The 144,179-nt window shown below is 39.1% G+C and overlaps 1 protein-coding gene and 1 pseudogene across 4 annotated transcripts; one reads left to right on the plus strand and one right to left on the minus strand.

The window, feature by feature from the left end:
• Window positions 1–45,293: 45,293 nt before the first annotated feature.
• On the minus strand, window positions 45,294–98,902 carry LHFPL1 (LHFPL tetraspan subfamily member 1). Of its 4 annotated transcripts, none has more exons than XM_005594401.5 (4): window positions 98,793–98,902; window positions 89,924–90,319; window positions 79,627–79,725; window positions 45,294–47,410 (listed from the first exon to the last, which is right to left on the minus strand). In XM_005594401.5, exons 2-4 carry the CDS (start codon window positions 90,303–90,305, stop codon window positions 47,229–47,231), a joined length of 663 nt encoding a protein of 220 aa, XP_005594458.1. In that variant the 5' UTR covers window positions 90,306–90,319; window positions 98,793–98,902; the 3' UTR covers window positions 45,294–47,228. The 4 variants fall into 4 exon arrangements, with proteins under 4 accessions (XP_005594458.1, XP_073885238.1, XP_073885240.1 ...); XM_074029137.1 differs by having other exon boundaries at window positions 89,924–90,757; XM_074029139.1 differs by lacking the exon at window positions 79,627–79,725.
• Window positions 98,903–106,786: 7,884 nt separating this feature from the next.
• LOC102137753 (high mobility group protein B3 pseudogene) lies at window positions 106,787–107,398 on the plus strand (annotated as a pseudogene).
• The last annotated feature ends 36,781 nt before the right edge of the window (window positions 107,399–144,179 follow it).

Below are 144,179 nucleotides of genomic sequence, written 5' to 3' on the forward strand. Positions count from 1 at the left end.
ATTCCAATCAGCAGGTTCCAGAGACCCTTGTGGGTTCCTAGGTAGGGGGAGAAACAAAACAAACCTAAACCATGGGTGGTTTTGTCCTTCAGATGGGAAACACTCAGGCATCAACAGGCTCACTCTTGAAATGCATCCTAAGCCATTGGGACCAATTTGACCCACAAACCCTGAAAAAGAGGCAGCTCTTTTTTTTTCTGCACTATGGCCTAGTCCCAATATTCTCTCTCTGATGGGGAAAAATGGCCACCAGGGGGAGGTACAAATTACAATACTATCCTGTAGCTTGACCTTTTCTGTAAGAGGGAAGGCAAATGGAGTGAAATGCCTTATGTCCAAACTTTCTTTTCATTGAAGGTGAATACACAACTCTGCAAAGCTTGCAATTTACATCCTACAGGAGGACCTTCAGCTTACTCCCATATCCTAGCCTCCCTATAGCTCCCCTTCCTATTAATGCTAATCCTCCTCTAATCTCCCATGCCCAGAAGGAAATAAGCAAAGAAATCTCCAAAGGACCACAAAAAACCCCAGGCTATCGTTTATGTCCCCTTCAAGTTGTAGGGGGAGGGGAATTTGGCCCAACCTGGATACATGTCCCTCTCTCCCTCTCTGATTTAAAGTAGATCAAGGCAGACCTGGGGAAGTTTTCAGATGATCCTGATAGGTACACAGATGTCCTACAGGGTCTAGGGCAAACCTTCTATCTCTCTTGGAGAGATATCATGCTATTATTAGATCAAACCCTGACCTTTAATGAAAAGAATGAGGCTTTAGCTGCAGCCCAAGAGTTTGGAGATATCTGGTATCTTAGTCAAGTAAATGATAGAATGACAGCCAAAGAAAGGGATAAATTCCCTATCAGTCAGCAAGACGTCCCCAGTATGGATCCCCAATGGGACTTTGACTGAGATCATGGGAACTGGAGTCGTAAACATCTGTTGACCTGTGTTCTAGAAGGACTAAGGAGAATTAGGAAAAAGCCCATGAATTATTCAATGATGTCCACCATACCTCAGGCAAAGGAAGAAAATCCTTCTGCCTTCCTCGAGGAGCTACAGGAGGCCTTAAGAAAATATACTCCCCTGTCACCTGAATCACTCGATGGTCAATTGATTCTAAAAGATAAGTTTATTACCCAATCAGCTGCAGATATCAGGAGAAAGCTCCAAAAGCAAGCCCTGGGCCCTAAACAAAATTTGGAGACATTATTAAACCTGGCAACCTCAGTGTTCTATAATAGGGATCAAGAGGAAGAAGCCCAAAAGGAAAAGCGAGATCAGAGAAAGGCCACAGCCTTAGTCATGGCCCTCAGACAAACAAACCTTGGTAGTTCAGAGAGGACAGAAAATGGAGCAGGCCAATCACCTGGTAGGGCTTGTTATCAGTGTGGACACTTTAGAAAAGGTTGCCAAATGAGAAACAAGCCACCCCCTTGTCCATATCCACTATGCCGAGGCAATCACTGGAAGACACACTGCCCCAGAGTGCAATGGTTCTCTGGGCCAGAAGCCCCCAACCAGATGATCCAAAAATGTGACTGAGGGTGCCCGGGGCAAGCACCAGCTCATGTTATCACCTTCACTGAGCCCCAGGTACGCTTAACCATTGAGGGCCAGGAAATTGACTTCCTCCTGGACACTGGTGTGGCCTTCTCAGAGTTAATCTCCTGTCCTTGATGACTGTCCTCAAGATCCGTTAACATCCAAAGAATCCTGGGACAGCCTGTAACCAGGTATTTCTCCCACCTCCTCAGTTGTAATTGGGAGACTTTGCTCTTTTCACATGCCTTTCTTGCTATGCCTGAAAGTCCCACACCCTTATTAGGGAGGGATATATTAGCCAAAGCTGGAGGTATTGTCTACATGAATATGGGGAACAAGTTACCCATTTGTTGTCCCCTACTTGAGGAGGGAATCAACCCTGAAGTCTGGGCACTGGAAGGAACAAACTCAAGCTCCATCCTTAAGCCTTCCCACAGGACAAAACTTCTCTTTATACGTCACAGAGAGAGCAGAGATAGCTCTGGGAGTCCTTACTCAGACTCGTGGGACAACCCCACAACCAGTGGCATACCTAAGTAAGGAAACTGATGTAGTAGCAAAAGTCTGCCCTCACTGTTTATGGGTAATTGTGGTGGTGGCCAGCTTAGTGTCAAAGGCTATCAAAATAATACAAGGAAAGGACTTCACACTCTGGATTACTCATGATGTAAATGGCATGCTAGGTGCCAAAGGAAGTTTATGGCTATCGGACAACCTCCTGCTTAGATACCAGGCATCCCTCCTTGAGGGACCAGTGCTTCAAATACGTACATGTATGGCCCTCAACCCTGCCACTTTTCTCCCAGAGGATGGGGAACCAATCAAGCATGACTGCCAACAAATTATAGTCCAGACTTATGCTGCCCGGGATGATTTCTTAGAAGTCCCCTTAGCTAATCCTGACCTTAACCTATATACTGATGGAAGTTCATTTGTGGAGAATGGGATACAAAGGGCAGGTTATGCCATTGTTAGTAATGTAACCATACTTGAAAGTAAGCCTCTTCCCCCAGGGACCAGCGCCCAGTTAGCAGAACTAGTGGCACTTACCCGAGCCTTAGAACTGGGAAAGGGAAGAGGAATAAATGTGTATACAGATAACAAGTATGCTTATCTAATCCTACATGCCCATGCTGCAATATGGAAAGAAAGGGAGTTCCTAACCTCTGGGGGATCCCCCATTAAATACCACAAGGAAACCATGGAGTTATTGCACGCAGTGCAAACACCCAAGGAGGTGACAGTCTTATACTGCCAAAGCCATCAAAAAGGTGAAGGAGAGGGTAAAACAGCAGCATAAGTGGCTGGCAAAGGCAGGGAAAGACCAGCAGAAAAGAAAGAGAGAAAGAGACAGAAAGTGAGAGAGAGAGAGAGAGAGAGAGAGAGAAAGAGACAGAGAGACAAAGAGAGAGAGAATTAAAGAAAAAGACAGGCAGAGACAGACAAGAGGGAGTCAGAGAGAAAGAAAGAGAAAGACAAAGTCAAAGAAAGAGAAGGAAAGAGAGAGACAGAAAGGCAAAGAAGGAAAGATGAAGAGACAAAGAGGGAGTCAGAGAAAGAAAGACAGAGACAGACAAAGAAGAAGTCAAAGAGAGAGAAAGAGAAAGATGGAAGTAGTAAAGAAAAAACAGTGCACCCTATTCCTTTAAAAGCCAGGGTAAATTTAAAACCTGTAATTGATAATTGAAGGTCTTCTCTGTAACCCTGTAACACTCCAATACCACCTTGTTGTCAGTGTAAACAAGGTCGCAGCCCAAAAGCACTGAGACCACTGATAACCCATAGCCTTCCTATCAAAAATCCTTAACCCAGCAAGTTTCCTAACAGGGAATCTAAATCTTAATTAATTACCATACAAAGGTCCGACCAGATCTAGGAGGAACTCCCTTCAGGACAGGACAGGACGATAGATGGTTCCTCCTGGGCGATTAAGGAAAAAAGACACAATGGGTATTCAGTAAATGATAAGGAAACTCTTGTAGAAGCAGAGTTAGGAAAATTGCCTAATAACTGATCTACTCAAACATGAGAGTTGTTTGCACTTAGTCAAACCTTAAAGTACTTCCAGAATCAGGAAGGAGCCATCTATACCAATTTTAAGTTAATATGGACTGAACGAGGTCTTATTAATAGCAAAGAGTAATTGAAATCCCAAACTTACAAGGTTTTCAACAAACGTAAAGTTTGCAAAAAGTTAACAGTGTAACATGTATTATTCTACTACCACACACTCTCAAAGGATTTCTCAGACAGTTTGCAAGAAACAACAAAATCTATCCTTACTCTACAATCCCAAAGAGACTGTTTGGTAGCAGTGACTGTCCAAAACCACCGAGGCCTAGACCTCCTCACTGCTGAGAAAGGAAGGCTCTGCACCTTCTTAGGGGAAGAGTGTTGTTTTTACACTAACCATTCAGGGATAGTATGAGATGCCACCCGGCATTTACAGCAAAAGGCTTCTGAAATGAGACGCCTTTCAAACTCATATACCAAACTCTGGAGTTGGGCAACATGGCTTCTCCCCTTTCTAGGTCCCGTGACAGCCATCTTGCTGTTACTCGCCTTTGGGCCCTGTATCTTTAACCTTCTTGTCAAATTTGTTTCCTCTAGAATTGAGGCCATCAAGCTACAGATGGTCTTACAAATGGAACCCCAAATGAGTTCAAATAACGACTTCCACCAAGGACCCCTGGACCGACCTGCTGGCCCTTCCACTGGCCTAAAGAGTTCCCCTCTGGAGTACACTACAACTGCAGGGCCCCTTCTTTGCCCCTATCCAGCAGGAAGTAGCTGGAGCAGTCATCGGCCAAATTCCCAACAGCAGTTGGGGTGTCCTATTTAGATGGGGGATTGAGAGGTGAAGCTGGCTGGACTTCTGGGTCGGGTGACGACTTGGAGAACTTTTCTGTCTAGCTAAAGGATTGTAAATGCACCAATCAGCACTCTGTGTCTAGCTAAAGGTTTGTAAAAGCAGCAATCAGCACTCTGTGTCTAACTAATCAGGTGGGGACTTGGAGAACTTTTGTGTCTAGCTGAAGGATTGTAAATGCACCAATCAGCACTCTGTTAAAATGGACCAATCAGCTCTCTGTAAAACGAACCAATCAGCTCTCTGTAAAGTGGACCAATCAGCACTCTGTAAAATGGAGCAATCAGCAGGATGTGGGTGGGGCCAGATAGGGAATAAAAGCAGGCCACCCGAACCAGCAGCAGCAACCTTCTCAGGTCCCCTTCTATGCAGTGGAAGCTTTTTCTTTCACTCTTCACAATAAATCTTGCTGCTGCTCACTCTTTGTGTCTGTGCCATCTTTAAGAGCTGTAACACTCACCGTGAAGGTCTGCAGCTTCACTCCTGAATTCAGTGAGACCACGAACCCACAAGAAAGAAGAAACTCCAGACATATCTGAACATCGGAAGGAACAAACTCTGGACACACCATCTTTAAGAACTGTAACACTCACCATGAGGGTCCGCGGCTTCATTCTTGAAGTCAGTGAGACAAAGAACCCACCAATTCCAGACACAAAATGAACCTAACATGTATAGAACAGTCTACCAAATAGCAGCAGAATACATATTCTTTTCAAGTGCACACAGAATATTTTACAGGGTAGATCACATGCTAGGTAACATAAAAGATCTTAACAAATTAAAGAAGTTTGAAATAATTTTAAGTGTCTTTTTCACGCAAACTGGTATAAAACTATAAATCAATAATAAAATTAAATAAAGAAAACTCACAAATACATGGAAATTAAACAACATGCTCTTAAATAACCTTTTTGTCAAAGAAAAAATCAAAAGAGAAATCAGAAAAGATCTCAAAAAATGAAAATAAAAACACAACATCCCAAAACTTATGAGATATAGCAAGTGCAGTAGGGAAGTGTAGAAGGGAATGTTATAGTGATAAATGCCTACATTTAAAAAAGAAAAAAGTCTCAATTAAACAAACTAACATTAAAACTCAAGAAACTATAAAAAGAAAAAGTGAGGACAAATTTAGCAGAAAAAGGAAATAATAAAAGCTGGATCTGAAATAAATTAAATAGAAGACAAAAAAGAGTGTAAAAATCAATGAAACTAAGAGGTGGGTTTTCGAAAAGATAAAATTTACAAACCCTTAGCTAGACTAAGAAATAAAGAGAGAAGACTCACATAAATAAAATCAGAAATGAAAAATGAGACATTACAACTTATGCCAAGAAAATTTTTAAAAGATCAGAAGGGACTGTTATGAAAGATTTTACACCAACAAATTGAACAACTTAGAAGAAATTCATAATTTCCTAGACATATACATTCTACCAAGACTGATTTAAGAAGAAATAGAAACCCTGAGCAAACCAATAGCAAATATATAAATTGAATGGGTAATGAAAAAACATCCAAACAACAGAAAGCTGATGCCTTTATGTATGAATTCTTCTGAACATTTAAAGAAGAATTAATACTGACACCTGTTAAACTCTTCCAAAAAATAGAACGGGGAACATTTTCAAACTCATTTTATGCAGCCAGCATGATTGATACCAAAGCCAATGACACCACACACAAAAAAAGAAAACTACAGGTCAATAGCACTGATGAACATGGCTGCAAAAATTCTCAACAATATATTAGCAAACTGAATTCAACAGCACATGAAAAGGATCATATACTATAAATGTTAGTCCATTTGCATTGCTATAAGGAAATACCTGAGGCTGGGAGTAATTTATAAATAAAACAGGTTTAATTGACTTATGGTTCTGCAGACTGTACAAGCATGGCACCAGCATCTGCTTGGCTTCTGGTAAGGTCTCATGGTGGAATGCAAGAATCAGCATATTACATGGTGAGAGCAGGAGCAAGAGTGAGGGGAGGTGCCACACATTTTAAACAAGCAGATCTCACAATAACTCACTCACTACTGCAAGGACAGCACCAATCTGTTCATGAGGACTCCACCCCCATAACCCAAACACCTCCCACCAGGCCCTACCTCCAACATTGGGGATTACATTTCAACATGAGATTTGGAGGGAACAAACATCCAAACCATATCACCATGATATAGTGGGATATCTCAGGGATGCAAGGATAGTTCAAGATACACAAATCAATAAATGTGACACACCACATTGGGAGAAGAAGGGCAAAAATCACGGGTTTATCTCAACAGATGCACAAAAAGCATTTGAGAAAATTCAAAACGCTTTCACAATAAAAACAGCCAACAAATTAGGCATAGAAAAAAAATTACCTAAACACAATAAAGGCCATATATGAAAAGCCCACAACTAACATTATACTTGTATTAGTCCATTTCATGCAGCTGTAAAAGGCACATCTGAGTGTGGGCAATTTACGAAATAAAGAGGTTTAATTGGACTCTCAGTTCCACATGGCTGGGGAGGCCTCACAATCATGGCGGAAGGCAGGGAGGAGCAAGTCGCATCTTATGTGAATGGCAGCAGGCAAAGGAAACTTGTGCAGGGAAGCTCCCACTTTTTTAAAACCATCAGATCTCATGAGACTCATTCATTACCAAGAAAACAATGCAAGAAAGACCCGCCACCATAATTCAATCACCTCCCACCTGGTTGCTCCCACGACATGTAGGAATTGTGGGAGTTACAATTCAAGATGAGACTTGATGGGGTGGGGGGACACAGCCAAACCATATCAATACTCAAAGTCAAATACTGAAAGTTTTTTCTCTTTTATCTGGAATAAGTCAAGGACACCTATGCTTACCACCTTCTATTCAACATTGTACTGAGGGTCCTAACAAGGCAGTTAGGCAAGACAAAAAGGAAAGGCATCTGAAATTGAAAGGAACAAGTAAAACGATCTCTGTATACAGATGACATGATCTTGTATGCAGCAAGCGCTAAAGACTAAACACACACACATGCACACACAAACTGTTAGAACTAATAAACAAATTCAGTAAAGTTGTAGAATATGAAATTAACATTAAAAAGTCAGTTGCATTTCTATAAACTAGTAATGAACAATCCAAAACAATATAAACTTAGCAAAAAGAGAAACAAAACAAACAAACAAAAAACAAAAGGACCCAAAGAAACTTTTGAAGGTGATGAATATGTTTAGTACCTTGATTGTGATAATAAAAACACAAGGGAATACATACATCCAAAGTCACCAAATTATGTATGTTATTTATGTGCAGCTTTATGTATAAAATTGTACCTCAGCAAAGCTGGGGGAAAAAAGAAAAACTATGTAGTTATATAAACTTTGATGCAAATAATTCCTTTATCGATATTCAGCACCAATTTATGACAACAGATTTTTACAAGAAATCTACAGCTAACTTTATACATAATGTTGAAAGACTACATTTTTTCACCTTAATTTTGGGGAAAAGACACTAATGTTCTTTTGCAATACTTTTATTCAGCACCATAATTGAAGTCCTATCTAGTGTGTAATAAGCAAGGAAAATAAATAACAATTTTACATAGAAGGAAGGAAAAAACCTCTTATTTGTAAGCAACATAGTTGTACATCTAGAAACATTCCTTTTATTCTCAAGGACTAATAAGTGGTTAAATATTATTTAAAAGACCTAAGTAATGAAAATACATACCATGTTTGTGGACTGGAAGTTTCAACATAGTCAAGATGTCAAATCCCCTCAAACTGTTCTAGAGATTTAATGCAATTTTAATCAAAATCTCAACTGTTTTTACAGATTTCAACAAATTCACTTAATCCTGAAAATTATACTGAGGGTCAAAAGAGCTAGCATAGTTGAAACAATTTTGAAAAAGAGGAATAAATCACACTATCCAATTTTAAGGTTTATTATAATGCCACAGTGATTAAGACAGCATGCTATTGGCAAAAAGACACATAAACCAACAGAATAGAGAAAAGGAGTCCCAAAATTGACCCATACACATAACCAATTTATTTGACAAAGATATAAATCAATGCAATAGAAAAGGGTATTTTAAACGATATTCAGTAATATAAAAAATACACAATTAATATTTGCAACAACTTAGATAAATCTGAAGTGCATTGTGCTGAGTAAAATGAACAAGACTGAAAATATTACACACTATAAAATTCTACTTTTATGGCATTTTCAAGTAGATAACAGATATTGTAATTAATAGAGCCCTCAGAAATAATACCACACATCTACAGCCATCTGATCTTTGACAAACCTGACAAAAACAAGAAGTGGGGAAAGGATTCCCATTTAATAAATGGTGCTGGGAAAACTGGCTAGCCATAAGTGGAAAGCTGAAACTGGATCCTTTCCTTACTCCTTACATGAAAATTAATTCAAGATGGATTAGAGACTTAAATGTTAGTCTAGAAGAAACCTAGAAGAAAAAAACCTAGAAGAAAAACCCTAGAAGAAAACATAGGTAATACCATTCAGGACATATGCATGGGCAAGGACTTCACATCTAAAACACCAAAAGCAATGGCAACAAAAGCCAAAATTGATAAATGGGATCTAATTAAACTAAAGAGTTTCTGCACGCAAAAGAAACTACCATCAGAGTGAACAGGCAACCTACAGAATGGGAGAAAATTTTTGCAATCTACTCATCTGACAAAGGGCTAATATCCCAAACCTACAAAGAACTCAATCAAATTTACAAGAAAAAAACAAACAACCACATCAAAAAGTGGGCAAAGGATATGAACAGACACTTCTCAAAAGAGGACATTCATACAGCCAACAGACACATGAAAAAATGCTCATCATCACTGGCCATCAGAGAAATGCACATCAAAACCACAATGAGATACCATCTCACACCAGTTAGAATGGCGATCATTAAAAAATCAGGAAACAACAGGTGCTGGAGAGGATGTGGAGAAAGAGGAACACTTTTACACTGTTGGTGGGACTGTAAACTAGTTCAACCATTGTGGAAAACAGTATGGTGATTCCTCAAGGATCTAGAACTAGAAATACCATTTGACCCAGCCATCCCATTACTGGGGATATACCCAAAGGATTATAAGTCATGCTGCTATAAAGACACATGCACACGTATGTTTATTGCGGCACTATTCACAATAGCAAAGACTTGGAATCAACTCAAATGTCCATTGGTGACAGAGTAGATTAAGAAAATGTGGCACACATACACCATGGAATACTATGTAGCCATAAAAAAGGATGAGTTCGTGTCCTTTGTAGGGACATGGATGCAGCTGGAAACCATCATTCTCATCAAACTATCACAAGAACAGAAAACCAAATATCGCATGTTCTTACTCATAGGTGGGAATTGAACAATGAGAACACTTGGACACAGGAAGGGGAACATCACACACCAGGTCCTATTGTGGGGAGGGGGTGAGGGGAGGGATAGCATTAGGAGATATACCTAATGTAAATGGTGAGTTAATGGGTGCAGCACACCAACATGGCACATGTATACATATGTAACAAACCTGCACGTTGTGCACATGTACCCTAGAACTTAAAGTATAATAATAATAATAATAATAATAATAATAAAAGAATAGATTAGTCGTTGGTGTAGATTAGGCAAGGGAAGGAAATGTTGCTATAAAGAGATGCATAAAGGTTTGCGGGCTTATGCTCCTGATTTGTGTCATCATTATGGTGGTCGTTACATGAACTTGTACAACAAAAAATAATCAAATTTGGTACTAATTTTTACAAATAAAATTTTAAATTCAAATATTGTTTCAATAGGAAAAAATAAAAAATATGTGAACATCTTTTCTCCTTGAACTCGTATTTCTGTTTTACTTCCCCCACAGAATATTACAATATATTAATACGTTTAGAAGTGTCTTACTGATCACTCTCACATACTTGTATTTATATATATATAAAATTTTATTTTTATTTTTGTGACCATGAGTCTCTAATTGCTTTTATTTCCTAGAGTTGTCATTACTATTATGCATAGCACATAATTGATAAAACTACATGACTATATCACACATTTTTGGAAAATTACTTAATATGAAAAAGCAGAAAACCAGGAAACCTGAGAGGACCCACAGACCCTCTGAAAAAAGCAGACTGCCCCTGAAGGACCCAGGAGACACTCCAATACTGTGAGTGCCCAAACTGTGGTAGTGAGAAAGGGAGATCCTCCACTCATGAACACACATTCCCACTGAGGAAACTGAAGGTCTAGTTTGCGGGAGAAGTTTCTGACCTTACCTGGAACTGAGTGAATTCACTCAACCTGGAGTTGAGTGAAATACGGGGTAGAGGAAGCAACAGGAAAGGCCCTGGGAGCTGGCTGGGTCCCCGAGCAGGCCATTCTTGCCTGGTACCACAGGGATCCTTCAGGAGGACAGCCAGAGGTGAGGGGAAAATACCACAAGGAGAAAAGTCTCCAGCTGAACTTTGTAACAATTTAAATAGGGTGAGAAGCCTCCTGATCAGAACTCAGGGGAGGGCGCTAATCAGGTGTGCAGACTCCACAGGTGGGAGAAGAACCAAAGCCCTTTTCTTTCACAGCTGGGAGGCGGGTAGCCTCAGGCAAATTCTCAAGCCCTTCTCCTCCACTGCCTGGAAACAAACTCGGTGCTGTTAGTCGGGGGGACATGGTGGGAGTGAAACCGGTCCTTCAGATTGCGTGGGAGCTGGGTGAGGCCTGTGACTGCCGGCTTTCCCCCACTTCCCTGACAACCTGCATGACTCAGCAGAGGCAGCCATAATCCTCCTAGGTACACAAGTGCATTGACCTGGGAATTTAACCCCCATCTCCAACAGCAGCCACAGCAAGACCCAACCAAAGAGAGTCTGAGCTCAAATACGCCTAGCCCTGCCCCCACCTGATAGGCCTTCCCTACCCACCCTGGCAGCTGAAGACAAATAATGCATACTCTTAAGACTTCTAGGGCCCTGAACACCAACAGTTCCTCTCCATACTACCACAGCCAATGCTCTCTAGAAAGCACCACCTCCCTGCAGGAGGTCAACCAGCACAAAAGCAGAACAATAAACCACCAAAGCTAAGAACATTTACAGAGTCCATTTCACCCCCCTGCCACCTCCACCAGAACAGGTACTGGTATCCATGACTGAGAGACCCATAGATGGTTCACATCACAGGATTCTATGCAGACAACCTCCAGTACCATCCCAGAGCCTGGTAGACTTGCTGGGTGGCTAGACCCAGAAGAGAGATAACAATCACTGCAGATCAGCTCTGAGGAAACCACATACATTGGAAAAGGGGGAGAGTACTACATCAAGGAGACACCCCGTGGGACAAAAGAATCTGAACGACAGACTTCAGCCCTAGACCTTTTCTCTGACAGAGCCTATCCAAATGAGAAGGAGCCAGAAAACTAACTCTGGTAATTTGACAAAACAAAGCTCTCTAACATCCCCCAAAAATCGCACTAGCTCACCAGCAATGGATACAAACCAAGAAGAAATCTCATATTTATCTAAAAAAGAATTCAGGAGGTTAGTTATTAAGCTAATCAGGTTGGCACAAGAGAAAGGCAAACTCAGTGAAAGGGAATCCAAAAAAATGATACAAGAAGCAAAGGGAGAAATATTCAAGGAAATAGATAGCATAAAGAAAAAACAATCAAAACTTTAGGAAACATTGGACACACTTATATAAATGCAAAATGTTCTAGAAAGTCTCAGCAATAAAATTGAACAAGTAGAAGAAATTCAGAGCTTGAAGACAAGGCCTTTCAATTAACCCAATCCATCAAAGGCAAATAAAATAGAATTAGAAAATATGAACAAAGCCTCCAAGAAGTCTGGGGTTATGTTAAACGACCAAACCTAAGAATAGTCAGTGTCCCTGAGAAAGAAGAGAAATCTAGAAGTTTGGACTATTTGGGGGAATAATTGAGGAAAACTTCCTCAGCCTTCCTAGAGACCTAGACATCCAAATACAAGAAGCACAAAGAACACCTGGGAAATTCATCACAAAAAGAGAATTGCCTTGGCACATTGTCATCAGGTGATCTAAAGTTAAGATGAAGGAAAGAATCTTAGGAGCTGTGAGACAAAAGCACCAGGTAACCTAGAAAAGAGAATCTATCAGATTAACAGCAGATTTCTCAGCAGAAACCCTACAAGCTAGAAGGGGTTGGGGCCCTATCTTCAAAATCCTAGAACAAAACAATTATCAATAAAGAATTTTGTCTCCAATGAAAGTAAGCATCATATATGAGGGAAAGACACAGTCTTTTCCAGACAAACAACTGCTGAGAGAATTTGCCACTATGAAGCCACCACTACAAAAACTGTGAAAAGGAGCTCTAAATCTTGAAACAAATCCTGGAAACACATCAAAACAGAAACTCTTTAAAATCTACATCACACAGGACCTATAAAACAAATGACAATTTAAAAAGCAAAACCAAAAAAAAAAAAACAAGGTACACAGCAAAATGAATGGAAAGGTACCTCATATCTCAATACTAACATTGAATATAAGTGGCGTAAATGCTCCGCTTAAAAGGTGCAGAACTGCAGAATGGATAAGAACTCACCAATCAACTATCTGCTGGCTTTAGGAGACTCACCTAACACATAAGGACTCACATCAACTTAAAGTAAAGGGGTGGAAAAAGGCATTTCATGCCAATGGACACCAAAAGTGAGCAGGCGTAGCTATTCTTATATCAGACAAAACAAACTTCAAAGCCACAGCAGTTAAAAGAGACAAAGAGGGATATTATATAATGGTAAAAGGCCTTGTCCAACAGGAAAATATCACAATCCTAAACATGTATGCACCTAACACTGGAGCTCCAAAATTTATAAAACAATTAGTAATAGACCTAAGAAATGAGATAGACAGCAACGCAATAATAGTGGGGGACTTCAATACTCCACTGACAGCACTAGATAGGTCATAAAGACAGAAAGTCAACAAAGAAACAATGGATTTAAACTATACCTTGGAACAAATGGACTTAACAGATACATACAGAACATTTCATCCAACAACCACAAAATACACATTCTATTCAACAGTGCGTGAAACTTTCTTCAACATAGACCATATGATAAGCCATAAAACAAGCCTCAATAAATTTAAGAAAATTGAAAGTATACCAAGCACTCTCGCAGACCACAGTGGAATAAAACTGGAAATCAACTCCAAAAGGAACCTATAAAACTACGCAAATACATGGAAATGAAATATTCTGCTCCTGAATGAGCATTGGGTCAAAAATGAAATCAAGATGAAAATTTAAAAATTATTTGAACTGAATGACAATAATGACATAACCTATCAAAACCTCCGGGATACAGCAAAGGCAGTGCTAAGAGGAAAGTTCATAGCCCTAAACACCTACATCAAAAGACTGAAAGAGCACAAATTGACACTCTCAAGGAACTAGAGAAACAAGAGCAAATCAAACCCAAACCCAGCAGATGAAAGGAAATAACCAAGATCAGAGCAGAACTAAATGAAATTGAAACAACAACAAAAAAAAATACAAAAGAGTAAAATGAAACAAAAGCAGGTTATCTGAAAAGATAAACAAAATTAATAGACCACTGGCAAGATTAACCAAGAAAAGAAGAGTGAAAATCCAAATAACCTCACTAAGAAATGAAACAGAAGATATAACAACTGACACCACTGAAATACAAAAGATCATTCAAGGCTACTATGAACACATTTGCACACATAAACTAGAAAACCTAGAAGAGATGGACAAATTCCTGGAAAAATACAACTCCCTAGCTCAAATCAGGAAGAATTAGATACCTTGAACAGACTAATAACAAGCAGATAGATTGAAATGGTAATTTTAAAATTAGCAACAAAAAAATTCCACGACCAGACGGATCCATAGCAGAATTCTATTTGACATTCAAAGAAGAATTGGCAGTAATCTTTTTGACACTATTCCACAAGATAGAGAAAGAGGGAATCTTCCCTAATTCATTCTATGAAGCCAGCATCACCCTAATACCAAAACCGGGAAAGGACACAACCAAAAAAGAAAACTACAGGCCGACATCCCTGATGAACATAGATGCTAAAATCCTTAACAAAAATACTAGTTAATCAAATCCAACAACATATCATAAAGATAATCCACCATGATTAAGTAGGTCTCATAATAGGGATGCAGGGATGGCTTAACATATGCAAGTCAATAAATGTGATACACCACATAAACAGAATTAAAAACAAAAATCACATGACTATCTCAACAGATGCAGAAAAAGCATTTGACAAATTCGGCATCCCTTTATGATTAAAACTGTCAAGAAAATCAGTGTACAAGGGACATATCTCAATGTAATAAAAGCCATCTATGACAAATCCACAGCCAACATAATATTGAATATGGAATAGTTGAAAGCATTCCCTCTGAGAACTGGAGCAAGACAAGGATGCGCACTCTTACCACTCCTCTTCAACGTAGTTCTGGAAGTCCTATCCAGAGCAATCAGACAAAAGAAAGAAATAAAGGGCATCCAAATAGGTAAAGAGGAAGTCAAAATGTCACTGTTTGCTGATGATATGATTGTGTACCTCAAAAACCCCAAACACTCCTCTAGAAAGCTCCTAGAACTGGTCAAAGAATTTATCAAAGTTTCTGGATACAAGATTAATGTACACAAACCAGTACATTCTCTACATAGCTCTTCTATACACCAACAGCAACCAAACGGAGAATCAAATCAAGAGCTCAACCCCTTTTACAATAGCTGCAATCGATAAATAAATAAAATACTTAGAAATGTACCTAACCACGGAGGCAAAAGACCTCTACAAGGAAAACTACAAAACACAGCTGAAAGAAATCACAGGAGACAAAAACAAATGGGAACACGTTTCATGCTCATGGATCAATATTGTGAAAATGACCATACTGCCAAAAGCGTTCTACAGATTCAATGTGATTCCCATCAAAATACCAGCATCATTCTTTGCAGAGCTAGAAAAAGCTATTTTATAATTCATATGGAACCAAAAAAGAGCCCACTTAGCCGAAACAAGACTAAGCACAGAGAACAAATCTGGAGGCATCACACCACCAGATTTCAAACTATACAATAAGGTCATAGTCACCAAAACAGCATGGAACTGGTATAAAAATAGGTGCATAGATCCATGGAGAATGCAGAAAATAAACCCAAATACTTACAGCCAGCTGTTATTCAACAAAGCAAACAAAAATATAAAGTGGGAAAAAGACACCCTTTTCAACAAATGGTGCTGGGATAATTGGCTGGCCATATGTAGGAGAATGAAACTGGATTCTCATCTCTCACCTTATACAAAAATCAACTCAAGATGGATTAAGGACTTAAATCTAAGACCTGGAACTATAAAAATTCTAGAAGAAAACATTGGAAAAACCCTTCTAGACATTGGCTTAGGCGAAGATTTCATGACCAAGAACCCAAAAGCAAATTCAATAAAAACAAAGCTAAATAGCTAGGACTTAATTAAACTGAAGAACTTTTGTGTGGCAAAAGGAACAGTCAGCAGAGTAAACAGACAACCCATAGAGTGGGAGAAAATCTTCACAATCTATACATCTGACAAAGGACTAATATCCAAAATCTACAATGAGCTCAAACAAATCATTAAGAAAAAAACAAACAATCCCATCAAAAAGTGGGCTGAGGACATGAACAGACAGTTCTCAAAAGAAGTTATACGAATGGCCAACAAACATGTGAAAAAATGCTCAACATCACTAATGATCAGGGAAATACAAATCAAAACCACAATGCAATACCATCTTACTCCTGCAAAAATGGCCATAATCAAGAAATGAAAAAACAGTAGATGTTGACGTGGATGCAGTGATAAGGGAACACTTATACACTGCTGGTGGGAATGTAAACTAGCACAGTCACTATGGAAGATAGTGTGGAGATTTCTTAAAGAACTAACAGTAGAACTACTATTTGATCCAGCAATCCCACTACTGGGTAGTTATCCAGAGGAAAAGAAGTCATTATTCAAAAAAGATACTTGCACACACATGTTTATAGCAGCACAGTTCGCAATTGCAAAATCATGGAACCAACCCAAATGCCCATCAATCAACGAGTGGATAAAGAAATTGTGGTATATATGGAATACTACTCAAACATAAAAAGGAATCAATTAATGGCATTCACATCGACCTGGATGAGACTAGAGTCTATTATCCTAAGTGAAGTAACTCAGGAATGGAATGCCAAATATCGTATGTTCTCACTGATATGTGGGAGCTAAGCTATGAGGGTGCAAAGGCAGAATGATACAGTGGACTTTGGGGACTTGGGGGGAAGAATGGGAGGGGGATGAAGGATAAAAGACTGCAAATTGGATGCAGTGTATATTTCTCAGGTGATGGGTGAACCAAAATCTCACAAATCACCACTAAACAACTTATTCATGTAACCAAACACCACCTGTACCTCAATAACCTATGGGGAAAAAAAGCAAAATGTTATTGAAAATTGCTAGATTTAGATATGTCTCAGTATCAATTCAATTTCTTTCTTTTATGAAAAAAAGCTCATCACTGGTCATTAATTTTTACTTTTTATAGAAAAAGTATTGAGAAATTTTGTTCATATAAAAAAGTTTATAAAAATGGAAGTTTCTTTGAATGTCTTCTGTGTTACGTGTGAAACATTACACAGTGTTCTACCCTCAACACACTTTTTAATGATCAGTCACTGATAATGCAACTAGCTCAATTTTATCAGAAGCAAATGATTTAAACCATTTGACTTTTAAAGACATTTCTCTCTATATTATTAGAGATCCCTATGATCAAAATGAGAACAATTTGAGCAACAGAATAGATAACAACAGTATAGGATAATAACTTGTAGAATAAAAAAAAGTTAAACACAAAATTATGAAGGAACAGCTTTTCTTTACAGAAGAATTCCAATTAACAAATGTAGAAAGATTGAGGGAAATAGAAAATCACCATTAGAACACCACAGTAATTATTGTTGCAGAGAAGATCCACCAATGGATGCTAAAATCAATGGGCAAAAGTTTAAGGAGAAACAGGATATTTGCATAGTTTCAAAGTATCTACTCCAAGATACATGTGATGATTAATTTTATGTGTCAACTTGACTGGGATCAAGGATGCTCAGATTGCTGGTGAACATTATTTCCGGGTGGGTCTGTGAGGGTGTCTCCAGAAGAGATTAGCATTTGCATTAGCATATACTCTGTCTACTCAGTAGACTGACTAAAAAAGATCATCATCAACAATGTGCATGAGTATAAATCATTCTATTATAAAGATTCACGCATGCATATGTTCATTGCAGCAATATTCACAATAGCAAAGACATAGAATCAACCCAAATGCCCATCAATGATAGACTGGATTAAGAAAATGTGGTACATATACACCGTGAAATATTATGCAGCCATAAAAAGGAATGAGATCATGTCCTTTGCAGGGACATGAATGGAGCTGGAAGCCATTATCCTCAGCAAACTAATGCAGGAACAAAAAACCACCCACCACATGTTCTCACTTATATGTGAGAGCTGAACACCTGTTGGAGGGCTGTGCATGGGAAGGGAGAACATCAGGATAAATAGCTAATGCATGCTGGGCTTAATACCTAGGTGATAGGTTGATAGGTGCAGCAAACCACTATGGCACACGTTTACCTATGTAACAAACCTGCACACCCTGCACATTGTACATGTATCCCAGAACTTAAAATAAAACTTTCAAAAAATAAAAAATACACAAATTGTCAACCAAAACATAAATAAATAGAAGTGAAGATATTCAAGACATGCAAAACAAAACAGGACAAAAACAATGTATGTGAGGATCATTTGATCTGTTTAGGGCCGGAACAGAGTAAAAAGGAAGAGGAAGAGTGAATTTGCTGTCTCTGCTTGAGGTGGAACATCCATCTTCTCCTGCTTTCAGACATCGATGTGCCTCATTCTTGGGACTTTGAACTCAGAATGAGACTTATACCGTTGTTCCGCTGGTTCTCAGGCCTCCAGATTTGAACTGGAAGTTCCACTGGCTTTCCTGGGCCTCCAGCTCTCAAACAGCAGATCATGGGACTTCTCAGACTCCAAAAATACATAAGCCAATCCCTCATAAAAACATCTTTCCGTATATCTATACCTGTTAGCTCTGTTTCTCTGGAAAACACTGAATAATAAAATATATATTAATTGCAAAGAGAAAGTCTACAATTATTTTAAAATAAGAAGTTAAAACAAACTAAAAAATTAGAAATTGTTTATTTTAGGATTTGTCTCATGGACTACAAACACACAGGCACATACATACAGCCATATATTTTACAGGTCATATTTCAGTTTTCAAATCAAAATCTTCTACAAGCACTTCTAAAATGTATGGTAGACAGAGAGTAAGACACTTGAGAGTTATTATAGATAGATTAGTAATTTAGTTTTATTGTTAAAAATTATTCCTTATAAGTATTCATTTGACATAATTAGGGCAGCATATTAGCTGAAAAGGAAGGGTTTTCTTCTAATTAGGTGAAACTGTTTTTCTGAAGCTCTGGGCATCACATTCTTGATAGCATTTCAGTAACATTTTGTATTACACTTGTGCATAAGTAAATATTCTACTTTCATAAGGTCATTTTAAATCTCTGTGTGGAAATCTCTGCATGTAAACATATAGAGAAGCTATAGGGTCATTAGTAACTGACGGGTCCACCAAAGTTATTTTTTTATCAGTGCTCTCTTTGCTTTTCTCTTCCTCAGCAATGTTGCTATTATTTTTCAACATAGTTGGGTGATAGAATACATCATAGCAAGATTCAAGATAAATGTTCTGCTTTTCTTTTGTGGAGTGGGAGAAGGGCAACTATGAATGGAGAGGAAGGAAAAGGGAACCATGGTAAGACACCTTGACTTCGAGCATGGACTCTGGTAGATCAATATTAAGAATTGAATTATATGGAAGTTGAGATAACACTGGGAATTGATTATTTTAATTCTCCCTTTGCCCGAATACCCCTTGATAAACCTAGTGTTCCTCCAGGGGAAGGAATACTTCTAATTTGTAGAGGATCCAGAGTTTCAGGAAAAAAAAAAACTGCCAAGTTTTGCTTCCATCCTTTAATAGCTTCATTAGGAGCATAATTATTATGGTTATAATTGGTGTGAAGACTACTAACATTACATAAATCAGATTAATAGCTTGTATTGCATAGCATTTTTGGGTTTTCAAATTATCTTATATATGTTATTTCATGTCACTCTGTCTTGGGCTTACTTATCTGGAAAGCAGAGCCTGAGGAAAAGGCTTGCTTGAAGGTAGTATATTTGGGAAGTGATTCCAGAAAACAGACAAGAGGGCTAGGGAAGTGAAACAGGTAAGGAGGGAATGAAAATGCAGGTAGGAATTCTTGAGTTGGATATCTCTGTGGATGGCTGGGATCTTCTGAGAAACCTAAAGGAGTATGAAGGAGTATATCTCGGGGCTATCAGTCCAGGGGAAAACATTGGTCAAGGAAGGTCCCAAGGACATCCAATGCCAAGGTGTCATCAAAACCACAGGGTAGGGAGCAAGACACGGCAGCAGTAGGTTCAAGATGAAACACTGTCAGGTTGCACACAACAAAGTGGGTGGAAGTCTGCAACGAAATCATTAATACGGTATTGGTTGGAGTAGAAAGTAAGGTCTAGACTCTTTTAAATCACACAAGAGGTGTTCTATACATATCCTTACAGCAACACTATGAGATAGGGCAGAAATTATTATTCATCTCATTTTAAAGGGAAAAATGTAAAAACAATCTACTGCGATTGTTAGTAAATGACTTGGCCACTCTGTGCCTCAGTTTTCATAACTGGAAAAAAGTAGAGATTAAAACCATTTACCCTTTCCATTATGAAAATAACTGAAAGAACACCTGAAAAATGCTTTGAGCTTCGGAAGGAAAGTATGTAAATAAATTGTGCTATTGTGCTTTATAGTCTATTAGAAAACAAGATGAGTCTTTTGTCATTTTGAAATATTGAATTCTACTTTGCACAAAATTGAAAAATAGAAACTAATTTTATCTCTCATTCTTCATGCATATCTCTCACTAACTTTAAAGGGAGCTTGGCACTCCCTGTCTATACATAATTATACAAAGTAATCATAAAATTCCATATTTTAGTACTTGTATAATGAGCCTCAAAGTCAATAACGAACTACAAATATTCATAGAAAATATTTTTCCCTAATTTTAGGATTGATAACTCACTGCTGTTTCTGTTTCGTACATCCAGAATGACTACTGGTAGGATTATTTCTCAGAATTTATGCCCTCATTTAGGAGCAAAGTGACTTCTTTTGATTGTACTGCATTTATGGCATTCTTTGAAGAAAGCCTTTCCTGGCTCCTGAGCCATCTGCAACTCCATGCTACACCAAGACATCCACCTCAAACTACAATATGAGGAAATTTCTTATTGGTCTAAAGTAATCAATATGGATATGGATGGCATGAAATTGCTGCGCTAGATAGCCACTGCTGGCTTATGGTCTGGGCCCTGGGACATATAATTAGCTTGAGTGACTCTATTTTCTCCTGATGAATTGACTGGGTTTTAGTGTGTTTATGTAACCATGACCATACCTTTGGGAATGTAACCCATGTAATCACGTCCAGGTCAGCACAGTCACCTAACTGAGAAAGAAGGCCAAGGTAACAATACAGAGATAGAGAATCTAGGACTCTATACACTTTTTTTTCCTGTAAGCAAAAAGATGCAAGTTTGCTATAAATTAATAGGCACAGACATAAGTGTATCTTGCAAATTTATTCTCTTTCCATTTGGATTTCTCCCCAAGGACTAGGACAATCTTCAACCCACAGGAGAGCTCATTTCTTCCCTTTCTCCCTCTCCTTCCTTTTGTTCATTACTGGTGCATATTATGTACTAGGTTCTGTTCAAAGTGCTACACATATTTAATTCCCTTACTTGTTACAATAACCCTATGCAGTAGGCAACCTTATCATATCTATTTTGCTGATGAGAAATCTGATGCTTGGGTAGACTACATAAATTGATGGAAGTCACCTAGCTTGTCAGTGGCTCAGCCGGTATTCATACTCAGGTCTGCCTGTTATCAAAGCATTTATTTCGTCTCTTTAGGTAGTGTTCCACCTCTGAACATAGAAAGCTCTGTGTCCACTGATTATTTTTATTTTTATTTTTATGTTTTTTTGAGACGGAATCTCGCTCTGCCGCCCAGGCTGGAGTGCAGAGGCACGATCTCGGCTCACTGCAAGCTCTGCCTCCTGGGTTCACTCCATTCTCCTGCCTCAGCCTCCCGAGTAGCTGGGACTATAGGCGCCCACTACCACACCCAGCTAATTTTTTGTATTTTTAGTAGAGACGGGGTTTCACCATGTTAGCCAGGATGGTCTCGATCTCCTGACCTCGTGATCCGCCCATCTCGGCCTCCCAAAGTGCTGGGATTACAAGCGTGAGCCACGGCACCCAGCCCCGTCCACTGGTTATTAAGGCCAGCTTCACTCTGGACTTAAATTTCTTCTTCCAGTCTTTTTCCATTAACCTAATGCAAATGCAATTAATGCTCTAGCCTCCATACTATGTTCCCTGGCCACAAAAATATATTGCCCTGACTATATCCTGGAAGCTTGTGCCTAACCTACCAGTCATTGCTGTGATTGATGGTATGGGGCTCAGAAAATTCATTGTCTCTTCAAACTTTCGTGATATTCTAGTTCCAGAATCCTTCCCCGCCCATTTGTTTATTCAAAACATTTTTATTAAGTGACTAATATGCCAGGCACTAAAAATACAATGGAAAATTAGATGGACATTGCCCCTATATTCACATTCACTCCCATTATGCCCCTCTATTGCAGCATAATGGGAGTGACAGAAACACAAATAAACCAACACACATACACACACACATATGCACATATACACATGAACAGCTGAAATAATTTTAAGCTGTGATGAGAATTATGAAAGAAACAAATAGGGTTCTATGTCAGAAAAATGGAGTTGAGTCTACTTTAGAGAGTCAGGAAAGATGTCTCTGAGGTGGTTATAGTGGAAAGAGGAAGGAATGAGTTATATGAAGAGCAAGAGAAAGAACACTGCGGGCAGAGGGAAAAATAAATGGCAAAAAACAGGAGGTGGAGAAGGACTTGCCTGGTTCAAACCATACAGAGGAGACCCATGTGTCTTGAGCTTTGTGAGAAGGAAAGACTGATAGGAGATGAGGTTGTAGAAATAAATTGGGGATAGATCTTGACCAAAATCTGTGGGTGGCTTTAAAAAAGTGTTTTTGTTTAATTCTTAGAGTCATGGGAAATTATTAATTGTTGAATAGGGATATCTTGCTGTTGTTCAGGTATGAGATGATAATAGCTTGGATTGGGGTGGTAGCCGTGGAGGTGATGAAGAATGGTTAGATCCAGCATGTATTTTGACAGTGAAACCAATAAGACCTGTTGACAGATTGAAAGCAGGGAGGTGAAGGAAAGAAAGTAATCAAGGGTGACTTTTAGGTGTTGGCCTGAGCAACTGAGGAATGGGGAAACCATATCAAGATGGGATAGGCTGTGGGAGGAACAATATCAAACATTCTGTTTTGGTCATGTTAAACCTGAGGGACTCATAAGAACTGGCAATTAGATACGTGAATCTAAACTTCTGAGGACACTTCATGACTGGATATATAAATTAGGAGTCTGAATATAATGGTAAAAATGGAGCAGAATAGAGAACCCAGAAATAAAGCCAAATACCTACAACCATCCGATCTTCAAAAAAGCATACAAAAAACATGAATCGGGAAAAGACACTTTATTAAATAAATGGTGCTGGGAAAACTGGCTAGCCACGTGTAGAAGAATGAAACTGAATCCCTTTCACCTTATACAAAAATCAACTCAAGAAGGATCAAAGGCTTAAATCTAAGACCTGAAACCATAACAAAATCTAGGAGATAACCTTGGAAAAATTCTCCTGAACATTGGCCTAGGCAAAGAATTGATGACTAAGACCCCAAAAGCAAATGCAACAAAAACAAAAATAAATAAGTGGGACCTAATTAAGATAAAAAGCCTCTGTATAGCAAAATAAATAATCATCAGAGTAAACAGACAACCCACAGAGTGGGAGAAAATATTTGCAAAGTATGTATCTAACAAAGGAATAATATCCAGAATCTACAAGGAACTCAAATCAGCAAGAAAAAAAAAATAATAATAATAATCCCATCAAAAAGGGGGCAAATGACATGAACAGACATTTCTCAGAAGATATACCAATAGCCAAAAAACACATAAAAAATGTTCAACATCACTAATCAGGGAAACGCAAATTAAAACCACAATGAAATACTACCTGACCCCAGCCACAGTGGGCATTATTCAAAAGTCAAAAAACAATAGATGTTGGTGTGGATGTGTTGAAAAGAGAACGCTTATACACTGCTGATAGAAGTGTAAATTAGTGCAGCACCTATGGAAAACAGTATGGAGATTTCTTAAGGAACTAAAAGTAGATGTACCATTTGATTCAGCAATCCCACTACTGGGTGTCTGCCCAAAGGAAATAAGACATTATATCAAAAAGACACTTCCACGCATGTTTATTGAAGCACAATTAACAATTGCGAAGATATGGAACCAACCTAAGTGTCCATCGACCAATGAGTGGATAAAGAAAATGTGGTATATACACACCATGGAATGCTACTCACTCACAAAAAAAGAATGAAATAATGTCTTTTGCAACAACTAGAATGGAGCTAGAGGCCACTATTCTAAGTGAAGTAATTCTGGAATGGAAAATCAAATATCGTATCTTCTCACTTACAAGTGGGAGCTAAGACATGGGTATACAAAGGCATATAGAGTGGTATAATGCACATTGGAGACTCAGAAGAGGTAGGGTGGGAGGGGGTCAAGGGATGAAGTATTGCATATTGGGTACAATATCAGATTTCACCACTATTCAATTCATCCATGTAGCCAAAAACCACTTGGACCCAATAAGCTATTGAAATTTTAAAAAATTAAAAATTAAAATTATAAATAAATACTGCAAGCAGAAAATGTTAAAAAAAATATAGAAGGTAAATAAAACCATAAAGCTGGATGAAATCATTCAGGGAAAGAGTCTATTTGTTTACTTTGTTTCTTGCCTGTCTCCTACCCCACACTAGAATGTAAGCTTCATGAGAATAGGTATTTCTACTCACTGGTGTTTCTCTAGTGCCCATAACAATGCAATTATTAAAAATGTATTGAATATGTGAAATGAATGATTGTGTCTCATTAAATACTTCCCTCACAGTCACATTTGGCCCCACCCTAGCCTCCCACTCCTTGTTTCTTTATTCTTTCTTGTGCCTTTTATAAAGAGTCATATTCACTCATAATGATAGCTGTCACATTTCTAATTTCCAGCGAAAGTTCATAGCTTGTCACATCTGCCTCTCCTGATGTGTTCTTCTCTTTGAGTTTTCTTTGTCTAGGCCTTTTGGCCCCTTTACTTGTGACCACTCCTATCTCCTTTTCCCAATACCATACCCTACACAGGATACCTAAAATTGGAGTCTACATGTGGATATCTGAATCATAGTCAGGTTGAGAATTGTCAAAGGCTGGCTGCAGCACTAGAGATACAAGAAGAAATAAATGCAGTGATGCAGGATTTGATCCAATCCTCGAGTGTTCAACTCTGATTCATTCTGTGTATTGAGTTTGAGATTAAGATTATATTTGAAAGTAAAGGTTCTGCTGAGTTTTTAAGTATAAAAATTACTAATACAGACCATTCATTAATTCATTCAACATTTGTTGAACGTTTACTATGTGTCCAGCAATGCACTAATATTCTTATAGGCAGCTAAAAAACAGAAAGACTTGGGGGCTGGAGTTGTTGAAGAATTTTACACATCAAGAACTTGGTAGTGTAGAGATAATGGGAAAGTCATTTCTAGGAAGCAGGATAACTCAACACCTAGTGTCTGATGCACTGAGAAGGTGTAGATGTTGGCGCTCCATCACTGTTCTCTTAGAGGAGTGAGAACAAAGAGTAGGGCATCCCTTCCCCAGTTTTCTCTACCAGTCACTCTCCTCTTATCTTTTCCTTTGCTAGTCTTGCCTCATGGGCTGAACCTCAGAATGACAGGACCTTATATTCTTTCATCTCAAAATCAGATCCAGCATATTGGAGTGCCAGGTGGATTGTTTTCCTTTATAAAGACCATGTTCCCCAGTGGGCACAGGCATTTCGACATCTGCTCACATAGCAGGCTGTCTACATGAAATCTTCCTCCCGATCCTTCAGGAGTCTACTTAGAGACTGTGTTAGCATCAGGAAACTGCTTTTCCCATAATTCATTTCTGTAATACTGAACGTCAAGCACCTGAAGCAAAGTGTCCTGCTGCCACCACCACCAGGCAAAACTGAATCATGTGCAGACACCGACACCCCAGGCTGCTGGCTAAGAATAAGATAAGCTCAAAATAACTTGCACTATCCCCAATAGACCTTATTGTCTGCCATTCCCCTCTTTACCCCTGCCTGTGATTGGCTGAAGAGCAAGGTAGACAACTGGTTTCTGAGTCCTGAAATAACATTGACAACAGAAATAAATCTCCTGCCTGGGTTAGAGGCTCATCAAAGCAGAAGAAGGAGATGCTCAATCATTCTGCCACTTACTCAGCTGCACTCAGGATTTCTAGTATGGGCTTCAGGGGGTTCTAGGACTGCCTCCCTCCCCACATCAGGTAGATGGTGTGGGCGTTTGAGTAATGGAATTTGGGAACAGGTCAGGCGATGTAACTGGGCTTAGTGGCAGGGAAGAGGCAAGGAGGTCTGTACCCATGAGCTGGAAACTCCATTCTTATACTTAGGTCCCTGGCCCCTATGCACACACTCACATTCAGACTGTCAATGGAAAACTACAACCAAGACATATATTCTCAGCTAATGGGAAACAAAGGGAGCTAAGGACAGGGGCTTCTCTCTGACCATGAGAAGCCTCATGATTTCATACCACCTCCTCCAGAGCTAGGGACATCTTTCCTAAAAGTAAACACAAAGCAGAAGGTGAAGGCACTGGTGTTTCCTAGACTGCATCTTACCTGTTGAACAATCTCAGCTAGCTGACAGCTCTGAGAGCCCCAACTTGCCACTCTCATGGTTTACCTCAACTCTCACTTCAAAAGAGGCATTTACCACTCTGCTAGCACTTAATGGTGGTAGCGTAGGATGGGGTAAATTCTTGAGCCACGCAAAAAGCAGAAGGTACTTGTCCTTTTAGGACTAGGCCACTTATCAATAACAGGAAGTAGGGATGCATGGGTATGCAAGACTAGCAGACTGACTGACCTTAAATGACCTTCAGTACAAAAGCCAGATTCTCTAGAGCTTATTCGTTTTACTTATCTGAAACTTTATACCTGTTGATTAATAAGTCCCCATATTGTCATTCCAATAGCACCAATAATGACCATTCCAGTCTTTGGTTTTATGAGTTTCATTATTTTAGATACCTCATATAAGTGAAATCATTCAGTAGTTGTCGCTCTGTATCTGGCTCTTTTCACTTAACTTAAAATGTTTTAAGATGCTAGATCTCATGTTAAGTGTTCCTAACATAATAAAATAAGATAATAAAAACCAGGGATTCTCAGCAGGGGCAGGGAGAAAAGCAGTAGAGCATGAGTATTTTGAAAAATCTACAAAAGTTATTATGATCTCCACCTTGAACCTTGTATCTATGCATTAGCAAGTCACTCTTATTAATTTCCTAATTTACCAAAGAGACAAAAATGGCCCAGATAAGCAACATGACCTACAGAAGGTCACCCATCTAAGAGTCCTGCCAGAACCTGCCTGTCTCCTCAAGTGCTGACACACCCATTACTGTTAGCCCACTAAAAGCTTTGACTATGAGAGTAAGTGATTTAGAGCAACCCCCACTCAGCACTGAGAACAATCTTCTTTCACATGTGTATTAGCTCATGCTGCCACAACATAATGCCATAGACTGGAGATTCAAACAACGGAAATATTTTTTTTCACAGTTTTGGAGGCTGGAAGTCCAAGATCAAGGAGTTGGCTGATTTGGCTTTTCCTGAGGCCTCTCTCCTTGACTCCCAGAGAGCCGCCTTCTCACTGTGTCCTCACTTGGCCTTTTCTCTGTGTGTGCACATTCCTGGTGCTTCTTCTTCTTTTTATTAATATAAGGACATCAGTCATATTGGATCAGGGCCCCATCCATATGAACTCATTTAACCTTAACTACCTCTTTAAAAGCCCTATCTCAAAATACACTCACATTCTGAGATACTAGAATTTAGGACTTCAACATATGAATTTGTAAGGGATGCAATTTGGTCCATAACAACATGAATACTGTGACAACTAGGCATAAAGAATGTTCATTCCAGCTTCACCCTGCATCCATGAAACTACATTGCACTCCTTCCCCATTCCCTGCCACAAAAAAACCTTCCTCTGCTCCTCTATAACCATCACTGCCACTTCCACTAAATCACATCCCTTCTACTCTTCTCCAATGCCACAATACCCTATCGCTCTAGTTCTTCTGCACTATCCTGGGGCTATCTGTGTCTTCCACAAGTCCTTTTCATATATGGGTTCTATGCTGCCTGGCAGCCCTATTAGTTCCTTAAGGATAGGGACCAAATCTTATGTTTCCCTTGGCTCCCAAGAACAGACAGCAAATGTCTGTGCATAATCTACACTTGTGCTGAAACTACTTCATACCCTGTTTAATGACATGAAATGAGAGTAAATGTCATGGCACTCCAGAAATGTTGACTGAGTGACTACTGAGAGATAGGAACAGAGTCACCTCATCCTCCTTTCTGCCACCTTTTCCTAGTCTTTTTCAAACACCATGAAAAAGGCCTTGCTCTCTGCTTCTGTTAGACTGTTCTATTTTCTACACTTACACTCTAGGCAGTGAGAAACTCAAATAAGAATAAAGGGCATTTATCTCACTCTGAAAGGCTGAGGTTTTTTCTGTGCTGCTGGGGCTCTCACTCTCCCAACTAAAGAGCTCAATAACAAAAAATAAAATTAGGAAGAGGAAGTGAGGAAAGGGAAGGAAAAAGGAAGAAAAGGAATGAACAGAAGTGGAAAAGAAGGATGATCAAGCATTAGAGCAGGCACTGATGCCCTCCCTGCTGAGAACAGGAAGGAAGCCACATTTTGTAAAGCACCTGTTAATATAGCTTTTTCTCTGGACAAAGTCCCTAATGGAAACTGAGAGAGGAGTGAGCCCTGTTTCATTCTCATGATCATGTTAAAATGTGTAACCTCATTATCTGGCTCCTCATCAGCCCAAGAACAAGGGCAGCAAGTGCCTTGTGGTTTATTTTTATTTCTGATATCATCTCCCTGATCCCAGAGGAAGCCCAGTCTGGCTTATTTAAGGCCACATGATGTGACTGTTAGTCTCGTGTGTGTCTGAAGAACGCTTCCTGTCTTTTATAGAGTGGAGAGAGAAAACCTAAGCTGAACCCCTTAGTTGTGTGGCCCTCACCTTCTGACCAGTAAGCAGTTTAATAGTAACCATGAACTACAGAAGCAGCTCAATTATGCTCTAAGTCAGTGAGGACACTAAGCAATTGCACCTGGTTCAGTGACCTTATTTGTTAACAGATAACAGTTGTGGAGTACTTCCTGAACACAAGACTTTGAATGAGGGACAGTGGGACTTTCCCATGGAGATAACATGATCTATGGTTTCAGGAGCTCCATGATCCAGGGAAAAGACTAATTCAATAATGTATTAGTTTTGTATTGCTGCCTAAAAATTACTACACACTTTGTGGCTTACAATAGCATTCATTTGTTAGCTCATCGTTCTATAGTTCAAAAGTGCAGCATGGTTTAACTGGAATCTCTGTTCAGGGTCTTACAAGGCTAAAATCAAGCTATCGACTGATCTCCATTCTCATCTAGAGGCCCAGAGCTCTCTTCTAAACTCATGTGGTTGTGGTAGAATTCAGTTTGATGCAGTTATAAGACTGAAAGTACCCATTTTTTTGCTGGATGTCAGCCAGGGGAGCCAATCTATGCTTTGAGAGACCACCCACATTCTTTGTCATGTGGTCTCCTCCATATTGAAATCACTAACAGCACTTTAATTCCTTCTTATGCTTTGAATCTCTCTGACTTCTCCTTCTGCCTTCCTTTTTGACACCAGCTGGAAAAAAGTTTTCTGCTTTTAAGGGCTCCTTGATTAGATTAGGACTACCGAGATAATCTTCCTATCTGGAAGTCAACTGTGTCATATGATGTAATGTCATCACAGGAGTGATATCTCAACTTATTAGGGAGTGGCACCTGGCTGGGGGTTAGGAGTATATTTTTAGAATTCTAACTACCACAAGTAATAAAAGGAAACTTGTATATGTGTGTGCACCCACAAAGGTTCTCTACCCCCACTTATCACCATGCACAGATTTGCAGAACTGTGAGTCCATAAATGAGTACATATCTAGGAACCAGCAATAGTCAAAATTTCCCCCAACTTATTTTCTTGTCGTCACTCTGGAAATATAATGATCCCGTCATCTCAGAAACCAGTGTAGTCCTTGAGCTTAAACCACAAAAGAGTGACTGCATTTACAGCTATGTTAGAATACTACTTTGTGAACAAATTTTCCTTCATTGTTGTCCAAAGAATAGAAACCATTTTTGTTTGTTGGTTTTTACAAAAGTGCTCAATAGTGTGGGGCACGGTGTGGTGGCCCTTCACATTTCATAAGCTACCTCGGACCCCAAATCTCTTTGAGTTGTTGACTTTGAAAATACTAATACTTCTATTTATCTCAATGCTCATGACTTTTCCATCATTTAGAAATAAAATGAACTTTTGACTGTGGTCCCATCTAACAGTCTAAAATGTAAATTCAAAGAGAAGATAGTGCACGTGACTGAAGACATGAAAGCAGGATAGGTTAGAGTTAGTGGTGCAGCTGGGAATGAGGTTGAGTAGGGGCTAATATCTGTATTGGTATGAAGATTTACAGAAGAAAATATGCATAATTCTCCAGAACCCAATAGGGATGGAAGATAAATATGATTATGTTTGGATGGTACTATGCCAGCAATGCAAATGATAAATGTCCTTGAAATTTAAGGTGTATGAGGATTCTAGTTTTTTTCTCTCTAAAATAAATGGAGGAAGAATAAATTATAGAGGATGGCACCCATTTATACCTCCACTCTATATTTGACTTATGTTTTATATCTATCATAGAGTACATTTTTATGGCTTCCTTTGAGCTTCCCAACTACCCTGTAAAAAGAATGGCAATTAAAAAAAAAAAGTCCTTCATTGTATTTGCTCACTGAAACAACCCTAGTCGGGTGAGAGCTCAGAAATAAGGGACAATTGTGTTGTTAATGAGTTAATGTTCTACAGGACCAGCTGACTCAGACCTAAAAGTATGGTGTGGAGATGGGCTGGTGCTGGCTGAGAGAGCAGAACTGTGAAAGAGCTTAGAGATCTGTGGGGAACTGTAGTGTCAAAGAGAGGAGGAAAGCTTGCATAACAATGAGAAATACTTTTCTTCTTAAGTTGTTTGCCAAAGAGTTCAGAGTTTGGTTTAGGAACCTGGAATGCTACTGCATCAGAATTTTGTATAAGTAATGACAGCATGTTTGACCTAGAAAGATGAAATATATAAGGGTCAGACAAAAAAAAAAAAAAACACTTTGCATTCTTGGGGACGGGGGGCTGAAACAGAATTGTGGAATTTGACTTGGAATATGAAAGTATAAGTAAATTTAATGAACCAATGAAAACTGTAAGAGCACAATTTTCATTTTAATCTACAATAAGCTGAAATCAAAATAGAGATCATGTACGTTTGATTTTCTTAATTGGCATTTACCTTGAACCAGAAATTCCTATTGATGTTAGAAGTACAGCTGGCCACCCATATCCATGTGATTTTCATTCATGGATTCAACCAACCATGGATTGAAAATATTGAAAAAAAAAGTACAATTTTTTTCTTCTTGATTTTCCCTAAATGACACAGTATGACAACTATTTACATAGTATTTATATTGTATTGCATATTATAAATAATCTAGAGATATGTAAAGTATGCAGGAGGATATGAGTAGGTTATACGCAAATACTATGTCATTTTATATCATGAACTTGAACATCCATATGTTTTGGTATCCAAAGGGGTCCTGGATACTGAGGGACAACTTTGCATAGTCTGTGCACTCTAAATAGTGAAGTGTGATAATCTGGCAGTGATACGTGGCTAATAATCCAAAATCCCTCCAGAACTTGTTGCAAAACAGATTCGTAGGCTTCACTGTAGACCTATTAAGTCAGAAGCTCCACAAACACATTTGAAGAGAAGCACCACAGAAACTGAAGGAAGGACTGGAATCTCAGGAACAGGGATCTCGGAAAAGAAACTCCTTGATATAGTTTGACTCTGTGTCCCCACACAGATCTCACCTTGAATTGTAATAATTCCTATGTGTCAAGGGCAGGACCAGCTGGGGAAAATTTAATCATGGGGGCAGTTTCACCCCAAGCTGTTCCTGTCATAGTGAGTGAGTTCTCACAAGATCTGATGGTTTTATAAGGGGCTTACTCTTTTGCTTGGCACTCATTCACTCGCCTGCCACCTGATGAAGAGGTGTCTTCAGCCACGATTGTGAGTTTCCTGAGGACTCCCCAGCCATGCAGAACTGTGAGTCAATTAAACCTCTTTTCTTTATAAATTACTCAGTTTTGGGTATTTCTTCATAGAAGCATGAGAATGGATTAATACAGTTAATTAGTACCAAGATAGTAGGGTCTTGCTGTAAAGATACCCGAATATGTGGAAGCAACTTTGGAACTGTGTAATGGGCAGAGGTTGGAAGAGTTTGGAGGGCTCAGAAGAAGACAGGAAAATGTGGGAAAGTTTGGAACTTCCTAGAGACTTATTGGATTGCTTTGACCAAAATTCTGATAGTGATATGGACAATGAAGTTCAGGCTGAGTGGAGATGAGGAACTTGTTGGGAACTGGAATAAAGGTGACTCTTGCTATGCTTTAGCAAAGAGACTGGCAGCATTTTGCCCCTGCCCTAGAGATCTGTCAAACTTTGAACTTGAGAGAGGTGATTTAGGGTATCTGGCAGAAGAAATTTATAAGCGGCAAAGCATTCAAGAGGAAGCAGAGCATAAAAGTTTGGAAAATTTGCACCCTGACAATGTGATAGAAAATAAAAACCCATTTTCTCGGGAGAAACTCAAGCCAGCTGCAGAAATTTGCATAAGTAATGAGGAGCCAAATGTCAACCACCAACACATTGGGGAAAATGTCTCCACAGCATGTCAGAGACCTTCCCAGCAGCCCCTTCCATCACAGGCTTGGAGGTCTAGGAGGGAAAAATGGTTTCATGTGTCAGGCCCAGGGCTCCCCTGCTCTATGCAGCCTTGGGACATGGTACCCTGTGTCCCAGCTCCCTCACCTCCAGTGCTATGGCTAAAAGGAGTCGAGATACAGCTCAGGCCATTGCTTTAGAGGGTGCAAGCCCCATGCCTTGGCAACTTACATGTGGTGTTAGGCCTGTGGGTACACAAAAGTCAATAATTAAGTTTTGGGAACCTCTGCCTAGATTTCAGAGGATGTATGGAAATGCCTGGATGTCCAGGCAGAAGTTTGCTGCATAGGCAGAGCCTTCATGGAGAACCTCTGCTAGGGCAGTATGGGAGGGCAATGTGAGGTTGGAGCCCCCACACAGAGTCCCCACTGGGGCACTGCCTAGTAGAGCTGTGAGAAGAGGGCCACCATCCTCCAGAACCCAGGATTGTAGATCTACTGACATCTTGCACCATGCACCTGGAAAAACCATAGGCAGTCAACATTAGCCTGTGAAAGCAGCTGGGAAGAGGACTGTACTCTGAAAAGCCATAGGGGCAAAGCTGCCCAAGGCCATGGGAGCCCACTTCTTATATCAGCATGACCTGGATGTCAGACATGGAATCGAAGGAGATCATTTTGGAACTTTAAGGTTTAATGACTACTCTATTGGATTTCAGACTTGCATGGGCCCTGTAGCCCCTTTGTTTTGGTCAATTTCTCCCATTTGGAATGGGTGTATTTACCCAATGCCTGTACCTCCATTGTATCTAGGAAGTAACTAACTTGCTTTCAATTTTACAGGCTCATAGGTGGAAGGGATTTGTCTTGTCTCAGATAGGACTTTGGACTTGGACTTTTGGGTTAATGCTGGAATGAGCTAAGACTTTGGGAGACTGTAGGAAGGGCATGATTGTTTTGAAATGTGAGGACATGAGATTTGGGAGGGTCCAGAAGTGGAATAATATGGTTTTGCTCTGTGTCCCCACCCAAATCTTACTTTGAATTGTAATAATCCCCATGTGTCAAAGGCAGGACCAGATGGAGATAACTGAATCATAAGGGCAGTTTCCCCTCACACTGTTCTCATGATGGTGAGTTCTCACAAGATCTGATGGTTTTATAAGGGGCTTTCCCCTTTGCTCAGCACTCATTCTCTCTCCTGCCACCCTCTGAAGAGGTGCCTTCTGCCATAATTGTAAGTTTTCTGAGGCCTCCCCAGCTATGCAGAACCTTATCTCAGGTATTTCTTCATAGCAGTGTGAGAATGGACTGACACACCCCTGGAATGCAGGAAAGGAGAGTTAGCTAGCAACAGAGGCTACAAGGTTGTTTTCTGAAGGCTACACTAACCACTCATTTTCATTAGCAGATATTAAAATTTATAATTTTTTTCAGACAAAGAAGCAGAGACTCAGAGAGGTTGAGGCTTGCCCAACATCATACAGTTAATTAGAGGCAGAGCCAGGTTTGGAACCCATGTCTTCTGACCTTTTTGACAGTTTTCACGTCTAGGTTCTTGACCTTGAGTACGTTCTTGTTATATGTTATTGAATATGGCAAGGATTTAGGAAAAGAAGATTAGAGGACAAAAAAAGAGACCCCCTCATTACACTTACCACAGACACTAAATAAGGGTCATCAAATAATGACTAAAATCACTGGTTACTTAGTGAGCTAACTGATGGATGACAATCTAAAGATTCATAAACATATGATATCTGTTGGTACAAATATATTAATTTTATAAAGAATTAATCTCACTGAATTGATAAGCATTTTATTGTGCAGAACAAACAATCTTAGATGAGGATTTTGCAGGCTGAAGGGCAAGTATGTTGACTTGTGTCACCTGTTGGTGAAAGATGACATTGCAGTCTAGCTGAAACTGCACATTTTATTTCATTTTTAAAAAATTTCACTTTAACTGCTGGCATACATGAGAACTGCACATTTTAAATGACCAAGAGTGAATCTAATTTCTAGAAGTGAAGAATATAAAATGATAATATTGTGAGATATAGCAGCCATTCTTAGTGCTTGAGGAAGGAGCAAAAGAAGAATAAAGCATCACAGGCATGACCACTTTGGGGGCTCAATAAATAATACCCCAAAGTATGGCACTTTGACATGCTAAACTGAAAAAGCAGCCTCAAAGATTCTCTGACCTTCCCTGCTTCCCTTTCACTCAATCTTCTATCTCTTCCAAAGCACAGAATGAGGCTGTTCTCTGATGTCCCCTTATCTACTTTAAAACTGGACCACCAAAAAAGAACACAACTGCCTTCAATCTCTTCCCTGAAATTTCATTAACCAGAGAAGATTAAAACTCCTGTCATAGAGAAAGAAACTGAAAATTAAACACCACACCTATAATAGAGCCCAGACAAACTTTGTCCCAAACTATTGTCTGTTCTCAAATCCCATTCAAATCCCAAAAATAATTATTTACTAACCATTGTCTGAACACTGGGTCCATTCATTCCCCCTAAAAAACATTTACTCCAACAACCGTCATCTTCCCTTCCTCTAAGAAGAAGGGCATATATGCTTCTGTACCCCATTGGGTTATGGGGTATTCATTTTGTGATTCCCCTGTGCTACACACATTAACTAAATCTGTATGCCTTTTTTACATATTAATTTGCCTATTGTCAGTTCATTTTCAGTGGATCTTCATAGGATGAAGGGGAAAGCTTTCCATCTTTGCCCCTACAGCAACATAGCTGAGAAATTGCTCACTGAATGATTGATGCATTAACCTACCTTCCTCAAACTTGCCGTTAGGTTGGGGCCATGTAGCTAGTTCTGACCAATGGGAGTGACGTGTACCACTTCTAGGTCCAGGAGGTTAAGAGCTGGTGTTCCTCATCCATCTTTCCCTTTGCCCTTTGTGGTCTTAGATGCTATATATGAAGATGGTGGTACCACAGAAAGAAGGGAGCCTTAATCCCCAAGTCACTGCTTGGAAGAGAATTCCCACCAATCTGCATTAAACTTGGTGAAATAAATTTTTGCTGTGTTGAGATTAATGAAACTTTGGTTTTCTTTTGTGGCAGTTAGCAGTTACTGATCCTAATGTAGTTTCTAACCTTCATGGAAATATTCAATTTGGTCAGTTTTTTACATGATTCCTACATCCCCCCACCATATGTCATTAAATGCATTTTTAATTGTATGAAAAGATTGATGGTAAAATTGTATTGATACTATGTAAATGTATTTGTATCATTTTGTTGGAGGCCACATATTCCGTAAAACAATGTAGTTAAATTTTAGGCATTTTCCAGGATTCCCAACAAGATTACTGATTATTGGTACAAGCAATACATTCAGAATCCAATCATAAATGTTTCAAAACTGGATTGTGGTGATGGTTGCACAACTCTATGAATATACTGAGAATAACTTGATCATATGCTTAAAACAGGTAAATTTTATGATGTATAAAGTATATGTTAAGAAGGTTGTTTTTTAAAAAGCCAACAAGTTATGGACATTTTCAGAAATTTTTGTCCATGTTTGCATGTCGATCACAATTATTTTCAAATATACTTCAAGGATTCCTAAGTACAAAGCCATCAAATAGGGCATGAGCTAAGTAATACAGCCTTATAATCAGGAGAGCTAAGGATAATATCCCCTGGCCCAAGAAGAAGTCTTGCCAACAGCATCTATATAGTGAGTTTGGGCATGGTTTCAGTTGGCAGGTCCCCAACAAATAGGAGAGATGATGCATCATAAAAGATAGTACAGCAGGAGATAGTCCTCAGAACATGGAACACTTGGGAACCCTAAGAGAAAGCAGTTATCATAGATTACTAATCTCTCACCTATATCATAAGGAGCAGAAGCTAGAGAGTTAGCTCCTGCTGAGACACAGAGTGATGACTATAGGCAATTCTGAACAGAGCCATCCTTAAGGAAAAGGGGCAAATATCCCAAGGTTGCCTCTGGAATGCGTTTCTTCACTTATCTTCCCAAACCTTTGCCTGGGGTCCTTATGTTGCCCATCTGTCCAGGAGTAGAGGAAAATAAGATATCACATAATATTAAGCACAAGAAACTATTGGGAGCATATCCCCAGTGAAGCTTATAAGAAGTAGCTGGAATGAACAAGGCATAAACCAAAAGAATAACTCCATAGTAATAAAAGTAGATATGGAAATGACAAGCTGGTGTGGAAGATATTATTTTAGTAAAGCAGCCTGCCAAATATTCCTGAACTGATACCACATAGGCAACTGTCTATTTTGTAGCAGTAATAGTAACTAATGTTTATTGAGCATTTACTATGTGTCAGGCCCCATGTTAAGTGCTTCATATCATTACACTATTTAATACTCTTAACCAACATATAAGATGGGTATTATTATCCTCAGTCTACAGATCAGGAACACAGAGGTTAAATAACTTGTTAGAGATTGCACAGTTAAGAAACAGTTTCTTGTCTACACCTTACACATTACAAAGTGCTCTGTACATTATTGAGATAGTTCAACAGAGAAACCACATATCCAGAATAGAAAAAGAAAAAGAAAAAAGACTGACATAATTGAGCGCTTAGATGCCAGGTTCAATATGATGCATATTCCCAGGTATAATCTTGTTTAACCCTCAGTAAAATCCTGCATGACCATTAGTGTTGTCCTTACTACAGATGAGTAAACAGTCTCATTCTTTCAACAAATGTTTACTGAGTGCCTATTGTGTGCCAGTAGGATGCCTGCACCAGAGCAGTCAACAAATAAGGCTCGTTGCTTGGTTTTGTAAAATTTACATTTTAGTGGGAAGGAGAGAGAAACAATAAATAAATGCGCTATGAAGAAAAATAAAACAGAATAAACAAGGATAAGGATTCCTTGTTTCCTTCCTCAAAAATAACCACTCTCCTGAATTTACTGTTTATTATTTTATTATTTACTGTTTATTATTCCTGTTTGTATTACATACACATACATTACATATGTTCCGGCATATGAACATTGCATAGTTCAGTTTTTCATGTATTTCAAACCTAGTATCATACAACAACAAGCGTTTGCTCTCTTGTTCCCAGGTCTCTATGTCAGCTGGGGCAGCAATGATTCATGTATTTTCATTCTGAGTTTGAAACTGAAGGGATAGTCTCAAGTGACATGTGCTTCTCATTGTGGAGGTCAGAAACTCCCAAAGAAACAAAACAAAAATATGATGCTTCTTAAGGCCTTGGCTCAGAATTCTTACATTATCAGTTCTACCCAAATATTCTACTGGACAAAGTGAATCTCATGGCCAAGGCATCAATAGACTGGGAAAATATACTCTTCCAAAAGATGCAAAAGATGTAGTGTGAGGAGGCATGAATACTTGATGAACAAAAATATACTCCATAACAAATATGTAGTATTGTTTTACATGTTTTCAAACTTTTGGAAAAGGTATGCTCTGAAGCCATTCTGCAACTTGCTTTACTCAGTCAACATTATGATTTTGAGATGCATTCATACATGTGACTCCAAGTCATTCATTTTAATTAAGTAAATATATCAAATTTATTTTTCTATTCTCCCACTGGTAAATATTTGACATTTTCTATTCCAGATATCAATGACATTGACAGTCATCATTGTATATGTCTTTGTCTGCTGTTGTACTAGAGTTTCTCCACAGCAAATTCATAAAGGAGAAACTACATTTACACCTACATCTTCATCTTTACAAGATATTGACAAATTCTTCTCCAAAGTGTCTATGCCAATTTATATTTGAGCCAGCAATGATGACAGTTCTTATTTCTTTCCAACACTTGCTATAAATGGACTTTTACATTTTTACCAAACTTACAGATGCAAATTGTATCTTCTTGTTACTTTAATTTGTATTTCCCTGAGTTTAGGTAGTTAAGCATCCTATCAAGTTTCCTTCTAAGTTCATTACTCAATCATACCCTCTGCCTGTGTTTTATTTTTACTGAGTTATTTAGATTTTCCTTATTGATTTGTGGCTCTTTACATTGTTTTCATATTAATCCTTCATTAGCTATACCTTTACAAATATTTTTCTCCCAGTCTGAGGCTTACCCTTTCATTTTGCTTATGATACTGTTCATTAATGAGGCTTTTTTAAGTAGCAAATGTATCTTTTTTGATCACAGGTGCACTATTAGTTGGCTGGGACTGTTTCCTCACTCCAGGATCCAGGCTGTTTTCAACAAGAGTATTTTGTGTCACCATGGGAGAGGGAAAGGAGATCTCTGGAAGGGCTCACACTGGCAAATACTAATAATTCAGCCTGGAAGTGGCACATATCACTGCTGCTCACAACCCACTAGCTAGAACTAGTCACATGGCCCACTCCCAACAGAAGGGGACCAGAAAAGTCAAGCTGACCTTTTCATTAAACAGACATTTTGAAATTTTAATGTAGTCAAGTGCATCATTCTTTCGATTTATGGGCTGTGCCTTTGGTGTCTTTTTTAGAAGTTTCTTTCTATATTAAAGTCAAAACAATATTTTTCTAAGTTATCTTTTCAAAGTTTGAATTGTTTCACATTTAGGTCATTAATCCATCTGGAATTAAGATTCTTATAAATGGAGTGTTTTAGGGATATAATTTCATTTCCCAAATGTTATCGTTTGTTGGATTTGTCTATCCTTTCCTCATTGGTTAATAATGCTATTTCTATCATATCTATCTAGTTTCCTTATAATCATGAGTCTGTTTCTTGATCCTCTATTCTGTTCCATTTATCCATTTGTTCATCTCTGTGTCACTACCACACTTGTTAATGATTATAACTTTAAGTCTTTATATCTGAACACAAATGTGAAGATGAGCATGTAAACTTACACTAAAAAAAGACAGAATATTTATTGGAATGGCATTGAATTTATGGATTCATTTTGAAAAAAAACCTGACATGCTTTAAAAAACATCTCAAGTCTTTCCATTCATGAAACCTATTTATGAATCCTTTTTGTCTTTTCCCATGTTGCTTTATAATTTTTCTCCATCTTTTGTAAGATTTAGTCTTAGTTACCCTATATTTTTGGTTGCAATTGTGAGCTGAAATATCTTTGTCCTTTTTTTCCGTTTTAAACTAGAATGCTCCTAAATTTTTTTTTTTTAGTACAATGTTTGCTAGAGGCTTATTAGATACCTGTTACCATAGTAGAATATTCCTTTTTAGTCTCAGTTTGCTGAAACTTTTTTGTCATTAATGTCTTAGGGTTGTAATAGTAGAGATAAGAGAAGTGTGTAGATAACAAATATATTTTGGAAGTAGACTTGTTAAGATTTGCACATGGATTGGATGTAGCAGCCCAGGGAAGGAAAAACATCAGAGATTATTCGGAGGTTTTGGCAGAAGTGCTGGTGGGGTTGGAGGAGAAAACTAATAATTTCCTGTTGCACAGGTTAAATGTGAGCAACATGACTATGTTTAAATCAGAGCATCATCAGCATGTAAATGAGATCACCTGGGGAGATTCTAGATATCGAGAGGAGCTATGTACCCTGGATCATTTCAACACTGGGAGGTTGAACATAGGCAGATGATCCAAAAAAAAGGATGAGAAGGGCTACCCAAGGAGGTAGAAGGGAAAACCCAGTAAGTATAGTGCCCTTTAGTTAGTAAGATGGGGATGATTACAAGGAATGGGTTTAGGATTGGAAGATTTGGATCTTGGTTATGGATATGTACACTCTGTCAAGTCTACCGGATATCCAAGTAGAGACATGGAATAAGTAGTTGAACATTTGAGCCTGAAGTTCAGAGACGTTTGGCCTAGAGATATTAACTTGGGAGTCATCAGTACTTAAGTCAGTGGTTGTCAATCTAGGCTGAACATTGAAATCACATGATGGCTTACAAAATTTATATATATCCAAACCCTACCCTAGACCAATTAAATTAGAGCTTCTGAAAGTAGATATTGGCACTAGCAAATCATAGCTGATTCTGGTTTGCAATCAAAGATGATAACCATCGGTATAGACCAGTGCCTCTCAAACTTTAATGCAAATGAATCACTTAGGGATCTTGTTAAAAATGCAGATTCTGATTCAGTAGGTCTGGAGTGGAGCCAAGATTTTAAATTTCTAATACATTCCCAATGTGATACTGATGCTTTTGGACCATAGCCCACCCTTTGTGTAGCAAGGGTATAGATAACATGTAAAGCCATGGGATTGAATGAACTCACCAAGGGGGTGAGTATAGACAAGGAAAAGGTGCAAGGGTACCTAGTTTTTCTCTCTAAATAGGTGAGAACTTGGTGTAAGCATTGAGCAGGGAAATTATTACATTTAACCAGGGTTAGGGTTTTTTTTTTTTTTTTAATAAATATATGGCAGAATTAAAGAGGGGAAAAGAGTGGAACATTTATGCAAGGGGTGATTACAATGATAAACTAGGGACTCTAGTTGTGTAACTAGGATGGGGTCAAATAGTTGGTAGAGTGGGGATGTTGAAAAACATGAGATGAAAGAATAAGAAGTGTTGGTCAGGAATGGGAGATTTGACATCAGGACTTTAGTGATTTGTGTTTATTGTTGATATCAAGAGTGGGAGCTAAAAAGGTTGGGCAGAAAAAATATATTATTGGAGGTAAAGAAGTCAAAGTGTTTAGAAGCCAGTAAATTGGAAGATTGGTTCACATGATGTTGAAATTTCTAAAAGGACGAAAGAATTAAAAATAGAGAAGAGACTGAGCCAGGTGCTAAAGTCCTTATGAATGAGGGATGACTAGGAGGTCAGTAGATGATGGCAAAAATAAAGAGAGGGTGGTATGGTGTAGTGGCATCTATAGATTCTGATTCAGTTGAACTGGGACAAACAAAAGCATCAAATTTTGTAAAAGCTTCCCAGCAGATTCTAATGTCGACCAGGATTAAAAATCACCGCGTTAGAATAATCAATGCAAATTAAAATGAATGGGGCCACCGAATGATTACCTCCTTCTATAGTTGCTGAGAATTGTGGAGCCAATAGCCAGTGTTATCTTAGAATGTTAGTAAGCTCAGTTCACTGCCTTGCCCAAGGACACACAGCTAATAAACGTTTGAGCTGCAATTCAAACCTTGATTTGTCTGACTCCAAAGCCTGGACCGACTTCACTTTACCGTGTTTCCTAGGAGGACAATGTTTTAGTGCAGAAGATACTGAGATATCTTGGAAAGAAAGTCAAATTGCCCCAAATGAAATTCTAGTAAGCTACAGTGGGAGGAGACACTTTCTCTGGAATGGTTCTGATATTTACCGCTTTATTTACCCTTTTTCTCTCTTGAACTTTCTACCAGCTTTGATTCTCATCTATAGTTTCTACCACCTCCTCTAATGTCTCTTTCATGTAGCAGAGATACTACATGAAAGGGAGCCAACATCAGGGTCTTGCCAATGTGGATGCTGGCTGGCCCTGATGCCCCCCTGACTCCCAAGTACTATTTTCTGGGCCTCATTTCTGGAGGGGAAGGAAGGAGAATATGGCGTTGCCATATTCAAAACCTAGCATTTTGTCTCCCCCTACTTCTGCCTCCTAATGTATCAGCAGCTCTGTATAATGAAAATCTAAATTATTTGTGTGCACACATAGCAACTGTTTATTTGCTGTTAGCTTTGAGGACTCAGTGGGGATTTGACGAGTTTAGAGAAGAGATCAACCCTGGGAGAGCCAAATCTCAGAAGCAGATGAAAAAAATGAAGCTTAAAATGCATTTCTCTACATCTGAGAGAGAGGCCAGTAATAAATATCTTTCAACTCCAGCCCCACTCCAGCTCAGAAAATGCTCTTTAACCAAGAAGGTGGCTATGACTCTTTGGAGGGGCCCTGTCTGCTGTCTACTAAGAAAGCTTTACTGGGTATGGCCAGAGATTGATTGTGAGTTCTAGAAATAGCACACCTTTCCCCTCAAGCCACCAAGTAGGATGCCTTCCATCCTTTACAAAATATATTGAGTATTAGTTTTCTTGAAAGTTCCATTTTTTCCCATCACCAGGCTTCCTTGGGACCAAATACAATCTTGAAACTACTTTAAATTAATATGAATATTTCTACAGAAAGCGAAAGCCAGACTCTGAAGAAAGTGTCCCCATCACATATTGAAGGAGCTAGACCTTTCCTTGGCACAATTTATGTGACAAATGTATAAAGCCTCTGCTTCCCAGAAGCTTCCTCATTCCCTCATCCTCACAGGGTTGTCTCTCATCCAGCCAGGACTTCATATTGCCATCTACTCTTACATAAGCCAGAACTCCTTTCCCAGAGACCAGAACATTTCCATCTTGGCTCAGGTCACACGCTCCTGCAAGGCACAACCCACTGCCTGGAAGTCACTAGCAGCTGTAAGTGAATGAAAGCAGCTTCTCCCCTGAGAGCAGAGGTAATGAGGTGTGACATTAGAGAGACAGCACCACCGAAGACACACCCCAGTGACTTAACACTTGCTAGCCCAGGTGTAGAAATTTCAATCCTCTAGACACAAAAGCATGCCAACTAGGTAGTTGCTGCCCATCTGACATTATTTTCTGAAAGGAGTATCTTGCAAAATGGGCTCTTATGAAATACTAAATGGACTGTGAGTTAGTCCAGAAGAATCATTTCCCACCTCTCTCCCCCTCCCCAAGAGCTAAGTGGTTCCAGGGTCAGAATGGGCCCATAGTTAGGCACTCAGCCTGCATGCCCAGGCAAGGAACATGACAGCCAGCCAGGCATGGGACAAACCGCAGAGTCTTTTAGGTTCTTACCTCACTCATTCAGCCTCCACCTGACCCGTGGGCTCTCCTTCCTTTCTGTACAATAGCAGCCCAAGACACAGATTTTGCTTCTAAAAGTTTTCTCCAGGCCATGGGGAAAAGAACCTAGTCTTGTCAGACATCTATGTAAAAACAAGGCCTGCCAGGAAAGAAACCAGACACAGGCAAGGAGGAATTTAAATTTGAATTGAACATGGGGCTAGATCCGTCTTTGAATATAAGCCCCTGCAGGCCTGGTTTCTTCACAGAAAAAAAATAATCTCTTTTAAATCCAGTTTCCTTTCATTGGAAAACAGGAGAAAACAGTCCAACTTAATTCAACCTGCAACTAACTCCTGCAAGGTGATAGTTATTTAAAGTGTTGTTTCAAATGACCCCCTTCCTCTTCAGTCTCCTTTCCAGGGTCCAATTACTTCACAGTGTGTTTAGGTGTCTGGGCCATGGAGGAAAGCAAAGCATATACTTCCTGGGAAGCAGTGCGTAAGGCAATGGCATTGCCTGGTGGCTAAGAGCACTCACTGAAATGTTATTTTCCACTGGCCCCTCATACCCCCAAGCTTCATTCTCCACCCTTCCCTGCCATGCTCTGTGCCAAAGGAGTCTGACCTCAACTGACTATAGCAACAGGCTTCTTTTCCAGCTGCTGTATGGCTGGATCTGGCTAATGATGGGCACTGGCAGGAGATCAAAGAGTGGAAAGAGAGTGAGATATGGGTGTTCATTCCCCTCTCTCCCTCCTTACTGCATTTGGGCAGAGACTACATTGTGCTACCTGAAGCAACAGCTCCTGTGAGGCAGCCCCTCTTGTACATGTGCAGTACTTACTGGATGCCAATAACACTGTTTTTCCCCTTTGTCTTTTCAGTGTTAGGAGTAGTAATAATAATAGCCCCTCACTGTTCATACTCTTTCTATGCCTCACCATCAGTGGTAAGTTCCCTTAACCCTGCACACACCATCATAAATTGTCCTTTCACTGAGCTCATCTCCGCTAAACTCCTTGAGTATACCGTCTTTTTCTTGGCAGGATTCTGACTTATACAGTCACTTTGACAAAGTCTATCCTACAGAAATCCAGAAGGTTGCCTAGCCCGAGAAGAGAGATCGACTGATCCCACTATCTTTTCTGAAGTGAGCTATCTGCCTTTTCTCAAATATTTGACATATTCTCTATACCGTGGGCCTTCCTAAATTAAAGTTACATTATTGTGTCGACACAATAAAATTGAGGTTTAAGGTAGTTGCATTTTTGTTTTAGCTGTTCTTAGTCATCTTTCTTAAAGAAAGGAGGTGCTGCAAACACATTGCTTCCTTCCCAGTGAGGTATGTTCAAGTTGGCCTTACCTTAAACACTTAATGCAGTTCCATGAGGGAGATAATACGTGAAATGAATTCAATCACCAGTTCCCTACCACCTGTTATTCATCTTGCATTTGCCATCTTGATGATAGGAGTCGCTCACATACCAGAGTGGTCATCCCAAAATTTTCACTTGCCAATACCTACACATATCCATTAGACAACGTACTTCCTAAATATCTTCTTTCAAATTCATCTGTCTTCTCCGGCCTCACAGTCACTACCTTCCTCCAGGCCTTGATCGTTTTATACTTAGATTATTGAAATATCTCTAGTTCTCCTCTTCTTTTCTTTCATTCTCCTCACTTTAGCCAAACTTATCTTTGAAAGCTACAAGTTTGTTCATGTCACTTCCCTTTCAATGACCCTTCTTCAGGATAAAATTCAAATGCCTTATTATGGAGTAAAAGGTCCCACGGAATCTGGCTACTGCTTCCCTTTTCAATTTCAGCTTTTGCCACCTCTTTTTACACCCATCTGTCATTCTAATACTGTCTCCATGACTTGGCTGCCATCATTGCTTGTCTTGTGCACTCTTTGCCTTTGCTGACAAAGCTCCTGCTATTCATCTTTCAGACCCATCTTAGGTATCTTCTTTGCTAGGATGCTTTCCCATGAACCCCTTCATGCCAGGTTGGTTTAATGACTTCTCTGTGATCATTTAGCTATTCTTCTTCACTTTTCTAGCACTTAATACACTGACAAGTACTTGTCGACATGTCTCTCAATACCTCACCACTATCCCTTTTAAGGTGAGAAATTGTCTTTGTCCTTTTATCCCCAGAACTTAGCACAGAATGTGTCACACAGTAAGATACTCAAGAAATGTTTTCTGAATGAGTGACTCAGTAATGAATCAACTATAGATGGGGGAAGCATTTAAATTCACTTACCTATGTAAAGCCAATGGAAGAATTCTGACCTCTCATGAGATGGAATGTAACTTATGAAGCCAGTTTTTTTCTATTTCTATCCCTCTAGGTAGGGCTGTACCAAAAACATGCTGGAATTATTAAGAATAGAAACAGATGAGCTGGCCTTTTGAATCACGGGCCCTCCTCATTCCCTAAAGCTGTAGTTATGGAACAATAGAGCTGGCCTGAATTAACTGGGGTGGGGGGGGAGGAGTGAGACAAACTCTGCCCCCAGGAGACACCAAGTTCTTCTACACCATCCATCAACCTTGAGCACAGATGGGATGGAGTCCAGGCCTAAAAATACATCAGCCCTAGGTGACATCAGTGCTGTGTTCTTTTGTGGCTAACTCGCCCCAGATGGAGGAGAGATCATTTGACGAACAGTCTTTGAAACAGGCAGATGAACTTATGTCACATTAGGAGTGACTATAGGGGGTAAAAGGCCACCGTGGATTTCCTAGTCAATAAAAATGATCTCTGATAGAAATTTCAATAAGTATCTAACAGAAACATCCTTGTCACTGTCACTGTCACCATGAATTTAAATTGATTGAGTGCCCCACAAATGCTAGTCTATTCTCAGTACATTTGATGAACACCATTTCTGTATCTCTAAAGGATTAGGGAATATTTGCTACTATATATTTTTTTTGCTCATCACCCAATCAGAACACAAAATGAATGCCTATGAATATTCTAAAGCATAATGAGGAAGGGGCTCCAGGCTAAATGCAAGTATCCTTGACTAACGTTTTCCCCACTGTGAGTCACCCTCCCCCCTCTCCCGAAGCTTCCCCACAACCAGGGGGAAAAAGAAAAGTGGGGAAAAAGAAAAGCAGGGAAGAAAAAGGAAGAGTCAAGGTGTACTCCTGATAATGACACAAAAATTGAGCAGTAGTACTCCAGAGATGTTTGGGGGTAGCAATAAATACTTGGGAATGAACTGTGTGAATGGAGTGGCAGGAACCAGCCCTGCCCATCTCATGCTCCCTCCCTGCACAGCTATTCTTACCCAGCCTTAGCTTTGGATCCTATTTTGCATAAAGGAGTACTTTGGGTCTTCGGGTTAGCAGGTACTTGCCAGTTGGGTAAATGTCTGAGATTGTTTCCTCTAGATGAATTTTATAAACAGCCAGTGACCTACTGGCTAAAAGATAAGTGAAAATGAATGACAGTTAGTTTAAAAAACATGCAAACACTAAGCTACACTAATGACAGTTAGATGACAAATGGCCTAATCCTTAGTAGCTCTTTTCAGGGCTCTCTCCTCCCATTTCCCACCCTCTCCAATCTTCTTTCAAAGCTCAAGGTTTGAGGCAATGGTCAAGCTCCATAGCATAAGAATTGGTATTCCTCATGATGCTCTCCACCAATATGACAGGCTTGGGGTTTCTTCCAGCAAAGCAAGAGAGCCAGGTGCAGATCAACATGGCTGCAGCTGCTCCACCTCCAGCACAGTAATAGGCCCAGCCAAGCCGACACGTACCTGTGAGAACAGGGACAGAGAATGAGGATTGGGTTGTCTTTTCATATTATCTCTTTGGTAATGAACTATAGAAATGATTCCAGAAAGTATAGTTTTTATACATTCTCTTTGAGATGCTATGGTTAGGGTGAGAATAGGAAACAGTGAATGTCCCTGGGCTTCCTATTTTCTTCTTTCCTTCTGTGCTGACTGCTGATCTTTGCTTTTTAGCAAGAGGTTGTAAGATTTTATTTTTTTGTTAGAGTAGGAGCCTGGGGGTGGTATGGGTGACAATGCTAATGACAATGATGACAAGAACAACTTGATAAGATGTCAAGCATTATGCTAAGCTCTTTAAACATATACCTCACTGATCATTACAGTAATTATATGAGATAGGTACTCTTATTGTCCCTGTTTTACAAAGGACAAAGCAACTGAGGCACACGCAGCTACAGAAGATGAGGCAACTGAAAACCACACAGCTGGCAAGTGCTAAAGATATAAATGCTGACTCATCATGACTTCAAAACTCCACACTTTTAACCACAGTGATAGAATACTGTACATGGGCTGCCTGCATCATCAGGGGATTAGACAGGTAAAATAAAATCCACTCCCTCTTACATCATGTCTCTAGCCTAACCTAGCCTTCCAACACCCAGGAAAGAAATATGCATTGGAATCAAAGCCAAGCTTTGAAGTAGGTAGTTTTCTCTTTATAAGGTAACGGGAAAGGTCACCTGCTCAAAGACATCCACCCCACCACCTGCTATTCCATCAGAGACAGGTTCCTTTGTCTGAAAGATTTGTGACTTTTCAGCCATCCTTCAGAAAATGTCAATGCCTAGAGAAATAAGAGCTATTACTTTAAAAGGTATCAAAGTAACTAACTGCTAAAATAAAGTTAAGCAAACAGGACTCCATAAATTATGGTAGGGTCCCAGTGATACAAAATTGCAGAAAGGCCCTGAAAAGAAAGATAGGCAGCAACTTTCACCAACCTCTAAATCTTGAAGAAAGTTAATCCTGACTACAGTCAGTGGAAGATGTCAAGATTGATCTGTATGACAATTTATTTTTTAAAAGGCTAAATTCAAATAACCAATTATTTATTTTCATATAGTACCTGGTGAACCTTAATTTCACTGCTTTTAATTGATTAGTTGGTGTGTCCTAGAAAGAGTCTAAGATGGCCCCAAGCTTGGCTGCTTTCCTTTCCCATTCAGGCCAGCCTAATTTATCCTCACATTTCCCATCTCAGAAATAAAGTAGTCTACCACCAAGTCATGTCTCATGCTGTTTATCCTGCCAGAAACATCTTCTCTCCTCTTATTCACCAATCTATAGCTTCCTCAGAGCACAATCCAGAACTTGGCACCTGCTTGAAGCCCTCCCTTAATTCACTCCATTGGGCTCAAATCACCTCAACCAAGTAGCCCTCCAGGAATGTATCTGTATACTCCATAAACAGATGTACCTGCTGGACAAAATATTGGGAGAAAGATTTACATTTCACAGTTTTATCTGTCCTTTCCTCTCTTCCAGATTGTTGGCTCAATAGTACAGATGCATTTGTTTCTTTTTGTGATTATACTTTCATGTGCTCTATCCACAGTGGGTACCATTTCAGTATGTGTGATTTAGCCTAACAGTACTTCAAAGCTGAGTACATTGGCATTTTCAACCCTTAACACCTAAAACTACGGCTTAAATTTTGAATTAAAGTTGAAAAACCAGTGAATATAGTATTTTATTTCTTTCTGGAATGTGCCCTGATCCCTTGTACCTTAAGTACATTCTGTTTCCTTTGCCTAAAATATTTACTGCATGTGCACGTGTATGCATATACTTTCCACTACTTTCTTTACTTAGTCAATGTTTAATAATTCCTCAGAACTAAATATAATCATTAATTCTTCAGTAAAGTTTTCTCTGACCTTCCTAAGTCAACTTCCCTCGTCAGAGGCTCTCACAATACCATGTATCCTTCCTCTCTACTTGAATGGGTGAATGGATCCCTTATCCCCTCTTATGACCAGTGTCAAGTGTTACAGTCCTTCAGAGGAAATAGTACTTTACCAATAGACCTGGGCAGTCATATAAGTTCCTCAACTCCTGTGGTCCCACCCAAAATCATGGTGAAAGCCCAATTATAGCAGCTATGAAAATAGTGCAAACCTCAGAAAGAGCAAATTTGAAAGAGAAGCCTCCTTTGAGAAAGGAGCTCAACTATCTCCAAAGTAGTTTAAACAAGAACAACAATGGTGGACTCTGAAGACAGTAAACTGAAGAATAACGTATAGAGACAAGCAGCCTATAGAGCTGTATCCCCGCCTTGTTGTTCCTCCCCCTAGACACACAGACACACACACACTCATGCACACACAGACTCCCTGGTTCACATACACAAAGTAGGAAGGTTTGAAGGATGTTTTGGAATTCACAGAGTGAAAACTCCAGAGACTGGAAAACCTTCAACTTCTTGCCATCACTGGGAGGAAGACTGCAGACTTTATTGCAGCTACTTCACAAACCATAATATGAGGCTCTGGTGATAGCCCTGGGAACTCTCTCAGAAACAGAGAGGTAGAGGCAGAAATCCAGACCAAGTCTCTTTACTCCCAATTCAGTGCTGTGCCCTCTGCAGGTTTTTTCATCATACCCAAAAGCATTTTCCTCTTACGGGACTCTTGACCTGTAAGCCCTAAGGAGGGGGGTTCCTAAGTCAAGTTGTAATAGACTCACCTGAGCTTCTCTTCTAACCCCCTCCAACAAAAATCTCCTGTACTCACCTGGCAGAGGAGACAGGAGCCAGCTCTCAGGTAGGCCCATTGTCAAGCAACTTCATCCTCCCCAGCTTATTCCAAATCTAGTCTAGGTAAGACATCAAAAGTCTCATTTTGTTTCTTCAGCTGCCTGTCAGGTCATCCCCTCATTCGAGGAGCAAGGATATTTCTATTAGGTACATGCACCCTGGGATCAGGGAAAGACTCATTTCTCTGAATGAAGAGAATAAATGCATAGCATGCCATTACCCCAAAGCCCTAGGCAGGAAGAAAGCTGACAGAGTGGTCAGCTCCAGAGTGAAGAACTGGCTAGAAAGGCCCCAATAAACCTCACTGAAGCCAGACCAGGTATCACTGGGCTAGGAGCCAACACTAAAGTGCTCCTATTGCCATCCCAAGTGCCTTGTGAATTCCCTCTCACAGAGATTCCTGTTAGACCTCTGAAGGCATCTAAGCCCCAGGCTGCTGTCATAAAGGAAACTAAGGAGAAAGAGGGGAAATATCTCTTACATCCACATCCCTCCCCACAACTCTACCTGTTATCTACTGGAGGAAAGGAAGAGATTATATCATTGGCATTGTGAAAGAAAAAGAAAAAGCAGACCTTTTAAGAACTACCTTACCATTTGGAGAGCCACTGTAAGCACTCAGTTACTCCACAGAAAACTTGCATGTTGGTCTGATGGCTCACTGAGGAAACCTATGGAAGGGTGCAAAAGTAGGGAGCAGGTGGCAATGAGTTGCCATATTTTACCTCTTGTCGCCTTTTAGTGAAGTCCTGTGGACCATCATCTATTCCTAAATCCCATTATTTAAAGTACTATTGATCCTTATTTTCATCTGACAAACATGTATTGAGTACCAACTATATGCTAGGCATTTTTAATACACAATCTCATTTAATTCTCATAATAGCCATGATTATTTCCATTTACTGCTCAGGGAACTGCGTTTCAGAAAGGTAGATGACTTGGCCCAGTTATAAGTGTCAGAATTGCAATTTGACTGCCAGACCTAACTCAAAGTTCATGATCATCCATTTCAACCACGCTAGGAGAATGAAACCAAGAACACAAATTACTACAGTCCAAGTCTTACGAGAATATACAATGTCTTCAGCCAATTACTTCACCTTTCTGGACCTTCGTTTCCTTTGTTTTTAGTGGAAGGATTTACTGAAGAGAATTCTAAAAGCCCTTCCAGTTCATATTTTCTATTGTAGTATGACTATGATAAGTGCTTTAAGAGATATATGTGTAAAATACTATAGGAATATCCAGGGAAGGAGGAATTATTTGCAGCTGGGAAAATTTGAGCTCAGGTAAGCCTTTGTAGATGCTACATTTCAACTTCGCTTTAGTAGTGGGAAGTGGGCATTCTAGGCAGAGGGAGTGGTTGGCGTGAGCCAAGTTATGTGAGTGAGAAAGCACATGACATGTTTCAGAAAAAGCATAACATTCAGAGTTGTTTCCAAAAAGGAGCTATAGTTGACAAAATAATAAACTGAATCTACATCAGGAGAGGTCATGAAATCTGTCATCTTTCTGACAAGCAGTGTGAAACAATGGAAAGTTTCTGAGCAGGGAACGATATGCTAGAGCAAGGTTTCTCAACCTTGGCGCTATTGACATTTGGGGTTGGACATTTATTTGGTGTGAGGGCGGGGGCAGGGGGCGGTTTTCCTGTACACTGTAACACCCTGGCTTCTACCCACTATATATCTATAGCAGCTTATTCTTCCTCCCCATCAAGTTGTGAAAACCAAAAATGTCACCAGACATTGCCAAATGTCCCCTGGTGTGAGGGGAGGTTGCTTTCTATCGAGAACCACTAAGTTAGAGGTCTTGTTTGGAAATATTAACCTGAAAGGTCTATGTCAAATAGATTGGAGGTAAATGGAGGACATAGGCAGAGAGAGTTAACCAGAGGCCAGGGACACTGCTACACATCCAACAATACATAAAAAAGTTCTCCTCAACAGAAAGTGATCTGGCCAAAAAGTATCGATATTGTCTAGGTTGAGCAATCCTCATGTAGACAAACACCAGATATTTATACTTTAAATTATATTCAAAATAAATCTCGATGACTAAAAAATTAGCCCAACAGAATGGAATTTCCTCCCTTAAGAACGGCCATGCATGGTTCCTTCTTGACCTGGGAAGCAGACTGGGACCGAGGCATGGTCAGTCTTGAGCATTCTGGTATGTTACCCCCTGGAAGGCAAGGGAAACTCAAGGGGAGAGATCTCACAAGGTATTGAGGAGGAAGCACTGATTCCCTGGGAGTAAGGAGACAGGATAAACATATGAATAAATGTTTTGACTCCACCAGGTCTCAGCTCTTTAACCCTTAAAATGGGGAAAAATAATTAAGTACCTGCCTAAAGACATCACATTAGGATCAGATGCGTTCTTAAAGTCCCTTGAGAAACACCAGACTAACCGCTTCCTTGCCTTCAGATTAAATGCACTGACTCTACTTCCATGCTAGAATTGTTAAAAGTCTGTGTCCTTAGAAGATACTGCAGGGAGATGACATCACACCTAGAAATTTTCTCCATATCCATGCATGGGTGTCTGTGAAGAGAAAGATCGGTGGCAGGATAGGGGGAGAAAAGAGGTTCTAACTGCAAATTAGCTTTATGCAAAGATTCTGGTTGAGCCCTGAGAAAAGCCTATTCCTTTTTGTGCTCTTCTGTATCATTTCTAACACTCTATCTGTGAGTCACTCAACTCTAGTGTTGAATTTGCTGTGACAGAATCCCTCATATGAGTTATTAAATCATCACTCAGCAGTGGGCCTGACATTTAAATCAAGACACGTTGCTTTTATTCCAAGTTGCAAATCAAATTGGTTTGGAATTTGACTCTGTTTCCTTTGATGCAGCACTATGTTATGTTTTACAGCTCACTGTTTAGAGATAAATTGTCACTGGCAGCCACTTAAACTGACCACCCTCCCTAGAGCCGCAGTCATATGCCCTTCAGGGTTGTGGTGTCTGGCTAGTTGTCAATGGGTCATGATGAGCTATGGGGAGTTGGCCCTAAACCAGTGCTTGTGGTGGGACCTAGCATTGGTGTGAGCATCAAAATTATGGACCAGAGTGAGTCAGAATCTGATAGAGTGGCTCCCTCATTCAGGGGGCATGTGCAGAATGCCAGCTTAGAAACCAAGAATGCTCGAGAGTGAATCAAAAAAAGGAGTTCTCTTTGGAGGAAGAAGGAAACAATGTCGAAAAGAAAGGGCATAAAAAGAGTGAGGTAAGTCTGTCTTTTGAGTGAGTTGAGTCTTCTCTTTCAGAGAATCATCTGATGAAATTCCAGGCTCCTGAAAGGTTGGAGGAAGAGTCAGGGAAGCAGGGATATAGCAAGCCCATAATGACAACTAACACCTCCAAAACTGAATAAGGCTGCATGAAATGTAATGGCACCTTCAGATCTATGACAATTTAATTTCACACAAGTGTTGCCAACAGTCAAGTTCTGAGAGCTGCTACTGTAGAAGAAAAAAACAAGCATGCTAGGACCCCGGATTATGGTAAGAAGTGTTCGATATTGGTGTGGCAGGGGAGAGGCTCATGAAGATGGGGTAAGAATTGTGAAGCAGTTTGGAGTTTCAGGGTCAAGCAAGAAGGGAAAAATCAATTTGGACAACGTGAATAGTTCAAAGGTGTAGATAGAGGGTTGTATTCCACTAGAAAGATGAGATCCAATTTCTAGGAATTATTGCAATCAGAAGACTGGAGAGTGTTTCAGGTAAGGGGCAAAGAGAACAATATTAGCATTTGTTTTTTCATCTAAAATACTCCAATAATCAGGAAGTTTAAGAGACACTGCTCTGGCCTTAGATAGGCAAAAGAAGGGAAGGAATGACACCAAGGATAGAGAAGAACCTAAAATGAGAACCTGCATATATCATCCTCAACTTCACCACCCAGTGTAGAGGGACAGGACAGATATGCAGAGAAGTCTGCTTGGGAGTGACCCGGGGGTCTCGATGGCCTTCATAGGCTTCCACATATCAAGCCAGGTAGCCTATACTGGCCCTGAGGACAAAACCCTCAGCTACAGAGAAACGCCTAGGAATCCTTTGGAATTTGATAGAGTAGGGAGTGAGGCGAGGGAATAGAGAGAAATCAAAGAAGAGAAAGAGACTACAGGAGAATCAAGGGGGCGGGTGGAAGATTAGAACACTAGAGATAGGGATCATGGCACATGGAGACTGATGGCTGGGGAAGGTTAAGCTTTTACAGACCTCTTCCTATTGAGGGTATTATATTTTCCAAAGCAAACTCAGTTCAGGAAAGCCAGCTGTTCTTCTCAACACTGTGGCACCATCTAAAGTCATGAAACCAGGTAACAATCCATCTCCCAAACTACCGTTTGGTACACATGGTAGAGTAAGGGAGGAAGTGGTGGTTGCTATTCACTGACTCAACATGTTTTTGCCATGAGGACTTGAATTTTATATTAGCAAGAGCTGGTGGTCGCATCTGTTCAGAAACATACTGTTGACTTTAGGGTCTTTATAGGTAGCAACATAAAAACATTTTTAATGCAGCCAAGCTAAATGAGCAGAGAACTTTCTCTGCTAGGTTCAGCAAACACAGATGAATAATCCACAAAGATAAAGCAAAGCCAACGAATTCAAGAGCAATTACCAAACATCCTACCACCCCCACCACGGCCCCCAGCAAAAAGACAGCCAAAGCTATGAGAACATCTCTCTTCTCACTCTCCAAGCTGGGCGTGAGTGTCAACAGCAGCCCAGATTGGAGGCCCAGAACCTATTGAAGATTCCAGAAGCCTGCCAGGCTCCTTTGCCAGAGAAGAATAAAAAAAAATAAAAAAATAAAAAAACCCACTGAAAACTTCAGTTTTTCAGGTAAATATGCTATTGTGAGTAGCCACTGACTTTTTGGTCCAGTCAGGTCTGCTGGAGGGGTAGGACATTCTGGGTTTTCAACTTCATCGCGGTTCAACCCAATGTTCCAAAGGGTAAGGGAAGACCAGAGCACTTGCTAGAAAGTCCATGCAAGTACTCAAAGAAGAGCCAAGCCCTCATGATGACAGAAATGCCCTGATTTGGCTGATTTTTCTTTTCTCTCTCACACACTTCTGCCAAACAAGTTGAGTCTTTCAATTAAAATCTTCCTCGCAACTATTGAGCATTAGCTTCCGACCTTTCCTCATGTTTTGCCAACCTGTATTGCTTATTTATATCGCTTTTCATATAGCTGTCCTGAGTTTTAGCTACTCTGCTCATCTACCATGTCTCAGGCCAAGTTAAATTGTGCTTCTAGGTTTCTCTCCAGATTTACCTTTAGCTGCCTCTGAAAAACACTTCTGTGTCACCCCGTGTTGCATTTTATATAGCCTGTCAGCTACACCTGGAGCAGCTTCTCAGAAGAGCTTTGGGCGCTCTCCTCAAGGAGATGGGTTAAAATCCATCTGACCAAATATTGGATGTATTTGATTCAGCACTAGCTCTTGAGGACACCTAGCCTCTAGGAAATTGGTTCCTCTCCCCTAACATCTGCTCAGTAGCCCTCTGCTTGCTTCCACTTAAACTTTCTCAGCTAAATAAGGCAGTTACTGGAATAGTAATAGCTAATATTGGTTAAATGCTTCTATATGCCAGTCACTATAGTAAGCTCTGTAAACATACTGTTTTCTCATAGGTAAGATCAACAAACTAGATGAGTGAAAGGGAGTCAGAAGCAGAAATGGGACAAGGAAATAGACTATTAGTGTGACAAGTGCTCCGATATGGACTGCTACAAGGATATAGGTGAGAGATATCAAATCCAATTGAAAGGAGCTGGGGAGTTTTCAGGGAAAAATAAGAAGTTAGCTAGGTAAGGAAGAAAAGAAGGGCATTCCTAGCAAACGGAGTAGCACATGCAAAGTTGCAAAGGGGTGGAGGAACATGGTATTTTCGAGGTGGCTGGGCAAGAGAAGAAGATAGGGTCGTGATGGAAGTGATAGTCAGAGTCCCTGTAGGCCTTGCTAAAGAATCCGGACTTCATCCTGAAGGCAATGGGGAACCACTACTAAAGAAGGACAATGACATCAGATTTGCATTTTAGAAATGTCAGTTTGTCCACCAAATGGGAGATAGATAAAGGGGTTAATGTGCAGTACCTGTGTGGAACAGGGAGAGAGAGAGTCGGGGCTATTTTCAGTAATCTAGATGAGAACTTACATAAAGAGAAGGAAGATAGATTCTAGAGTTCTTATTGTGTGCCTTAGCATAACAACAGTAATTTACTCCTGACGACACTACACATTTGTGATTGACATCATTATGGCTGCTTTTGTTAGATTCCATCTGTGTGTGTGTGTGTATGGATCATGTCTCCTCAAATAAACTACAGGCTTGTTGAAGACTATATCCTTAAATTCTTTGTAGTTTTTACAATGCCTTATTCAGCATCTTGAATACAGTGAATGTCCAGAATATGCTTACTGAGTGACTGTTACTAAGTTTTGACCTAATCCTCAAATATTCAAGAATGCTAGAAAGCCAGACCCAGTGAGCTGACTTACCTCAGGACTCAGAAGTGCATGTTCCCTCATTCTAGCCATCAAATTAGCCCCATACCAGCAATGTCAGCTTTGAACATTAACTATTTCCATCCATGCTTTATCAGCCAAAGGATAAACACCATAGAGACTTTTCCAGGTCCAAGGTTCCTGGGTAATGACAAATGCCACAAATACCACCCAATATGAGTTTGCCCTGTATCATTTTTAAGGTATTTTGTAATCCATTATCTCATTTATTTATTTTTCATTTGTTTTATTCATTCTTCAAGTCCCAGCCAGAGGCAGGAATTATTATAGAGGAAAGAATCGAACAGTCAGATAAAGTGTCTGACCAAGGTCCCCACTTAGAGAATATAGAGACTGAGCCCAGGTCTGTGTGTGCTCAGGAAGTCAGTGTGATACAGGAAGAAGAGTCTGGGATGAGAGTTACAGGGAACTGGGCTGGAAATCATGTCCTTGCACAAAATGAACCTCTGAGGCAAGCCACTTATCCTTTCTGTGTTTCAGCTTCTCCAAGAGTAAAGTGGAAGTGATACCACCTATCTCACAGAGCAGCTACAAAGGTCAAAAAGATGACACATGCAAAACACTTAGCACCAGGCCTAGAATAATTAATACTTCTAGATCCTCTTCATCTCAGCTAAACATGCTCCCAACTGGTCCAACAAGTTCCCAAAAGCATCTGAGAGAGTAGTAAACTACAGATTCCTAGGCCTCACTCCAGCTCTACAAAATTAGTATGTCTGGGGAGAAAGCCCAGATGATTCTGATACACAGCTCCATGGGGAACCACTGGATATGACCATATCATTAGTCCACATCAGTCTAAAGCAAGAGGAATCAACATTTATTGGAAACCTATACTTGTGCTTGATGCAGTGCTAGCGGCTTTCACTTGAAAGATACATTTGTCTCCTTCTCATAATTTCTCACAGTTCACCAGGGTGTGGCTTGGTGACAAAGATCTGAAAAAGTCATATGACATAGAACCCAGATATAACATATATTTTCACCCCTGTAACTCTAGCCTCGCCAGGGAATTGCTCCTAGGATTACAGTTGTCCCTAGTTTTCCTCCTGGTTCCTGCCTTTGAAACCCATTTCACTTTATTTAAAAAACCTTCTATATTGTCCAACCTATACTAATAACAATAGTAATACTATCAGTTAATGTCAAGCCAAGTGGCTCAAGCCTGTAATCCCAGCACTTTAGGAGGCCGAGGTGGGCAGCTTACATGAGTCCAGGAATTCGAGATCAGCCTGGGCAACATGGTGAAAAATATTTTTTTAAAAATATATTTTTTTGTTGAGACGGGGCTTCACCATGTTGCCCAGACATTAACCGGAAGAAACAGAAGCAAGGATAAAGTGTGATTCACATCCTTTGAGCTAAGGATCAGAGGCAGGACTGAGAAAGCTGCAGAGAATGAATTCACCTGACTTTACTGCCATCGTGTGGTCATCTGATGCATAGACAACTGGCTCACAATTCTGCATTCATTTTTCCAGTCGTTGAGCCTACTAGGCCCTCTGCAAGGCAACATGAAAATAAGGCCAAGTGAAGCAGAAGACCTGCCCTTCAGGCTATTGTAACAGCCTTGTTTTCCTCTGGAGTCATCCAGCTGGAAGTCACCTTAGTCACCAACTACTCCAGTGGTGAGCACCCCATTCTCATGCAGACTGTCAGAAAAGATAGAAATGTTTATAAGCACCGTCATTATTTTTCTGTTCAAAATGAAAGTAGCTTAGTGGCCCATGGGATGTATAGAGTCTCATTACTTTAAGCACCTCACTATTTTTAATAGAAGATGATCAGGGGCGGAGCAAGATGGCCGAATAGGAACAGCTCCAGTCTCCAACTCCCAGCGCGAGTGACACAGAAGACCGGTGATTTCTGCATTTTCAACTGAGGTACTGGGTTCATCTCACTGGGGGAGTGCCAGACGATCGGTGCTGGTCAGCTGCTGCAGCCGGACCAGCGAGAGCTGAAGCAGGGCGAGGCATTGCCTCACCTGGGAAGCTCAAGGGGGAAGGGAATCCCTTTTCCTAGCCAGGGGAACTGAGACACACAACACCTAGAAAATCGGGTAACTCCCACCCCAATACTGCGCTTTAAGCAAACAGGCACACCAGGAGATCATATCCCACACCTGGCCGGGAGGGTCCCACACCCACGGAGCCTCCCTCATTGCTAGCACAGCAGTCTGTGATCTACCGGCAAGGCAGCAGCGAGGCTGGGGGAGGGGCGCCCGCCATTGCTGAGGCTTAAGTAGGTAAACAAAGCTGCTGGGAAGCTCTAACTGGGTGGAGCTCACAGCAGCTCAAGGAAACCTGCCTGTCTCTGTAGACTCCACCTCTGGGGACAGGGCAATAACAAACGCAGCCAAAACCTCTGCAGACGCAAACGACTCTGTCTGACAGCTTTGAAGAGAGCAGTGGATCTCCCAACATGGAGGTTGAGATCTGAGAAGGGACAGACTCCCTGCTCAAGTGGGTCCCTGACCCCTGAGTAGCCTAACTGGGAGACAGCCCCCACTAGGGGCAGTCTGACACCCCACACCTCACAGGGTGGAGTACACCCCTGAGAGGAAGCTTCCAAAGCAAGAATCAGACAGGTACACTCGCTGTTCAGCAATATTCTATCTTCTGCAGCCTCTGCTGCTGATACCCAGGCAAACAGGGTCTGGAGTGGACCTCAAGCAATCTCCAACAGACCCACAGCTGAGGGTCCTGACTGTTAGAAGGAAAACTATCAAACAGGAAGGACACCTACACCAAAACCCCATCAGTACATCACCATCATCAAAGACCAGAGGCAGATAAAACCACAAAGATGGGGAAAAAGCAGGGCAGAAAAGCTGGAAATTCAAAAAATAAGAGCGCATCTCCCCCGGCAAAGGAGCGCAGCTCATCGCCAGCAACGGATCAAAGCTGGACGGAGAATGACTTTGACGAGATGAGAGAAGAAGGCTTCAGTCCATCAAATTTCTCAGAGCTAAAGGAGGAATTACGTACCCAGTGCAAAGAAACTAAAAATCTTGAAAAAAAAAGTGGAAGAATTGATGGCTAGAGTAATTAATGCAGAGAAGGTCATAAACGAAATGAAAGAGATGAAAACCATGACACGAGAAATACGTGACAAATGCACAAGCTTCAGTAACCGACTCAATCAACTGGAAGAAAGAGTATCTGCGATTGAGGATCAAATGAATGAAATGAAGCGAGAAGAGATCAAGTTCACACATAACAATCTTAACCTTAAATGTAAATGGACTAAATGCTCCAATTAAAAGACACAGACTGGCAAACTGGATAAAGAGTCAAGACCCATCAGTCTGCTGTATTCAGGAGACCCATCTCACACGCAGAGACATACATAGGCTCAAAATAAAGGGATGGAGGAAGATCTACCAAGCAAAGGGAGAACAAAAAAAAGCGGGGGTTGCAATACTAGTCTCTGATAAAACAGACTTTAAACCATCAAAGATCAAAAGAGACAAAGAAGGCCATTACATAATGGTAAAGGGATCAATTCAACAGGAAGAGCTAACTATCCTAAATATATATGCACCCAATACAGGAGCACCCAGATTCATAAAGCAAGTCCTTAGAGACTTACAAAGAGACTTAGACTCCCATACAATAATAATGGGAGACTTCAACACTCCACTGACAACATTAGACAGATCAACGAGACAGAAAGTTAACAAGGATATCCAGGAATTGAACTCATCTCTGCAGCAAGCAGACCTAATAGACATCTATAGAACTCTCCACCCCAAATCAACAGAATATACATTCTTCTCAGCACCACATCGTACTTACTCCAAAATTGACCACGTAATTGGAAGTAAATCACTCCTCAGCAAATGTACAAGAATAGAAATTATAACAAACTGTCTCTCAGACCACAGTGCAATCAAACTAGAACTCAGGACTAAGAAACTCAATCAAAACCGCTCAACTACATGGATACTGAACAACCTGCTCCTGAATGACTACTGGGTACATAACGAAATGAAGGCAGAAATAAAGATGTTCTTTGAAACCAATGAGAACAAAGATACAACATACCAGAATCTCTGGGACACATTTAAAGCAGTGTGTAGAGGGAAATTTATAGCACTAAATGCCCACAAGAGAAAGCAGGAAAGATCTAAAATTGACACTCTAACATCGCAATTAAAAGAACTAGAGAAGCAAGAGCAAACACATTCGAAAGCTAGCAGAAGGCAAGAAATAACTAAGATCAGAGCAGAACTGAAGGACATAGAGACACAAAAAACTCTCCAAAAAAATCAATGAATCCAGGAGTTGGTTTTTTGAAAAGATCAACAAAATTGACAGACCACTAGCAAGACTAATAAAGAAGAAAAGAGAGAAGAATCAAATCGACACAATTAAAAATGATAAAGGGGATATCACCACTGACCCCACAGAAATACAAACTACCATCAGAGAATACTAGAAACACCTCTACGCAAATAAACTGGAAAATCTAGAAGAAATGGATAATTTCCTGGACACTTACACTCTTCCAAGACTAAACCAGGAAGAAGTTGAATCCCTGAATAGACCAATAGCAGGCTCTGAAATTGAGGCAATAATTAATAGCCTACCAACCAAAAAAAGTCCAGGACCAGATGGATTCACAGCTGAATTCTACCAGAGGTACAAGGAGGAGTTGGTACCATTCCTTCTGAAACTATTCCAATCAATAGAAAAAGAGGGAATCCTCCCTAACTCATTTTATGAGGCCAACATCATCCTGATACCAAAGCCTGGCAGAGACACAACAAAAAAAGAGAATTTTAGACCAATATCCCTGATGAACATCGATGCAAAAATCCTCAATAAAATACTGGCAAACCGGATTCAGCAACACATCAAAAAGCTTATCCACCATGATCAAGTGGGCTTCATCCCTGGGATGCAAGGCTGGTTCAACATTCGCAAATGAATAAACATAATCCAGCATATAAACAGAACCAAAGACAAGAACCACCTGATTATCTCAATAGATGCAGAAAAGGCTTTTGACAAAATTCAACAGCCCTTCATGCTAAAAACGCTCAATAAATTCGGTATTGATGGAACGTACCTCAAAATAATAAGAGCTATTTATGACAAACCCACAGCCAATATCATACTGAATGGGCAAAAACTGGAAAAATTCCCTTTGAAAACTGGCACAAGACAGGGATGCCCTCTCTCACCACTCCTATTCAACATAGTGCTGGAAGTTCTGGCTAGGGCAATTAGGCAAGAGAAAGAAATGAAGGGTATTCAGTTAGGAAAAGAAGAAGTCAAACTGTCCCTGTTTGCAGATGACATGATTGTATATTTAGAAAACCCCATTGTCTCAGCCCAAAATCTCCTTAAGCTGATAAGCAACTTCAGCAAAGTCTCAGGATACAAAATTAATGTGCAAAAATCACAAGCATTCTTATACACCAGTAACAGACAAACAGAGAGCCAAATCAGGAATGAACTTCCATTCACAATTGCTTCAAAGAGAATCAAATACCTAGGAATCCAACTTACAAGGGATGTAAAGGACCTCTTCAAGGAGAACTACAAACCACTGCTCAGTGAAATAAAAGAGACACAAACAAATGGAAGAACATACCATGCTCATGGATAGGAAGAATCAATATTGTGAAAATGGCCATACTGCCCCAGGTAATTTATAGATTCAATGCCATCCCCATCAAGCTACCAATGAGTTTCTTCACAGAATTGGGAAAAACTGCTTTAAAGTTCATATGGAACCAAAAAAGAGCCCGCATCTCCAAGACAATTCTAAGTCAAAAGAACAAAGCTGGAGGCATCACGCTACCTGACTTCAAACTATACTACAAGGCTACAGTAACCAAAACAGCATGGTACTGGTACCAAAACAGAGATATAGACCAATGGAACAGAACAGAGTCCTCAGAAATAATACCACACATCTACAGCCATCTGATCTTTGACAAACCTGAGAGAAACAAGAAATGGGGAAAGGATTCCCTATTTAATAAATGGTGCTGGGAAAATTGGCTAGCCATAAGTAGAAAGCTGAAACTGGATCCTTTCCTTACTCCTTATACGAAAATTAATTCAAGATGGATTAGAGACTTAAATGTTAGACCTAATACCATAAAAATCCTAGAGGAAAACCTAGGTAGTACCATTCAGGACATAGGCATGGGCAAAGACTTCATGTCTAAAACACCAAAAGCAATGGCAGCAAAAGCCAAAATTGACAAATGGGATCTAATTAAACTAAAGAGCTTCTGCACAGCAAAAGAAACTACCATCAGAGTGAACAGGCAACCTACAGAATGGGAGAAAATTTTTGCAATCTACTCATCTGACAAAGGGCTAATATCCAGAACCTACAAAGAACTCCAACAAATTTACAAGAAAAAAACAAACAACCCCATCAAAAAGTGGGCAAAGGATATGAACAGACATTTCTCAAAAGAAGACATTCATACAGCCAACAGACACATGAAAAAATGCTCATCATCACTGGCCATCAGAGAAATGCAAATCAAAACCACAATGAGATACCATCTCACACCAGTTAGAATGGCGATCATTAAAAAGTCAGGAAACAACAGGTGCTGGAGAGGATGTGGAGAAATAGGAACACTTTTACACTGTTGGTGGGATTGTAAACTAGTTCAACCATTATGGAAAACAGTATGGCGATTCCTCAAGGATCTAGAACTAGATGTACCATATGACCCAGCCATCCCATTACTGGGTATATACCCAAAGGATTATAAATTATGCTGCTATAAAGACACATGCACACGTATGTTTATTGCGGCACTATTCACAATAGCAAAGACTTGGAATCAACCCAAATGTCCATCAGTGACAGATTGGATTAAGAAAATGTGGCACATATACACCATGGAATACTATGCAGCCATCAAAAAGGATGAGTTTGTGTCCTTTGTAGGGACATGGATGCAGCTGGAAACCATCATTCTTAGCAAACTATCACAAGAACAGAAAACCAAACACCGCATGTTCTCACTCATAGGTGGGAACTGAACAATGAGATCACTCGGACTCAGGAAGGGGAACATCACACACCGGGGCCTATCATGGGGAGGGGGGAGGGGGGAGAGATTGCATTGGGAGTTATACCTGATGTAAATGACGAGTTGATGGGTGCAGCACACCAACATGGCAGAAGTATACATATGTAACAAACCTGCACGTTATGCACATGTACCCTACAACTTAAAGTATAATAATAATAAATAAATAAATAAATAAATAAATAAAAGAAGATGATCAGTAAGAAAATCTAATGGTAAATTAGCTTTCTAATCTGTTATGCCTTGTACCTATAGAGCATTATTTTCATAAAGCACATTTATGTGCATTTTGTCATGTTATGGCCAAAACAATTTTTGAAGGTAGGTGTATTAGTCCATTCTCATGCTGCTATGAAGAAATACCTGAGACTGGGTAATTTACAAAAAAAAAAAAAAAAAAAAAAAGCCGGGCACAGTGGCTCACGCCTGATCCCAGCACTTTGGGAGGCCGAGGTGGGTGGATCACAAGGTCAGGAGTTTGAGACTAGGCTGACCAACATGGTGAAACCCTGTCTGTACTAAAAATACAAAAATTAGCCAGGCGTGGTGGCGCACGCCCGTAATCCCAGCTACTCAGGAGGCTGAGGCAGAAGAATTGCTTGAGCCTGGGAGGCAGAGGCTGCAGTGAGCCGAGATCGTGCCACTGCACTCCAGCCTGGGCTGCAGAGTGAGACTCCATCTCAAAAAAAAAAAAAAAAGAAAAGAAAAGAAAGAGGTTTAAGAGGTTTAATTGATTCACAGTTCCACATGGCTGGGGAGGCCTCAGGAAACTTATCATCATGCCAGAAGGTACCTCTTCACAGAGCAGCAGGAGAGAGAATGAGTGCAAGCAGAGGAAATGCCAGATGCTTATAAAACCATCAGATCTTGTGAGACTCGCTTATTATCATGAGAACAGTATGGGGAAAACTTCCCCCATGATTCAGTTATCTCCACCTGGTCCTGCCCTAGACATGTGGGAATTATTACAATTCAAGATGAGATTTTGATGGGGACACACAGTCAAACCATATCAGTAGGTAATATCATCCTCACTTTAGTCATGGGGAAACAGGTTTAAAGAAGTGAAATTACTTATCTATGGTCATACAGTCAGATAGAAACAGAGCCACCCTACAATTTGTTCATTCCATTCAGTGCAACACTTAGCATGCCAAGCACGACGGATGTGCAGTTGAAATCACATCCTGTCACAAACTTAACCTCTGGGGCAAGTCATCAAACCTTTTTGAGTTTCAGCTCCCCATGAGTAAAACAGAAGCGATACTACCTACCTCACAGAGCAGCTGCTTAAGTTGCCTTTTAACTGACTGATTCCCCGCTGCCTGCTCCAGCCCAACACAGTTGCTTCTCTGGCTGGATACCCCTCTATGTGTGGGCTAGACAGGCAACTAAAAAATTTTAAGCAACACCTAAGCCATGGATTTTCAAGGACTGCCTGCCAGGGCATTCTAGCTGATGCTGCAGGAAAATTGTGAGGGGCGGATGGCCTTCTATAGATGAGTTGCTTTGGACAATCCCTTTGGCCAATCTCTGGCCCCTGCTTCCATGGGTGGGTATTACTTTCTTTTCTTTTCTTTTCCTCTATAACCTAATCTTGATGGGGTGGGTATTACTAAAAAGCTTCTTTCCTCTAGAAGGGATGCCTTAAGTAGATTGCTTTAGTTTTTATTGTACATTTTAAACATATACAATATGTTTTTATAGTGAAATGATTACTATAGTCAAGCAAATTAACATATATTTCTCCTGTGTGTGTGTGTGTACACATTAAGAGGACCTGATATCTGCTCTTCTGTTATTTAAAAACAAATAGGTAGACATGAAATTAGATCAAAGACCTCACCATAAAATTAGGCATATCACAACACAGGGAGCTAGGCATGTATCTGGGGCCTCTGAGTACTTATTGATCTAGTCTAATGCTCTCTATGTGGAAACAAGGAAACTAAGGCTCAGAGTGCCAGAGTGACATGCCCAAGCAAGCTTAAGAAGATCAAAACCCAGGTGCCCTGATACCCTGGCCATGGTTGTTTCTACCACACTTTGATGCCCCCCTATGGGCACAGAAATGTATTCGCCTGCTTCTTTGTGCTCTGGTGAGCACAAGAAAACAAACTGTCCATAAAGAAGGAAACTGACAGAAAGAAAAGGTAACAGGAAATGCCTGGAAACTGAACCCACAAAGGTCAAACCCCAAGTCACCATAAAAGGCTTTGAACTGGCAAGAATGAGCGGAAATGATGGGAGAGCAAAGGAAATGAACCTCCAGGAGAGGAAACACAGGGAGCACACACATGGCTTTTGGGTAGCCTCTACGGCAGGCCTTTGCCAAGTGTGTGTTGGAGGGAGTCCCTCCTTCCCTCCCAGAAGCCAAATCTGAGGCATCCCCTCCAAAAAGGCTCTTGAGAACTGGGCTGCTACTAATAGCAAGTTACATATAATGCAGCCTGTTGTGCTTTGTATGTGTCTATACTTCACTTATTCTTCTCATTAAACCCAGATCATTCTACTATTAACCTGTGCATTTATCCTTCATGCTGCATATACTGACTCCTTGCTGTAATAGGTTCTTTTTCTGGAAACTAAAGTGCTGGGAACATTTTTATTTTAACAACTGGTATCGGGATGATGATGATGATGATGATGATGATGATGATATCAGATATCAACTATTGACTGGTTACTATATACCAAATACTATACTGAGTGTATTGCATGCATTATCTCATCTAATCCTCATAACAATCCATGAGGTAGTAACAAACTCACAAATGCTGAATAATTTGCCCAAGGTCACAGAGCTAAGAATGTACCTATGCAAAAGCCCAGTCTTACAACTAGGCAATCTATGCCCAACCCTCCCTTTCAATTAGATGCTTGGTGAAGAATAGCATCAATTTAGAATTGGACTTCTCAAGAATTCATCTGTGTGGCATCAAGTCCATAAAATCTTCATTTGATGGCTGGAATTCAATTAACAACCAGCAAAGCATTTTTCTCAACTTAATTTTTTTTCATTTATTTAATAAAATTAAGGCATATGAAAGGCATTGCATTTGACAGGGCTGTTGCAAGGAGCCTTTACCTATTTTCTCCCTCTTGTTGAATGGGTGATTCATTCAAGAAACAGATACTGGGTTGCCATTAAGCAGCATCTACCGTATATGTGGGAGTCTTAGGTCACTAGTTGTGGGGCCTTGAGAAAGTCACCTGCTCTTATTTGCCCCACTGACTCATCTCAAGGTCCCTCTCAGTTTAAGTTTCAGTGTAAGTTCTGGTTAATGTTTGTTCATTTTCTGTTTTAAATATTTGGCTGTTAGTTTCTTCTTTAAGTGAAGAAAAGAAGAAAAGGAATCAATTTCCTAAACCGTTCAACTGAAGACTGGTGGGACAGGGTCAGGTACATAATTTTCCAGCGAGGGTAGAGTGAGCACCAAGGGAGTCTCAGGACAGCAAGAGACCTGGAAGATGGACTAGAAGACACAAGAGAAGAACCTGGAAACAAAAGAGGCGGTGGAAGGAAGGAGGTCAAACTTTCCTGGTTTGCGGGGTTTTGTTTCCAAGGCTGTATCTTCCCCAAACCCCATCCAATCATTCATCCTCCCTATCCCCCAAACACATACCCCAGAAGATCAGAGAGAGGCCCCACATAAACTGTATATACTCTTAGAACATGTGGAACACAACAATTTTTGTAGATATTTCTTATTTGATTGAGTTTAGCAGGACCATTTAGGTTCCTTTATTAGTGCAAATCAAATCTAGAGGCATTTAAGAATTTCTCATATATATCCATTCCAATTGGGATCTCTTTCAAAATCCCATCAGGTCCAGCCACTTCCTTATTTATGTTTAATCTGATTGTACTAAAAGATTGAAGGGGGCTGGGGGTGGGGATAGGGGTTGAGGTGGGGATACAGGATGCAACACTAGGTACTTTCCATGATGTTTCAGACATTTGTTTCTGAAAACAATAGAGCTGAAGTGTATCCTAAAGAAAACAAATTCTCAAATGACTCAAGACATACTCTCACCAATGGAGAGGAAAAAAGTCATTGTAGCACACAGGCAGTGAGTTAGAAGATAGGTTCCATTCATTATTCTGCCTTTAGTTTGCTGTGTGACTTTATACAAATCACTTTAGCTCTCCATCTCAGGTTTTCCTCATTATAAAAATGGCATATTACCATCATTTATGCTTGAGTTTTTTAGGGTCTTATTATATTATGTTCATGAAAACATGTTGTGAATGTGATCCACTGGTGGACGATACAGACATGACCCTAGAATTAAGTGCTATTTATAACACGACAGTTTTATAAGCTTACTTAAAAGCAGCTATGTCTCATTAGAGACCTAAAACCATAAAAACCCTAGAAGAAAACTGAGGCAATACCATTCAGGACATAGGCATGAGCAAAGACTTCATGACAAAAACAACAAAAGCAATGGCAACAAAAGCAATGGCAACAAAAGCCAAAATTGACAAATGGGATCTAATTAAACTAAAGAGCTTCTGAACAGCAAGAGAAACTATCATCAGAGTGAACAGGCACTCTACAGAATGGGATAAAGTTTTTGCAATCTATACATCTGACAAAGGACTAATATCCAGAATCTACAAGGAACTCAAACAAATTTACAAGAAAAAAACAACCCCATCAAAAGGGGGCAAAGGATATGAACAGACACTTCTCAAAAGAGGACATTTATGCGGTCAACTAACATATGAAAAAAAGCTCTTCATCACTGGTCATTAGAGAAATGCAAATCAAAACCACAATGAGATACCATCTCACGCCAGTTAGAATGGTGATTATTAATAAGTCAGGAAAAAACAGATGCTGGAGAGGATATGGAGAAGTAGGAACACTTTTACACTGTTGGTGTGAGGGTAAATTAGTTCAACCATTGTGGAAGACAGTTTGGCGATTCCTCAAGAATCTAGAAACAGAAATACCATTTGACTCAGCAATCCCATTACTGGGTATATGCCCAAAGGATTATAAATCATTCTACTATAAAGACACAGGCACACATATGTTTATTGCAGCACTATTCACAATAGCAAAGACTAGGAACCAATGTAAATGCCCACCAATGACAGACTGGATAAAGAAAATGTGGCACGTATACATCATGGAACATTATGCATCCATAAAAAAGGATGAGTTCATGTTCTTTGCAGGGACATGGATGAAACTGGAAACCATCATTTTCAGCCAACTAACAGAGGAACAGAAAACCAAACACCACATGTTCTCACTCATAAGTGCTAGTTGAACAATGAGAACACATGGACACAGTGAGGGGAACATCACACACTGGGGCCTGTTGGGGGGTGGGGGACTAGGGGAGGGATAGCATTAGGAGAAACGCCTAATGTAGATGAATGGTTGATGGGTGCAGCAAACCACCATGGCAGGTGTATACCTATGTAACAAACCTGCATGTTCTGCACATGTATTCCAAAACCTAAAGTATAATTTTTAAAGAAGAATATCTTTAATAATGTAGTTTAGGGACAGATGGCCATACAAAAATAACCAAGTTTACCAAAATGATGGTTAAAATGCCACATTTCTCTGAACATTGTCACTGAGCAACAGGAGTAAAATTCAAGATTTTTATGTCCTCTTCCTCAGAACTAAAGAGTAAAGGAAAATAACAGTATAAGAATCAGCTAAAAATAATCTGTTTCCTGATCATTTCATTTTGATTAAACTAAAACTTTAACATAGGAATAGTTTGACTTCTACCTTAATAGACTAGAACTTAAAGTATATATTATATTTTAAAAACTCACAAAACTGTTCTCTTTTCCCCTATGCTAGACAAAATAGGACTTCTTAAATTATTTTATCTTCCACCTTTTTCATCTGTAAAATAAAAATTGCAACATTAAAAAAGAAATTTATGTATTTATTTATTCTTCAAATATTAATGAGGACATTTATTGTGGACTCTGTGTTAGGTATAGAAGGTATAAGTTGAAACATATTATTTTTATCTTATAATCACAATGTAGTCTCCCATACCTTGACAATAGATTGACTCTATTACCAATAAATAGTGCTTTCAATAATAGGAAGTAGTAAATATTGTTCAATAAGGGACCAAGTTCTCTACTAAGATACTTCTCACTTGTTACATGTACAGTGTTATTTTCTTGAGCTAATTTAATATAAATGAACCCATATTTAAAATTAAAATATATTCTTACTTTAGTTCCCAATTGTTTTAAAGTATACTTCTTTTTCATTTGCTTTATATTTGGACCATGACTTTCTTATATATGTTTATTGCATGTTTGTTTATCTGGGCATTTCTAGTATTCTTTTTATCTGTCATCTGACATTTTCCTATTCACAAATTATCCTAACCTTTCAGTCAGAATTTCTCCTTCTTCAAGACTCCCTTTTCCTTATCAACCTTTTCACTGAAGGCCATAAGCCTCCTCCAATTGGGAACAATTGCCTTCTAATATGTTACAGAGGAGTCATTCATGCATTCTTCAAAAATTTGCAGACTTGTAGTTATGGTTTCTTGGATTACTTGCCTTCCTCTTTTGGGATTTATTCTCTCTTTTGACTGTAATGTATCTTCCAATATTCCCTTATGAAAAATGCATGAGAAATAAATGTTATATGGCCTTCCATGTTGAAAATCTTCATTATTTTATTTTACTTGAATGACAGTTTTTCTGGGTATAAAATTTTAAAAGCATTGTACCTTTTTCATCTAGCATTCATTGACTTTGATAAAATATATTATGCCAGAAGGATTTTGATTTTTATATGTATTTTGTCTTTTATAACTTTTTTCTTCTCTACGAGTTTTTAAGGCATTCTGTTTATCTTTAATGTTCTGAAATTTTATCATAATATGTGTATTCATGAATCCTTTTATTCTCATTGTGCAGAGTAATCAGGGAGACCTTTTATGTTGCTGAACATGACTTCTCACATCCCTTTTTTCATGTGTGGAACAAATAAACATCTAGTTTTTTGTGAAGAAAAAAAAGAAGTATATAGCTTCTCTAAGTTTTCAGTGGGACCTATTTGGGTGTCCCCTGTCTATATGCCATTGAATATGAAAGAATTCTCTAGTAGTGTGATGGATTTAAGAGGATTTTGAAAATCTCGTCGAAGTTGAAATAAGTATATCAAGAAATCACTTGAAATCTCTGTTCAGGGCTCTTACTTAGATTTCTTTATAATACAATAAAAAAGTATCCTACTCATTGCACCCTCAGTTTCTCAGAGACTGTTCTTTTTTGCATCATTCTCTCTCCACTACAGGATCATTCCCATCAGCATCCAAGCATTTGGTCATCTTAGAAAAGGCCTTTCTTCATCCTGCATTCTCCTCCAGCTACTGCTTACTTTCTCTGCTCTCCTTCTTAGCAAAATTGCTTGAAAGAACTATCTACACACATTGGCTTCATTTCCCTCATCTCACAATACTGCCAGTATCTGTTACTCCAAAACTTCTCTTCTAGATCACCTTTGTCTGACTGACTCCAATGGTCACTTCTCTGTCCTCATCAAGTTTAATGCAGCAGTATTAAACATAGTTGATTACACCTTCTTTTTTGACATACTCTTTTTCTCTTGGCTGCTGTGGCCCCCACATTCTTGATTTTCTTTTTTATGTTTCTCTGGCTACTCCTCTGAGTCTCCTTAGTAAGTTTCTGTACAGAGAAGCAACTAAAAGCACAGACTCTCTCCAGTCGTGCTGTGCAATATGGTAGCCACTAGTCACATTGTGTCTATTACACTTAATAAAATTACATTAGATTAATTTAAAAAATTAGACATTAATAAAATTAAAAGTAATAATTCAGTCCCTCAGTCCCATTAGCCATATTATAATTGTTCAACAACATGTGACTAGCAACACGTTAGACAGCAGCACAGAGAGCATTTCCATCATTGCAGAAACTTCTGTTAGATGGTGTTGCTTAGATCGGACTTCTGTCTGCCACTCCACAGCTGAATGACCTTAGGCAAGTTACTTAACCTCTCTTAACCTCAATTTCCCATTCTGTAAATGAGGCTAATAATATCTTCCTTATAGATTGTGGCAAAGATGTAATGAGCTCTTGATGTATAGTGAGTGCCACATAGGAGTTCGCTATGATTGCCCAATGTTTACATATGAAGAATTTCCCATTACTAAGACTGGGCTCTCTTCTCTTCTCACTCAACTCTTTCTCCATAGCTAAATTCATCTCGGATAAGTCCCTTTACCTTTCTGTAAACTTCTCATCCTCATGATAAGATGAAGATAATGACAGCATCTATTTCACTTGGTTGCCGTGAAGATTAAATGAGATGATACGTATAAAACACTTGGAACATTGTCTGGCACATAGGTCACATTCACTAGGTGATAACCACTGTTAGTATTACAATCCTCTTTCCCAGTACTTAAAACATCATTTATGTACTAAGAACTTCCAATTTCTAAACTCAAGGTCAGATACCTCACTGAGCTCCAGACTGCTTGCTTGACATCTCCACTTGGATTTCTCACACAGGTATCTCCAAAACCTACCTAAAACTGAGTTTCCTTCTCTTTTCCCAATCCCAGCCACAGTTGCTTCTCCTCTAGTCTTCCCCATTTCCGGACATCTCTTCCATACTCATATCAAATCTACCACCTGTACAATTGATTATACCTTTAAAATATATTTTGAAACAGCCTACTTTCCCCAGCTCCACAGTCACCTTTGCTATGCTCATGTCTTTGCCTAGACTATGGCTCAGCCTCCTGACTGGTCTCCTGCTTCCACTCTTGTCACCATCCCCATAGCCATTCTCTATAACACTGCCAGAGGAAACTTCCTAGAATAGAAATCATATCCTATCTCTTTTCTTCTTCAAGCCCTGTAATAGTCTCTCATTGCAGTTAGGATAAAATACAAAGTCCTTTAAATTCTGACTAATGCCTATGTCTCTGAGATCATCTATTACTCTTCCCATTACTCACTCTTCTGATTCAGTAAAACTGGCCTTAGAGTAGTACCCAAATGCAACATGTGCTTTCCCACGTTAGAGCCTTTATAGCATTCTACCTCTTTGTGTGGAACTCTCTTCTTCACGTAGTTCACTTGGTTAAGCCTACCCACCTTTCAGGTTTCTTCTTAAATCTTACCCTCTTGAAGAGGACTTCCTTAATCCTCCTCTAATTGAAGTCAGATGCCCCTCTAGAATTCTCTTACCAAACCCTATCTCTTCCTTCATATCCTTTATCAACACTAATCAGACACCATGAGGATATCTACCATTTTTATAACCACTGAAGTTCCTTCCCTCATAGCACAGTGCCCGCCTGAGATTCAGAAAACCTAAGGTGTGTGATCTTGGCAAGTTCTTTTCCAGGTCTCAGGATTCTTGTCTTTACATTGAGGAGGTGGGATTAGATTTATTTGCTCAATAAGCCTCTGTTGAATGTGAAAAAGGACATACAAAGTCTCTGCCAACATGAAGCTTACATTCTAATAAGGAACACAGGTAATCAAATAGGCAAATCTAATAATTATAGATTGTGATTAGTGCTACAAAAGACACCAAAATGATGCTGTGATAGAAAAGTATGATGGTGGGGGACTTTGAGGTGGTGACATTGAAGACAAAGGATAATAAAGAACCAGCCAAACCCAAATGATAGCTAAGATCTATTTTGCTTGGACATTCTATGATTCTGTATGCCACACATAGCTAAGTATGCCAAGTAGCATAAAGGAGGGAGCTGCCTCATTAAAACTGGCACCAAGGGCTTTGTGCTCTCAGTGCAGGGATATGAGAGTTTTATTCTTCCTCTCAGGATAATATCAGTAGATGAAATCAACCTCACAGAATTGTTTTAAGAAACCAATATGGTAATGAATTTAATGTTCATAGCACAATCACCATAATGGTACATATAACATTTTTAAGACCTCCAAATTCAAGATTGTAGTTACTTCTGTTGAAGAGGCACAGAGATGTAATTGGGGCAGGATACACAGAGATCCAACATATTGGTAAGGTTTTATTTTCTAAGCTGGAATTCAAATTCCAGCTCTGCCACTCTACCAGCTGAGTGAGTGAACTTAGGCAAGCTACATAACTTTAAGTAGCTGCTTAATCCGTGATACGTACATGGATGTTCATGGTATTACTTCATATCTCTTAAAATATTTGAAGTATTGCATAATAATTCTAAAATGTAATTAATATGATGCCTATGCAAGCATTCAATAAATGATAGCAATTATTGTTACATAATGATCACAGCACTAAGTAATAGTTGACAGCTAGGGCAATGGAGACTGCCAGGCCTGGTTTTAAATCCTGATTCTGCCAATTACAAGCTCTGTGCCCTGGGGTAACTTAAAAACCACCTTGTCAAGAATTTTGCTCCTTCAGTTATTCCCTCTCTGCCTGTCATCAATGTTTAAGTAAAATAATGTATTGGATATAGTAAATTCTCAAAAACATATTAATTATTGTTAACATCGTTTTTATTCTCCTCAATCCTATGCACAGAAAAAAGAAAAAGAGTTATGAATAAGTGAATGGAAAGGATAAAGTGAGTCTCCCATCCTCTGCCCCCTCCCTTTCTATTTCTTTTCCTTGCTGAAGGAAGATGGCATATGCTAAAAACTGTTCTCTCCAAGAGAAGCAGCAGGAGGTCCTTCGATAGCAAGCCTGCCTGGGAGTTGGAGATGAGCTGCTAGAAAGGGCTTTGACTCCAAGCTAAAATACACCAAGGCAAATCTCAGGAACATTCTAATCAGGGTCTGAAATCAAAGTAGACTTAAATATAAATGGATGAAAGTTAAGGATTTTTAAAGAATTGTAATTGTAAATAGACACTGTTACACTTTAAAGTTGCTGGAGTTGAATATATTATTTGAAATGAGCAATAAAAATGAAATGTTATTTACTCCTTTTCATAATTATTGAAATGCAGATTAAAAGAAGACACCAGAGTGGAAGAAACTGAAATGTTGACAATCCACAAAACCGAGGAGGCTATGGGACATCAGGCAAACTCACACTATGGGTTGGAGAATAACTTAGTGCAGTCTCTTTAGAGAGAATTTAATTCACCAGTGACTTCTGAAAATTTAAAATAACCATTAACCCAATCATTCCACTCCTAAGAATCTGTCCTACAGATAAACTAGTATGCTAAGACATATACATAAAGTTGTTCCCTGAAATATGTTTTGGAAAAGCCAAAAACTGGAAGCAACCTAAATGTCCATAAAGAAGTGGTTAATAATCATGATTCAATCATTCAACAAATATTCAGTACTATTTGGTACTCTTTAAGCAGGCACTGGGGAGATAGCAATAAACAACACAGACAAAAATCTATGCCCTCACAGAGCATGTTATCCCTACAATGGAAAAATATGGCATACCTAAAATATAGAAGGAAGATCTATAAACATTGATAGCTTTTCAAGAGACATGAATAAGTGAAAAATCCAAAGTTCAGAACAGTGTAGCTAGCTAGATAGATAGAGAGCTAGATAATATGATCCCAGTTGGAAAAAATGTGTTGTATTTATTAAAAATTCTGGAGTATATAAAAGGAACTTAATGGTCACTTTGGGGAATGGGATTGAGGTCAGAAAAAAGACTGATTTTAAGTTTTAAACCTTTATATATGTATTGTTTTATTTTGTCACATACATGAATTATTTTTATTTAAAATAACGTTCTGAAATATACTTATGGTTTGGCATCTTTCTGGTTATCCATTGCTGTATGACAGACTACCTCAGAGCATAGCAGCTTAAAACCAACCATTTTATTATATCTCGTGGTTCTGCGGATCACAATTTGTTCAGAGCTCAGGTGGGCAATTCTTCTACTTTAAATGGTATTAACTGATGTTATTCAGTGATATTCAGTTAACCGGTATGGAGGGTTCAGAACAACTTCACTCACATGTCTAGTGCCTTGGCAGGAATGGCTGCACTAGCTGAACTTTTCTGTCTTTAAGTAACTCTTGGAAATCCCATGTGGTCTCTCCAGGATAGTCAAACTTTCTACATGATGACTCAGAGCTCCAAGAAAACAAGATGGAAACTGCAAGTTCTTTAGACCATAGGCCTAGAATAAGCTTGACGTCACTTCTGTCATACTCTATTTATCTTCTATAATGAAGCTGACTAGACTATGAAGTCTAATGCTCTAATTAGATTTAATTAGATTAACTTAAAGCAGCTATAAGTCACTTAAGATTTGGGGAATAGGAATTTGAGATAGACCCAGCTTCTCTATGGGAAGACTGTCAAGAAATTTGTGGCTATCTTTAATCCAATGCAGACATCAAGATCAGTGCCTTAATATAAATTGTATCTTTGATCATTCAAATTAGGACTGAAAAATAGTGTGGATAGTTTAGGATAACTTGAATGAAAACCTAAGAAAAGATAGATTGAAGACATGAATGTGATTTCTTCATATAGGAGGCTGCAGAAAACCTATCAGAGTATTAGAGTGGTAAATCCTTTTTACTTACTCTGACAGATTGATAATGCCTGCCTCTATTCTCCTCCCTACCTTCTTCATCTCTCTGAACCATGTCAGGGTAAAAATCGTATTCCTTTGGTAGGGACTGTGTCTTTTCTTTTTTGGCTCTGTGTATCTCCCTTCCCAAGTAACTGGGACTATAGGTGAACATTGCCATGCCCAGCTAATTATTTTTACTTTTTGTAAAGAGAGGGTTTCACCATGTTTCCCAGGCTGGTCTTGAACTCCTGGGCTCAAGTGATTTACCCACCTCAGCTTCCAAAAGTGCTGGGATTACAAGCATGAGCCACTGCACTCAGCCCAGAACTACCCATTTATGAACTAGGTCCTTAGGTGGTGATTAGGGCAGAAAACAAAGTTGGTAATCTCCATGCAAATCACATATCCAACTTTTTACTTTGGCATTTTACCTTAATCAAAGTAGAATCATAACAATTCATTCTGTAAAGCCAATATTACCTTAATACCAAAAGTCAATAAACACATCACAAGAAAAGAAATATACAGGTCAATATCCCTAATAAATATACATGCAAAAACCCTTAATAAAATGGTAGAAAAGTAAATCCAGCAAGGTATAGAATAAATTATACATCATGACCAACTGTGATTTATCCAAGAAATGCAAGGTTGGTTTAACATATGAAAATCAACGAAATGCACCATATTGAAAGGATAAAAGACAAAAATTTCATGATTATCTCAGTAAATGAAGAAAAGGCATCTGATTAACTCCAACGCCCTTTCATTATGAACACAATCAGCAAAATAGGAATAGAAGGGAACTTCTTCAACCTAATAAAGTTCCTCCTGGGAAGTGGAGGTGGCAGTGAGCAGAGATCGCACCACTGCACTCCAGCCTGGGTGACAAAGTGTTACTCCATCTTGAAAGAAAGAAAGAAAGAAAGAAAGAAAGAAAGAAAGAAAGAAAGAAAGAAAGAAAGAAAGAAAGAAAGAAAGAAAGAAGAAAGAAAGAGGGAGGGAGGGAGGGAGGGAAGGAAGGAAGGAAGGAAGAAGGAAGGAAGGAAGGAAGGAAGGAAGGAAGGAAGGAAGGAAGGAAGGAAGGAAGGAAGGAAGGGAAGGAAAGAAACCAAGCAAATGTTTTGAATGCACATTTCTCCAAAGGAGATGTAAAAACAGCCAATAAGTACATGAAAAGATGTTTGAAATCATCAGCCATCAGGGAAATGCAAATCAAAACCACAATAGGAGAGCACTTTACTCCCACTAGGACAGCTATAACAAAAAAGTGGAAAATAAGTATTGAGGAAGATGTTGAGAAAATTGAAACCATTATACATTGTTGGTGGGAATGTAAAATGATACAGTCATTTTGGAAAGCCTGGCAGTTCCTCAAAAGGCTTAAACATAGAGTTAATATGTGACTCAGCAATTTTGAGATATATACCCAAAAGAAATGAAAATATGTCCACACAAAAATGTGTACACAAATATTTATAGAAACATTATATAATAATAGCCAAAAAGTAGAAACAAGTCAAATATTCATCAAATGATAAATGGATAAATAAAATGTGTTACATGTATACCATGGAATATTATTCAGACATGAAAAGAAATAAAGTACTGACACATGCTACAACATATATACATCTTGAAAACTTCTCGCTCAGTGAAAAAGCCAGACACAAAAAACCACATATTATATGATTCCATTTACATAAAATATCCAAAATAGGTAAATCCATATTGACAGTGGTTATAGCAGCTGGGAGCAAAGGGAAATAGGCACTGACTGCTAATGGATAAGAGGTTTCTTTTTGGGCTGATAAAAATGTTCTGGGGCAGGGTGCGGTGGCTCATTCCTGTAATCCCAGTAATTTGGGGGGCAAAGGTGGGAGGATCACCTGAGGTCAGCAGTTTGAGCCATGGCAGAAACCCCGCTGCACACCCTGTCTCTACTAAAAATACAAAAATTAGTTGGGCATACTGGCGTGAGCCTGTAGTCCCAGCCACTCGAGAGGCTGAGTCAGGAGAATCGCTGGAACCTGGGAGGCAGATGTTGTAGTGACCTGAGATTGGGCCACTGCACTCCAGTCTGGGCGACAGAGTGAGACTCCATCTCAAAAAAAAAAAAAAAAAAGTTCTGGAATTGGATAGTGGTGATGGCTAGACAACATTGTGACTATACTAAAACCCACTAATTATACCCATTAAATGGGTACATTTTATAGTATGTGAATTATATATCAACAAAACTGTCATTTTCAAAAAGTAGAATCAGTCCCCACAACCAACTAGGAAAAATGTACTCAATCTTTAGCTTTTACCTCAGCTAGCAGGACTAGTAGCTTGCTTCCCTTTCTTCAGCACCTGCCCCAGGTATTTATTCATTCCTTTATGTCAGAAATATTATATTTACCAGTAAGCCTTGCCCTGAGTGAAGAACACCGGACATTAGAGCGTCCACACTAGTTACACTTTCCCTCGTGTTATGTTTGCATAATGAAAAACTTTCTCAAAAATGAATCAAGCAAGACTCAAAAAACAATCTGAGGCAACAGAGAGAAAGGGAAGTATTGGAGCACAAGCTATAAGTGGTTGGATGGCCTTGTTGTTCCCAAATCCTTCTGTACAATTGAGAATACCCAAGGAAACCTAGACATTCCCTCTCCTACTCTCTTTCATCATGATAGGTGGGGGAGTATTTTTGAAATCTTCCAATTAGAATCTAATCTATTACCAACTCACAATAGTGAATCTGAGACATTCTCAATGAAAATTGGCAACCAGAGAATGGTTCAGGGCTACTTCTGTCACCTACTCTAATATTTAACAACTCTTGCCGTTAGAAACAATTTTGAATATTTATATAGGTTCCTCATGCGTCAGGTAAACTAAATAACGTTGTGTTACATCTTCAGTGGAGACTGACAAGCAATACTGTTGATTTACATTTGGAAAATGGTGCCTAGAAGGAAACACTAGTAGGAACTAAGATTTATTCAGAAGATGGCAGATTGTTAGTCTCCAAGCATTTTAAATCCCTCTGAAGATAAGGTTGCCCTAACAGGTCATAGGTCTCTGGGTAAAAGTGCATAAATGGTATGGAGAGATAGTTAAAGAAGGGGAATTTACAGCTAACTCTTGTGAGTTAAGCCACCACTTCCCATAAGCTAACACATTGAGAGAGATTCAGGCAAGTACCACTAACAGAGTCCCCTCCAAGTGGTAAAGCGCTTTGGAAAACAGATTTCCCATGAACCATCACTGCCATCTGCCCAGGCCACCTTACCTAACTGAAATTGATTGGAGACATTCCCACATGTTTGCATTATCTCCGGGCTATTCCATCCTAAAGGGTATAAGGCACAGCCTGAGCTTATCAGCAGCCCTAGAAAGAAAGCATACACACAGGTAGAAAAAAATATAACGTCTTCTGTCACCCCAACATTCCCTTTGGATTAGCTCAGCGCAAATTCTGCCTCCTCAATTGAGCTTACACTTCCCCCTTTACCCTAAATTTCTATGAGAGTTCCAACTCAACAGGATTTTTTTTTTTTTGGCCATGCCACAGGTAGTGGGGTGTAATAGGTAACAGAGGGGACAACTCATAAATTTAAAAAATGTTGAAAACTGAGACAACCCAATAAACTTTTTACAGTCAAAATACTTTAGTCAATGACTTACAAGGCCAGGTTGGCTTTTCCAACTTCTTTTGCTTTGGTCTGATACACAGAGAATAACAATGTAAAGGCTGCTACTCTTTTCCAAAATCCAGCTGTTTCTTAACATCAGGTAGGTCCCTATTAGCTGAAAACATGTAATGATTTCTGTAACATGGAGTCAACTGCTGGACTGATGAGCAGGGAACCACACTCCTCCCCTAATAAATCATTCCAGCTTTATACCAAGCAGTCCTTCCTTCTTTGGTTTCCAAATGCCTTCCACCATGAACGCTTACCCTAAATAAAAGGATTAAAGCCCTTTTATTTAGGTCATTTAGTCATTACAGGGAAATTCTGTTGTACCTTAATGATAATCTTATTCTTCCAACCAGAGATACAAATCTGGATCTGCTTGCCAACACTGCCTTCTAAGGGCAACTGTGTTGCTCACAACTTTTTCTTGCTGCATACGTTTTCACATTTTATATCCTATGGCTTTTACCCTGCCTCTGGTCACAGAGGATTTTATCAAGCATTGGCATCTGACAACTAAAACAAATTCATTGGCTGGTCAGTGATGGGTGACATTGCAGCCTGGCATGAAGAGGTGACCTGGGTTAGATTCTTGTTTCTGGAATTTTTAATTGAGAAACATAAAGATGACTGGTCTGAAGGTAGTGAGTTGTCTCAATTGATTGTTCACAGTCAGTTATAGATTGAACTTATTGTTCTACTCTTTCCCCCTTCTCACTACTGCACTTGACTAGTCTGTTTAAAAATGGAGGGAAAAAAATCATAAAGATGCTGAGCTAGTTAACAGATAATGCAGAAGTTGAAAACACCCCCACAACACCAGAAGGTAGAATCAAGTCTGTGTCAAGCTAAAGCCAAGTTCAATTCAAAGTTATGAGTGGGTATGAATTCTGGATAAGCTGAGCAAACTGACTGGTAGAGGGAGAGAATAGAGGAGAATAGTGACATGAAGCAGACATACCATGAGAAAAACTCCATACTGTCAATGGAACTGCTAGAAAAAAAGAGAAGCCAGGCCTTCCTGATGGCTTTCCAATTCTACTTTCCTTATGTTTTAATAAATTCCTTTTTCACTGAGGAAACTCAAGTGAGTTTCTGCTACTTGCAAGCAAGAGTCTAATTACAATCACACCATACTTGGGTGTCACACTAATGATCATGGGAGGGACACCTGCCATGAATGTGGATGCAGAAAGTAACACATAGCACAGAACTGTCACAAAGCAGTTGCTTGATTAATGGTGAATGAATAGCACATTTACAGGTTCCAGAGCTCTGGGGCTCAACTGGACAGTGAAAAGCAGGCTGCTCCAGGGACTGCCAGCTTCATCTTCACTTCTCTTTTCTCACTGAGGAAGAAGCCATATATACTCTAAGGAACTCATATTGCCTTCAGATGAATCCTTTAGGAAGATCTCAAAGTAGCCTCCAAGCTTGGCTGCGCCATGGCAACTAGCTTTTCTCAGTACTCATTGAGGCCGCAGAAGAAGAGAAGGACCTTAAGAAATAGCAAGAAGGATTTAAATAAGAAAATATGGAGAATTTACTGACAGTGAGAATGGTTTTAGAAACTAAAACAATGACCAATTAAGGTTAGAAATTCTCTTCAGTGGAATGCTTAAAATTAGAACACATTCTTATCTGTCTCGTGGTATCACAGGAAGTGAAACTGGTCACTCAAAGACCTTTCTAGGCCCTGGAATTCATCCAGTGGTAATACAACAACACCCCCTGTTTTTTCCACAGATAAACTGAAATCCTAGGATATGAAGAGGTCGTCCAGAGTATGCACACTGGGTTAAGGACAAAAGTAGAAATGAAACCTAAGCCTTTTCCTGCTGCCAGTATATACCCTTTGAGGGAAAATTTAATAAAGACTGAGTTTTCCCACACAGGCTAGGAAGAAAAGAACACAAGTTTATAAAAGAACACCAGCTCTATTTTCTAACCTTCACATTCAGATCCCTGGGACTGGCACGAACTCTGCCTTCTCAAGCGGAAACTAGAGCTGGCCAAGTGCCTTTCTTGGCACAGTAGAGGGAACCTTCCATCTTCCTCAGACCCCTGCCCCTCAGATCTTACCATACTGAGGAGCTCAGGTCAAGGATTTCCTTCTCCAGGAAGTCTTCCCTCACCATCCCCAACCCCCAGGCTAAATTACATGCTCCTTCTTTCTGTTCCCATAGCACCCAGCGCTTACTCCTGTGACTAAAATAGTCTGTAAGATATATTCTTTACAAAAGTTTATCATCTGCCTCCCCCACTAGAGTGTGTATTCCTTGAAGGAGGGAGACATACTTACCTTCAATTCTGTGTCCTTGGCACATGGTAGATAATAAGTACTTGATAAATGCATCTGTTTCAGAGTATGCACAGGCTATATAACAGACAGTTTCCTTTGCCCACATTGTCCAAGTGGAAAGTCCCTTCTGAAGGGACTCCAATGTCACGGCTGGGAAATCATCCCAGACACCTGACACCGTAAAACAAACAAACAAACAAAAAAACAAAAAAACAAAACAAAAAAAACACACAAAACTTAGAAAGGAAAAGGCTTTTGGACATAACCTACCCTAATCTCTCCTTGTTACAGATGTGAATGTTGACACACAGAAAGGGAAAATGATTTACCCAAGGTCACATAGCAGTAACTAGCAATGCCTTTTTTCACTGATCAAAGAGATCATTAACCCTTAAAGGCTCTGTCCTTCTAGAGACATGTGTCCAGGGATGATTACCTCTTGGCAACAATATTTCTAGCAGGCACTAGGAATTTTCTAGGCATTAGATGGAGAGTGACAGCACAACATGGTGGCTTAAAACAATGGGTTCTGTAGTCAGAATGCAGAACTAGACCTGAATTCAAATTCCAGCCCTGCCACCTGGAAGCTGTGTGAGTTTAGGCAAGTTACTTAATTTCTCTGTGCTTCATTCACCTCATCTGTAAAATGGGAGTAATAATAATACACTTGTCCCTTGGTATTCACAGGGGATTGGTTCCAGGACCCCTGCAGATACCAAAACCTGCGAATGCTCAAATCCCTTATATAAAATGATGTAGTGTGCATATAACCTAGCACATCTTCTTGTATATTTTAAATCATCTCTAGATTACTTATAATACCTAGTGCAATGTAAATGGTATGTAAATAGTTGTATTCTTATTGGATTTTTAAAAATATTTTTGAGTCATGGTTGGTTGAATCTGTGGATGCAGAACCTGCAAATATGGAGGGCTGACTGTATTTTATGGAGCTGTTCCAAGAATTAATGAGATTAATATACATAAAGTGCCTCATACATAGAAAGTGCTCAAGAAAAATTTATTATTCTTATGCAGCTGACTCTTCCTGTGGCTCCTCTCCCAGTTTCTACCTGTGTTCTCCATGGTAATTTCTTCCTCACCTCTTCAACCCTTTAACCTCATAACAAATAGCTAAAAAGTCCAAACCTGAACAGGGCTTGATTCAAAAGCCGCCTGGTTGGAGTTATCTTGCAATTTTGCAGAGGTACCTGCTGAAAGAACAGGAATCTCTGCAAAGCATTTGTTCAGCTCTAGTGCATGTAGCTCCATGCTCTGCCCAACCCGCCCTCCCACCCCTGCCATCTTCCTCAGCCCTCCATCCTGCCTTTTAGACAGGTGAGCACATTAGGTTGTAAACACACTTCATGAAGATATTTGACTTGTAACTGACAGCTGATTCCATTACATTTTATCATAGCTGGAGAAAGATGCCCCTGGGAACACATTAAAAATAAAAATGGATTCACTGAGTAATTCATTCTCAATTATATTTGTCTCCAGCAGTTCTCATTAATTTGGAGTTGTGAAGATGTGCTTCAGGTAGCAACAGGGAAGTCATTCACAAGTGTCAGTACCTGCCACCTTCTGAAAGAATGGAGGTTCATTAAAAATGTGGATTTTTGAACTTCAGCCCCAGGTATTCAATTCAGTAACTGCAGCCCAGGAATATGCATTTTAAAAGCACCCTGTAATGTGGAGGTATCTTGTCCTGGTACCAACACTTAAGAAAAACACCACTAAAAATGTTAAAAGCAGAAGCTCTGGTGGCAGAGAAAACTTGTTTAAATCCCAGCTCTGCCACATATGAGCTGCAGCCCTGGCTCTCACTTCTCTTCTGTGTCATTGCTAACTCCCAGTTTGACTTCCGCTTCAACCACATATGCCCCTTGAAGAAGTCTGTTTCAACTGCATATGCTTAGCTGGGAACTTTTCTAATCTCGCGTGCCTCTAGGAAGGAAAAGAAAGCCTTTAGAGTGTGTTACTGTCTTTACTCCCCTACTACACGTGGGCAGGTGTCCAACAGGCTGCCATTTTGTTTCCCTTCCTCAACTGCTCCCCTCCCTAAGGATCCCCTATCAAAAAAATACCAAATGTTCTCCCTGACATAGTTGCCATGGTTTGAATTTACTGAGCTAACCAAGAAGAGGGCTGGAGTTACTTTATTCAGCTTCAGCCCTTGTGGAAACTGGGACACCAATACATACCCTCAAGTGCAAAATCTAATACAGAACTTGGAACCCTCCCTCCAGCCATACCACAGCTGCTCTCAACTTTCCCCTCTTCCCAGCATTACTAGTTACCTATATCCCAGCTGCTATATAATCCTCTCCCAACTACACATTCTCAAATAGGTAGATGCCTAATCTTTGTCTTCTGGCAGGGATAACCTCCTCGTTGGGTATTACCAACCCCCATTGCACACCCCTCCACTATTCACAAGTGTAACTGTTGGGTGGCCATTTGTTAAACTTCCTGCTCTCGTTCTCAATTCTTTTATCTTTGCATAGCTGCCAATCCTGCTTTCCAAACATAATTATTGGGTAGCTTGGAATTACTGCCCTGAGCAGAAGCCTAGTATGGGCTAATTTGTTATTATAACAATTTTGACTCAAACACAAACCAGAGGAAAATTTACAAACCTGACTTTCAACTATATCTCAGCTTTCCCTTCCTAGGGAGTTCCTTCACTTACGTCCCCCATTCATTCTACCCCATATTCCTCTTGGAGTTACAGGATAGTTCATACCTGCTAAAGATGTCAAAAGTAGATCAGGGAAGGCTTCACAGAAGGGCTGCATTGGACCTGGCCTTTGAGAGATAGGTAGATATTTACAGGGAGGGATAGAGGAAAAGGGAATTCCAGAAAGAAGCAACACCCTAAACAAGGCTGAGCAGAGTTTCTCAAATTTTAGTGTGTCCTGGAATCATGATAGTGAATGGTAAGTAACAACTCCCAGACAGTTGTTACCTTTTCAGTGGGGACAAGGGAATGTGATCAGGGTATAAAGGAGGCTTCAGCTATATTGCTAATATTCCATTTCTTACACAGAGTAGTGAGTACATCTGAAATATTTTATAACATATTTTCAAAAACATATGAGCATGAGAGGTTGTATATTATGCACTTTAGCAGGCCCTGGTGCAGTCTGTAGGACTAAGGAATCTGTAATAACAAGCACCCCAGGTAATTCTTAATCCAAGTGGTTCATGGACCACTCGAAAACACTGTGATAGCATTTCTTTTCCAACAGAGAAAAGAAAAAAAATCAAGAGCATCAGTGTATGAAGCACAGGATTGAGAGTCAGGAGTCCTGGACCATATTCTCAGCTCTGCTCCAATTTGCTACACAAGTCTTTGCTAGTGGGTTAACTTCCCTGAATACCACTTCCCAAACAGAAAATCACTTTCATAATCCTTTCTCAGCATGGTAAGGATAAATAAAATGATATCTGGTGAAACTTTGAAAGATTTTCCGGAAAAAAAATGGTTTCCAGAGATGATAATGATTTTTAGAAGCATGGCACTCTTCCTGAAATCAAGTTCTCAGTGATATGCCTCCAACGGCAACTTTTATTCAGTTTGAAGCATATAATGTTAGGATCTTATACGGGGAAAAGCACTGGTGTGTTGAATGCTGTTCTCTTAACAATAAAAAATAATGTCCAGGGTAGTGATCTTCCCTTGGGCTGGGGAAAGGGAACACACATACACATCAAAGTCACTGGGGAGATTTCACTAAATGTGCAGCCTTACACCTGTTGTTGTGTATGTCAAAATGGGAAACAAGACCAGAGAGTTGGAAAGCTCACATTTTTTAAGCACCCCAGGTGATTCTGATACACTCCTTGGTCAAGAAAGATTTTTGGCCTCCCATGAGTAACCTGATCCAAGATCTTACATTGTTTTCCTGCCAAGAAGTTCCTTATATTTACTACTCACCTATTTGTTCTTTGTTTAGCTCTCACTGAAGATAGAGGATCTCATAAGCATCTTGCATATGTATACACAGGGGAATGTGAATAATGGCCATGTTCTCAGGGACTGGGAGCCAGCTGTTTGGAAATCTCAGCATCCCCAGTGTTGAAATAATCTCCTGGCCAGGTGTTTCCTTCATTGATTGGAACAGGGCATGGAGGTCCCAGTGGAAGGCTCTCTGGACCCGAGGCTTGTCCAGATGGATCAGCTACAGGTGGAGCAAATGGGCCCCATGGGCCCCATCAGGTCACCTTGCTGAGTATGAGTCAGGCCAGCAGCTCTTTATTTCTTCCTGTCTCTCCCACTTCCCACAACTCATCTCTGTGGGCAGCCGCCAAATGGGGGAAGAAGAGTCAGGTGGGGGAGGGGGTAGTTCTTAATGGATACTCCATCTCTTCAGTGGTTTGGGGTCTGGGAGAGAGAAACCAGACCTGACAGAAATTGACTCCTCCTCCAATGTATTTCAGTTAATGCACTAGCTGCTGAGAAGCGGCCAGGCCTGAAGCAACAAAATCAATTCTCCACAGCTACACAAGTTTGAACTTAATCTCCCAAACTCTTTCCCTACTGTCTTTTATCCACTGGGCCCAAAATGCTGCCCAGCCATGGTTTCCTTCCACTGGCAAAGCCTGTCTCAGAGGGTCAGGCCAAAGATGTCCAAAGATCTTTAGGTCACAGTCATATGCCAAGGGGCTTCTAGTAAGTTCATCCAAGCAACCCTCACCATTCTTTCACATCTGATATAACCTGGACAGCCACCAGTCTCTAGAAAGGAGGCAGGAATGGTTCTTAATTGACTGGTGTAACAGATGGGGAAGCTGTGGATGTCTAGTGATCTGTCCCAATATCAATTCCCTGCCCAGGGATAAACCTGGTAGCACACCCAGGGTCTTGAAGATTTGTAGGACTACTGCCAAATGGCATTTTCTTCTTTTTTTATTTATTTATTTATTATTATTATACTTTAAGTTGTAGGGTACATGTGCATAACGTGCAGGTTTGTTACATATGTATACTTGTGCCATGTTGGTGTGCTGCACCCATCGACTCATCATTTACATCAGGTATAACTCCCAATGCAATCCCTCCCCCCTCCCCCCTCCCCATGATAGGCCCCTGTGTGTGATGTTCCCCTTCCTGAGTCCAAGTGCTTTAAAGACCCTCATCTACATGTGAACACTGTGACTATGTTCCTATGAGCAAGGCTCTTGTGGATATAGAATGGCAGAATCATGTGAAACTAAAATGATGCTCATGTTTTTATTTCCTCTATATGATACCTGCCACTCAAAGTTCTGTCCCGCCCAAGCTGTGAATATCCAGATCTCCACTACCTTCCCACATCCCCCATCAACAATTTCATTTGAGTTTCTATACCTAGTAGGTGAAATCAACTGAAATACATCATATGGAGAATTACGAATGCTTTGTGAAAGTCTCAGTTGAGCCCAAAAGAGGAAGCAAGCTGGGGGTATGGGAGCTGCTTTAATGTGTGGAATCCGATGGAGGCTGTTGCTAGGCTTTCTGATTCTTGACAGTCAGCCCCTCCTCACTCTGCTGGAAACTCTTAGAAATACAAGTGAAACTAAACTGTCACTCTTTTGTCAGAAGAGATGAGAACTCAGGGTGCTAACATCCCTGCATGGAAGCCTGGAAAAAGTGGAAAAGATGTGAACTAATCCAGCTCTCACACATTCAGTTTATCTCAACATATGCTAGATATTGCCTTAGCCATGCATTCATTCTTTCTACAGTTACTGAACATCTGCTTTGTGCCAGTCACGGAACTGGGCTCCAGGGCAATGAATACGAATTGCAAGGATGACCCCTCTGCCCTATCAGCCAAGTGTCACTTCCTGAAATAATGTGTTCATAGCAGTGCTGAGTTAATTATAGCATGTTTAAAAATAAAAGTGAAAGGTAAGCCTAAGACCTATTTGTAATACCCATGGAGCTTCGAAAGCCAGCTAAAATAATTGGCTTAGATCAGCCTTAGCAACTGGTGTAGTATTACAGTTTTCAAAGGGAAGAAACTAACCTAATTATACATTCCAATGTGGCTAAAAACCCATTAGTGGCTAAACGGTGGGAAAAATCAGAAATGAAGGAGGCTAGAATGGTAATTCAGATTTAAAACTTTTAAAGTCTGAGAAAAGAGGAAACCAGAAAGCATCACCTTAATTGGTATTACAAAAAGAGTCTGATGCTTTTCATAATCAGGCCAGGAAACCGTGGTAGCCTAGCCCAGGGTTTCCCAAACTTGGAACTATTGACATTTTGGCTGGATACCTCTTTGTGGTTGTGGGGGAGTGTTGTCTTCGTCTTGTGCATTGTAGACGTTCATCAGCATCCCTCACCTTTACCCACTGGATGTCAGTAGAACCCTCCCCAAGTTGTGACAGTTTAAAATGCCTCCAGACATTACCAAATGTCTTCCAGGGGGAGGGGCATGCAAAAGTAGTCCCCATTGAGAACCACTGTCTTAGCTCATCACTGCCATCTCACTCCAAGGCCACCTGAATGCAGTCATTGGGCAGAAGAAAGAAAGATCAGATCTGGACTATATCACCAGGGGACAAATTCAAAGGAAGTGAAGCATAGGAAAGGTCATGTCATTTTCCCACTATGGTCACACAGCAACTTGGTGAAAAAAACAGAAGTGAAATCCAAGTTTCCTGGCCCTAGTGACCCACACTGTCATGCTAATGGAGATAATAATGATAATGAATTGGATAATAATTCTAAAACTCTGTAACAACAAACTTCAGCGGTAGATTCTACCAGCACTTTTTTCCAGTGCCTAATCTAGGTTTTGCAAAATAGTCAAATATTCACATATATATTTTCCTGTCTTTCTAAATTTGGTTTTTCTTCTCAGACGTTCAAATTATACAGCTCTCATCGTCTTTCTGAAGTCTCCCATTTTGGCATTTTGTTTTTTTCTAGCCAGTCCACACACTGCCAGTATCTCAGGTTCCCTTCACTAAAGTTAGGGGGAGCCTGAATGAGGGGAATAACAAGTAAGGTGGGTCAAGGTCACAAGAAATCTGGGTAGACTGCTAATAGTTGCCAGACAGGGCTAGCCTTAGATGTGTTCCAAATAAGTAGTCATCTACAGTTTGTCTCATACCTAGCATTTCACTATTAGAGGTGTATTTCTTTGATGAGAACTGTTAGTAATTTGTACCTGTGTGTATGTGTTTATCAGATCACTGTTCTCTGAGATAACTACTAGAGAGCAGGACTACTAGAGATTAAGTTTATATTGGAGCAGTAATACTAGAGTGTATGTTGCTGCCTCTGTAAGGCAGATATATTAATAGATAATGTTTTTCAATGGGCTACCTGCAGGCAGATGAAGGTAACAAAAATAGAGGGTAAACAACAGATATCAACTCTGCCTACTAGCCAAATTTACTGTGAATAAAACTCTGATATTGATTGCACTTTGGGAAGTCCTAGACTAAAATTTTAAACGAGACTTCATTCATAGCCTTAGAGTTGGACAAAGTGAAGGGGATGAGAATGGGTTTCCCCATAAGGCTACACTCCCCACTCCTCCCTGCCCCAAAGCTACCCAACCCACTCAGTCCTAAAAGCACAGTCTTACCTCCAACAAATTGCGCTGCTCCCATGCAACGTCCCATCATTCTGGAGATGAGCTCCTCCATGCAGCAACCCAGGACAGCAGCTAGTGCCACCAGGAGTAGCAGAGCACAGCCGGCACCTGTCACCACCGTGCACATCTGCCAGGCCAGGCTTGGGATGGCATTGAAGCTGGCATAGCGCCCACATTCTTCCACCATGATCAGACTGTGTCCCTCTCCCCGCACAGGGTAGTTGCACCTCCGGAATGTACTGAATGACACTGGCTTCCCCAGCTGGGATCCAAAGAGCCAGTAAGGTAGGAAGTAACTGGTAGAACTGGTCACGGCAGTAACAAGGGACAGGAAGGCCCAGAGAGTTCCCACCATGGTCAGGCTGCTCCTCATGGTCACAGGTTTCTCTGCAGGGATGGGGAGATGAGTTGGATCACAGCACCAAATGCAGTAAGTTACCATGTAGGTTCCACTGGCCTGTTTTTCATCTGGTTGGCCAGTCCTGGGGCTCAATTATGTGCCACTTGTTCATTGCTTCTAGATAAGATTATTCTCTCGAGGACCATTTGGATCCCTGTGGGATTTTGCTTTTCAGTACTTTTCCCACCTTCCCTTCCTTCTGCCTGATTTAGAGTTCTATGGTCTTTAGGCTGCAATGGAGGAACCAGATAACTGAATTAGGGTCTGCTCTGCCAACTCAAATACAGCCGGATCAGACAGCTTTTAACTCTTGACATACATCGTGGAACAAGTGGCAGGAAAGGAGACTAAATGAAAACAAGGCTGCTGTCCCGGCTTCCAGCTGAATGGACTTCCTGGCCTGGTAGCTTGGAAGGAGGCAATATCTGAAGAGGATCAGGAACAAAGTTGTTTTCAGTGAGTGAAGGAGAAGGAAGACAACTTAGCAGGACCTGCCCCTACTATAAGGGGTAAGAGGGAAAGAGACCTCGCCATGGAGTTCCAGGTTGTTCCCATTTGACTTTGGTAAGATGTCCAGCAGTGTGTTAGTGTGGGCTTTTCAACTGGGATGCATCAGCCAGGTTAAAATGGATAGAATAAAATAAGGGGTGTCTAGTCTCATACCCTGTGCTTGTCACTGAGAGAGCACTGATCAGTCACTTTTCCCACAATTGAAATGGGAGGCAACTTTCCAACCAGGAGAGGTTAACTCTGGACTGGCTATTAAGAAAAGCTTCCTCGTCCTTTGCTGGATATAATCCAAAAAGCTTCTCAAAATTCTGAAATAGATCAGGATCAGGCACTCCCTACCTTGCAGAAGGAACATATAGCTGTAAGGACCTTTCAAGGTCCTTTTTGGAACAAGTAATCTTGTAATCAAGACGCTGAGAGTCTTTCCAGATCTAATTCCTCAGCTCAGCTCACAAATGGTTTTCACAGACCCCTCTGTCAAAAATCAACAACTTTCCTCCCAACTCCATTAATCTGCCATTGCTTTCTGGCCTGTTTCTCTATTGGGCCGGCTAGAGACCACACTGCAGCTTGATGACAGGACTGTGAATGTCTCCAGCAGGCAGATGGTGGAATATGTTTCAAAAACTTCTCCATGATTCACCACCATTGCTTAAAGTTATATGTGGTGGTGTAGAGGACAGGGAAGGAGGTTGGGGGACCCAAAGCAGGGGAAGTACAGGAACTGGCTGTATGGGGTCATTGCCACATTCCTAATTTTAGACACTGACAGGAACAAGCAGCAGAGGTACTAAGTGTCTCAGGGTCTCAGTCATGAGCCCTTTCACAACCATCGTCAAACAGTGCCTGACACAGAGCAGGCAGTTCAATTCACGTTTGTTTAGTGAAAGCCATTTCATAGAATCATTCAATTTCCAGATGGGTAGGGAACTTAATGAATCATTTAATCCAACCTTCTTGTTTTACATATGGGAGAATTTGGCCCAGTAAAGGAGGAAGTGATTTTCTTCAAGTCACAGAGTAAGCAAGCAGCAACATCAGAACCAGAAACTTGATCTGCAGATGCCTAGGCCAGTACTTTTCTACCACGCAATGTTAAACTACCCCCTCTCCATCACTTTACAGATGGGAATATGGAGAGGAAGTGATTTACTCAAGGGTGAAGGGCTAGTGAGGTACACTGGCCAGATCAGAGCCCAGTTATTTGATTCTTAATATAATGCTCTTTTTTTACTCAACCACAATTCCCCTCTTGATACATATGTATTTTGTGCTATGTGTTTTGTGCAGGAAGGGAGCAGAGATCGTAAATTGCAGGTGCTTACTCTGGAATGTTAGGGCTTGGGAAGAAAGTGCCCTGAGCTGGGCCCCTGAGAATTAGGCTTTGTGGCTGAGAATGGGAGGAATGAGAGAAAGATGTGATGAGGGATTGAAAGGCAACAGGGGGAGAAGTGGAACTAGTTTTGAGTAATTGCTGTTAGACAGCAGGTATGGTTGGCCGCAATGAGGTAATGCCTCTGCTTGTTATATTAGAGTTTGTAAGATTACAAAAAGTGCAAGCAGCCCTCCGTTACAGACTCATTTCCTGATGAAGAAGCCCAGGCCAGAGGAGGAGAGGAAACAAGCTGACAAACAGCTATTAGCTGTGTCATCACAATCCCTTCCAAATCCGTTATTGTATGTCCTCTGCCCAACGGTCTTCTTAGGTTAGTAAGAAAGATATTATCCCAAATTTACAAACGAGCAAATTGAGTTTCAGAAAGACAAGTGACCTACCCAAGGGTACACAGTGATTCAACGGCAAGACCCTAATTTCTCACTTCTCTTTTACCTGAAGGCTTCCCCTACAGTATTACCCCAAAAGTATTACAATTAAAAGCCTCCATGATTTCCCATAGAGAATTAAAAAAAAAAAAAGTTGAAGAATCAGGAAAGAATTCCAGGGAAGACAGAAGGAAACCCAAATTCTCCAAACATAGTGCAAACACCGTCAGGGCAAGAACATGATTTCTTTCAATCTCAGCACTTGCAGTCAAAACTAACTCCAAATGTCCCTCATGGACATCATCACCTGGAGATCAAAAGTCCCAGTATGAAGCAAAAAGAACAAATCTGGAAGCATCATACTACCTGATTTCAAACTATACTATAAGGCCAGTCACCAAAAGAGCATGGTACTGGTATAAAAATAGGCACATAGACCAATGGAACAGAATAGAGAACCCAGAAAAACCCAATTACAGCCAAACGGTCATTGAGAAAGCAAACAAAAACAAAAAGTGGGGAAAGGACACCCTTTTCAACAAATGGCGCTGGAATAATTTGGCTAGCCACATGTAGGAGAATGAAACTGAATCCTCATCTCTCACCTTATACAAAAATGAACTGAAGATGGATTAAGGACTTAAACCCAAGACCTGAAACTATAAAGATTCTAGAAGATAACATTGAAAAAACCCTTCTAGACATTGGCTTAGGCAAGGATTTCATGACCAAGAACCCAAAAGCAAAGGCAATAAAAACAAAGATAAACAGCCGGGACCTAATTAAACTAAAAAGCTTTTGCATGGCAAAAGGAATGGTCAGCAGAGTAAGCAGACAATCCAGAGTGAGAGAAAATCTTCACAATCTATACATCTGACAAAGGACTAATATCCAGAATCTACAATGAACTCAAACAAATCAGTAAGAAAAAGAAAACAAACAATCCCATCAGAAAGTTGTCTAGAGACATGAATAGACAATTCTTAAAAAAGGATATACAAATGGACAACAGACATATGAAAAAAAAAAATGCTTATCACCACTAATGATCAGGGAAATGCAAATCAAAACCACAATGCAATGCCACCTTATCCTGCAAGAATGGCCATAATCAAAAAATCAAAAAACAGTAAATGTTGGCATGGATGTGGTGAACAGGGAACACTTCTACACCGATGGTGGGTGTACACTAGTACACTGTGGAAAACAGTGTGGAGATTCCCTAAAGAACTAAAAGTAGAACTACTATTTGATCCAGCAATCTCACTACTGGGTATCTACCTATAGGAAAAGAAGTCATTATTGCAGCGACCTGGATGAGATTGGAGACTATTATTCTAAGTGATGTAACTCAGGAATGAAAAACTAAACATCATATTTCTCACTGGTATGTGGGAGCTAAGCTATGAGGATGCAAAGGCATAAGAATGACACAATGGACTTTGGGGAGTTGGGCGGAAGGTGAGAGATAAAAGACTACAAATATGGTGCAGTGTTTACTGCTTGGGTGATGGGTACACCAAAATGTCACAAATCACCACTAAAGAACTTACTCATGTAACCAAATATCACCTGTACCCCAATAACTTATGGAAAAATAAAATTTTTTCAAAAGTCCCAATGTAACAACCAGTAGGAGGGGCAGAGAACTTAAGGCAGAGGATCGGACTATCTCTGTGTAGTACCGAGACTACAGTAGAAATGAGGGGAGGCGTTGTAATATATGGTTGTCCTCACCTGTGACAAATGAAGCTGTTAAATTAAACTACAATACTATCAACTACTGTTACCATGATTTCAGTTTAAAAGTAACATTTTTGAAGCCAAGACATAGGAAGGCAAATTCTCAAAATTCAATTTAAATTAAATATGTTTAGCTTTAGAAAAACTCATTATCCTTCAGAATTTAGATGAAGTACTTTCAACTTTACGGAAAATTCATAGCCTTTATTTCATTTATGACTAAGGTGACCAACCATGTCAGTTTCCCTGGGACTCAGAGGTTTCCTGGGATGTAGAATTTGCAGTGATAAAACCAGGAAAGTCCCAAACAACCTTGGATGAAATGGTCACCCTATTTAGGACTAGAGATGTTATGGGCTAGCACGATCCATGGACAGCAGTTTAAGAATCACTGCCACAGATAATTCTTTAATATTCTCTTTTCAGGACTCAAACAATATAAAGTTAAAAGTGACCGTGGAATTAAACATTGAAGATATGAAGTTTATATACTTTAAATGTAAACCTTTCTAAATCATAGACTTCACTTGAATGGAGTCAAGGTAGAGATCTCAGAGACCCAATTGCTTAATAGTTTCTGAACACAATATGAGTCTCAGCCCAACTTCTCTTGTGGCTGGATAGAGAAGCCGCAGGGCACATGTAGTCTGTTCACACACACTGCTTTATGTTCACATGTGGTGGACAGTGAAGTGTATTCTAGAAAATGCTTTTAGTTATGCCACCTGCAATGGAGTAATCTCCTTCATGACAACCCTCCCAAGCAATCCAAGTTCATTCCCAGAAACCGGCTAAGTCACTTTATATTTACATAACTAGAAATCACAAACAATGCTACATTTTATTCTATCTTAATTCCTGTTGTATACTTCATGTATGTAACAGCTTTGTTTCCCTGTCCTAGAATTTCCAGCCAAATAGCCACACTGGGTTTCAGGAACCAAGAACTCACCCTGATGCTCCTGCTGAGTGGTCGAGTTACCAGGCATTGATAGGACTGCAGCTGAACCTCTCTCTCTAGGTGTCACATTATCCCTCATTCCTCGGGTTTTTTAATCTGCTAGATGGGTCACAAGCCTGTTTCCGAGATTGGTTGTATGAGATGCAGTGAATGCTGCCAGAAAGTTGTAATAAATAGGATAAAAGCATGAGTTCTGTTCTGAATTTGCTATCCTTACTAAAGCCTAATGTTTGCTCATCTTTAGAGATAATGCTAGCCATTCTAGCACAGCCTCGTGGGTAGAAGTCACCTCAACCTATATGATGCAGGAAACGCACCTAAACCACACATGGCAAATGGTTATCTCTACTACTTTTAAAGAACTCTAGGAAAGGGGAATCTATAATATCTCTGAGTAGCTTAACAACTCTCACTGTCAATAAATGATTTGTCACATGCCTTTATAAACTTTGCTTGTTGCAACCTAAGGCCAGATCCTTTTGTTGGGTCCTCAGAGGGAATGGAGAACAGCTAGCCACCATCTTCCAGATGAGAGCCCTTCATCAACTTGATTGCTAGCAGGAGATGAGATCTTTAGCCTTTTTCGCCATAATGAGCATTCTCCCTCTCCCTGTGGTGTCCAATTGCCAAGCCTTTAATAATTCGTTCTCACTCTTTTTTTCACTCTCTTGTATACCTGCTCATGTATGGGCACTTACAATGAAGTATCAGTGAAAGTGAAACGTTGCTTTTATATTTCTCTTGGTGGAGAAAAACAAAGCTACTCCTTCCTCTATCACCTCCTCCCCAGTACCCACAGAAAAAGACACAAATCCTTTTGTTCCCAGTTGAGCTTGTTGTGCAACTTCTGAGTTAAGGAAAGCACTGCCTTTCCCAGGGTAAGAGGGTACAGGCAAAACAGTAAGCAAATTAAAGACTAGAACATGAAGTGGTAAGAAAGGGAGTCAGTGACTTAACAGCTGCTGAGAGAAACATGCTTGCAAGACTGCTGGTTTAGGACTGGTCTGTGAAGAGAAGCTTTCTTGGCACTGGTGTTGGCAAAGGAATGTGAACAGGCCTTTCTCCTCACGCCCCCAGACAGTGTGCATTGTCTTCCTGCCAATCCTGTTACAAATACATCCTACCCAGAGTTGAGACTTCCCTAGGAAATGAACGAGATATGCAGGCATATGTTTCCAGTGGGTAAATAGAGTCCTGCTCCACAGAAACGTGTTGGACTGATGTGACTCCTTATATCAAGTTGGGTATATGAGCAGCCTGACCATGCTAGATCTGTCTGTTTCAGACAAAGCTTTAAAAAAAAAAATACTGCTACTCCCCCAACATTTCTCTCCTCATGTTCTGCTACCTATCTCCCTCAGGGGTTTCTTCTCCCCTGGCTACCTCCATTATGAGAAGTGCTCTGAGTTCTCCTGTGCCTGAAATCATCTCACGATGTACTCACTCAAAGGGCTTTATTTTCCATTTCTACCTTGGTGACTCTAAGAAGATCTCTCTTTTGACTTATGTCTTTTATTTCAAATTCCTCAGATTTCATGTTTGCTGAACCTCTTTCTGGGCCTTCTTCTTCCTTCCCTCCTCTTTTAGTTTGGGGTAGAAAGACTAGTAAAACTGTGTTGGGTGAGTTTATGTGTTTATTTGCATCTCTCCATCCACAGGTGGGAATGCTCACAAGCTGGTAAGTCATTAAAAGGCAGGAAGCCAGAGACTAAGTGGAGAGAAAGGACTAACTGAGCAATTGATAACTTTGAAATGATCAACTCTAAATAAATATATTTGACGATGCAGAGACAAAGTGAGCTCAGAAAAAGAACCTCTACATCAGGTCCTGGGCTATTTCCTTTCTCCAGAGTTTGAGACTGAAAAGGTAGGAACTAGAATAACCTCCCCAAATTTCATATCAGCTTCTCTCTTCTTCCCTCTCCCCAAGATGCTGCTCCTTGAGCTCCCCATCTGTCCTATGATTTTAAAAGTGAGGTGCCAATAACAGAGCTTCATCTCAGTTCTTATTCTGGCTAGACAGGTGCCATCATCTTCAGTGATAAGCTGGTTAGCTACGAGTTCTGTCTCACACTCTCAGCTAGTTAGAAACTACCCCTATCAAGATCCCTGGCAAGACACTGTTAAGTTCTAAACTCCAGCCATGTTATTGTTGCCCATTAGTCTCTCTACCCCATTGTATAAGCTGGAAATAAAATGTCACCACAGCTGACCACTTCCATTGAGTGAATCTGGCCTATATGGGAAGAAGATGGGCTGATTGCTTTTCCAATCACTTCAGAGAAGTTGAGAGGCAGCATGGTATATCAAGAACGTTTCTCAACAGAATCACTTTCAATGCTTGTTTAGAATCACTTTCAATGCTTGTTCAAAATGCAGACTATGTCACCCCCTCCTAGATTCACTGAATTCGAATTTATGGGAATTCATACTGTTAAAAATCCCCAATTGATTCTAATGGGAACTAATGATTGAGGAATACTGTTTTAGTGGAAGAGTCACAATTTTGAAATCAGATCAGAGACAGAGTCCTGAAGTCTGCCCCTTACAGGCTATATGCCCATGAAAAGATCACTTAAAATCTGTGAGTTTTGGTTTCATTTATAAAATGGAAATGATTAAGCATAAAATTCAAGTGAAACAACATCTGCACTATACCTAACACCACAGTAGGTATCAATTCTCTCCCTTTCTACCAGAAAAGAGACCCTATTCTCTCATAAGTAATGGAAAAGATTTGAAGCCATCTAAGAATTAGAACGTCTCTCCTTTCCCCTTTCTCTGCCCACAACCACTCCCTGGGTGATTTTTCCTCACCCCTAGGCTTCGTTCTATTTTCAGTTCCCCACGACAAAATGAAACCACTTGGCCGAGTGTTCTTTGCAAGAATGGATTTGTAGTTTAAGTATCTCAGGTTCTTTTGGAAATTGTCATGCCTTGGCGCACATAGTAGGAACTCATAAATATTTACCGAATGGATGCATTCTTTTATTTCCAGCCTGAGAGGCCTCAATATTTGCATTTCAGTTTAACTTCATTACCCCATTTCAGTCGCATAACCCCTCAGATTTAGGCAAATCTAGATCAACCTACCACATTAGCAAACCGGATCCATTTTTACTTGTATAGACAGGTCATAACAAAATCACTCTCTCCACTCCCAGAAACAGGCACTTCCTCTCCTCAGGTTACCAACTCCCCTGGGGAAACCAACTAGCGCTTAACCCTTAGGTCCTCAAATCTTGTCAATATGAAATAGGAATCCAGCCCTGATTCATCGTAGCCTCTGTGCAAACAACGGACTATGAAGAAATAAAAAAGCACCAGGCTGCCCTTGGGTAGAAAACGGCTTCTCTGAGCTTTGAGATGAAAGGACAGGAAACCTGAGAAAGGAAAGGGAGAAGGGGGGCTGAGCAAGGGGAGAGCAAAGCAGTTTCTTATCCAGCTGTTTGAATTGCATTTGGCCCAAGTTGCATATTTACCTTCTGACCACGAAGGCTGACTGACTTGTTCCCTCTCTTCAGGCTCAGATCTCAGAAACAACTTCTCCTCACAGCTTGTTAAACAAGGATGGGAATACTAGCTGCCCTTTGCAGTGATGCCTGAAAACCTTGCTTTACCTTTGGGAGAAAGGGGCGGAGTCCAACCTAATGGGGATTAACTCCAAACACGCTGGAGGCTTCAAACCCAGCCTCAGACATACAGGCACTTGAAATAGAAAGTAGCTTAGCGGGCACAGAGTCCCCAAACCTCCAGCCTCACAGCGGACAATTCAATTCAGCTGTGTGTGTGTGTGTGTGCGTGTGTGTGCGCGCGCGCATGCGCGCAGGCATGCCCGCTCTTGAACTGCGTTGTGTTACTTCCTCACTTGCTGCCCAAAAGCCTGCTGAGGAACAGAGATTATCTCTAATTTTCCTCCAATGACCTAAATAATCTCTACCATGGTAGGCAGCAGACCCATGTGGCTAGAAGTGACTGAGAGAACACATGCCTAAATAGAATAAGACAGAACAATCTCTTCTCCCCAAACTGATTTCCATTGCCTGATGGGGAAGATGCTCCCGCAGAGCAATCTTTGGCTCCAAGATGTAATGAGCTTACATTTAAGAATTTGTGGAAATCATACATTGAAAGGAATAACTAACATATTTTTATAGTAATAATACAATCAAAAGTCAGTGTTTAATTTATCCCAGTGCACTAATAACTGCTCCTCTGCTTGGGAAAAGAGCTGAGTGGTCTGGAGATGAATGGAGCTTTGCCTGATGTTCTACTCCAAACTGATGTCATATTTCCCACGTGTGAATGTCCCTGACACTTCATATTTTAGGAAACTTATTATCTTCTACCTTGTATTATTATTATTGTTATTATTATTATTTTCATACATGTCTCTTTTCCCCTCCTACATGTCCTGTGAATGGGGCACTTTGTTGAACAAATCCAAATGAATTAGAAGGAAGAATGGTTCCCTTAACAGAGCACACTGGACTGATCCAAAGTATCTATGCTTCTCTGATGGCCCAGTTCCCTCACCAGAATTCTACAAAGGTGATTAGGCCTATTTTCTGGCATTTCGTGGCAATAATTCAAAATATGTCCATAAGTTAACATATTAATTGTACCGTGATTCTTTAATGAACTTACAAAGTTTCTCCTGCCTTCTGTGTATACCACCTGTATCCTGCCTTTTATCAGTGATATAATCTTATATTAATGCATGTATTTGTCTATCTAGCAACTTTCCATCAGCAATTTTTACCGTTTTGTTCTACAACACAGTAATAAATCACATTTCCATCTGTAATCATGGCTTACTGAGGCCATCATGTTTCTGGGGGAAGCACAGATGACCCCTTAGGTAGAATGTCAGACTTTTGGCAGTGTAAGCCCCCCAACTAAGTTTTAATCTCCAAACTGTCATTCCCTTAAGAGCCATTGCTTCAGACATAGGATTATGTAAAAAGAAATGTTAGGCCCTCCTTCATTAAAAATAGGTTAATATTAACTGACACATAGTAACTGTGTGAGATATGGCTGAAAATGTTGACATATAAAAAATAGATTATCCCCACTCTATGCACAGCAGTAAATATTGCCCTTTGCTTAGTGACTACACCTGTCATTTGGGGAACCTATCATTATTTGAAACTCTAAGAAGAGTACCATTTTGCTTTCGTTTTACTTTCTTCTTTTTATCCTCTTTTCTCTATAGACACTTAAGTGTATAATAAATAATAATCTAATTTATTGGGCAAAGTTTTCTTTCCTGTTCTTAACAGCTGAACGCTCTCTCAGAAAAAAAAAATTGCTTGCATCTGTGGCTCTTGATGTGTTTTCAATTAAAAATGCTCTTCAGCCATGCTTTCCTAAGATTATGTGGAAAGGCTTGAGAAAGGAACACTTCTTGTAATGTATTTAGGGGACGGGATGGTGCTAAAATGGGTATTGGAAAGGAAACTAGGGAATACCTAAATCCTGCCTTTGATCAGTCTGGAATAAGAGATTCTGCAAGGGTAAGATATGGGTGACAGGTGATTCTGATATATGCCCCCATCCCCATCCCTCATTTGCCAAACACTGTTGCATACAATAGCATTTCCCAAATGAGATCAACACCCCCACAGCATTTTGCAGTCTAGACAAGAGGTCAGCAAGCCAGAGACTGTGCATGCCAAATCCAGTAGGCTGTCTGTTTTTGTAAAGTTTTATTGGCACACTCCCACTGTTTATTCACTTATGTATCATCTATGGCTGCTTTCACGCTACAGTTGCAGAGTTGAGTAGTTGTGACAGAGATCTTATGGTCCACAAAGCCTAAAAATATTTACTAAGTGACTCTTTACAGAGAAAAGATGTTGACCCCTGGTTAAACACACATCGATAGATTATGGTAGAGACATTATATTGATTATGATGAGAAAGAGGTTGGAAAGGAAGGGAAAATGGTGAAATAAAAAGAAATACTGCTTACTGTCAGCTTTGTTAAGGTGCCAGTTAACCCACACTAGTTAAAATCTATTCCCTGTGAGTTAGCAACACACTGGAATTCAGCTAAGCCAAACATTTGGTAGTTTTATGAAAATGTATTTTTCTGTTAATTATCCTTTGAACCTCTGTTGATGTTGTTTTCCAACATATTTTAAGTTATTTTTTCCTCTTTTGTCAAAGTTTCTTCTTCTCTTATCAGTATGTTCTGTTGTAGTCTTCAAAGACAGAGCATTTATTTTGTAAAAAAAAAAAAAAAAGAAAAGAAAAAATAATTTCTAGAGTCCCATTGCCCTTGAACTTTGGGAAATTTGTATATACGTGTTTGCAAATTTAAAATCATGTGAACTCCATGACCTCTCACCCATACAGGTTGGATATGGAAGGTACTCCTTGCCTAAACTATAGTTTCAGTTATAGATTGAAAACCTAGAGATGAAACTTATATTTCTTTAGTATATAAAAATGAGAACCAATAACTCTCTTGTTGAGTTTCCTTTTTGACCTCAAAGGATGAACTGATAGTGTTAAGCAGTGATGTGGTGTGTTGGTAAACATTTAGTAACTGGCTTCAGGAGGTGGGAGGTGGAGGACTGCAAAAGAGCCCTAATTTGTGGCATTTGCTGATTTCCGTAGTATAAATACTCCCATCATGGCCAATTTCAAGCTACCAACTTGACATCAGTAAAAGTAAAATTGGGAAGAGATAAGCACAATCGATTCTTAGAAGCTGCTACAAGCCAGCTCCAGCATACCACTGGAACTCGGATTCAAGAAGTTACTTCTATCTTGGTCTGTGTAGCTTTATAAGCTACACACAATATTAACAAAAATGGGATTGCTGTTATAGTTGTTTCATATGTTACACATAGGCTTCTCTCCACTACACAATATGTTTCAAAATATATTTTAAAATGCATTTCAAAAATATTTTGCTGCACCAACTTTTAAGCTTTTGCAGTGCAATTTGTGTATTATTCAGAAGTAAACCAAAAATAAATTTGCTCATGGATCTTGCTGCCTGCTTTAACAGCTTTTGAGGGAGGATTTTTATTATATTTATAGTAGATGAAAATAAAACAGATTGCAAATCCTTTTTTAACTAAAATCATGTACCAAATTTTGGGTCCAAATTGAATAGGGTAAGTTAAACTAAATTGCATTATATTCACACCACTATGAGTATCTTTCTGTAAGCATATTTATGTTTAAGTAAATTTTTAAAAAACAGATTTAGGAAGATAAAGAGTAGATTGATGATTACCAGAGGTCTGGAAACCAGCGGGGAAGGAGGATGAGTACAGATTGGTCAATAGGTATAAATATACAGTTAGAATAAGACCTAGTGTGTGACAGATGAGTAGGGTGACTATAGTTAACATTAATCTATTGTACACTTCCAAATAGCTAGCAAAGAATAATGTAATTGTTCCTAAGATAAAGAAAAGAGAAATATTTAAGGTAATGGATGTTCCAATTACCCTGATTTAATCTTTACACATTATATGAATGTATCAAATTATCATTTGTACTCTGAAAATACGTACATGTATTATGTACCAATAAAAACCAATATGTTTTTATTGGTACATTTAGTGGCCAGGCGCGGTAGGTCATGCTTGTAATTCCAGCACTTCGGGAGGACGAGGCAGGCGGATCACTTGAGGTCAGGAGTTTGAGACCAGTCTGGCCAACATATTGAAACCCCATCTCTACTAAAAGTACAAAAATTAGCTGGGCATGGTGGTGGGCGCCTGCAATCCCAGCTACTCTGGAGGCTGAGGCAGGAGAATCATTTGAACCCACAAGGTGGAGGTTGCAGTGAGCTGAGATCGCATCACTGCACTCCAGCCTGGGTGACAGAGTGAGACTCCATCTCAAAATAAATAATTAAATAAATGGAAACAGATTTAGTGAAAATTTCCATCAAGATGTTAATACAAAACTCTTAAAAAGTCCTATATATCAGAATTCTATATACCTTGGGCCCCTGTATTCAAAGTACCTCAATGCTGAGCTAATTATGAGATTGGTTAGCTTAGGAACAGAAAGTCAACTCTCTCATGGTCCAGTTAGTGAAGATTTGAGTAGAATTTTACTCTTCAGGCAGTATCCCAAATGATGGTCCAGAAAGCTGAAAGAACAAATCCTCTACCAACTTTCTCAACAGTATTTCCTCTGTTATTCTTCCTCATCCTACCTCTCTTACCACAAAGCCATCAGTGTCTTTCAAACACTTTCTAACATAAACATCCCTCTCTTTTCAGTCAGTCAAATCATGTGGAGGAGTGGCCATTGGTGGCATGGCTGATTTTCCAGACCACCCCAATTCATTTCCTGGAGAATTTTTTCTAAAAGTCAGTTTTAGAAAATTCAGTGAAACAAGAGAAGCAGCATTCCAGAACCAAGAAATCATTGTTCTTGCCTCTGTCTCCTAAAGCAAATCACGGAGCTTTGACAATTTTGGGATCTCACTCACAAAGACTTTGGTTTCTAGGCCTCTCGTTGGTTATTACAGCACTGCAATAGTTTCCTGGCTTTGCTGAATAGTATAGGCAGCCAGGCTGCTCCAAAAGACCTGGGAAGCCACACCACAGAAGGACATCAAAAGAGCTAAAAGGATGAACATGTCTTCTGCCATTTCAGTGCTGGCTTAGAGGCTGAAGGAAAAGTGAAGGCTACAAGATAGTCCCCCGTTCCCCCAAAAAAATGCTCAGGAAATGAGACATGGAGCTCAGGAAATACACGGCAACCTTTTCTACAGGGGTAATCTGATAGGGCCAGTGGCTGGCCAGTGGAGACAGTGCTACAAACTAGACTACTTGCCCACCAAATCCCATGAAGCAACAGCTGCAGGAAGCAAAGATGATACAATAAGAAAAGCCCTGCTCTATAAACCTCAGCTTTGTTCTCTGGCTAAGTATTCGGGTGCTAGCTTAAGACCACCCCAGAGAACATTTGGGCATTTGCCTAGTGATCTGCGATATAAACCATGTTTTCTTGGCAGCAATGAGTAAAGCAATTGACAGCCAAACAACTTCATTTCATCACTTCTTGGGATGTAATTCTGATCTCTGGGGAAATAATAGGCACATTGGTGGATTCTAACATGCCTTCCATTTAGAAGATCTGCCCAGGAGGCTGTCATTAAGAATATTTGCTAGGAATTACAGGCAAACATTGCCTAATCCTTGCAAGCAGGACTTGCATTTTAATGAGTAATGATTCCTAAAATTTGAATAGTAAAGTTGATCCTCACAATAAACTTATGAAATAAACATTACCCCCCTTTTCAGAGCAGGAAACTCAAGCTTAGAAAAGTTAAATGACTTTTCCAAAGCCACAGAGCTCTTACGTCTGTTGAGTAACAGATTCAGGAAAAAAAAAAAAAAAAAAAACCCTGGAGAAAGAAGAAAGGCTGGAGGCTGGATGAGGACAGAAGGCAGGGTCCAAAAGGGAGTAAAGGAAAGGGAGAAATATTTTATGAATCGTAAATTTCTGCTTTGAGAAAATTTGTGCATAGATATATCTTTCATTAAAATAAGAACACAGGCACACGGCAGTATCCCCACCTCTCCACACTCTTTCTCCCTGGTAGTGGATGGTGAGGATCAGTAAATTATTGAGTTCAGCATCGCTATTAGGTTCAAAGCATCTCTGTACATCCTAGTGGACATATGCAATAAACATAGTTATATGGGTCTAGAGCTCAGGGGAAAGTTTCGGGCTGAAAGTTCATATGGGGAAGATACTAGCCTACGGGTAGATGATAGAACAAAGGTGTTTGTCAAATACGAGGGCCAGGAACAGGAGCAACCCTGAGAAACACTCACACTTAAGGGATAGGTAAAGAAACAAGGACTTATGAAGGAGACAAAGATTGGTCAGACCTCCCCCAACCACCCTGTTTCCCACATACCACAGCTTCTCAAGGACAAGAGGTGGCTCAGGAAGAAGTGACTCAGGAAGGATGTGGGGACTGGGGCAAAGTGGTTACATATCCTTTCAGCTTTAAGTGCTGTATCGACCAACTATTGTCCGGTGGTAACCAGGGATGAGCTGTGAGAAACCAATCTTACCCAGAAATGAAGCAGTATTTCCAGCTTCCTTAACAATTCTTTTTCATTTTTAATGAGTTCTAAGGGGCGACTCAGTGGCTGATACTTGCTGTGCTTGGCAAAGAGCCATCAACTCTGGTACCACCTGGTTTTCTTTCTTGAATTTAGACAAACTTTGAGGAAATACAGGGAGGCTGGAAGCAGGTCCAAGCACCTTGAATTTGGCCTTGAGTAGCTTCAAACCATGTGTCTCTTGTGTCTTTCTCCCTTTACTCTTGTGGGATACCACAAGCTAAATTAATGCTGTGAGGATTGCTCCACAAATCAAAGATTCCCTGTTTCACCTTGGGCAGTCACTTTCACCCTTCTCAGGACTTAATTCTTCTACCTAGGGAAAAAGTTTAAAAAATTTTAAAAATTATCATTATACTATGAGAACAAATCATTAAGTAGCAAAATAATTTTGAGGTAATTGTTATTAGTATTACTACTACTTATGGGACCACTACATTCATTCTATAATAATTTGTTGACCACCTATTATGTGTCAGAGACTGGAGATACAGTGATAACAGGACAGACAAGATCCTTGCTCTCACAGAGCTCACCTATTAGTTGGAAAGACAGCCAATAAAACAAGTGAACATTAATGAGGTACAGAGATAAATTTTAAAACAAAAATAAAATTTGGTTATAGGATAGAGTGGTGGGGTGGGAATAAGGACAACTTTAGATTAGATGGAGTAGTTAGGACACTCTGATGAGGTGATATTTCACATGAAACCTAAAAAGTCAGAAGCCAGCCATACGAGGAAGAGAGGTAAGAAATTTCCAAGCAAAGGAAACAGCAAATGAGGAAGCCTTAAGTTATACAAATGATCGAAGTGTTTAAGGAACAAAAAGCAGATTAAGGACAACTGTATATTTATATGCAAAAGAATAAAGTTGAACCTCTACCTCATCTCACACCATATACAGAAATTAATTTAAAATGTATCAAAGAACTCAATATAAGAGCTAAAACCATAAACCTCATAGAATACATAGGCATAAATCATTGTGACCTTGAATCAGGCAATGTGTTTTAGATATGACACCAAAAACACAAGCAACAAAAGAAAAAAGATAAATTGGACTTCAACATTAAAAGCTTCTACGCATCAAAGGACACTATCAAGAGAGTGAAAAGATAACCCATATGGGGGGGAAATATTTTCAAATTGTGTATCTGATAAGAGCCTAGTATCTAGAATATATAAAGAACATGAAGGCAACCTAATTTTAAAACACCCCGAAGACTGGAGTAGATATTTCTACAAAGAATATATGCAAAAGGCCAATAACCACATGAGAGGATGCTCAAAATTATTAGTCATTAGGATAATACAAATAGAAACACATGAGATGGACTAGGAAACAATACAGTCAGGATGGCTAAAGGTGACCACAAGAAACCAAAGGGCAAGATGTCTGCTTATGCCTTCTTTACGCAGATGTGAAAAGAAGAACATAAGAAGAAAAACCTAGGGGTCCCTGTCAATTTTGTAGAATTTTCCAAGAAGTGCTCTGAGAGGCAGAAGACCATGTCTTGGAAAGAGAAGACCAAATTTGATGAAATGACAAAGGTGGATAAAGTACACTATGATCAGGAAATAAAGGATAATGGACCAGCTGAGGGAGGCAAGAAGAAGGACCCTAATGCCCTCAAAATGCCACTGTCTGGATTCTTCTTGTTCTGTTCAGAATTCCGCCCCAAGATCAAATCCACAAATCCTGGCATCTCTATTGGAGGCATGGCAAAAAAGGTGGGTGAGGTGTGGATTAACTAAAGTGACAGGGAAAAACAGCCTTACATCACTAAGGCAGCAAAGCTGAAGGAGAAGTATGAGAAGGATGTTGCTGACTATAAGTCTAAAGGAAAGTTTGATGGTGCAAAGGGTCCCACTAAAGTTACCTGGAAAAAGGTGGAAGGGAAAGACAAAGAAGACAAGGAGGAAGAAGAGAAGGAGGAGGAGGAAGAGAAGGAGGAAGAGGTGGAATAAAAAAACCTGTTTATCTGTCATCTTGTGAATACCTTAGAGTAGGGGAGTGTCATAATTACTTATCTCTTATTTGAGAAGTGTCTGTTGCCCTCACTAAGCTTAATTGCAAAATTTGACCATGATCATAGTGTAGTCTCTCAAAGTGCTCTAGAAATTGTCAGTGGTTTACATGAAGTGGTTGGGTGTCTGGAGCATCCTGAAACTGTATCAAATTGTACATATTTCAAACATTTTAAAAATGAAAAGTCACTCTGGTGTTCTCCCTACTCTGTGTACATTGTAGTTGGTGTGTCAAGGCATTTAAAGATGTCTTTGGCAGTTTTTTTTATTTTTTTTTTTTTCTTTTTCTTTTTTTTTTTTTTTGAGACGGAGTCTCGCTGTGTCGCCCAGGCTGGAGTGCAGTGGCCGGATCTCAGCTCACTGCAAGCTCTGCCTCCCGGGTTTTTACGCCATTCTCCTGCCTCAGCCTCCCGAGTAGCCGGGACTACAGGCGCCCGCCACCTCGCCCGGCTAGTTTTTTGTATTTTTTAGTAGAGACGGGGTTTCACCGTGTTAGCCAGGATGGTCTCGAACTCCTGACCTCGTGATCCGCCCGTCTCGGCCTCCCAAAGTGCTGGGATTACAGGCTTGAGCCACCGCGCCCGGCCAGTTTTTTTATTTTTAAGGTGGTATTAAGTCTATGGTTATTGGCTAGAAATGCTGAGTTATCAACTGCATATATCTATAATTTGTAAAAAGAAAAAACAATCCCGACAAACTCTTCATGCTCCTTGCTTGGCGTTGAAGCTGTGGGGGAAGATGCCTTTTGGAGGGGCTGTAGCTCAGGGTGTGCTGCTGCTGTGAGGCTCCACCTGTTGACTCTGCATGGGCATCCATTTAGCTTCAGGTGGTCTTGTTTCTGGGTTATAGTGACATAGCATTCTGCTGCCATTCTTAGCTGTGGACAAAGTGGGGTCAGCTGGCATGAGAAGTGTTTGTTTTTTTGTTTTTAGTGAAGTGTGGTAGTTTTTAAACTGTTTTTAAACAAACTCTAGAATTCTTAATTGTCAGTAAAGATCCACTGGATCAATGAAGTTCAAGAACCTTCTGTACTTAAATACGATTTGCAACGTTCTGTTATTTTTTTCTACGTTTAGAATGCTGAAATGTTTTTTAAGTTAAATAAACAGTATCATACTTAAAAAAAAAAACATGAGATACCACTTTAGACCCACTAGGATAGCTATAATAACAACAATTTTAAAAACAGAAAGTAAGTGTTGGGAAAGAGTAGAGAATTTGGAACCCTTGTACTTTTCTGGTAGAGGTGCAAAATCATGCAGCTGCTGTGAAAAACAGCTTGGCAATTCCTCAAAAATGTCACACAGAGTTACTATGTGACCCAGCAAGTCTACTTCTAGGTATACATACTCCAAAATAAAAGCTAGGTACTCAGGCAAAAACTTGAGCGTAAATATTCATAGTAGCTATGAGTATTCACAGTGTTTATAGTTTCTCAGTGGCCAAAAAAAAATAGAAACAGCTCAGATGTTCACTAACCAATGAATAGATAAAATGTGTCCATTATATATAACGGCAAATTATTCAGCCATAAAAGAAGGAAGTACTGATAGATACTACAACATGAATGAACCTTGAAAACATTATGCTAAGTGAAATAAGCTAGACACAAAAGGCCACATATTGTATGATTTTTTTATATGAAATGTCCAGAACATGCAAATCTATAGGGATAAAAAGTAGATTATTGGTTGCCAGGGCCTGGGGGAAGGGAGAATGGACAGTGTAGAGAAGGAAGAATCATTTTTTTTTCAACTTTCATAAATTCCAGTTAAAGCAGATCCCTGTAATAAAAGGCAGAGGCAGAGTAACAAGGGAAAAGCAAAAGGAAGTTTATTGCCATATATATAATCTGTATTCATATTATGCATATTATACATACATATTATATAGACACATATATGTATTTATATGAATATATAAATATATTTCCATAAATATATAAATATAAATATATATTATATATAATGTATTATATACTTATATAAATACAAACATATAACATATTCTATATACATGTTATAGATTATATAATGTTATATATTATATATTATATAATATATAGTTTTTATATGTTATATAGTATGTATCTTATATTTGTTATATATAATTATATGTACTTATATATTATATAAGATTATATATGTTGTATATAATACATAATATATAATTACATATAATATATATAACATAAATATGGAAGATACCCAGAGAATGAGTAGTTCTCAGAAAGGTGGCTTTGAAGTCCACCTTATGTAGCACCATCAACAAACAACAGTCAATTTTTAGAGAAGTGACAAGACAAAGAAAGAGGACTGTGAGTCTCTAGGAGTGATAACTTGTGAGAATGCAAATAAATGGCACATAAAAGCTTGTTAGTAAAGCTTGTTAATGTAGATTTCTGTGTCGCCATCTCAAGGCTTATGAGAATCTAAAGTTTTCTTCAGTGGTTAGCCTTTGTTCTCTCTGGTAGAAGGGAGAGGTGGTGTATCTTTTGTCTTTCTAAATTTATATTCTGTTTTTAGACAAAAAGAGGGAGAGCAGAGAGCTTTCCGGCATCTGCTTTTTCTCAATTGCCTTCAGCTTAAGACAATCCTTATGCCAAAGAGGCATATTTGAGGGTGGTCTATTCTGGTCTCCCACAGGAGAGATTGCTCAACATTTACACATCGTGAAAAAAAAGAAAAATAAATCACCATGAAAAACATAAAAAGAAAAATAATTTAAAACATCATGAAAAAAATAAAAAGAAATTAAAATCAGTTTCAACACCAGAGGATATCATGAAAAAATAAAAAATGAAATAAAAACTAAAAACATTTACAGAGCTTCTTTCAGGGCAATAAAAATACTCTAAAACTAGAAAATGGTGATGGTTGCACAACTCTATGGTCATACTAAAAACCATTTTAATTAGGTGAATTGTACAGTTTGTGAAATATATCTCAATAAAACTGTTATGCATTTTCAAAAACCAGGCTAATGTGATAGGAAAATCGTAAGCAAGAGGGAAAGTGACAGAAGGGGCAGAAATGGAAATTTCCTAAGGATGTCATCCTCCTATGGCCCCACGAAGGTCTAAGTCTCATCATGCTAGGTATAAGCTTAGCAGTTTCCTTAGCTTCCTTGAGCTAGGCAAAAGGTCTTTTCTTTCCTTCTAGAAAGTAGCACTCCGAAGGAAAGGAACAAAGTTCCCTATAACAACTCAGGGAGAAAAAGAATAGTTGTCCCTGTTTCTAGAGCAAAGGTAGTCCTAGTACTCTCCCTAGTCCTATAAATGCTGTGAATATCCTCCCAACTCCCCACTCCACACTTTGTGTGTCTAGAGTAATCAAAAGAAGCAATGGAGAGTAATCAAAAGAATCAAAAATGGAGAGTAATCAAAAGAATCAAAAAGTAATCAAAGAAGCAATGGAGGGAGGCTACAATAGGGAGAGGATGTCCTTCTTGCCACAAAGACATGGAGGTTTGTTTAATGGCTCCCTACATCACATCAGTTCTCTCCAGAACGATGGCCCAAGGATCACCTTGGTTAACATTAACTACATTTTATTCAATGCTTACTGTGTGCCAGGCATTATGCTAGGTGATTTTACATAGGTTATCTCATTTGATTCATACAACAATCTAGTGATTATTTTACACATTTATAACCCAAATTTAATAGTTGAGGAAACTGTGGCAGAGGTGGTTCAAAACCCCGCTTAAGATTTCATAATCAGAACTGGCGTAGAAGTTCTGTCCATCTTAACTTGTTCTTCAGCATCACATCATACTACTCTGTCCCTTCTGACCCCCAGGAGTACTCCTATTCTGTGGGGTTATGAGAGGAAGCTCTGAGATCCTTCTAGAAGTTAGAGGTATGCTCTAAATACATTTTATTTTTTAATCTGGTTAATTTAGTGGGATAAATATACAAATTTTGGCCAACAAGGAATGTAACTGGCCGCCTTAGAGGAGATAGGTAGAGAACCAGAAACATCCTATCTGTACACCTTCATCAGGCCACTTCTCTGTCCCAGCTGAGGTCCATGAGGGAAGAAGGAAAAAATGTGTTTGTTATCAGGATTCCAGCTTTAATTGTTTCCCTCATCCCATGAAAGCCATTATTCTGGAATTATAGCCTAAAGTTGTCTTAGCTAGCAATCATAGCTAAGAGATACTAATCATTTACTATATAGTAAGTGCTGTAGTAAGCACTTTTACATACATTATCTTGTTTGATCCTGACAACAAGCCTGAGTAATAGGTAGTATTTTATCATCCCCTTTTCATGATTGGGAAAACCAAAGCATATTTACAAGAACAAACTTATGCTAGATCTCTCAGCTCATAAAAATACTGACACTGAGGTCCATTTCATACCACAGGACCCTTACTTTTTTTTCTTAACTTTTAAAAATTTTGGTAAAAATACATGACATACATTTTACCACCTTACAGTATTTGTCTTTTTGTGATTGGCTTATTTCACTTAGCATAGTGTCCTCCAGGTTCATTGGTGTTGTAGGATATGATAGAATTTTTTTCTTTTTTAAAGCTGAGTGGTATTCCATTATGTGGTGTGTGTATAGACACACACACACACACACACACAATGTATATATAAATATATATACACAAATTGTATATGTAATACATTTATATTTTGTTTCCATTCATTTTGTTTATCCACTCATCCTTCTATGGGCATTCGGATTGCTTCTGCCTCTTGCTATTGTAAAAATAGTGCTGCTCTGAACAAGAGTGTGCAAATATCTATTTGAGACACTGCTTTCCATTTTTTTAGATATACACCCAGAAGTGGGATTGTTGATTCATATGGTAGATCTATTTTTAATTTGGGAGGGAGGCTTCATACTGTTTCTCATAGTGGTTGCACCATTCACAATCCCAACCACAGTGCAGAAAGGTTGCAGTTACTCCGCATTCTTGCCAACACAGGTTATTTTCTGTGTGTTTTTTGTTTTGTTTTGTTTTGTTTTGTTTTGTTTTAATAGAAGTCATCCCAATAGGAGTGGGCTAATATCATTGTGTTTTCATTTGCATTCCTCTGATGATTAGTGATGTCAAGCATCTTTTCACATGCTTCTTGGCCAGTTGTATATCATCTTTGGAGAAATGTCTATTTAAGTCTTTTGCCCATCTTTTAATCTGGTGATTTGGCTTTTCATTGTTGAATTGTAGAAGTTCTTTATATTTTGGATATTACCCTTTATCAGGTATGTGATTTGCAAATATATTCTTCCATTCCATAGACTGCCCTTTCAACCTTTGATGAAAATTGTTCATCAGCTTGATGCAGTCTCGTTTGTCTATTTTTGCTTTTCTCACCTGTGCTTTTGTTGTCATATCCAAAAAAATTATTGCCAAGTCTCATGTATTCTAGGAGTTTTATAGCACTGGGTTTTATGTTTAGGAATTTAATACACTTTGAGTCAATTTTTGTATACTGTATGGTGTAAGATAAGGTTCCCACTCTATTCTTTTACATGTGAATACCCAGTTTTCCCAGCACCATTTTTTGGAGAGACTGTTTCTTCCCCTACTTGAGGGGGAAATCTTTGCAACCTTGAGGATTATTTCACCATATACATGAGAGTTTATTTCTGGGCTGTCTATTCCATTCCATTGGTCTTTCTGCCAGTACCATACTGTTTAGATTACTGTATTTTTGTAATATGTTTTGAAATCAGGAAGTATGAATCTTTCAATTTGTTCTTATCAAAATTGTTTTGGCTCTTTAGGCTTTCTTGAGATTCAATGTAAATTTTAGCATGGATTTTTCTATTTCTGCAAAATATCCCATTGGGATTTTGATAGGGATTGTATTGAATCTGTAGATTGCATTGAGTGTTATGGATATCTTAACAATATTAAGTCTTCTAATCCATGAACACAGGATATCTTTCCATTTATTTATGTCTTAATTTCTTTAAGCAACATTTTGTACTTTTCAGTGTAAAAGTCTTTCATCTCCTTGGTTAGGTTTACTCCTAAGTATTTGGTGCTGTTGTAAATGAAATTGTTTCTTAATTTCATTTTCAGATTGTTCATTGTTAGTGTGTAGAAATACAATTTATTTCTGCATGTTGATTTTGTATCCTGCAATTTTGCAGAATTTCTTTATTAGTTTTAACAGTTCTTTGTGGAATATTTAGGATTTTCTATATATAAGATCATGTTTTCTGTGAAGAAGAATAATTTTAATTCTTTCTTTTCAATTTGGATTTTTAAATTTCTTTTTCTCATGTAATTGCTCTGGCTAGGATATCTAAAACTATGTTGAATAATAGTGGTGAGAGAGTGGTGAGAATAGGTTTCCTTGTCTTGTTCCTGATATTAAAGGAAAAGTTTTAATCATACCAATGAGGATGACATTAGTGTGGATTTTTCCTATGTGGCCTTTTTTTATGTTGAGGCATTTTCTTTCATTTCTAGTCTGCTGAGTGTTTTTATCATGAAAGGTTATTTCATCTCGTCAAATGCTTTTTCTATAATCTCAGTTGAGATAATGATGTGGTTTTTATCCTTCATAATGTTAATGCAGTGTATTACGTTGATTAATTTGCACATATTGACTCATTCTTGCATTCCAGGAATAAATCCCACTTGGTCATAATGTATAATTCTTTTAATGTTCTGTTGAACTCAGTTCACTGGTATTTTGTTAAGAATTCTTGTATCAATATTCACCAGAGATATTTATCTGTAGTTTTCTTGTAGTGTCTGTCTGGCTTTGTAATGCTGTACTTATAGAATGAACTTGGAAGTGTTTCTGCCTCTTCAATTTTTGGAAAAAGTTTCAGAAATATTGGCACTAATTCCTCTTTAAATGTTTGGTAGAATTCTCCAGTGAAGCCATTTGGTTCTGGATTTTTATTTGTTGGGAGGTTTCTAATTATTAATTTAATCTCCTTACTTGTTATTGGTCTATTTGGATTTTCTCTTTCTTCGTGATTCAGTTATGCTAGTTTGTGTGTTTTTAGAACTTGATTCGTTTATTCTAGTTATCCGATTTGTTGGTGTACAATCATTCATAGTACTCTCTTAAAATCTCTTTGTGTTTCTGTGGTGTCAGTTATAATGTAGCCTCTTTCATTTCTGATTTTAGTTATTTGAGTTTTCTTTCTCTTTTTCTTGGTTAATCTAGCTAACAGTGTGTCAATTTTGTTTATCTTTTTCTAAAAAAAACTCTTGTTGATTTTTTTCATGTTTTCTATTCTACATTTTATTTATCTCTGCTCTAATTATTATTTCTTTTCTTCCACTAGCTTTGGGTTTAGTTCATTTTTTTCTTCTAATTTCTTGAGATATAAAGCTAAGTTGTTGATTTGATATCTGCCTCTTTCTATTAACTTCTCTCTTAACACTACTTTTGCTATATCCCATACTATTTTGTATTTGTGTTTTTGTTTTCAAAACAGAAAAAAAAAATCTCGTTTTGTCTCAAAATATTTTATAATTTCCCTTGTGACTTCTCTGACCCATTGGTTGAGTGGTTTGTTTAATTTTCACATATTTGTGGATTTTTTTCTACTGCTATTGATTTCTACCTTCATTGCATTGTGATCAGAAGAGATGCTTTTATAATTTCGATCTTTTTGAATTTGTTAAGGCTTATTTTGCAGCCTAACATGTGGTCTATCCTGGGGAATGTTCCATGTACATTTGAGAAGAATGTAAATTCAGCTATTGTTGGATAAAGTGTTCTGTGCATGTCTGTTAGTTCTAATTGGTCTACAGTGTTATTAAGTCCTTTGTCCTGTTGATCTTCTGTCTGGTTGTTTTATTCATTGTTGAAACAGTGAGGTATTGATGTTTTCTACTGTTATTTTTGTATTGCCTATTTCTCCCTTCAATTCTGTCAAAGTTTGTTTTGCATATTTAGAAGCTCTGGGGTTTGGTGCATAAATATTTATAATTGCTCTATCTTCTTGGTGAATTGCCCTTTTATCATTATATAATGTTCTTCTTTGTGTTTTGTAACAGTTTTTTTATTAAAGTTTATTTTGTGTGATATTAGTATAGCAACCCATACTCCCTTTTGGTTGCCATTTGCATAGGAGCCCTTGCTTTTAGCCCCCCATGTCATACTGCCTTCCCTCTGGCCCTTCAGTACTTTTTTCTTGTGGAGAGAGAGAGGGAGCTTTGAGTTCTTTCTAGGGGTTAGGTATGTGCTAAGATATTTTATTATTTCTCCTGTAAATCCAGTGGACAAATGAATAAGACCTGTGGTAATCCAGGGGTGTAGATGGCACCCTTAAGGAAGGAGATATGTAGAATATCAGAGAGTCTTGCATACACATTCATAAGACCACTTCTCTAAAATTTCCCACTGTTGCTAAGTAACCACCTGGTACCAACAGGATGGCACTTCAACCACTCAAAGTCTTTTCAAAGGGTCCCACTCAAAGCCTTTTCAAAGAGTCTCTGATATTACCTATCACTGAAATGAAGCAAAGCTTAAAGGACTCCTGAATCTTTCAGCCTCCTTCTTCTCATCTTTTGCCAAGAGTGCCTTGTGACCCTAAAATTCAGAGTTAGCAGGGGTCAAGGCTAGTGAAGGTCTTTGAAGTCTTTCTTATGAGGCCAGAAAAAGGAAAACATAAAATGAGCCTTCTAGATAGATCTGTAAACAACTTATCTGAAAGTCAAGTCCTGTGAACTAACATAACATCTTGTCTTCAGAGGAGGCTTGTTGCCCATATCTGAGTCCCTGGGTTTCAAGGCTGTTCTTGGGACTTCCACCAAGTGGGGCCCTTCAAAGTAATCTTTGGGAGAACTGCATATAGGAAAGACCATTTATAAGCTAGAGCAGTGGCAATAGAACTAGTTGCTACAGCTAAGACTCTACCAGTTACCTGCATTCCCACTTTCATCTCCCCATACCTCAGCCAGTTTTAGTTCTCACTGACTTATATCCTTTACAAAATAGTCTCTGTGATAATGCAGATATTTAGGTTGGCTACAACTGGCTTTGTGCCAGATAGATCTCTGATGGAAATAATCTAACAATAGGGTTTTTTGTGAAAGTAGAGAGCTGAATGACATCCAATAATCGTGAGGAATCCTACTGATTAATGGGCCAATTGTCCTGAAGTTCATCTGGTCTGAACTTGGCTAGAAAACATCAAACATGTGTTGTTACCCAAAGCAACACAACAGCTGCTCCTTATAGCTTCCATGCTATGCCAGAATGAAAAACAACAATCAAATTTTTTAATCACAGATGAGCTATACCTTTACCTGGCACTCTCAGGAGCTTTTCTTCATTATTCCTAAAAGATCAGCTGATCCTTAATGCATATAACCTGATTTTCCCCTCTTTGTGGAATTATCAAATGTCTAGTCTCTAAGTGCTCTCATTCTACTCCAAGAAATTTCTATAAAAATTGGCCTTTCAGAACAACCGGTACCAGCCACTGCAAAAAATGCCAAATTGTAAAAATCGTTGATGCTATGAAGAAACTGCATCAATTAATGGGCAAAATAACCAGCTAACATCATAATGACAGGATCAAATTCACACATAACAATATTAACTTTAAATGTAAATGGGCTAAATGCCCCAATTAAAAGACACAGACTGGCAAATTGGATAAAGAGTCAAAACTCATCAGTGTGCTGTATGCAGGAGACCCATCTCATGTACAGAGACACATCAGCTCAAAATAAAGGAATGGAGGAAGATCTACCAAGCAAATGGAAAGCAAAAAGAAGCAGGGGTTGCAATCCTAGTCTCTAATAAAACAGACTTTAAACTAACAAAGATCAAAAGAGACAAGGAAGGCCATTACATAATGGTAAAGGGATCAATTCAACAAGAAGCACTAACTATCTTAAATATATATGCACCCAATACAGGAACACCCAGATTCATAAAACAAGTCCCTAGACACCTACAAAGAGACTTAGACTCCCACACAATAATAATGGGAGACTTTAACACCCCACTGTCAATATTAGACAGATCAGTGAGACAAAAGGTTAACAAGGATATTCAGGAATTGAACTCAGCTCTGCACCAAGCAAACCTAATAGAAATCTACAGAACTCTCCACCCTAAATCAACAGAATATACATTATTATCTGCACCACATCACACTTATTCCAAAATTGACCACATAATTGGAAGTAAAGCACTCTTGTGCAAATTTAAAAGAACAGAAATCACAACAAAGTGTCTCTCAGACCACAGTGCAATCAAATTAGAACTCAGCATTAAGGAACTCACTCAAAACTGTGCAACTACATGGAAACTGAACAACCTGCTCCTGAATGACTACTGGGTACATAACGAAATGAAGGCAGAAATAAAGATGTTCTTTGAAACCAATGAGAACAAAGGCACAACATACCAGAATCTCTGGGACACATTTAAAGCAGGTGTAGAGGGAAATTTATAGCACTAAATGCCCACAAGAGAAAGCAGGAAAACTCTAAAAGCGACACCCTAACATCACAATTAAAAGAACTAGGGAAGCAAAAGCAAACACATTCAAAAGCTAGCAGAAGGTAAGAAATAACTAAGATCAGAGCAGAAAGGAAAGAGATAGGGGCACAAAAACACCTTCAAAAAAATCAGTGAATCCAGGAGCTGGTTTTTTGAAAAGATCAACAAAATTGATAGACTGCTAGCAAGACTAATAAAGAAGAAAAGAAAGAAGAATCAAATAGATGCAATAAAAAATGATAAAGGGACTATCACCACCAATCCCACAGAAATACAAACTACCATCAAAAAAATACTATAAACACCTCTACGCAAATAAACTACAAAATCTAGAAGAAATGGATAAATTCCTGGACACATAGACCCTCTCAAGACTAAACTAGGAAGAAATTGAATCTCTGAATAGACCAACAACAGGCTCTGAAATTGAGGCAACAATTAATAGCTTACCAACCAAAAAAAGTTCAGGACCAGATGGATTCACAGCCAAATTCTACCAGAGGTGCAAAGAGAAACTGGTACCACTCCTTCTGAAACTACACCAATCAACAGAAGCAGAGGGAATCCTCCCTAACTCATTGTATGAGGCCAGCATCATCCTGATACCAAAGGTGGCAGAGACACAACAAAAAAAGAGAATTTTAGACCAATATCCCTGATGAACATTGATGTGAAAATCCTCAGTAAACTACTGGCAAACCGAATCCAGCAGCACATCAAAAAGCTTATCCACCATGATCAAGTGGGCTTCATCCCTGGGATGCAAGGCTGGTTCAACATATGGAAATCAATAAACGTAATCCATCACGTAAACATAACCAAAGACAAAACCACATGATTATCTCCATAGATGCAGAAAAGGCCTTTGACAAAAATCAACAGCCCGTCATGCTAAAATCTCTCAATAAACTAGGTATTGATGGAACATATCTCAAAATAATAAGAACAATTTATGACAAACCCACAGCCAATATCATACTGAATGGGCAAAAACTGGAAGCATTCCCTTTGAAAACCGGCACAAGACAAGGATGCCCTCTCTCACCACTCCTATTCAACACAGTGTTCAAGTTCTGGCCAGGGAAATCAGGCAAGAGAAAGAAATAGAGGGCATTCAATCAGGAAGAGAGGAAGTCAAATTGTCCCTGTTTACAGATGACATGATTGTATATTTAGAAAGCCCCATCGCCTCAGCCCAAAATCTCCTTAAGCAGATAAGCAACTTCAGCAAAATCTCAGGATACAAAATCAGTGTGCAAAAATCACAAGCATTCCTATACACCAATAACAGACAAACAGAGAGCCAAATCATGAATGAACTCCCATTCACAATTGCTACAAAAAGAATAAAATACCTAGGAATCCAATGTATGAAGGAGATGAAGGACCTCTTCAAGGAGAACTACAAACCACTCCTCCATGAAATAAAAGAGGACACAAACAAATGAAAGAAAATTCCATGCTCATAGATAGGAAGAATCAATATCACGAAAATGACGACCACACTGTCCAAGGTAATTTATAGATTCAATGCCATCCCATCAAGCTACCAAAGGCTTTCTTCACAGAATTGGAAACAACTACTTTAAACTTCATATGGAACCAAAAAAGAGCCTGCATTGCCAAGACAATCCTAAGCAAAAAGAACAAAGCCAGAGGCATCATGGTACCTGACTTCAAACTATACTACAAGGCTACAGTAACCAAAACAGCATGGTACTGGTACCAAAACAGAGATATAGACCAATGGAACAAAACAGAGGCCTCAAAACTAACACCACACATTTACAACCATCTGATCCTTGACAAACCTGACAAAAACAAGAAATGGGGAAAGGATTCCCTATTTAATAAATGGTGCTGGGAAAACTGGCTACCCATATGTAGAAAACTGAAACTGGATCCCTTCCTTATGCCTTATACAAAAATTAATTCAAGATGGATTAAAGACTGAACTGTTAGACCTAAAACCATAAAAAACCCTAGAATAAAACCTAGGCAATACCATTCAGGACATAGGCATGGGCAAGGGCTTCATGACTAAATCACCAAAAGCAACGGCAACAAAAGCCAAAATTGGCAAACGGGATCTAATTAAACTAAAGAGCTTCTGCACAGCAAAAGACACTACCATCAGAGTGAACAGGCAACCTACAGAATGGCAGAAAGTTTTTGCAATCTACCCATCTGACAAAGGGCTAATATCCAGAATCTACAAAGAACTCAAACAAATTTACAAGAAGAAAACAAACAACCCCATTAAAACATGGGCTGAGTATATGAACAGACACTTCTCAAAAGAAGACATTTATTCAGCCAAGAGACATATGAAAAATGTTCATCATCACTGGTCATCAGATAAATGCAAATCAAAACCACAGTGAGATACCATCTCACGCCAGTTAGAATGGCAATCATTAAAAAGTCAGGAAACAACAGATGCTGGAAAGGATGTGGAGAAACAGGAACACTTTTACACTGTTGGTGGGATTGTAAATTAGTTCAACCATTGTGGAAGACAGTGTGGTGATTCCTCAAGGATCTAGAACTAGAAATACTATTTGACCCAGTGATCCCATTACTGGGTATATACCCAAAGGATTATAAATCATGCTACTACAGGCACATGCACACGTATGTTTATTGCAGCACTATTCACCATAGCAAAGACTTGGAATCAACCCAAATATTAATCAATGATAGACTGAATAATGAAAATGTGGCACATATACACCATGGAATACTATGCAGCCATAAAAAAGCATAAGTTCATGTCCTTTTCAGGGACATGGATGAACGTGAAAACCATCATTCTCAGCTAACTATCACAAGGACAGAAAACCAAACACCACATGTTCTCACTCTTAGGTGGGAATTGATAAATGAGAACACTTGGACACCACACACTGAGGCCTGTCATGGAGTGGGAGGCTGGGGGAGGGATAGCATTAGGAGAAATACCTAATGTAAATGATGAGTTGATGGGGCCAGCAAATCCACATGGCACATGTATACCTATGTAACAAACCTGCACGTTGTGCATATGTACCCTAGAACTTAAAGTATAATAGTAATTTAAAAAAAAAAAGATTTTTTAAAATTGGCCTTTCAATATACAACTCAGAGTACATAAAGTGTATGATTTATTTAATCACTTGTGTATAAGCCCCTGGTTTCTGCTTGGCTTTTCTCTCTGGCATTTGTTTTGTTTTCTTCCTTTAGGCCTGGGTGCAGGGGGCCCAGTGTTTTCCTTGGGAGGTAAGAAAGCCCTCAATAAAAATATTGTATCACCAGAAATAAACTATTGGTAAGTTTGCCACAAAAGACAAACAAACGAACAAAAGAGATCATCAGAAAATAAAAACATCTTTGGTAAATTTCAGTGTGGTGGCCCCCATTTTAGTGAGCTTTTAGTGGTGTACAGGTTTTGTTCTTGTTGTTATTTTTCAACTTCTTGTTTTCTTTTGGGGGCTGAGAGGAATCTATTATTATCTTTTAATGAAAGATAAATACTTGGGTTTTATGAAAGCAACTATTCAGAACAGATCGGAAAGGTTAGGAAACTTCCTCACCTATGGCTGCCTATTCTGGGCCCACTGCCGACCCTGACATTAAGCCTAACCAATGGACTCTCTAATAGGGATCTGGTATTTTCAGAAGTCCTTTTGTGTCTTTACTTTTGCTAGCTTCTTGTTTGACCTCTTCCATGGTCTCCCTTCCCCCCTTACACTGGAGTCAGTACTCTTGAGAGACTAGCCAGACCTCACTATAAGAGACACTGAAGCCATAAAGTTTTCTGTTACGTGTTCTGGCATCACCCAAAGGAGTTATGGCCTTCATATGCATACCCTGAAATCGATACTTTTTTGTTTGTTTTACAAATGTTTGTTTTCTTCTTTTAAGAGTATCTCCTTGTCCCAGAAATCACATTGCTGGATATATATGCAGAGGAATATAAATTATTCTATAAACCACATGCATTTGAATGTTCATTGCAGCACTGCTCACAAGAGTAAAGACATGGAATCAACCTAAATGCCCATCAATGACAGATTGGATAAAGAAAATGTGGTACATATACACCATGGAATACTATGCAACCATAAAAAGGACAGGATCATGTCTTTTGTGGCAACATGGGTAGAGCTGGAGGCTATTATCCCCAGCAAACTAATGCAGGAAGAGAAAACCAAATAGCACATGTTCTTACTTATAAGTGGGAGCTAAATAATGAGAACTTATGAACACAGAGAAGGAAACACCAGACACTGGGGTCTACTTGAGGGGAGAGGGTCGGAGGAGGGAGAGGAACAGAAAAAGGAACTATTGGGTACTGGGCTTAATTCCTGGGTGATGAAATAACCTGTACAACAAACCCCCATGACATACATTTACCTATTTAACAAACCTTCACATGTACCCCAACAGCACATCCTTGAATTGGACAAGGCGAACCTCTGTAGATCCTAAAAACTTAAAAAGACTTTCTCACAAGTACCTACTTGTTCCTTAATCTCCAAGTAATGGTGCACTCTACCACCTGGGTCATATCAAGAGGGCCTCCTCAGGGCAGACTTGGCACTCTTGGGCTTTGTGATTTAAAGTACAACTGAGAGGACTCAATGTGATAGACTCTCTTTTTATTCGTTCTTAACCTCTTTGGCAGAGGGACAGATTTCTTATCTTTAAAACAGAGAATAGCACCATTTAGTTAGCTAGAACAAGTATGCAGCATGTATTACTGAAGTCTGGAGGTTTTCTTACAGAAGGCTGCATATTCTGCAGCCTTAAATGTTTCAGTCTGAGCATTCTGCTCGTCCTTGAATGCTTATCTCAGGCCTAGCCAATGGACCCTCTAAACAGGGATCCTGCCTTCCCAGAAGGCTCTTCACATTTTGGCTAAAAGCCAGATATTTGGCCTCTTGCTTGCACCACCACAAGAATACATATTCCTAACAGATCACCCAGGCCTCCTTAAACCATAAGGTCTTATTCTAAGTGTCCTGGCACCACACAAAGGAATGATGACCTTCGGGTGCCTTTCCACAGATACAGTAGCCATTACTATAATTTTCAAGTTTTACACTTTTTTAAAACTTCTGTTTAGACAGCAGGATCTCAGTCACGTGGTTGGCCAAGGAGAAACATTGCTGTCCAAAAAGTTTCTCTCTCGCCAATGTCTAACTCTGCTTCTGAACAGCTCTCACCTCCGGGCAAACATGTGGTTTAACATGCAAGACCTACATAGTGTACAAGGAACCATGGCCGAAGCTTGTCAGTTGAGATGCTGGGAGAAGTATGCCTGAGGCCTGGGGCTTCAGTGAGAGTGCTTTGGAGTCCAAAGTCAGTTTGAAGTACATACATATTCAGTGACATTTTATACTGGCTTTCCTCATGTCTCCACCAGCCCACAAGCTCAAAAGCAGCCCCCAGTCCCCATCAGAGGGGAAAAGAACAGATCCCTTACTTTGAGCATAGGCTGAGAGGATCCTGAGAGAAAGGTTTGGAGATTTCTCGGGCAACACTTGCTGGTAAGAAAACCCGCATCTCTTTGGTGGATAAGTGACAAGATTACAAGATGATGGCAGAATGCAACAGAGAGTAGGAAAAGACAATAGGGTTCATGACTTTTTCATGTTGAGAAAAATGAGAATGAATGTGACATTGTGATATAATAAGATATATCTGGTCTCTGCCCCTGGTTCCTGGCGCACAGCTCCTAAAACCCTTGGAATCTCTGGAGTGACAAGAGTGTATGGTAATGAGATGACTGGTGGCTGGGGCACCTAGATAGCTTCAGAATGGGGGCTGGTCATAGGAAAGACCAAGGCATAGAAGATTGAGACTTTCAGCCCCATCCCCTCAACCTCTGGGGAGGGGAGAGAGACTGGAGGGGGAATTGATCACCAATGGCCAATGATTTAATAAATCATGCCCACATGACGAAGTCCCCATAAAAACCTAAAATGACAGGATTTGCAGATCTTTCTAGTTCCCAAACTCATAGAAGTTCCTACAGGGTGGGATACACAGAGAGGGCATAGAAGCTCCACACCCCTGCCCCATGCCTTGCCCTATGTATCTCTTCCCTTCGGCTGTTTATCTGTATCCTTTATAATAAAGAGGTAAACGTGAGTAAAGCATTTTCCTGAGTTCTGTGAGCCACTTTAGCAAATTAATCAAACTTGAGGAGAGGCTCACAGGAACTTTATTTGATATCCAGTAAGTCAACAGTATAGGTGTTAACCTACTACTTGTAATTGTCATCTGAAGAGGGGGCAAACTTGTGAAACTAAAACCTTAACCTCTGGGATCTGACACTACTTCTAGGTAGATAGGGACAGAATTGAGATAAATTATGAGATACCCATTCAGTGTCCACTAGAGAATTGCTTGGTGTGTAGGGAAACATCTCCCTGCACCCAACTGCATATCTGGTCACAGAACTGGGGATGGGTGGACACAACCACCTCTGGGCCACCACCACTGGGACTGCATTGGGTCAGATCTAAAGCCAGCAATGCACTGGGTCTCACCTAGGACCCACTGTAACCAATACCTGGTTTCCACCTATGTTCCCTCAAGGCCCTAGGGCTCTACAGTCAGCAGATGGTGACACCAGCCAAGTTTGTGTCTCTTCCTTCAGGGCCGCAAGTTCCCCCTAGACCCTGAGTGTGTCCAGAGATGCTGTCTGAGAGTTGGGGATTGGAGTAAAAATCCTTAGAAATTTACCCAATGTTCTATTTTACTATGGCTATGTTGGCATTCAAACCACAAGTCAAATTTCTTCCTAGTGGAACTTCCCTTTCCACAGGCAGAAGAGCTTCTCCTTGTGGTCACTACCACCAGTTTCTTCCAGGCCAATGCCAATGTTCACTTAAAGTCCAAGGGATCTTCAGTCACCTTGCGGTGAATGTGTCAGGCCTGGGACTCACCCTTCAGGGAAGTGGGCTCCCTTCTGCCCCAAGGCATGTCCAGTAATGTTGACCAAGAGCCTAGGCCTGGAATTGAGGACCCCACTACCCTGCTTGGTGCTCTACCTCACTGTGACCAAACTGGTACCTAAGGCTCAAGACAGACTCCCCTTTACATTTTCCGCTCCTTTTCTCAAACAAAAGGAATCTTTCACCACAGCCACCACAGCTGGGAATGTGCTGGCTGACACAGAGCCCAAGGCCTATAGCATATTACCTGAGTATTGCTATTCATTCTTTGGGGCCCAAGGTCTCTTTAGTCAGCAGGTAACAAATCCTGCCAGGACTGCATCTTTCTCTTCAAGGCAATGAATTCCTTTTTGGCCCAGAGTATGTCTAGAAATGTTGTCTGGGAGCAAGGTCCGGGAATGGAGGCCTTATGACTCTACCCAGTGCCCTATACTACTGTGACTGAGCTGGTATCCAAGATACAAGACAAAGTCCTCTTAGTTATTTGCTCTCCTCCCTTTTAGCAGAAGAGAGACACTTTCATTGCTTCAAGCTGCACTGCCTGGGGTTGGAGGAGGAGAGGCACAAGCACTCCTTTAGCTACCCCAGAAGGTGTCTCTCTAGGTCACATGCTACCCTAGCTCTGTGGCTCTGAGCCCAGCTCAGCACTAATAGTTGCCTAGGAATTGCAGTCCTTGTGTCCTAGATTGCTTTTCAAGTTTATGTAGGACCCCAGAGCACTCCAGCCTGTGGTGGCAAGGCTTGTCAGAACTCAAGCTCTGATCACTGGGATGAGAGATTACTCCCTGGCTAGGGCCAGTTCAAATGCTTCCCTCCATGGGCGGGTGCCAGCTGCGTACAGCCCGGTTTTGCTTTCTGCTGTGACAGGGCATCTTCACTGGGTTCAATGTAAAGTCCTCCAGTTCCTGTGCTCTCCCTCTTCCAAGGACGCAGATTCTCTGCTACTGGGGAATGGGGGAGGGATAGCATTGGCAATTCAAGACTGTCTCTCCTACTCCCTTTCAATGTCCGTTTCAGCAATATGAAGTTAAAATCAGGTACTGTGATTGCTCACTTGATATTTTGTTCTTCAGATGGTGCTTTTTTGTGTGTAGCTAGCTGCTAAATGTTGATGTCCTTGTAGGAGGAAGTAATGGTATAGGCTTCCATTCAGACATCTTGTTCTGCTTCCCCATTTTAAAATGTGTTTTTCCTTCCTGATTGAAAGGTCGATTCTTTTTTTTCCCCCAGCTTGCCTGTTTGGAGATGCCCTCAGACAGGAAGATGTGATAAACCTTTGTGTCAGGCAGAAGTGACCCTCCTTTAGGAGGTACAAATGACAGGCATGGTGCCCTGTGATCACCCCCTTACCATTTTTTTTTTATTATTTTTCCCTTTAATAGTAGAAAGGAAGAATTTTCATTTAATAAAAAAAAATCACTCTGTAGTTAACTAGAGAAAATATGATGCATTCATCTTTAGGTGGGCGATTTCCTCACCAATGGCTTCAAATCTTACAGTCTTAAGGTTTTAATCTGAAAGCACCTCTTCCCTGAACAATGAGTTAAACCAATGCACCTTCTTAACTGGAAACTTGCCTTTGCAGAAGGTGGTTTGCATTTCAGCCCTCTGTTCACACACACGAAAAAATGATCTTTTTGCCTTACCCCTTTCCTTGCCATCTCCATCCACAACTACAGTATTTGCACTCTTGACTAGGCCCACCACCACGATCACCACCACCAGCAGCAGTAGCTTACAGAAAGCCACTCAAGCCATAAATCTTCTGGTATATGTCCTAGAATCACACATAAGAGTTATGGCATTTCTGAGTTATTATTCATCAAAGAGATACATTTCCTTGACCCCTTTTTTTAGGCTTTTAGAATTTACATTTGTTCTCTTTTTATATTAACAATAGTCTCTAAGTTATGTGGTCAACTATGGTGAACCCATATGGGTCTTGAAAGCCAAAGATGACTTTACTATCTACCTGTTATGTAGTATTTAAATAACAGCTTTTAAAAAAAGATTTTCGAATATATTTTTGTTTCTCCATGTCATCAATAACCCATTAATTCGTGTGGTCTGCCAAGGTGATGTACTGTGGGTTGTGAAAGCTCAGAGGCGCACTTGCCAGTGTCTGCCTGTTCTGTCCTCTTTAAATAACAGTGCACCCTACCCTTGGGTCAGGCCAATGGACTCTGGCCTGGGCAATCTTCACAGTACTAGGCTTCTTACTTAAGAGGCATCTATCATAGAGGAAATAATATTTCCTCAGCAAACTTTCTAAGAAGTCAATCACAGGGAGGTGTAAATGGCTGGAATGGCTCAATGTGGTAGCCTACCGTTTCATTTATTCTCACTCTATTTCAGTGAGAGGGAAAAACGGTTTATTTTAACAAAATATAACATGTTTTAAAACACATGTATGGCATGTACACTTGAGTTTTAGAGATTTTCTCACTGATTGATACATATTGTTAAGCCATACATGCTTTAGAGATAGTAATCATGATTCCCCAAACATGATTCTACCTAATAAACGAATGAACAATAATCTTGCATTCCCATACCCTTTAGATTGTTTTGATAATTAGAAACCAGCTTTGTTTCCATTCTCTCCTTTTCTTGTACCCATCCACACCCACAGGAATCAATATTCCAGCCTGATCCCACAGGCCTCCTTCTGTGAGCTAATAGAAACATAAAGTTCAATGTCAACTATCTAGATAGCAAAAAAAAAAAAAAAAAAAAAAAAAAAAAAAAATTTATAGTGGGCTTGATGTATTTTCCTTCTAAGAAAATGCTGTCCTAAGAAAATAAAATGAGAATAAAAAATCCAAACCACATATGTTAGTTTAAAATTTTCAGCAGGGACTTTTTTTTAAAAATGAACTTATTTATTGTAATAATTTTATTTAATCCAATACATGCACAATGTTATCATTTTTTTAATTTTTATTTTTTTATTACACTTTAAGTTCTAGGGTACATGTGCACAACGTGCAGGTTTGTTACATATGTATACTTGTGCCACATTGGTGTGCTGCACCCATTAACTCGTCATTTACATTAGGTATATCTTCTAATGCCATCCCTCCCCCGACCCCCACCCCACAACAGACCCTGGTGTGTGATGTTCCCCACCCTGTGTCCAAGTGATCTCATTGCTCAATTCCCACCTATGAGTGAGAACGTGCGATGTTTGGTTTTCTGTTCTTGCAATAGTTTGCTGAGAATGATGGTTTCCAGCTGCATCCATGTCCCTACAAAGGACATGAACTCATCCTTTTTTATGGCTACATAGTATTCCATGGTGTATATGTGCCACATTTTCTTAATCCAGTCTGTCACTGATGGACATTTGGGTTGATTCCAAGTCTTTGCTATTGTGAATAGTGCCACAATGAACATACATGTGCAAGTGTCTTTATAGCAGCATGATTTATAATCCTTTGGGTATATACCCAGTAATGGGATGGCTGGGTCAAATGGTATTTCTAGTTCTAGATCCTTGAGCAATCACCACACTGTCTTCCACAATGGTTGAACCAGTTTACAGTCCCACCAACAGTGTAAAAGTGTTCCTATTTCTCCACATCCTCTCCAGCACCTGTTGTTTCCTGACTTTTTAAATGATCGACATTCTAACTGGTGTGAGATGGTATCTCATTGTGGTTTTGATTTGCATTTCTCTGATGGCTAGTGATGATGGGCATTTTTTCATGTGTCTGTTGGCTGTATGAATGTCTTCTTTTGAGAAGGATCTGTTCATATCCTTTGCCCACTTTTTGTTGGGGTTGTTTGTTTTTTTGTGTGTAAATTTGATTGAGTTCTTTGTAGGTTCTGGACATTAGCCGTTTGTCAGATGGATAGATTGCAAAAATTTTCTCCCATTCTGTAGGTTGCCTGTTCACTCTGATGGTAGTTTCTTTTGCTGTGCAGAAGCTCTTTAGTTTAATTAGATCCCATTTGTCAATTTTGGCTTTTGCTGCCATTGCTTTTGGTGTTTTAGACATGAAGTCCTTGCCCATGCCTATGTCCTGAATGGTATTGCCTAGGTTTTCTTCTAGGGTTTTTATGGTTTTAGGTCTAACATTTAAGTCTCTAATCCATCGTAAATTAATTTTTGTGTAAGGTGTAAGGAAGGTATCCAGTTTCAGCTTTCTACATATGACTAGCCAGTTTTCCCAGCACCATTTATTAAATAGGGAATCCTTTCCCCATTTCTTGTTTTTGTCAGGTTTGTCAAAGATCAGATGTTTGTAGATGTGTGGTATTATTTCTGAGGGTTCTGTTCTGTTCCGTTGGTCTATATCTCTGTTTTGTACCAGTACCATGCTGTTTTAGTTACTGTAGCCTTGTAGTATAGTTTGAAGTCAGGTAGCGTGATGCCTCCAGCTTTGATCTTTTGACTTAGGATTGCCTTGGCTCTTTTTTGGTTCCATATGAAGTTTAAAGTAGTTGTTTCCAATTCTGTGAAGAAAGTCATTGGTAGCTTAATGGGGATGGCATTGAATCTATAAATTACCTTGGGCAGTATGGCCACTTTCATGATATTGATTCTTCCTATCCATGAATATTGAATGTTCTTCCATTTGTTTGTGTCCTCTTTCATTTCATTGAGCAGTGGTTTGTAGTTCTCCTTGAAGAGGGCCTTCACATCCCTTGTAAATTGGATTCCTAGGTATTTTATTCTCTTTGAAGCAATTGTGAATGGGAGTTCACTCATGATTTGGCTCTCTGTTTGTCTGTTATTGGTGCATAAGAATGCTTGTGATTTTTGCACATTGATTTTGTATCCTGAGACTTTGCGAAGTTGCTTATCAGCTTAAGGAGATTTTGGGCTGAGACAATGGGGTTTTCTAAATATACAATCATGTCATCTGCAAACGGGGACAATTTGACTTCCTCTTTCCCTAATTGAATACCCTTTATTTCTTTCTCTTGCCTGATTGCCCTGGCCAGAACTTCCAACACTATGTTGAATAGGAGTGGTGAGAGAGGGCATCCCTGTCTTCTGCCAGTTTTCAAGTGGAATGCTTCCAGCCCATTCAGTATGATATTGGCTGTGGGTTTGTCATAAATAACTCTTATTATTTTGAGATACGTTCCATCAATACCGAATTTATTGAGAGTTTTTATCATGAAGGGCTGTTGAATTTTGTCAAAGGTCTTTTCTGCATCTATTGAGATAATCATGTGGTTTTTGTCTTTGATTCCGTTTATACGCTGGATTACATTTATTGATTTGCATATGTTGAACCAGCCTTGCATCCCAGGGATGAAGCCCATTTGATCATGGTGGATACGCTTTTTGATGTGCTGTTGGATTCGGTTTGCCAGTATTTTATTGAGGATTTTTGCATCAATGTTCATCACGGATATTGGTCTAAAATTCTCTTTTTTTGTTGTGTCTCTGCCAGGCTTTGGTATCAGGATGATATTGGCCTTATAAAATGAGATAGGGAGGATTCCCTCTTTTTCTATTGATTGGAATAATTTCAGAAGGAATGGTACCAGCTCCTCCTGGTACCTCTGGTAGAATTCGGCTCTGAATCCATCTGGTCCTGGACTTTCAATGTCATCATTTCAACATGTAATCAATATTAAATTTGTTAATGAGATATTTTACCTTATTTGAAATGTGATATGTATTCTGCATTTACAGCACATCATAATTCTGACCAGTGACATTTCAGGTGCTCATTAGCTATACGTCACTAGTTGCTGCCATATTGAATGGCCCAACTATAAGTAATACTTTTTATTCTCCAGATTTTTGAAATATAATTTGTATATCATAAAATTTATCCTTTTAAAGTTACAATTCAGCAACATCTAGTATAGTCACAAGGTTTGACAACAATCACCATTATCCAACTCTGGAGCATTTTCATCTACTCAAAGAGAAATCTCATGCCCATTAGCATTCACTCCCCATTTCTTACTCCCCTTGCCCAAACCCCTTCCTACCACTGATCTACTTTTTTCCTCTGTGGATTTGACATTGTGGACATCTCATGTAAGTGAAATTATAGAATATGTGACCTTTATTTGGCTTCTGTCATTTAGAATAATCTTTTCAAGACTTATTCATATTGTAGCTTCTCTCAGAAATTCAATTCTTTTTGTGACTGAATAATATTCCATTGCATGAACATACCACATTTTGTTTACCCATTTATCAGTTGATGAACATTTAGGTCATTTCTTTTATGAATAATGCTGCTATAAACATTTTCATACAAGTGTTTTTGTGGAAATATGTTTTTATTTCTTCTGGGTATATACCTGGGAGTGAAATTGCTGAGTCATATGGTACCTCTACTTTTAACATTATGAAGAACTGCTAAAGTCTTCTCCAACAACAATATAGAAATTTTCCAGTTTCTGCACATCCTCATCAACATTTTATTTTCCATACTTTTTTCTTATAGCTAGCCTAGTGGATATAAAGTGGTATGTCATGGTGATTTTGTTTGCATTTAGCTATTAAGCTAAAGATTTTTCACGTTTTAATGCATGTATTGGCCAGTCTTATCCGTTATGGAGAAATGTTTTAAGTTTTCTGCCCATTTTTAAATTAAGCCATTTGTCTTTTTGTGTTGAGTTGTAAGAGTTCCTTATATATTCTGGATACTGCATCCTTAAAAATGTTATTATTTGCAAATATTTTCCCCCCACTCTGTGCATTGTCTTTTCTGTTTCCTGATTGTCATTTGAAGCAAAATTTTAAAAATTTTGATGAAGTTGTATTCACTTTTTTTTTTTGCCATTGTGTTTTTGGTGTCTTATCTAAGAAACCATTGCCTTATACAAGGTCACAAATGTTTAAACCTAAGTTTTCTTCTAAGGGTTAGAGTTATAGTTTACACTTACATTCAGGTCTTTGATCCATTTTGAGTTAATTTTTCTATATGTGTAAGGTGAGGTGAGGTAGGGGTCCAAATTCTTTCTTTTACATGTAGATATCCAGCTGTGCCAGTACCATATGTTGTAAAGACTAGTCTTTCCTCATTGGATGGCTTTTGTGCCCTTGCTGAAAATCAATTGACCGTAGTTACATTGGTTTCTTTCTGAACTTTCAATTCCATTCCATTGATCTACATGTCTGTCCTTATGGAAATGCCATGCAGAATTGGCTACTGTGGCTTTGTAATAATTTTTGAAATCAGGAAGTGTCACTCCTCCAGCTGTTCTTTTTCAGGATTATTTTAGCTATTTGAAATCCTTGTCATTTCCACATGAATTTTAAAATCAGCTCCTCAATTTTTGTAAAAAAGGCAGTGAGGATTTTGATAGGGATTACATTGAAGTTGTAGATCAATTTAGGACATATTGCAATCTTGAAAATATTAAGTCTTTTGACTCATGAGCATGGACTATCTATTCATTTAGGTCTTCTTAATTTCCTTCAGTGATGTTTTCTAGTTTTCCATGTACAAGTTTTGCAACTTAAAAAATGTATTCCTAAGTATTTTATTATTTTTGGTGATATTGAAAATGAAAATGTTTCTTTAAATTATTTTGCAATTTTCATTGTGAGTATATAGACATAACATTTATTTTTATATACGTATCTTGTGTCTCCTAACATTGCTGAACTCTAATGATATTTTTTTGGATTTCATAAGGTTTTTCTATACACATGGTCATGTAATCTGTGAACAGATATTGTTTTACTTTTTTCCATTCTGGATGTCTTCTATTTTGTTGTTGTTGTCATTGTTGTTGTATAATGGCCATGACTAGAACCTGCAGTGCAATGAGGAACAGAAGTGGCAAGAATAGAAATCTTTGTCTTCTTGGTCTTAGGGGAAAGCTTTAGTCCTTCACCATTAAGTATATTAGCTGTAGATTTTTATATGCCCGTTATCAAGTTGATGATGTTTCTTTTTATTCCTACCTTGTTGAATGTTTTTTATCAAGAAAGAATGTTGCATTTTGTAAAACACTTTTTCTTCATCTATTGAGATGAACATATGTTTTCCCTTTACTGTATTCATATGGTGTATTATAATGATTTGTTTTCTTTTTTTTTTTTTTTTTTTTTTGAGACGGAGTCTCGCGCTGTCACCCAGGCTGGAGTGCAGTGGCCGGATCTCAGCTCACTGCAAGCTCCTCCTCCCGGGTTCACGCCATTCTCCTGCCTCCGCCTCCCGAGTAGCTGGGACTACAGGCGTCCGCCACCTCGGCCGGCTAGTTTTTTGTATTTTTTAGTAGAGACGGGGTTTCACCGTGTTAACCAGGATGGTCTCGATCTCCTGACCTCGTGATCCGCCCGTCTCGGCCTCCCAAAGTGCTGGGATTACAGGCTTGAGCCACCGCGCCCGGCCATGATTTGTTTTCAATATGCTCAATCAACCTTGCATTCCTGGGATAAATCCTACCTGGTCACGGTATATAAGAATTTTTATATGTTTCTGAATTTAGTTAGCTTATATTTTATTTTGGACTTTTATTTCTATATTCATGAGAGATATTAGTCTTTTGATTTCTGTTCTTGTGGTGTTTTTGTCTTGCTTTTGTGTCAGTGTAATATTGGTGTCATAGAATGAATTGAGAGGGGTTCTCTCCTCTTCTATTTTTTTAAAGTGGTATTGAGAAAATGTTATTAATTCTTCTTTAAAACTTTGGTACAATTCGCCAGGATAAATATATGGTCCCGGGCTTTCTCTTTTATTGCTAATTCAATTTCTTTACTTTTTATAGTTATATTCTGATTTTCTATGCCTTCTTGAGTCAGTCTTGATGGTTTGTGTCTTACTAGGAATTCATTCTTTTCATTTAGGCTATCTAATTTGTGGGCATATAATTATTCACAGTATAACATTATAATCCTTTTTCTTTTTATAAAGGTTCTTGTAATATCACTCTTTCATTCCTGATTTAGAAATTTGAGTCCTCTTTCTTTTTCGGTCAGTCTAGTTAAAGATTTTTTTCCATTTTGTTAATATTTCCAAAAAATAATTTTTTGTTTTGTTAATTTGCTCTTGTTTTGCTGTTCTCTATTTCACTTACTCCCAGTATAATATTTATTATCTCTTTACATCCACTTGCTTTGAATTTAGTTTGCTCTTTTTTTCTTAGTTTCTTAAGATAAAAGTTTAGGTTGTTGATTTAACATTTTATATATATATATATATATATATATATATATATATATATATGGCTATAAATTTTCCCCTAAGCACTGCTTTTGTGGTATCTCACAAATTTTGGAATGCTGCATTTTTATTTTCATTCATCTCAAAATATTTTCCAATTTTTCTCATGATTTTCTTTTTGACTCTTTGGTTATTTAGGAATTTGTTGCTTAATTTTCACTTATTTGTGAATTGGTCATTTCCTTCTGCTATTGATTTCTAATTTTATTTCACTATGGTCAGAGAATACACCCTGCATGATTCCAATCTTTTAAAATTCTGTAACACTTGTATAGTAGCTTAACATATGGTTTATCCTGAAGAATGTTCCATGTGCATTTGGAAAGAATTTGTGTTCAGCTGTTGTCAGGTGGAGTGTTCAATAGATGTTTGTTAGGTACAGTTGTTTTATAGCATTGTTCAAGTCTTCTCATTTATTTTTCATCACATATCCAGTTATTGTATCTATTTCTCAAAATGGAGTATTGAAGTCTACTACTACTACTGTTCATTGTCTATTCCTCCCTTCGATTCTGACAGTTTTTGCTTCATATATTTTGGGACTCTGTTGTAGGGGTATATATATGTATATATATGTGTGTGTGTGTGTGTGTATATATATGTATATATATATATATATATATAGCCAGTATATCTTTTTGATGGATAGACTCTTTTATCATTATGAAATGTCCTCTTTGTCTTGAGTAAAAATTTTGATCTTAAAGTCTATTTTGTCTGATGATTAGTGTAGTCACTTTAACTTTCCTTTGGTTACTATTTGTATGGCATGGTTTTAGAAATCTTTTATGTTAAACCTATTTTTTCTTTGAATCTAAAGTATCTTTTGTAGACAGCATGTAATTGATTGATGTTTTTAATCTGTTTCAACAATTTCTTCATTTTAATTGAAGTGCTAAATCTACTTACTTTAATTGTAATTACTGATATGGTAAGATTTACTTTGGTCATTTTGCTATTTGTTTTCTATATATCTTATGTCTTTTTTCACTCCATTTCCCCATTTATGCCTTCTACATTCTAACTAGATATTTTCTAGTGAGCAATTTAAATTCTACTTATTTTTCTCTTACCATTTCATTATAGTCATTTTCTTAGTCATTGTTCTGGGGATCAAAAATAATAATTTATAATAATCTAGCTCTGATTAATATAAATTTATTTCCGTAATATAGAAAAACTTGGCCCTTATATACCTCCATTCACTCTTTCTTTATTATGCTATTATTGTCAAATAAATTACATAGTTACATATTGTATGCCCATCAACAGAAATGTATGATTATTGCTTTATACAGTTGTCCTTTAAATCATACAGAGAAAAAACATTACAAACAAAAAATACATTTAACTGTCTTATATTTACCTGCATAGTTACCTTTTCTGGTGCTCCTTATTTCTTCATGTACATTCAAGTTACTCTTGAATATCCTTAAAGTGGCTGGGCGTGGTGGTTCACACCAGTAATCACAGCACTTTGGGAGGCAGAGGTAGGTGGATCACTTGAGGTCAGGAGTTTGATACCAGCCTGGCCAACATGGAGAAGCCCCATCTCTATTAAAATACAAAATTAGCCAGATGTGATGGCATGCGGCTTGTAATCCCAGCTACTCGGGAGGCTGAGTCAGGAGAATCTCTTGAACCCATGAGGAGGAGGTTGCAGTGAGCCAAGATCACACCACTGCACTCCATCCTGGGCGACAAAACGAGACTCCGACTCAAAAAAAAAAAAAAATCCTTAAGGATATCAGCCTTAGGACTTCCTTTATTATTTCTTATAGGGTAGATTTACTTGCAATGAATTATCTTTTTTTTTTAAAAAAAAGCTAAGAATGTCTTAATTTCTCCTTCAGTTTTGAAGGATAGCTTTGCCTGTTATGGAACTGTTGTTCAACTGTATTTTTTCTTTCAGCACTTTGAATTTCTCATCCTTTCCTTTTGGCTTCCATGACTTCTGATTAGAAATCAACTATTTATTGTATTTAGGATCTATTGTGTATGATAAGTCACTTCTCTTTTATTGCTTTCAAGATTGTCCCTTTTGCAGTGGCTTTTGACAGTTTGATTATGATGTATCTTGTTTGGATCCCTTTGAGTTTATCCTGCTTGAAGTTTGTTGGACGTCATGGATGTGTGTATCCTTATTTTTCATCAATTTCAGGATGCTTTTGGCCATTATTTCTTTGGCTATTTTTTCTATTTGTTTCTCTCTCTCCTTTCCTTTTGGTACTCCCATTGTGTGTTGGACAAATTATGGTATCCCACAGGTCTGAAGTTTTCTTTTATATCCTTTATTATTTTTATTTGTGTTAATCAGAATGGAATATCTCAATTGATCTCTCTTCAAGTTTGTTGATTCTTCTTCTGCATGCTCAAATATGCCATTGAGCTTCACTATTGAATTTTTTATTTCTGTTATTGTACTTTTCAACTCGAGAATTTTTATTTTATTCTTTTTCATAACTTCTTTTTACTAATTTCTCAATTTGACAAGACATTTTCATGCATTAATTATTTGGGCATGATTTCTTTCATTTCTTTTAAAGTATTTTTAATAGCTGATTTAAAATTATTGTCTAATAAGTGCAAAACCTAGGCTTCATCAAAGAACATTTCTATTGATTGCCTTCTTTTCCTATGCATAGGTCATACTTTCTCATTCATTTGCTTGTCTTATATTTTATATTGTTATAAATAATAATATTATAAATATTATAAATAATATAATGAGATAATTTTGAAAATCATATTCTCTCCCTTGGCCAGGATTTTTTGTTGTTGCTGTTTGTTGCTGTTATTGTTTTTGCTTGTTTAGCAACTTTTGTGAACATTTCCGCAATACCACTTCCAAAAACTACAGAAGAGGAGAGAATGCCTCCCAACTCATCCTATGAGACCACTATTACATTGACACTAAAATCAGACAAAATTATCATCAGAACAGAAATCTAAAGACCAATATTTCTTATGAATGTAGACATAAAAATCCTAAACAAAATACAATTTCAATGTAGCAAAATATTTTAAAATTACATACCACGACCAGATAGGATTTATCCCAAGAATGCAATGTATATGTGTATATCGGAACATCACATTGTATACCATATATCTATAATTTATATATATAATTTTTTTAAGAATAAAGATAAGTCTCCAAACTTAGCCTTTCTATAACAGAAAACATTAATGCCAGCACTGCTTACACCATCCAGGAAGAGAATGCATAGGTTTGCCTTTGGGGTGTCAATGATTTAATAAGAGCTGGTCATTTAATCTGCTATGGTGGGTTTATGGCAAACATCAGAATGCATATATTTTCTTAAAATTCAGTGGAAAATACTTCTGTGTATTTGGTACCTACTAAAATGTCTCCAAATCATAGAAAGTCTAAGTTGGCCACTACAGAAAGTGTTATAGGTGCCTTGGATACAAAAATCTACAGTAACTCATCACACTTATGAATAACCAATTCAACTAGAGTTTGCAGAATATATTATGAAATCACAGAGGAAAAGTACAGTTCATCCAGCTAGTATCTCTGTCAGACCTCTGTAATGGCATGATTCCAACTCAAGATACCTCAGTGTCTTTTTTACCAAGTTTGGACTTCCACAGTAACACACCCAGTCAATTCCCCCTGTCAAAAAAAACACAATTGAAAGCAATTTAGCATCAAGGTCTATTGGTAGTCTTGCCTTGACTGCAATGACCATTAGCACATGTATAAGACTTGAAGAGAGCTGTGGTGTAGGTCTTCCCAGTCAAATGGTACCCAAAGGGTTCCCTTGAGACCCTGGAATTTTGCTCCCTCAGGCTTTGCTCCAAAATCTGTGGAGGCTATCCAAAAGAAGGTCAGTCAGCTTAGCCCAAGGGCTTTATTAAATGATTACAGCACAAGTAGACGTTGGTTAGGGAGTCTCAACCCTCAGTGACCACATGACTTCAGGTGGTGCTAGAGAAAAGTCTACCAAGGGGGGGAAAAAAGAATAATTGTGATGGCTATCATATATTGGTGAAAATATAACTCTTCAAGCTGTCTGTTCTCAGGGTGGTATTTAGGACACCTCTGTTTCCTTGCAAATCTTCAGAAACTTGCAGTATTTGCCACATATACGCACACCACAGTCATTACATCTTACTCAAAATTCTCTTCTTACTCATAAAGTCTGTTTTACATATTTCAAACCTTTTAATTTCCAAGTTTCCTATGAAATTTGTGCTTCATGGTATCCCAAAGTTGAACTGAAAGTGGTCTCTTTGTAGTAATACAGCTCTCTAATATGCAGTGTAGCCTACAGTAGAAACTGGCTACTCTCAAGGCTATTGCCTTGCATTCTCCATCGTCTTGATCTCATGCCCTTCTTTACATATCCCTAGCAAGATCTCAAGATATTTTTATTTCTGAGCCATAGGAGTGTTTATTGCTTTTTCCCCTTGAATTGTGTGCCAACAACTGATTTATTTATACTAACTGTTGACTGCATCAGTGAGAGAAACTTAAGCACATAACCTTGGTTTGTCCTATTATATTGTAACTCAAGTGCCCTCTTATTTTACTGTCCTCATTACCTCCCCTCGAGATAGTATGAGTGCTATCTATCCCAGATTACATTAACCCTGCTTGTATTTCAGGATACTAGAGAGGAGCCTCTTTAGCCTTGGAAGAAGAATGTTCCGAAGAGAACAGGTAAGAGTTAGGGAAGGATGTGCACTTTTGCTATGCTTAGTGAGAAGATTGAAATTTAATGGTGAAGATTTACAGACTTATAAATGGGACTTTTTGTCACTATTTCAGTTAAAATTCCAAAGCTGAAGATAGTAAGACTGGACTACCTCTCCACACACATATTCTTTAAAAAGCATCAAGCAGCTGCTAGACACCCACTCCAAGGCTTTCTAACAGATATTTTAACTGCTCTTGTAAACCTAACCCCACTCCCACTCCAGCTGAGCTACATGGAAGAAATATATTAAATTAAATTAATTCATATGGGTAGTGAGTGGTGGAGAAGATTAGGGGCTTTTCTCTACAGTCTGGATATTACTCTGGGCTAAAAGATCAGAGAAATGGAAAGAAAGAATTATGTAGGTAACAAAAGCATAGGCCCTGCATCTGATTCTCAGAGGTGGGAATAGTGGGGTCTCATGACCCAGAAAGGAAATGGCTATGGGGTATGTGTCCTAACGATGACCACAACAATCCTTATAAAAATACTAGTATTCCAAATGTGGAATAGAAGCAATAGAAAGACTACCATGTCCCAGGCAGGCACTGGACAACAGCTCTCTGCTGAATTCTATAAATCACCAAATAGAGATAGTAGCAACAAGACAGTGGTGATTTGTGTGAACTAATAGTCAACAATCAGATGGCTCCACCTTTCTCTCTTCCCAATGCTTTGGTATTGTGTAAGATCTCACTTGAAGGAATGCCAATTACTCAAACTGATACTTGGGTGGGTGTAGACTTTAATAAAGACAACAACATTTTTACTTGGAGTAATAGGGAAGGGAATGTCATAGGAGGGTTTCCAGGCACATTTTGAGCACTATCAGGAGAACCAGTGGGGCTGGGAAAGATACTATACTAGAGTCTAATAATTCTTCTGAGAAAGAATTATGTAAGCAGAATCAAGATAAACAAGTTTGATTCAATAGAAACAGACAAGTGTTTGAACACAGAAGGTATGTAAATTTTAAATATAGGATGGTATATATCAGATTGAATTTTATTCCCAGCCTCGGAGTACTAAGTCTGAATTCTTTAGCAAAGAGGTTGCAGTAAAGAGATAAAATCGCCATAAGATATTGCAAGCCAAAGAATTAGCAGCATTGGTACCAAGAGCTTTGGCAGTAATACAATGTATTGCCTTTTATGCAGGTTAAGTACTCTAAGTACAAGCATCTGCAGCAGTCTCAAAGAGGGATTCAGCACCTGTAATGTTGCCTCGGTCCAACAAAGAGTTTAGGCATTGATGTTCTCAGTGAAAGCATCAGCATCCTGAAGCCATCTGTGGAGAGCAGTAGCAAAAGACATCTTTAAGTAGATAGTGACAGGGGTTGACTGAAATCCTTTAGAAGGATATTATTGCAAAAGCTACGAGCTGGGTAAATCAGCCAAAAATTTCACATTAATACCCTATTTTGCTACTCCCAGTACATTTCAAATACATTTCACCATCCTAGTCAAGGCAAACGAGAAGTGGGGGCAAGGATGACAAAATGGCTACTGAATGGACAATTGCAATGAAACAGATCAAGAAAGAGAAATAGGCTTTGTAGTAACAGTAAGAACAAGAAGTGGTAGCTAGATGTAGTAAAACTCTATGTAAGATTCTAAAGTTAACTGCAGAATTCCATCAGATTTATATATCAGATTTGTTGTGTATCTAGTTCCCCAACCCCCACCTATATTTACCCTAGCCCCACTGTTTATGTCAAGAGCATGTGGAGATGAAGACTTTTTTTCTGGAATAACCATCTGTATCTTATCTCCCTACATTGCCCCTGTTTAATAGGAATACTGAGTTAAGAGGTAAAGAAAGTCAATTAATCAATAAGCATCGGTGGTGTCAGATATGACAATATCAGAGCAGAGGAATAATGGGAAACTTAAAGAAGAGTAAAAAGAGATTTAACTAAGGGGCACTTTTACCATTCCTATGAGGAAAGGAGAGACCAATAAAACAACCTACTTTTTTTAACATTACAATTGTGTCTATCTTGACCTTAAGCTAATGGTAAGGGTAGAAAATACTCAAGGATTCCCACTTCAGAGAGTCTGTGGACAAAGACCGACTTTGCTCATTGTTTAAGCAAGTAGTACCTTCAGTTCCACAGGCCACAAATTTAGTATAAATAATGTTATTGAAACATCTGAAATCTGCCAACACTGCCAACACGACTAATAAAAAAAAGTCTCCAATTAAAGGGCTTTCACTCTCAGGCACTGTTTTCGTTGACATTATTACCGCACTGGCTGATGACACATAGATGTGTAATAAATTTTTTTCAAATTAAAAATTGGGACAGATGGTCTATCAAGATATTCTTTTCTGATTTGTTAATGAACATTCTTACCAATGAATAAGAAATAAATCACATTTAGTCAAACATTCACATTTCCTTTATTTAAAATAAAATAAAAAAACTTGGAACTATTCCAGAAATAGCTGCATGTATTTTTTACTTATTTGTACAATTAATATGCTGGTAAGTACAGTATTTCAGCTGTACTTCAGCTAGCATCCTAGGATTTCCCAAGCCTTTGTCTTTCTATGCTGTGTGACCCGCCACAAAACCCAACCATTTATTTTGTTTGTAGCTGCTGAGTTCTGCTATAGAAAGTTGGCTCCACTAGAAATGTATGTCATTTCTTCTCAATTCAGCCTTCAATACTGCTTGACAAGTCCTTATTCATCCCTATGTTGATGCCCCTCAGCAGCTGTTTTAAAAAATGTTTCATTTTTCTTAAGCTCTCAATCCTCAAATGAGAAAACCAAAGGAAGAAAACAGAACAATTGTTTTTACAAAGTATGGTTCATGAACACTTCTCTGAAATGGGATTTAAAACTTCAGGTTAAAAAGGGAAATTAACCTAGCAAATTAACCAACACAGAGATACATTCTAGTAAAATTATTGAACCTTAAAGAAAATAATCAATAAAAGGACCAAAATAACTAATAAAAGAGAGAAAACAAGATTATCAGACTTTGACAACAATTTTTTTTATGTCAGCAGAAAATGGGATAGCATATTTAACATTCCCAAGGAAAGAAAATGTGAGTCAAAGATTTTATGACCAACCTGAGTTCAAGTAAAAATGCCAAGACAAGTTTATCAACATGTGAGAACTCAGGAAATACTGTTCCTGCAAGTTCTTCCTGATTTTACAGAATAAGCTTCTAATAACTGAAACACCTGGTGAAATATCACCAACCTAAAGACTGATGGTATTAATCATTACTGGTAGCTAATATCAGAGAAAAGAGAGGCAACCCAAAATTTTGTACCTCCAAATAGATCACACCACTATGAAGTCAAGAGGAAAAAAACATCAACTCAAATTTGGTTCAGCCTATAGAACTAACTACCGATTTACAAGAAGTACAGGACAGAGTAACTTATTAAACTACAACAGGAGACTCCATCAAGCAAAGTTAAGACTATAAGAAACTCTTAGAGGAAAAAAGACAATATTTCTTGAATGAATTACAATGAAAAAAAATATGAAGGCAGTCTCCAGATTAAAAAAAAAAAAAAAGACTTAGCAAGATATGAAGCATAATGAAACTAGTGCTTAGGAATGAACTTTTTGGTGATAAAATAAAATAAAGGTGTGATTACCATAAAGATCAGGACTGTTATTACCTTTGAAAAGCAGGAAAGGGCTGTGATTAGGATGAATGGCAAAATTCCATTTTTTGAACATAGTTATGGTTATAAGGGTGTTTGGTTTGTTTTATATAGTTTCCTATATCTGTTAGATTTTACAATAAAAAGTATTTTTAAGCAAATATATCCCATAAAAAATAAACAAGCCAGACAGAGATGACTGGAATAAACAGCTAATCTTTCAAAGCAAAGACATAGATGTACATCCACAAGAAACAGCAGACAGAGAACCATGACTCCTCGAAGAGATAAAGCAGGGAACATATAACTGATTGATATGGTTTGGCTCTGTGTTCCCACCGAAAACTCATGCTGAATTGTAATCCCCAAGTGTTGGGGAGGGGCCTGATGGGAGATGATTGACTCATGGGAGTGGATTTTCCACTTGCTGTTCTCGTGATAGCAAGTGAGTTCTTGAGAGATCTGATGGTTTAAAAGTGTGTGGCACTTTCCTTTTCACTCTCTGTCTCTTCTGCTCTGCCATGCTCTGTAATTCATTACCACCAGATCTGCCTTATAAGGCACCATAAGAGAGTGATAAATATGGAAAGACTGTTACCAGCCACCACACAAACACACTTAAGTACATAGACCATTGACACTATAAAGCAACCACACAATCAAGTCTTCATAATAATCAGCTAACAACAGGATGACAGGATCAAATCTGCACATATCAATATTAACCTTGAATGTAAACAGGTTAAATGCCCCCAATTAAAAAGCACACAATAGCAGGTTGAATAAAGAAGCAAGACCCAAATATATGCTGTCTTCAAGAAACCCATCTCACATTCAATGACACAAATAGGCTCAAAGTAAAGGGATGGAGAAAAACCTACCAAGCAAACAGAAAAAAGAAAACAGGTGTTGCTATTCTAATTTCAGACAATAGAGATTTTAAATCAACAACTATAAAAAGGGCAAAGAAGAGCATTACATAATGGTAAAGAGTTCAATTCAACAAGAAGACCTAACTATCCTAAAGGTATATGCACTCAACACAGGAGCATCCAGATTTATAAAGCAAATTCTTAGAGATCTATGAAGAGATTTAGATAACCACACAATAATAGTAGGATACTTCAACATCCCACTGACAGTGTAAGACACATCATCGCAGTGGAAAACCAACAAAGATATTTGGACCCAAACTCAACACATGACCAAATGGACCTGGCAGACATCTGCAGAACTGTCCACTTGAAAACAAGAGCATATACATTTTTCTCATCTGTACATGGCACATACTCAAAAATCGACCACACAATCGGCCATAAAACAATCCTCAGAAAAAAAAAAAAAAAATCTCAAATCATACCAATTGCACTTTTGGACCACAATGCAAAGTAAATATAAATCAATACTAAGAAAATTGCACAGAAAATCACCTTGATTAGAGGAAGACAGGGAGGAAAGAAAGAAAAAAGGAAAGACCACAAAACAACCAGAAAACTAGTAACAAAATGGCAGGAGTAAGTCTTTACTCATCAATAGTAACATTGAATGTAAATAGATTATGGAACTGGAAACCATTATGTTAAGTGAAGTAAACCAGGCACAGAAAGACAAACATCTCATGTTCTCACTTATTTGTATGATCTAAAAATCAAAACAATTGGCCTGGCGCGGTGGCTCATGCCTGTAATCCCAGCACTTTTTGAGAGGCCAAGGTGGGTGGATCACAAGGTCAGGAGATCGAGACTATCCTGGCTAACACGGTGAAACCCCATCTCTAGTAAAAATACAAAAAAATTAGGCAGGCGTCGTG

This window comes from Macaca fascicularis, chromosome X (genome assembly GCF_037993035.2).
Source record: "Macaca fascicularis isolate 582-1 chromosome X, T2T-MFA8v1.1".
Taxonomy (NCBI): domain Eukaryota; kingdom Metazoa; phylum Chordata; class Mammalia; order Primates; family Cercopithecidae; genus Macaca; species Macaca fascicularis.

Bases quoted from the DNA above. Each gene is read 5' to 3' on its own strand.
- LHFPL1 (XM_074029137.1), bottom strand. From the start codon at position 90,374: ATGGTAACTTACTGCATTTGGTGCTGTGATCCAACTCATCTCCCCATC. The intron at 79,726-89,923 runs GTAAGACTGTGC...CTTTCTTTCTAG, and splicing joins AGCAGCGCAATTTGTTGGAG to GGCTGCTGATAAGCTCAGGC. The intron at 47,411-79,626 runs GTAAGGTGGCCT...CTGTTCTCACAG, and splicing joins CTCCAATCAATTTCAGTTAG to GTACGTGTCGGCTTGGCTGG.